The sequence below is a fragment of the Mustela nivalis genome (assembly GCF_964662115.1).
Source record: "Mustela nivalis genome assembly, chromosome: 3".
In the NCBI taxonomy this organism is placed as follows: domain Eukaryota; kingdom Metazoa; phylum Chordata; class Mammalia; order Carnivora; family Mustelidae; genus Mustela; species Mustela nivalis.
The window spans coordinates 62,494,582-62,623,038 of NC_139022.1; the positions used below are offsets into that span (position 1 = coordinate 62,494,582).

A 128,457-nucleotide genomic window follows, 5' to 3' on the forward strand; every position below is an offset into this window, starting at 1 on the left:
CTCCCTGCTGAGCAGAGAGCCGGATGCGGGGCTCGATCCCAGGACCTTGGGATCATGACCTGAGCCGAAGGCAGAGGCTTTAACCCACTGAGCCACCCAGGTGCCCCCATAGGTTTAGTTCATATACATTGAAGCATAATATATGTACATTGTATTATCCACAAGACAACAGGACCTGTGATACAAATAATATCTTCCATGGTTTTTAAGTACATTTCTTATACAGTTTTCTGAATAATAGCCAAAAAAATTATGTAACATTCTTGGGCTTTATTCAAAAATAAGTAAATAACTTCATCTTTGGGTTATTTTGTTTCTCATGATCTCTCACCCAACTACAGGGAAAGCCTGATGCTTGTAAAAAGGAAAACACACACACACACACACACACACACACACACACACACAAACAAAAAGGAGGATGGAGGGCCCCACTGGTCTCTAAACATTGTGCACGTGAGCGGTTGCTACACAGGTTTCCAGATTCTGATTTGAATCTCAGGGGCCAGAGCTATGTGTGTTCCACAAAAGGCCCTTTGAAACTCTGTTCCCTTCCTGGTCTGACAAAGCCCTAGATGGCTGACCTTTGAGGGACGGACAGGTTGGTTTGGCTTGGCCTCTGATCTCCGTGAAGGACTGTGAGCCATGCTCCTCTGTCTGGGAGCTGCCGACTACTTCCTCCATTATATTTAGCTCTTCGGTTATTTTCCTAATGAGCTGTCTGTTTGCCTCCAGCCTTCCAGCCAGAAAATGAATGTGTGCAAATTACAAAGTACCCAGTGCTTGAGACCTACAAGGGGCTGCTCTACACACTTTGAAATCCACCCGCTCTAGAGTTCTTGCTGGGACTGGGTCTTTATTCCATTTGCCCCATGGCCCGACAGGAACATGACCTTCCAGTCCTTCTCTCAAATGATCACCTCCACAGCTGCCCTTCCCCACACCCCACCCCCCAGCCTTGCTGGAGTGCTAAGGTAGCTAAGAGGCTGATGAAGCACAGGCTTACTGTGGCAGCAATTCAAGGACAAAGGAAAAATTAAAATGTATTTTAATCAACCTGGTAATTGCCATGGGAGAATTATTTACAATTTTGACGTGACTCTGAATAGTCTATTTTGAATTATGTGCAGAGAGGTTGGAGAAGGAATCTTAAGAAGAAGGAATGGGGACTCTTAGGGTCATCATCAGCCTCTACTTCCTAGTGTCCTACAGACAGGTTTTTGACCTGCCCCACTCCTCCACGAATCTTCCACTCAGAGTCGACATGACTCAGAGAATTCAGTCCCACTGGAAATGTGGAACGTGGTGAGCCTCAATCTGCCTTCATAGGAACTTCTCCACTCCTGTAGTTGTACCCTTGCATGCCCCCAAGTAACTGGAAATTGTAGAAACTCACTACTTTCCATCTTCAAAGCCAAATGACATTTTGGTGGTGGCTTGGAATCTTCATTTTCAGGGAGTTGATGGACACCAAAATATATACATGGCTATGTCTTCACAGACAGAATATTGCACGACCCCCGCCTTTCATGTCTTACAAAGGACTTACGTGCACATTTTAATTAGGTCCCATTATATAAAATGGACATTGATATTTTTAATTTTAAGACCTAGGAGGTGCTGTGTAACCAAGCTCTCTCTGAACCAGGAGAAGCATTTTGTACATTGTTGGTGGAAAAGCCCATCATCAGTATGTCTGTGAGAGTCAACACAGATGGACACATGGCTGCCATGCAAAAATCGTTTTCTGCTCAAGGTGAAACCAAAGGATAAATGACCTAGAGAAGATCTGGAGTTGATTTAGCAACTGTTAGATACTGCCAAATACTGAGGACTTGATTTTTAAAAACTTATTAAAAGTATATATACATGTATATATATACATGGATAGTGTATGTTTTTAGAGGACTCACAACAAGAATTCTTGGGGGGGGGGGACCATTACCCAGAGCACTTAAAATACAGTGTAGGTTTTAAAAGTTAATTTATACATAGCTTTTAGAAATCGTTTTAGAAAAAAGAAAATTACAGGCAGAAGATCCCATGACTTAATTGGTGGTGACAATTTTTAAATTATATTTTCAGGGCTCAAACAACCAATACGTCCCACACCCCACGTATCCCTACTTTTCCCCCAGTAACTTTGTGCTGGGCAGGAACGAGGGGACAGCAGTTGCAGGGTCTGACTGACATTATGTGCCTACTACTTCTCCAGCCCTGGCAGGGCGAAATCATGGGGCTTGGGATTTTATAAACACGAGTTTCTTACTCCATGCTCTAGGGAAGGTAAACTCCAAGTCCTGGCAGACGGGGAAACGCCTCCCAGTTTCCAAAATTGGACAGTCAGGCCTGAACCATGGGATTCAGCTGCCCCAGAGTAAGCCTGGGTGGCCACACTGTGGCCACATCAAAGCAAAACACACATGCAATTTGGGGACATTCACCCTGCAAGTTTTGATGGGAATGTGAGTAGGAGGAGAAGGAGTGACAGTCCCTACCTCTTACTTCCAGGTCCCCTCTCCCCCTGGGACCTCTAGGATAAACTGCTCCCCTCTGTAGTCTGGGACTCTCACTTGTTGGACAAGGAGCTTGTTGAGTCTCACACATGAATCAGGAGCAGATGGAGAAGTAAGCCTCACTGACACTGCTTCCCTGAGTGATTCCTCTCCCAAACCCCTCATGGAAAGCCCTCCCCCACCAAAAAATCAATCTCCTGACCTTTAAATCTACCTTCTGTCCTACTGAGAGGTTGCCAAGCACAAAGCATTATAGGGACTCCTATCACAAAACTAACAGGGCCTGAGCCACCGGAAGGAGAGAGCTGCTCTTTAAAAGCTTTTAAATGCTGTTATATTTTTACAACCACTTACTGAAGAGGTGAATTATTTTCTACTCCTCCTTCCCCAGAAGCACAGACATTAAGGTTACCTGGAAACCTGTCCAGGAAGCATGGGGCAAACAGCAACCAAGCCATGGAAACATCCAGATCCGTCATCGAAAAGGAGATGCTATCAACAAGGTCGTATCTGGGTAGAGGTGGACTGGAAATTTCATTAGTTTGAATGTCCTGGCTATTTGGGGTGTGTGGGGGGGGGGGCATTTACACATGCATTTGGGAAGGGAGTTTGTTCTTAGCTTGGTAGGTGGGGGAGCTTGGTTGGGCTAAGTTGGAAAAGAGGATTGAGATTGGATGCTACTCATACTGTGGACTATCCCAAGGAAGGAGGAAGCACAAGGAGAAGACAAGGCGTTGGAAGGCACTGCGTCTCATCTGGAAGAACTTCCAATCTGCTGGCGATGTGATGAACACAGAGAATGACCCGAGAGCCATCCTCAGGTTTCGGAAGCACAATAACATACCACGGAATAACGTCTCCTAGGGAGACCGGATTTCATACTGAAGGTGGTTTTGAATAAGATCTTGAGAGACACAACAGCAAAGATGGGAGAAAAGATGGGGTGGGGAGCGCCTGGCATGGTATGTTAGCCGGACGTGCGCACCGAGGACACGAAACAAAATGACGGGAAGAGGGTTTGAGGAGAAATTTACAGTGTTGTTTATTTTGAGGTTTTCATTTTCCTGACTGTATGGGTGAGAAGGGGGAAATGACTGTTCTGTCTCTTCGTGACCTTAGCTACTGAGGAAAAGCCTTCACATTGTGAAAGCCGGGTTTTTCGCTTTTTTTTTTTCTTCTTCTATTTCTAAAGAGCTTATTCCTAATGTGTATTTCATTTCCAACCAACACCCCGTCTATGTCAGATGAGGTGATAAAACGTGTAATTATAGAGAAGCAAAGCTGTGACTCAGCTCCTTCCCCGCGCAGCCTTGCCCACTGACGCGGGGCTTTGGGAAGTCCAGCTGGTAGAAAAGCAGCCTCGAGGAGCGGAGACACAGAAAAAAAGGCTGTGTGGCCACTCACTGCACCCATTCCCTTTTGCTCTACCCCCAGAACACGTCCTTTCTCTGATTCAGCATTAAGAAAGCGAACCAACGAAACTGTCATCTGAAAGGGAAGCTATTGGCAAACCCTGTTGTGAAAAATCAGCTGGAACCCTTAAGGCAAGCTGCGGGACAAGCCCTGGGCTTTCAACACCGAGTGCTTTCCACGCAGCAGCCCTCGGTTGGATGAGGGGCGTCTGGGCCTCTGGTGAGTCAGTAGAACATGGCCACGAATCTTAAGCAATCGTAGAGAATCAGACACTAAAAATACAGACAGGAAATCTCCACAACACAAAGAATTCTCAGGAAGGGAAAGGGGGTGAGTGATAAAACTCCAGCCGATGGGGCCACACACCTCCCCAATTACACAAAACCAAAGCTGTCAATCTGGGACTACCGAACGACATTCTCGCCAGCCTCTCGGCCTGCGTGTTTCACAGATGGTGGCTTCCTTGGGTAATAGGACTGAGAGAACACTCATCTGAGCATCAGGGAACGTAGCCATGGTCTCGCCAAACCCTCTTGATTGGTGGGAGACACCTGAGCTCGGCCCCTCTGAAAATGGAACGAGCACATATCAGATTTGCACCTGGTCTTCCTCACTCACCTCACAAAGGGGAAGTGGTGTTTAAAGGCATGAACTGGAAGCTGGGTACTTCACTGTACCTGTGATATCCCGCGGTCTTAAAAAATTCACACAAGCCCTCTCTGAGTCTTAGTTTCACCATCTCCAAAGTGATGTGAATTCACCTTACCTATTTTATTCTACAAAGGTCACATATTAAAAATGCCAGACCCGAGCATGTTTCTTTGAGTGAAGAACTCTTGTTTTCTGGCTTTATTCATATCTACTACCCTCATAACTCAGGATCAATCATAATCTCTTAGCAAAGTTTCCTTTTGCATTTGTTTCCTCTCTCGCATAAAACACATGCGCATGCGTGCACATACATACACACGCTAATAAAGATTCTGAATTCTTTCATTTTCTTCAATTTCCATACATTTCTCTGAGTGAGCAAGAACAGGAGAGAATTTACAACACAAGCCAAGAATTACTCATAATATTGCATACATCCATGAGAATATATTACACACACAAGCATCATTCTTCCCTTGTGCCCTAAGGGGTAGGGATAGGGTGAGTTTATTTAGACTAAGCTAAACTCTGCTGAACTTGGTTTTCAAGGTGTTCAAGCTTTTGTGTGCTTACTCACCTGAAATGTCCCTGTCCCTGTGCCTGGAAAGTGCTCAGTGCTTGCATCATGCTCCTCCCTCCCGTGGACCCCCACCCGATTCCACTAAAGCCAGAAACCCTGGGACAGCTGGTGACCCCCGCCCCATCCCCCACCAGTGAGTTCTGGAAGGAAAAAGGCAGTCAAGAGAAACCATATATTTCCTAACTTCTCCAGCCGCCAAAGATCATTTTTCTCAGTAAAAACCTTCAAGAACCAAACATCAAAAGCCAGACACAAAGCCCAATTAAAAGCACACACACACACACACACACAAAATTAACGAGGCATAGAGATTTCTGTAGGAGAACTTTGAGGGAACAATGAGATTTGAGATTACACAACAAGGTGGGAAAGGGGATTGGACGCGGGTCGGAAAAATCCCGGAGGAACAGCTAGCTGAAACTGGAAATGAGGACGTGGGTATCTTCTCTGGCATCTATTTCCCTCTAAATGTGGGAGAAGAGTCAGAGCAACACACTGGGGAGAGTCAGGTGAGAAAGTCACCTTTGTGTGGCTCAGACGCTACCCTGCCTACCCTGTGTACCTTCATGTCCAGGCCAGAAGCTGCTCCCATCCCCCTCCTGCAGGTGAAAAGCTTCCCCCCCACCCACCCGGCCTGTGTCTCCTCCCTCCCAAGTCCAGTCAAGTTAATTCTCTTCAGGTGCTTCTGCTGTTATAAATCCAGGCTATCATTCAGGCTCCCTGGTCACTGGCTCAAACCCTTCAGAACTTTCCAGGTCTGTTTTCTAATTCTAACACCATCTTGTGTCTCTTCCCCAACACCAAAATTCTGCCATAATCCTCAGAACAGATCAACTCTAGTCATCTACATTTTTTTTCTAGGTGCAGAAAAAAACAAAAACAAACAAACAACAACAAAAAAGAAACAAAACAAAAATCCCCCAAAACCAAAACTCTGGGCGGGTTCCCCTCAGTTCATTTCCCCTCACCCACATTTTCAGCTCCCGCTCTGACCAGCTCACGGTCTCCAAGAACAATCCCATCCTGGGCCTCCTGCCAGAATAATGTTTTTACAGTTTTCACTTGAATTTCTAAACAGCATACTTCTGAACACACAAATAATAGACAAGGCAGACCTATTTTTGGAGCTAAGAGTGACAAAAATCTCCAAATACAAATCTGTCCCAAGTTGGTTTTAAAAAAAGAAAGTGCCCTTGAAAAAATAGCTGTGCTTATGAAATACTCAAATATATTCCACGAGCACAAATAGTAAGCGTCCAAAGCCGAGGGGAAAGGGTCAATGCCGTCTGGTTTACAGAAAGTGAACCTGAGTCATGGTGAGGTCCTGAAATTCCATGAACTCATTCTGCCTGTAAATGCCCCAGAACCAATGGTGAGCAAAGCAAACTCTGGCCAGGCAAGCAGAAACACTTTGTTTTCCACTACGCGGTGACGCCAGATCCCCCGTGCCTCTGACAAAGGCCCTCGTCCAGCCGGTGTGTCATCACTTGCGTTCGCCACGGCTACAGCTCAGGGCGCACGAAAACCCACTTCCCGACTTCCCAGTAACTGGGGTGCCTCCCCGGGAGCGTGGGCCGGCCGGCCGGGATCGCGCGGGGTGCAGCGCCATCTGCTGGAAGCCGCCCGGAAGAGCCGCAGCCGAGCTGACCTCGGACTCCCCGGAGGCCCTAGGGGTGCCCTGTTTGCTTTGAGGCAAGGACCCAACCTGACTGGAAGGAGAACAAAAACACTAGCAGAAATACGCACTCTTGATCCCAACCCACCCTCAGAGGCTAACGCGATCCTTTCTCCACTATATTATGGGGCGTGGTGTGTGTGCACACGCCTGTGTGTCAAGGTTTGATGTGGTTGTGCATTTGGGTGGGTCCAGAGGTGATCTCTTAAAGGTTGGGAAGGTGTATCATCGTCATCCTCCGTGCTGGATCTGTGAGGAGCTCTATAGTGGGCAGCTACTCTCACATAAATTACCTCACTGAATCTCCTACTACTCTGTACAGGGGATAAAACCCTCTCACCCCGGCTCTGCTCTAGTAGAATTACTTATAACCTCACCTGTTGACAGCAAACTAATGAGTTTTCCCCCCTCTCAAGCGACTTCACCCGCATGGAGGCAAAGACTCACAGTCCCTCAGCCAGGTGGTACTGGCCATCACTGTGGAGGAGATCCAGGGCACACCCCAAGGGGAAGTAAACTCCAGCCAGCTGTGTGAAAAATTCTGAAGTCAAAACTCAGCCACTTCCAACAGGCTGTGTGTCAGAAAACCCGTGCGTGGGGGTCTTTGTCAGAGATATACTCACATATGTCACAATTATGAGGTGACTTTCCCTCAGAAGTTCCTGACCTAAAGCCGTGGATATTTGTTGAAGCAGGAGGCCTGAAAGACAAAAGTAAAGGTGTTTCATGAAGAATGCCACTGTTTAGCAAGATAGCAGTGTCTACCAACAGTTCTAGAAACACCAGGGATTGACCCAACAGACTGAGTCTTCTGGATTTTCCTGGTGACTGAATAATACAAACAATAGTACGGCGAGGGCTTCCTTATGTCAGGCAGTAGGATAAGTACTTCACCTTTTTTCTTTTCTCCTGTAATCCTCACAACTACTCTAGAAGATAAGCACTAGGCTTAGCCTGCTTTACACATGAGGAAACTGAGGCTCAGAGAGTTTGAGGCCTAAGTTTACCCAAATCAGGTGTAAAGGTAGGACTCAAGCCCAAATGTGTCTGGCCCAAAGACTATGTTCCCAATGTTTACTGCTTCCCAGATGTTAGTGCCGTACGAGGCAGTGAACTATAGTATATTTTACTTGTTATTTCAAGGCCAAAAATGACTCATCAGCCACATGACCACACCAGTCATTTTCAATGACCCCTGGACTACCCAAGCAGGGCCTGAAGAAAGAACTTTCGTTCATTTTGTTTTGAGCCAGGATGACAGACCAAGAATGGCTGGAACAAATAGTTCTAGGTCAGGGGTCAGAGGACAGACCCAGACTCCCAGGGCCAAAACAAACAAGGCTCTCTGTGCCTTGTGGGGGCCCACAGGCTGGGTCTGGCACCCATGTCTTGGGATGGGATGACGGGGTGTGAAAGGTGGCCTCCCCCATTCTTAGGCAACTGGGGTGGATGAGGAAAACATTGTCCTGCCTTCAGCTTCCTGTTCTGCCACATACCAGCAGGGAAGCTGTGTGACGGCCAGGAAGGGCAGCCTTCGGCAGCGTCATCTCCCAGAACTTCACAGAGGCCAAAGCCTCTCACTCTAAAGTGGCATTAATGACTTCCATGCTGAACTGTCATCAGGTCACGCGAACCAGTGTATAAGAAGGTGCTGGTGGACCCCAGGGTTCTGCAGATAACAGTGAACGTATGGTTATCGGTTTCACAGCTAAACAAATATTTTATTAATTCTCGCATGTGCTTTTTGGAGAAATGGTAAAGAGATATTATCTGTGCAGTCTTTTGCCCTCTGATAAAAATTCTGGGTAGTTACACACTTGGAGGTTTCTGTGAGGCGGTTTGTCCTGCCCAGCCAACCCAGGTGACATGTTCATCAAAAGCGTCCTATGGGGCCCAAGTTCACATCTACTAACAGCAGCGCTATCTTCCCCCATTGAGCCAAACAGTCTTAAGAGCAAACAAAAATAGTGCCAGGTGTACATAAAAAGGCTCTGAATCATTGAACACTACATCAAAAACTAATGATGTACTACAGAATGGCTAACTGAACATAGTAAAATAAATTTTAAAAAATAAATAAAGTAAAATAAAAAATTTTTAAAAATTAAAAAAAAAAAAAAAAAAAGGCTCTGGGGAGCACTAGAGAGACAAAGTGAAGAGGGCAGTGAATGCCGGAGCCCAGGGCCTCCCTGTGGAAGCAGGGCACTAAGCCCCAGCTGTTCTCTCCAGGCCCTCCTAAGAAGGCCCTATTGGCCCATCAGTGCAGGGCAAAAGGACACTGGAAGTCTAGGCGACACAAGCCTCAAGACTTCTGACAAGTCTTTTGTCTAGGAGGTGCTGGGAGATGCCATACAACATATTTCTTTCTAAATTGATTTTTTTCTCCCTCCTAAATGTTATCTAAGTCCTGGAAAGCTATCTCCATGAGCTGATTTTAAAATATCATAAGGTATTTTAAAATACCTTATGATACATGAAAAACTGCCAGCAGCAATGAATGTTTACCATGAGGGGAATGGTGAAGCAGAGGCTGGTGTAGTCTATAATGTTTACAAGAGCTTATTAACACAGAGAGAAGAGCCATAACGTAAAGGAAGGCTTGTGTCAGGCTCTAACAGAAAAGCATAGAGAAAAGCACAGGTGGAACTATCTTACGGTGGCGTCTGATAGTACGAAAGATAAATGATGACGGTGATCGTTATGATACGGTAATGGTGGACGCATGAACTTGTGCATTTGTCAAAACCCACAGAACTGTATAACACAAAAACAAACCTTAATGTGAAGAAGGCAGTTCAGCTAATAATAGTGTTTCAATATTGGTTCATCAATTATAACAGCTGTACACCTCATGCAGGATATTAATAACAGGACGAATTGTATGCATGGGAAGTATGTAGTATTGGTTCAGTGTTTCTGTGACCCTAAAACTGTTCTAAAGAATAGTCTTTCACTTTTGTTAGCAACCTTAAAAACAAATAAATGAAAACCCAGAAGGAAATAATTAAAATGCTAACAGTACTGTTTTTTGGATGGTGAGATTATGACTAGTTTCTTTTTGTTGTTGTTATTTTTACTCTTCAAATTTTCTACATTCTAACTTTGTCTCTTTTTACCTATGTATATCACTTTGCCAACTGGGAAAAATAAATGTACGGTTTTACATTCTTGTCTGGGTGGCCAGTCTCTGCTCCCAGTGTTTGGTTGTCTAGTTCTTATACACAGTAGGAACTTAATAAATTTTGCTTATAAAACATAAGCACCTTTAAATATGTCGTCACCTCTGTCAGCTCTGGAGCCAGAGAATTTGTTGCCTCACAGCTCAGAAGACAGCAGATTAAAATAAAAATTGTGAGAGAAAGGGCTCAGAGCCTTGAAGGATGAGCTGGATGGGTCTCTGTGAATTGAAAGTCTCTTTCCGGGGCGCCTGGGTGGCTCAGTGGGTTAAGCCGCTGCCTTCAGCTCAGGTCATGATCCCAGAGTTCTGGGATCGAGTCCCACATCGGGCTCTCTGCTCAGCAGGGAGCCTGCTTCCTCCTCTCTCTCTCTGCCTGCCTCTCTGCCTACATGTAATCTCTCTCTGTCAAATAAATAAATAAAATCTTAAAAAAAAAAAAAAAAAAAGAAAGTCTCTTTCCAAGTAGCCAGAGGCCTGTTCGGGCATCTTTAGAAACACCCAGTAAATGGCATTGACTGTCAGGAGAGTAATGGGTACTGAGATAAGACAAGATCCCAAGATGTTGTATAATTAAGCAAGGAGAATCATATAGAAATTAGTCGTAGTACTGGTTTGAGGACTGGGGAAGGTTAAGCCAGGAAAGCTCTTCACTAAGTTCCTGATTCCTGGCAAACCAGTCAAAAAATGGTAACTGGTATTTGAGAGCATCAGAGGAGTTTGTTATATTCTAGTTTTAGAGCAAATCTTCATCGTAGAGGTGTTTTGCAGTTTACAGTGAATCTTGGCATTGATCTCATTTCCTGCTTTCATTTATTCATTTGCCATATGACCCTTATGTGACTATGAGCTTCTCGAAGAGAGAGCCATGTGTTACTTGTTTTTGTATGGCCTATGTTTGCCTGGCCCATTGTTGGATTAAAGGTAGCTGCAAATTTTTTGACATCTCCCACCAAGAGGTGCAATCTATTTCTCCTTCTTTTGAATCTGGGTTGGCCTATGACTGCTTGGAGCAATGGAGTAGAGTGGAAGTGGCATTATGCCAGCTCCAAGCCTAGTCTTAAAGAGAACTTGGTATCTTCAAGCCATGAGCGTTCACATACAAAATCCAGCTACCCTACTGGGAGAGTCCATGTGGGGATCACATGGAGAGGGAGATGAGCCCAACTGAGCCCGGCCTTCCAGCTGAACCTGCCAAAAAATCAGACAAATACAAGGCGCCATTTTGAACTATCCAGGTCAGATCAGCCACCATCTGCCTGTCCCAGGGGACCTCAGTTGACTCCACATAGAGCAGAATAATCACTCAACTAAGCCCTGCCTAAATTCCCAGCTCATAAAACCATGAGATACAGTAAAATGGTTAATTTAGTCACTAAGCTTTGGGGTAGTTCATTATGAAATAAGAGATAACTAGAATAGGTCTTAATAAATGTTTGCTGCTGGCTGGCTGGCTGGCTGGCTGGCTGGCTGGCTGGATAAATGGATGGCTGGGTGGATGGATGGATGAATGGATGGTTGGATGGATGACTTAAAGGGCCATTGTCTTTCCTAGAGAAATAATGCTCAGAGAGCTAAAGAAACTTGCCAAAGCTATCAAAGTGCACGTTTGTCATTCACTCTCTTCCTCCAGGATTTGAACCTCCTCCTTCTTTTGGAGAATCCCCTCCCATTTGAATGTGGCTGGAATAACAAGAGTCTAAGTTGGAAGAGGGCTGCTCCATTTCTTGACTACCTCTAGTACTGCTGTGAGAAGTCGGCTGCCATCTGACTCTTGCTCCTTTACAAGAGGGTAGCATTTTTACTAGCAGCTTTTAGACTTTTCTTTTGCTTATAAAACTTTTCTTTTGTTTATAAAACTTTTAATTGCTCTACAATTTGTCTGGGTGTGGGTTTTTCTTTATCTCTCTGTGTGGTACACCACAAGTCTAGTTCATCTGAGACCTTTAAAGTTCTTTAATTCTGGGAAATGTACCACCTCCATGATTTCCCCAAATATTTCCTGTATTTGGTTTTTAGTTTTCTCTTTCTCTGGAACTCCTGTGGTCTGGATGTTAACATCTTTACTTCTTTCTTCCTTATGTCTTAGCTTTGTTTTTATGCTATTGTCTCTTTATCCTTTCTTGCTCCCTTCTAGGAAAGTTCCCTTAACCTTATCTAATTCATTCTTCAACTCTATTTATCCTACTATGTACCTTATATATTGTGTTATTTCAGCTATTTTAATACTTAACATTTCTATTTAGTTCTTTTCATGATCTCCTATGCTTGTTTCAAATTACTAATATATTGTCGTTTTCTTCAGGATATTTATATTAAGCTCATTTTATATCTTCCTTCTATTCATTTTAGTATTTTTGCTTGCATAGTATGTATTGGTTTTTTTTTGTTTTTTTTTTTTAAAGATTTTATTTATTTATTTGACAGAGAGAAATCACAAGTAGATGGAGAGGCAGGCAGAGAGAGAGAGGGAAGCAGGCTCCCTGCTGAGCAGAGAGCCCGATGCGGGACTCGATCCCAGGACCCCGAGATCATGACCTGAGCCGAAGGCAGCGGCTTAACCCACTGAGCCACCCAGGCGCCCCAATATGTATTGTTCAAATTGGGGTACTTTCTGTCCTTTGAGCTCATACTGAAAGGGGGAATCAGCTATCCTCTGACACTGCATATCAGGAATAGAGTTTAAGGAAAAGGAGGCATGCACCCAAGTACTAGAACCATTGCCCCATTCCCATTTGCAACCCTTTTATGGAGAAGCACAATGGAGGTGGGTAGTTTGTTCATAATTTTTAAAATCTATGTTTCTTTCTTGCTTCTGTAGTTTCTTCAGGGTTGATCTGGGGCAAGGAGCTTCAGCCATGCCAGTTGGGCAACTGTCAGGAAGTTCTGATTCCAAATAAATAATTAATTTATTAATTAATTTCAACTAAAAGGACAATTAAAAGAGGAAGAACTCACATGTGAGGCAAAGCTGGTTCCCAGCTCATGGGGGCGTGCACTGTTGGCTCTGAGAGTCCCTACTGTCATTTTTGCCATATAGTCACCCAGTGGTCCCAAACCTGGCCTGCAGAAGCAGCTGATCTAACCACAAAGCAATGACATCTAGAGTCCTGGCCTCAGTGACCCCGTCCACATCTGTGTTTGAAGTTTCTGTAGCACTCGGAGACGGATTCAAAATTGCCGAAGACATTTCTTCATTGCTCATTTCAAACACATGCCACAATTGCCCAAGCAAGTAGGAAGAGAGGGAGGACTGTCAGCTACGGGGTGGACTTCACCAAGGAAAGCCTGGCTTGGCCGTTGCCACCGTAGCAGCAATGGGCCAGGTGGACAGGGACAGGACACAGAGCTTCATGTTACACAGAATAGCAGGTCTAAGAAACAATAGGGCCTTGTTCTGTATTGCTTACTGAGAAGTGTCCTCAATATTTCTTTGCACTGAGAAAGTCATTTCCTTGGTAACAAAGGCACGTCCTTGTGTGCTGTGCTGAGAGTCTACAGCAAAAGGCCAAGGCTATGACGTGTGAGTGCATGCCAATGCTGAGCTTTTGAAACAGGTTTTTTGCAGATGCTCATATACCAACAAATGACCTCTGAACCCTGTTTCCTTAAAGAGTTCAGAGTTAAAATTTTCTAAGGTTCATAAGTTAGAAAGAATCAGAATGAAAAATCTTTTGAATGTCAGTGTCTGACCCTGAATTTAGGCCTGAAATTTTTAGCCTTATTCCCACAGGTCAGGGTCAAAATCTTATTATCTATTCCTCTCCATGCTAAAGGAGGCTCCTGTTCCTGCTCCTGAATATGACATCATACTTTCAATTTATTTTTTAGAAAGAGAGCACACAACGGTATGTGCATGCATGCATGGGATTGTGGGGTTAACCATAGGAGGGTGGGAAAGCGAAAGAGAGAAACTTATGTACGACCCATGTGCAGTGTGGAGCCCGATGCAGGGCTCCATCCCAAGACCCTGAGATCATGACCTGAGCTGAAATCAAGAGTTGCATGCGTAGTAGATTAAACCACCCAAGCACCCCATACTTCGAGTTAGAAACATTCTACCCTCTAAAGTCTACACATTATTATTCATGTAAACTTTCAAAGAGATATAATTAAAATATCTCAGTGACATGTTGTTATTATACACAAGATGACAGTGAGTAGATAAGATAATAACAGTTGTCACATATCAGTGCTTTACATACACTTATTTATTTGTGCCTGTCATCAAGTAAAACAAAGGCCATCAAAGGTAAGGGGCACGAGGCTGGCTCAGTGAACATGTGACTCCTTTTTTTTTCTTAAGATTTGTTTATTATTTGAGAGAGAGAGAGCACGTGCATGTGCATGAACATGCGCGCACGTGCACACACACACGCACGTGAGCAGGGAGGGGCAGAGGGAGAGGGAGTCCACTTGAGAGTCTCAAGTGGACTTGAGCATGGAACCTGATGCAGGGCTCAGTCCCACGACTCTGAGATCATGACCTGAGCTGAAATCTAGGGTTGGACTCAACCGAGTGAGCCCCCCAGGTGTCCTGAGTCTGAGACTCTTGAACTTGGGGTTGTAAATTAAAGTTCCACATTTGATGTAGAGATTAGAGATGACTTAAAAATAAAATCTTTAAAAAAAATTTAAAAAGAAGACCATTAGAAGTAATAAAGAAGTGGAGAAGAGACGGATAGATGAATGGATGAATAGATTAAAAAAAAAAAAAGCTAAGTCTACTGATTTGCCAGACAAAGGAACACAGGCTAGTGAAAAAAAAAAAAAAAAATTCACTGAGTAAGTCAAGGTTCACTAAGAGGGAAAAATTAGAGTTTTTAAAGTCCAGGGGAAGGGAGGTGTTCCTGTAGTTGTTGCTGACTAAGGCATGAAAGCTAGTACTCTGGAGAGGACAGAAGGAATCCACGGAGTTTAAATACAGTTGGCTGAAACAAACCATACTCCAAGCTCATTGCTTAGTAAAGCCTTCAGTTAGGACCACTAAGAGTCTGGGGTCTCAAGGTCAATACAAGGTCCTGGTCCTTTATCAGCTCCAGCGGGTCAGAGCCAGCTGTGAGAAAGACACCGGGGTTTGTGATTCTTCTTCACCAGCACCATGGCAGGCAGAACATTTTCCTACATGTTTTTCACCACAGCCTTTAAGACAGTGCAGGTCTTACTAACACCCCCCGCCCCATTTTACAGACCGGTAGATGAAGGTACATGAAATGTTAAGGAATTTGCCCCAGGTCAAGACAGAATTTGAACCTGGGCAGGAGAGTTCAGGACCAACATGCTTAACCCCTCAACAGCTGAGCACAGATCTAAAATCAATATTGATATACGTTGCTTATGTAAAATAATTCAGATTATTTAAATTATATTTACCAAACTTATTTCCCCATCTCATCTAAACTAAACAAACAAATGTCAGTTCGAAGAGTGCCATGAGTAATACTATGACCACATGCTAGATTTAACTTGGATCTGCCTTTAACCTTGAAAAACTGCTTGGTACAAGTTGAATATTCTATGAAAATAAGAAAAGGATATATTTGCCTTTTAATTTTTGCATCTTCTGTCACCATAGGAACCAAGTCTATCTCTCTACAGTCCTATACCTTATACCAAAACCATCCTGAAGGAGCAGGGGTCCCCTTTATAAAGACTTTCTCACAGACATCCCCTCCACCCATCCCAGACTTAACCACTCCACTGGTTTAAAACCTCATATGAGGAATATTATCTTTTTTTTTTCTTTTAAAGATTTTATTTATTATTTACAGAGAGCACAAGTAGGCAGAGTAATAGGCAGAGGGAGAGGGGGAAGCTGGGTCCCTGCTGAGTAAGGAGCCTGACACGGGGCTCAATCCCAGAACCCCGGGATCATGACCTGAGCCGAAGGCAGACGCTTAACCCATTGAGCCACCCAGGTGCCCTCAGGAACATTTTCTAAGTGAAAATTATTTGCAGTTGTTTGCCCTTTTATCCTTTCCTTGCATCTTAAACTCCAACAAAAGTGAAACATCTCTTGGATTTAGAGGAAATATTAACATTGTCTTCTCATTCGGGGAGATTTAGTTTTTAGAAATAGACAATCTCTGATTAATCTGATGACTGAGAAAGTTGGCTAAGCTGCCTAATGGAGTTTTTAGCTCCAAAGGAGTGTCACCCAAAATAATGTAATGTGACTTTCACCTTACCAGTGAAAACTGTTAATAAGGCAATTCCAAAAGAGAAGCCCCCAAAATTTAAAGATCAGTGATATGCCATTGGAATAAAGGAACTGCCTCCCAAGATGATTTTAATGATAATATTTAGGTATACACATGTCAGTATGTTTGTTAGAAAACTCCACGTGATGCAACTTGAGTCATACCTCAGATGTACATTGAATTCAAGCTTAGAGACAACCGCATGGCTTCCCTTCTTGCCAAGTCTATGGGTTATAAACCTAAATATAGATGACCAAGTAAGATTTCACTAGGATAAAGAGTTCCATGGCCAAGAAAACAGTAAGTAAAGGACTGCAGTATCTTTAGGGCCCTTTACAACACAAAGATTCTAAGATTCAATATTTCAAAAGAGCTTCTGGCAGCTTGAATTATTTTTCAGCAGTGAGTTCCCACTGAATCAGCTATATTCTTTCTCCAAATTTCTCTTGTAAATGATGATGTTCATTTATAGGCTGGTATTAAGAATCTTGTCACTGAGAACCCTTTCCTTAGACTCATTAGCACTGAGCTCCAGGCAACTGAATTAATTAGTTTGGGAAGTAGCTTCAACTCCCACTTTTCCAGGACCCAAATAACCTGTGAGCTCAGAGAACCAGATTTATTTTTTGCACACAGCTTTGCTAGAAGGAAATGAAAAATGTCAATATTATGACTATTCCTAATACTGCTACTATCAATAATCATAGTAATGGTTACTATTTATTAATAAGTACTATTAAAGATTTTATATATAAATTTTTTCTTTATTTGGATATGTAGCATATTACTTGCCTGAATGCACAGGGTATAAAAAGAAATAGCATCAACAAATTAAACATCTGTGTGTGTGTGTGTGTGTGTGTGTGTGTGTTTTCTTCCTTCCCCCAATCCCTTGGTTCCTCTCCTCGGAGACCACCAGAATGATTAGTTTATTAGGTATTCTTCCAGAATAACAAAACAAACATGTATTACTGTGTCGTAAATCATACACATACACATAAAATATGTATGTGTGTATATATAGATACACAAGTGTATCTATATATATATATATACACATGTATGTATATATGTATTTCCATACATATGTATTTTTTTGTTTCCCATGAGAAATACAGCATTCCAGTGATACTGTTCTACATCTTCCTTCTTTTAATATTTCTCAAATATTTATTTGAGAAAATATCAAATATTTATTTTATAAATATTTATAAATATCAAATATTTATTTCTCAAATATTTATTTGAGAAAGAGAGAGAGCCTGCATGAGCAAGCAAGACCGCAAGTGGGGGAAGGGCAGAGGAGAGAATATCCAAGCAGACTCCTCACTGAGCACAGAGCCCGACATGGGGGGCTGTCGACCCCAGGACCCATGAGATCAGGACCTGAACTGAGACCAAGGGCTGTACACTTCACCAGCTCAGCCATCCAGGCACCCCTCTTAACTAGCACTTTCTATAACCCTCTTTCTTTAATAGTTACAGGGTATATTATTTTTGGATGTACAGATTTTTAAAAATAGAAACTTAGATGAGATAAAAAGTGTTTTATATATTTTTACAATCTGTCGCATTTATAGGACTCTATAACAATAACTAGAGTTCATTATGATGATACTCATCTGTTCTTGGAATTATCAAGATAAAACTAAAAATTATGTTTATATATGTATATATATTAGCATATATTACATATATAATCTAGTACGCTTATTGTAATTTTGCTTAAAATCATATTCTCAGCAGAATTGTTTTTGGAGATCAAAGATCCCTAAATGCTACTTATCTCGCTCTCCATCCTTTGGAAAGATTTCTCGTAGTCATTCATCTCACGCACACTGTTCCTCACCACCACTAGATGGCGCTCACACATTAAGGTCTCTACCTGAGCCTCAGGGACACTTTCACCCTAACACCTTGTCCTAGGTTAGGTCCCACAACTGGACAAGGCCAGACCTGAATGAAATCGCACCATATGAAGTGTGTTTTTAAGCCCCATAAAATTCACTCAGATCCCCAGAGTGAGGACGAGAGTGGTAAGGCCCTCTCGTCAGAAGAGCGGAAGTCTCTTTCATGGGGGCGAGGAAATGACTAAGGCGGGTGGGGTACAAGTGACTGGCCCAGGCTTTTTCCTCCTGGTGATGCTTTCAATAGTAACTTAAATCCCCCACTCCAGGAACTGAAGTGAGGCTTAAATGTGAGGCCAGCACTCAGCTCACAAAGACCTCTTCCGTGACCTTCCATCCACCACAGCCTGGCTGGCCTACTCACAGGGGAAGAAAAGCTCTAGACAGAGCACCACGGCGGGGCCCTCCAGCGTGCTGGTCCTGCTCTGCCCTGGGAGGTACTCCGGAACAGTCAGCACAGGAGACTTGCCACAGAGGCAAAAATCCATATTTCCCCAGTCTCTGAACAAAACTTCTCTCCACAGTTCCTGCAGTTCTTTCCATTACATTCGGTTTCTCAAGCAACTCTTGAGCCACTTCCCAAAAGAAACACAAGCATACACCACCTTCACTGGAAGACAAATCCTCATATCCAGGTCAGTTTGCAAACACGGGGCAGGGTGTGTGTGGTGTGTTCCCAAATGCTAGTGGCGCACAGAGAAAGACGGGATCTGCACGGGCCGGGGTACTGACAGAGTTTCATGAGAGGTGGCACTTAGAATAAGAGAAGTGTCATGTTTGGAGCTGGAAAGGCCTTGGCAAACATCTACAGGAAAGGGCGGTGGGTGGGGCGGGGTCGTTCCAAACAGTCCCTCAGAGTCCGAGAGCTTCAGGGACTTACCTCAGGTGCCTCCTGTGAGGCCGAGTTGTGTGCAAGCTACGTCGGAACCAAGCACCTTCTCACTCGGTTTCTGTTTTTGTTTGTTTGTTTGTTTGTTTATTTAAGCTGGAACCACTGGTCTCATCCAAATTGCTCATTTTACAAATGAGAACATTGAAGCAAGCTGGGGGCTTGCCCTAAGTCACACACTGTGAAGACCATTTTGGATTGGGACAGAAGGGAGAATGAGGAACAAGAAAGAATCAAATTTCATCTGGCACATGGGTTCGAAGGAAATATGTATCAAGCCATGTGAACCTAAAGGCAGTTTATATTTACTTGCCTCTCAGGTTCAATTAAGAGATACATTTCCTCTTACCAGAGACAAAGACAGGGAGCAATACATATTTCAAAGTTACTAAACCCAAGCCCACACCCACAGAACTTGAAAAGTAACAGAATACTCAGACCCATTGCCCAGACACACTTTTTTTTCCATCTTTTCACTTGCTCTCTTAAAGCCATTTCCTGCTCTTTGTCAAAATACAGTTAAGAAAAAGGCAACCCTCCCTCCTGGGAGGCTGATCCAAGCCCACTCAAGCCCCTGATCCAGACTTGGCAGTCGCTCTGCACAAGTTGATGTTGGCAACAAATCCCGTCTCATTGTAAAATGTTTTCTCTTTCTCACCAACTTCTGTTTCCCCTTATTTCACAGATGTGAAATTCATTTCAGACTAGCTTCAAGAACTTAAGTCAAGAGGTGGGTTGGGAAAACCAAAAGTGAGCACGGAAAGATCAACTCTTAAAAAGCGGTAGGAAATCTATGATCTGTGTCATGAGGAAAAGGACCCTTTTGCTTTTCTACTCCCCTGATGAAGAGAAAACAGAAGGTGTTTCCTGCTATATTTAGGTGAAGAAAGCCCACCTCAAACCAACTTAAGCAAAAAAGGGAATCGGTTAGCCTAAACGATGGAAAAGTCCGGGAGCGGGTTATGCTTACCCGGACGTAGGTATACAAATAGTGTCTTCAGGCATCTATTTCTCTCTCCCTTGTCTCCTTTATTCTTTATTCTTGTCTCCACCTCATCCTCACTCAGACTTTCCTAAAGGGAAGGCAAAATTTCAGAAGTTGCAGGCATAAAGCCTGCCAAGGAAAGAACACCTATGTCCAAATGGCTCTAGGTGTTGGGAATTGCATCTCATTGACTTGGATGGTACCACATGCCTCTCTTTGAACCATACTGGTTTGGTTCTGATGGGCCAGCCTGTCTCAGATGCCCACTCCTGGCACTGGAATTTGAGAACTAACCAGAGGTCATGTCCCACGAGAACGGAGTCCTAAAGGATAGAACCCAAACCAAGGGCCAAGCATAGAAGTGGGGTCGTTTTCCAAAGAAGAAAGAGAGGTTCTGGCTCTGGAAGAAGGGATGTGGAGCAGGCAGAAACCCTTCATCTGCCCAGCTCCACTGCTCTCCGTGAAGATGGGAGAAGACACATCTGGTACCCGTGGTCTTCTACAGATCAGTTAACTAACAGCAACGGTTAGCTAAGCTACCCCGCCCATTCAACAAATGTTTATTTGTAGTAGGTTCTGAACTTGGGCTGAGCTCATGCAGGGAGTGTCATTGGGTAAACTGGCTTCCAGAAGACACTGTGTCAGGAAGTACTGCAGGCTGATCAGGTCCCTAGGGCTACATTTGGAGCCTCAGCTGACGTCAACTACCTTTCTTCCTTTCTGCAGACCCCGGGCTACCAGCCGTTTTGTTTTTCTGTCTACTCTGTTTCCTGGGAGTTTTTTCTTCTCCTAAGTTTGAAGAGGACTAGGACACATCCTTCCAGCTACCTCTGATACTCCTGAAAATGAGGAGCAAGATTTTCTTCCTCATTAGACCTAGAAGGGCACAGAAAACTGGAGGCAGTTCAAAGATTCAGAAGCCTTTCAGGTTCCTCTCGCTTATTTCTGATCATCACCCGTTTCAGGTTCCTAACCTTAAGGAGTTCCTAAACCTTCATGACATCTCTGTCTCCTCTTACACTCATGAAGTGGAACCCACCCCAGAATCTCTCCCCCGCCCCCAGGGATGACCAGTCCCGGCTACCACTTCCTGTCATGTAATTCTCACCCCTCCTCTGAGGGGGTGGCCATCTTGTTCAATCTAATATTGCCCATCAAGGAGGACACTGGGGGCTGGAGAGATGAAGTCATTTGCCTGAATTCACAAGACCGGTCAGTGACAACATGGGACCGAACCTAGGTCTGCCTGACACTGAGGCCCTGCCCTTGACCATTACACACTGTCCTCCATGGCCTTCTGCTTCAGAAAGCCCTCTCACAGCCTGGAAGCCTGAAGGCACAGAACAAGACCCAACAAGGGTGTCCTGGAAGACTACTCAGGAGCCCCCAGACTCAAGAGCACCATTTGCATCTCCAGGGGTCTCAGGGATTTCAGTCTCCATGTCTGACGAAGCATCCTTTCCCCACAGCCAACATACACAGAAGACGTTATCCTAACAGGGGTTTTCTCCACATGTTACCCACCCCTGGTGCCTAACCAGAATCACCTCTGTCTTCTGTAGTTGAGTGTTTCTCAACTTTATGTCATCCACGTGCCCTTCTGATAAGTGCAAACTTCTTACTACCACTGTCCCAACATCTGGGATGGTCCAGGGTGGTTTCTTCCCTTCCATTCTGTCCTTTGCATATTCCTCCATCTCACCAGCCAAACCAGTTCCCTGAACGTCACTCCCTGTAGTTTGAATTACAAGATGGATCTCCTTTTATAGTCTCCATGTATAAAACTATTTTGTGATAGTGAATATGATTTTCAGAATATGCCCGGCCATACCTAAAATAGTTAACAACCCAGATGGCATGAGCTCCAGCCTATCAGAGCTGCTGCTGGCCCTTCCAACTCCCCGGGGACCACCACCAGAACGTCAGCCCACCCAGCCAGGAGTCCCTGCCGCACTTCCCAAAGGCACGTCTCCCACCATCACAAATGAGAAAAACTGAAGTAGGTCCCAGTGTTTCTGCGAATGTTGCCACCAAACCACCAGGTGAGGAAGAAACAAAAATGGAAATTGTGTAATTCTCTTTCTCCTTTCTTTTGCATACAACTTCCTTCCTAACCAATTTCTTCTTATACAAGAGCAGAGAATTTTCAACCATGATTAACAACAGCCCAGTAGGCTACTGAGTGTCAGAATGAGGACCTAGAGTCCATCAGGTGGCGTCACCCCACTACTCATCTCAAAATGCAACTCTTAGGAAACACCAGGCTCCTATCCAGCAGCCACCCACTTAGTCCTCCCAAAGGAAGCTCGTGAAGTCATGAGGGCGTGAGGTACGTGGTTTCGTAATCCATGAACATTGACCCAGTCCTGGACGAACAAGCCAACACCCAACCCTGAATACTTCTGCTTTTTCTTTTAGTAGGGAGGGACTGTGGTGACATAGCAGGGAACTTGGAGGACCCATGCCCATCGCAAGAACACAACTCCCAGCATAGGGTTTCTGGGTCACGTCAGAAGTGCAGAGTGCTGCTTGGCCCAGCAACGCAGCAGAAGGGCCCCAAAGAGACAGGACCAGAGTCAGAAGGAAGGTAAAAAGTTTCACGGATATACTGTAGTCACTGAAGGGATTTATCATTAAGTGCATGTGAAGAACCCTCTGTTGATTCCCAGAAATAACGGGAAGGTCTTCACAAGGACCATTTCTCCACTGGAAGATTCAGAAAGGGGGGGGGGGGACACACACACAGGAATAAAAACAGTGAAACAGTGGGGGGTGGCTCAGTGGGTTAAGTCTCTGCCTTCAGCTCAGGTCATGATCCTGGGGTCCTGGGATAGAGCCCCGCATAGGGCTCTTTGCTTCCCCACCCCCACCTGCCTGCCTTTCTGCCTACTTGTGATCTCTCATAAATATAATAAATAAATAAATAAATAAATAAATAAAATCTTTTTAAAAATTTTTAAAAAAACCAGTGAAACAGATGTTATATTTTTGTTCACAAATTACGGCATATTTAATTTGATATTTAATTCAATCAAATTGTATGGAGAGCCTGTGATAAGTGAGAAAGCACTGCCAGGATGGAAGACAGGCTTCCATCCTCAAGGTCCTACTGCAAGCCCATTAGAAGTGAGTTAAGATATTTCTGGATTCTGGGGAAGCAGAAACCTGAATGAGCAGCTCTTGAGATCTCTTGAGGATCACCTCAAATCTCAATACCTGAGCTGAAAAAGCTCCCAAATTCCCCAGTATTAACAATTTCTGGAATTAATCTCTCTCGGTCCTCTGACTACAGAGTGCCCTCCAGCCATGCGTGCAACATACAACCTCCCTCTCAGTTCCAGGAGAGAACACACTCACAACACAAAGAAATACACTGTAACAGTATGTGCAGACTGAAACAACCCAAAACTCCAGCTGTAGGATGTTGGTTATGTGTGTGGTGGCACATTCATGAAATGGAATACTAAGTAGCATTTACAAAGATGAGTGGGAGGGGCAGAGGTAAATTCGCTGGACCATTTAAGAAAAAATACATAAATGACTATCTCCAGAAACATGGTTGCATTTGAGAGAGGAACATGAGGCTAGAGATCAAGAAGAGGGGGCTGTTGGGGCGCCTGGGTGGCTCAGTGGGTTAAAGCCTCTGCCTTCGACTCAGGTCGTTATCTCGGGATCCTGGGATTGAGCCCTGCATCGGGCTCTCTGCTCAGCGGGGAGCCTGCTTCCTTCTCTCTCTCTCTCTGCCTACTTGTGATCTCTCTCTCTGTCAAATAAATAAATAAAATCTTAAAAGAAGAAGAAGAAGAAGTGGGGGGCAGCATGCCTTCCAAGGTGATTTTGGGTAGCAATGACCCAGAGTTACTTTGAAACATTTCCAGTGAGGAAGAAGGGAGAGGAGAAGCTGCCCACACGACAGCATTAGGGCACAAGTTTCAACTTCACTGAAGATGTCCTGGAGAAGGCAGAGGGGGGGCTTTAGATCCACACCCCATAGAAAACTGCAGAGATTTCTGGTCCCATAGTCCCTCTTGGAACACGTGCTCCCAGGAGCTCTGCTGCTGGTTTCTCCTAATCACACAGTCAGCTCTGCAGACCCTATTCATGTGTTCTCCTTTCTCCACACACCAAACTTCAATTCTTCCCCCTCCTTTAAAGCCACTAGATGGAAACTTTCTTCTTCAATGACCTAACGGTAAACCAGTAAATCTCTGTGTGTGGTGGGAATCATTCCACTACCCTAGAGCCCAAGAATTCCCACCATTGCTTAGTTTCTCCAAAGAAAATGAAATCCAGCTGTCCCCAGCCACACTGCTCCCGTCCCTCCTTTGGAATCATCAAAGAACTGTAGAGTTCTAAAGTTTCTAGGATCCAGGAATATGATGCAGGGGCCCTGGATGCGTCGTGGTCGCCGTCCCCATCTCCTGGCCCATGGTCCAGCTCCCCAGCTCCTCTGTGGGCCCCTCCTCCTCCAGACCACGTGAGACCCATTGCTCACCCCCAGGTCTCCTCCAATCCCTATGCTTGATTCCCACTGGGTGTATTACAGCTCGGGATGCTGGTCGAGAGGCACACAGGCCCCTGATACTCAAAACTGACTGCCCTCTCTCTGTTGTCAGCGCCAGGCCACTCTCTTCCCTTTAAAGTCAAGCCCCACCCCCTCCTTTTCCAGCTCTTCCTTACACTGCAAAACCAACACTTCCATCAAAAAAACATGGTAGGGCTTAACACTGACGCCTTCCCTACCCAGAACAAGACAACGCAGAGCTCAGAGCACCAAGGCCTGTTTGTCCCGTCTGCAAGGGGGAAAGAGAATTTACCCACACCACAGAATCCTCCCCATGGTAATTATCAACCCACTACTCTCTCATACCTTCTGCTCAATAAATCTTTGTGCTTTATAAAGGGGAAATACTTTCCATAAATAAATACGGATACTTTCAAAGGGAGGTAAGGGCACTTCTTAGCCAGGGTAGCTGAAATGCTTTTTCTTATACTTAATTTACTATTGATTTAGGGAGAGTAGTTTTCATAGGAAAACAGCACCTCACAATGCAAACAAGCTTCCCAAGCTTTGGCAGATGAACCTGGGCACAAAGAGGACTTTCCCACCTCCTGGCCAGGACATATGTGTGTGTGGGTCTTCCTCTGTGGAAGGAAGGTCTTTGGTGGAAGCATCACCCCAAGGGGTTCTGACTCAATAAACCTAGAGTGGGGCCCAGGCAGGTATTTTTTTTTTAAGATTTATTTATATATGTATTTATTTATTTGACAGACAGAGATCACAAGTAGGCAGAGAGGCAGGCAGAGAAAGAGGAGGAAGCAGGCTCCCTACTGAGCAGAGAGCCCCATGTACCCTGGGATCATGACCTGAGCCGAAGGCAGAGGCTTTAACCCACTGAGCCACCCAGGCGCCCCCAGGCAGGTATTTTTTAAAGCTCCCAGGTGCATCTTACGTGCAGACAGGACTGAAAGCTGATCACACATAGGCCTGTGGCTGTAAATTTCCTCCAAGCTATGAAATTGGTTCCCTAACCCCAATCTCTGTATCTCTGTGGCGCGTCCTCAAATAATAATCATTCTGTGTGTGTTCTCCAAGTATTCGAGCTCTGCACAGTCCCCAGATCAACATGTGTAGATGTCAATGTCCCCTTCCTCCTCCTGGGTCTCCCTTGCAGTAGCAGGTGCCAGAAGTGGAGCCCGCAGGCACCCTCATTAGGGTTGAAGAGAGAGGAAAGTGGAGACCCTTCTGGCTTCGGAAGCCAGAGAGAGTGTGGCAGGGCAGAGAGGACATGCCACAGCAGGCTTTGGGAACGCTGCACTTGAGTGATCCCAGGTTTGGATAGCCGAGTGACACAGTCTTGGCTCTCCCTAGTGGGCAAGGCCCAGATGCCCACTTCTTTTTTTATTTTTATTTTTATTTATTTGTTTGTTAGAGAGAGAGAGCGCACGAGCACAGGCAGACAAAGTGGTAGGCAGAGGCAGAGGGAGAAGCAGGCTCCCCGCCAAGCAAGGAGTCCGATGTGGGACTTGATCCCAGGACGCTGGGATCATGACCTGAGCCGAAGGCAGCTGCTTAACCAACTGAGCCACCCAGGCGTCTCCCGGATGCCCACTTCTGTGCTGCACTGCCTGTGACCGTGGAGACAGGCCAGAACTCCATCTCCCTCCCCTTCTTTCACCTGTTCCCGCTAGCTGTGAACTCCACCACCACTTTCCTGCTGTTGACATGAGGCGACCTCTTACTCTTGAAGCAGTGAAGACCTAAGAAGGGTCTGAAGCCAATCAGGCTGGTGGAGAATGGCAGCGTCCTTCAAAGTGTCCCTCTGGGTCCACCTGCAAATGGACAGGCCCGGTCCCACAGCTGGTCCTTCACCTCCCCTAATGAGGATGCTCTGCACCAGTATTTCTAGCCCATGGGCTGTAAAAAGCACATCTGGCCAGGTTTGCGGAGGGGACTCAGAAGACTAACATGCCGCATCTCCAGGCCCCTGTTCTCAGCTTGCCGTGGGTCTGAGGAGCCTCAGGATGCAGTTGGCGTCAGGTGATGCTCACTTGGGGCGCAAGAAAGGCCTCGAAGGTCAGGTCTGTAAGACATTTCAGCATCCTGGCCCCCAGCCACCAGCCACTTGCACAGCATCTCCGTTTGAGCTGAGGTTCAGACGTTCCCTCCTCTGGGATGAGATACTCCTGCTCAGAGAACACCCTGCACTTCTGAGCACCCTCCGTTGCTCTCACATGCAGACTGGCCTTTGCCGCCCCATGTCCAACATGCTGGCCCACCTCGCTGGGCCACAGGGCAGCCTCACGGGCCAGCTCAGGCATCACCAGCCATGGGGTGACCATCTGCCAGCTCCAGAAATAGTTCGAGTTTTTAGTAATTCAGAGTTCAAAAGCAAATCCTTAAAATTCCGCATCCTGAAAATTGTAGAGAAATGACTCTTCCATGGCCCTGAGAAGGCTGAAGTTGGTTTCTCCCCACTTCCCATTGCCTGCCAGCTGCCCAGGGGTTCCTGCTATTTGACAAGGACTTTGTCCCCCGGCCTCCTTACAGCTCCCTGGTAGCCCCATGGCTGTGGAAGTGAGGGACTTGGGCCTGGGACATTCCCTCTCTCTTTTATGACCCCTCTGTTGGTCCCTCCCAGCATACGTGTGATTTACTAAATGGGGAATGTGTCCCCTCTTGTCTGTACCTTCTGGTCCTCTACATTCCCAGGAGGGTACCAAGAATGATCACACCACTTTCATTTTTGGCCCTTATTGTTTCTTTTCTTTTTTTTTTCTTACATAAGTAAGATATGAAGACATCCTTACTGTACAAGTTTCAAATAATATATAAGTCTATGGAACGATGCTGAAAACCTGCACCATTCCTCCCATGGCCACTTTCCCCCTTAGAGACCCCACTGCCCACCATTTACAATGCATGCTTCTAGCCCCTTTTCTAGTCATTAGGGACATCATATGTAGTACGTGGATCTATGCATCTGTATCATTCTTTATTTCTCATTTAATATGCAAATATTATTTCACAACTTTTAAAACTGGATAAGTTTTTCCCTAGGAAATCTTTCGTGTTAGGATATGCAGATACAGCTCATTCACATGTACGTATATATATCACACGCACACATAGAATACTCTCATAGCCTACATTTCTATCTTCGTACAAAAGACATTGTCAGTATACAGGTTTCTGCAGTTGGACTTTCAGACCCCTGAGGGGTCTCAGGCACTCTTCGTATTAACAGCTGCATCCTGCTCCATCATTTGGATGTGCCAAAATGTACTAACTGGAAGCCCACTGAAGAACACACTTACTGCAAATATACTTGTCCCCTGTCTTCAGCCAAGCCTCACGGTCTGTGGAGGAATCACAGAACCAGTGGGTGGCTGTGTGGGGGCAGAAGCAGGGCTAAACGGGTAGGGGGGAGGGCTCCTGGGGCAACTGTTTCCTCTTGGTTCACCTCCTAACGCTCCTGGAGATTTTGTTCTATCGGTACTGTCTGCTCAGATCTTTTCTTTTTCCAGTTTCCCTTCTTTCCGCTTTACCTCAGACGCTTTACCTACGTCACTCCCAATGGCAGCTCCACACACTTGTGCCCAGTGACGGTCTCCAGCTGAGACCCGCGGTCCTCTTCATCACAGACACTCTGTCCCTGTGATTCACGGTTTTTGATCTTCTCCACTCAGGGCTAAGGACTGTTTTTCACAAGCAGTGGCACCTGCAGGTAGCTGGTACTTCTGCAGAAGACAGTTGCTGTGCAACTGGTAATCTGAAAACACGAAGTTGAGATTTGGATGCGTTGGAATGACTTGACCTTGGTGGTTAGTGTTCCTCCAGCGCTGCCTACCTGGAGACGCCGACTTCGGACCTCCGTTAGTTATAGGGTCACTGTGGCCAAAGTACAGTTGCGCTTCCCAAGAAAGATTTGAAACCGCTTTTTTGTTTTGTTTGTTTTTGTTTTTAACTTTATTTTGTTTCCATGCTCTTATTTGGTCACACAGTCAATCATCCACCAAGTGCTTGCCTAGGAGCCTGAATTTCTTGTCATGGAGCATAACTTCTTTGTTTTTGTTTTTTAAAAGATTTTATTTATTTATTTGACAGACAGAGATCACAAGTAGGCAGAGAGGCAAGCAGAGACAGAGAGGAGGAAGCAGACTCCCCTCTGAGCAGGGAGCCTGATTCAGGGCCCGATCCCAGGACCCTGAGATCATGACCTGAGCCGAAGGCAGAGGCTTTAACCCACTGAACCACGCAGGTGCCCCTGTTTTTGTTTTTTTTAATATGATTTTTAAATCCCTGCTGCTGAACCAATTTTTCAGTTTCATTTGGCCATCAATTCCTCCCATTCTGCTCTTTCGTGATCTTCTCCTGGAGCCCAGCCTGGCCGTTTCAGCCATGCATACATATGGAAGAGAGAAGATTGGCTTCAGTTTCGGTCACACTGAGGCTAACACTTCTTAGGAATCCCCGGGAGGATCTTCTTAGTAGGGAAAAGCTGTCCATTCCTGAGGCTTAGGAGAGAAGTCTAGATAAGAAAAATAAACGTGATACTCCTCGGCAAACAGGTGCTAACTGGAGCTACGTGGGCAGATGAACTCTTTCAAGGAGGGTGTGTGCACAATGACAAAAGGATCAAGCCACAGGATATACCACATGTGTGGGCAAAATTCTTGAGCGAGAAATCTGAGACAGAATATCCAGAGATACGGGAAGAATTTAAAAAAAAAAAAAAAGCAAGTAGCAAATGACCTTTTGAAGAAGAAAGTTTCAAGAGGAGACGGTGATCTATGTGGTCAAGTCCTACAAAAGGGGAAGCCAGGAAAAAGCCTGAAATATGTTCATGTGTGGCCAAATTTCCCCAGCCCTCATCAGCCTGTGGGTCCACTCGGGGGTCACACGAATAGTACCAGCCACCATTTCACACACATCACTGGCTCAGTGCCATTGCCAACCATCTGCAGAGCAGGACCTCCACTCCCTGAAGAGAAGTCCTTGCTTCCCAGTATTTCTCTGAGTGCCTGGAAGAGCAGTGTCCAGGCCCAAGAAGAGGTGTGCTTCTCCACACACATCAGCATCTGATATCCACCACACTTGGGGACCGGGCCTTCCCACAGCCCGCCTGAGATGCCCCCGAGATTAACGGGTTCCATCTCTTGAACTGCCAAAGCAACGCACCTTCATGATTCTGAGGCAGCAGAGTATTCTAAGCTCTGACCTATTCCCTGAGCTGAAGCCACAGCATTTTCTGAGAAATGAAAAGGACACCCCCCTATTTGTCATCTGTTTGTGCTCCATGCCTCACAGAGTCCCTCAGGAAAATGCCTTCTCCAGGTCTGTGCCCATCTGTCCTAAGGCCTCAGACACCAGTCCATGGGGCTGAACTGTGGAGCAGACCACAGAATCTCCCCCTACCCCAGGCTCTGCCCTAGGTACCCAGACTCCCAGGGGACCCTGTGTGCCGAGATCTTTTGGGAAGTTTACTCCACCAGTTTACCAAAAACTCCACACCCACACTTGTGCATTAGTCTCTCAGGACACCTGGCCACACAATGACTTAGCAAAAGAGTTTGGGCAGAAGAGCTGATAAGGAGGTCAGATTGCAATGCGGTGAGGAAAGAGTGGGAGGTGGAGAAACTACAGATGGCAATCGGCAATCGGAACAGCTTGACACTTGACAGACACTTGGTTGTGGGGGAAAGGGCGTGGGCAGGAGAGCAGGGTCGAAGGAGATGAAAGGTGGTGGTTTTCAACCATGAGGGACTTTCACAGAGTTGCAACTGGCAAAAAAGAGCCCCAGAGAGGGGCAGGCGAACCCCAGGCAGTGGGAAGACAAAGGCTCTGAGGAAATAGCCAAGTACAAGGACTGCCAATGAACCTCAGACCCAGGGAACAGAAGGCGGCACCCCACTCCCCTAGGTCCCTGAAGAGACTGGGGGCCCGGGGGAGGAGCCTGGCCACAGGAGCAGCAGCAAAATGAAGGAAGGAAGTGGGCGGAAATGGTGAGAGAATCTGCTCTGTGCTTGGGCAGGAGGGACGTGAAGCCATGGGCTGGGCGGTTCCCAGCCCTGAGTGGGACAAGCTGCCTCAGGCCCCCAGCCCCTAAGCACATTCTTTTTGCTGACAGAGATCTCAGTAGCTCCCTCTCTGTGACTCAAAATCTGGGTTTCTCATTTTGCCGTTTAATTTTAGTAATAGTTAGAGCTGCTTCTGGGAGTCCATCTTCTTCCCTCTGTGAATTGTACGATGCCGGGGATTCCGCTGACATGACAATCCAAGGAAGGGTCCCTCGCTGGCCCTAGCCCTACCCCTCCTGAAAGAGTTTCAGTGTAAAACTTCTTGCAGAAAAGAAGGACTCACTTTTAAAGGTGGTGTTTCTTGGACTGTTTGATTTAACTGACTGTATTCGGCGGGAGGGGGGGGGCGTCAGAACTGAACCTAGAACAGAAGACTGCTCCCCCCCACCAGGGACTGTGGGCCATGCAGGGGAGAACATCACAGTTTCCGGTGCCACAGACCCTGCTTGAGGTGAATGCTGTAGCCAAGTTATTACACCACTTCATTCCCAAACACAGAAAACAAAGGGGCACAAATGGAGGGTTAAACAGAGAAAAAGACCCTCCTTGAACCTGCAGTTTGAAATCGGGGTGTGTGTTGGAATCTGCCTTCATGGTAAACTGATGTTCAGAGGTCCCAAATTCAAATGCTTATGGCCCTAAAGCAGCAGGTGTCCGGGAAGACCGGAGCTCGCTGGGGGCCTATAGCAAATGGGAGCCACTCCCATCGGCCCCTAGGAGAGGGTGCTGCCACAAGTCAGTGTGACCCAGCTTTTCAGAAAGAGGTTGCAAGACCAGATCCTTCTGTGAAATCTCCAGATTTTTAAGGGTTGGGAACTAATTCCATTAAAGTAATCACAACCACAAACCACCCATCCACCGGGCCAACCCAAATGCCCTGGGAGCCACGTCAAGATGGAGGCAAAGTCCCAATTTAGTTTCACTTCCTCTGAGGGGATTTCCATGTTTCATGAGTGATTCTGTTTCCACGTGAGCATCGGTGGGTCTGAGAGGGAAACCAAAGACTGGACTCCTAATAAGTCACTGCTGGCTCAGCCCTCTCCCCTGGGGCTGGTCTGCACATTGGATGCTTTCCGGAAGGGTGCTTTGACTACACTCTCTGCCAAAGGGCGGGTGCTCCCTGGAAAAGCTGAGGACAACACCGACACCCTGGACATAGCTATTGATGAACAACAAGTATGCCGACCTCGGCATCTCCAGCTGGTGAATCATACCAGGCTGAGATGACATTGGAGCTGTCTCTTTAAAACCCCAGCACGCGCCGGGGCAAACTCCTCCTCCGGGGAGGTTCCTTTAAATGCGAGCCAGCTGGCCCGGCCACCACCGCTTTACACCCCAGCAGTACCGGCAATTGAGGATTCCTCCCCAGGAGGCAGCCGCCTGTCAGTATGGCTCAAGAGTTCGTGAACAGCAAAATCCAGCCCGGGAAGGTGGTCGTGTTCATCAAGCCCACCTGCCCCTACTGCAGAAGGACCCAGGAGCTCCTCAGCGAGCTGCCCTTCAAACAAGGGCTTTTGGAATTTGTCGATATCACGGCCACCAGTGACACAAGCAAGATTCAAGACTATTTGGAAACGCTCACAGGAGCCAGAACGGTGAGTTCTCAAAGGCTGGGCAAAGGGTTCTCAGATTCCCTTTTCTTGTGGGGGCCGTGCAGGGGATCCGCCTGTGCCTTTCTCTAGGACACCGCTAGGGCTCCCTCACTCAAGGCGCCACCGGAGGGCTCTGCAGGGTGGGGGAGGGTGACGAAGAGAAGACACTGCTGCTCAGGGGACCGGGCAGCTGGCTGCAGCCAGAGGTCCTCGCAGACCTTGTGCCGTGCATCGGCTCCGCGGGCCCAGCAGCTGTCCGGCAGTGGGTGAGCTATCTGGAGTCTTTGTTTCAAGCACTGCTGGGAAATGACAGTTTGCAGCTTGCAGGGCTGGGGTTGGAAGGTGGGGTACAGGGGCCCCGGGTGACCTGTGCGTTTCTGTTACTGAACGCAGGGATCCTATGCACTCTTTCTTCTGGGTTCACCTGGCCAAGCAGGATTTGCTGTCCTTCAATCTTTTCTCTAAGCTTGCTTTAACCATATAACCCAATTAGCTCATTCTTCCTTATCTTATCTAACTCCACCCACTGGAAGAATCTAAAGGCTCCTGATCTGCCCCTTCTTCTCTGAGATGCTTCCAGGCCTGTGCTAGTAGGGAGTCCAGGGGCCAGAGTTCCAGCATGGCTCTCACAAGGGCTTGCCGTGTGATCCTGTAAGACACCACCTAGGTGATCCTCAAGGACCTCCCCCTATGCAAGACCAGACGAGAGCAAGAGAGCAAGGGACCACCAAGTCCCCTTCACTCTCAATAGACCATGAGCCCCTCTAAGAACTGCTTTTCTCTACCTAAAAAGGCTTCCTCTGCCTTGGCACCCCCAGCTTCTGGAGCGATGGCCAGCCAGCTTGCCTGAGTCCTCTGGCGCTGGGTGGGCTGGGGGCCGGCCCCCCCAGCTCACCCCAGCCTGCCTCAGGATGCACGTTCTTGGATACAGTGTTTGCAGAAGCACATATCCTGCTTCAGTCTGTGTTGGACTGAAGGCTTCTGTCTGGGTTCCGGGCATAAAGCACCAGAGGCTGTTTCTCCTTGCCTCTCCAGTCACAGACAAGTATTTTGGCACAGATGGAGGCTAACCTGTTACCCTATTGCTTCCAGGGCCCCAGCTGTGAGCTGAGGACTCCAGTGTCAGAGGGGTCCTGCAGCAGAGAACACAGTGGTCAGAGACTCCTGCTGTCCACGTCCTGAGAGCCAAAGGGCAGGGCAGATGCTGCCAAGGACCCCGCTGGGACCCCTCTCAGTCAGCGGCTCCTAAAGCTTGCTGCACATTGGCACCATGGGGAGCTTTTTAAGAAATCTGGATGCTCAAGTCATTCTCCATATCAGTTAAATCAGAGTTGGGAGCCAGGCATCAATAGTTTTAAAGATTCCCAGATCAAAGGGTACAATCTCTGAATCATAAGACAGGAAAATTCTAAGGATATAGTGGACAGCAAGATGACTAGTTAATAATACTGCACTGTATTCTTGAAGTTGGCTCTGGAGGAGATCTTACATGTCCTTGCCACACAGAGACAAAAGTTAACTATGTAAGGTGATGGGCCTGTTAATTAACTTGATTGTGGTGATCAAAATATGTGATCATATTTATGTGATCATAAAAATGTGTATGTATATCAAATCATAGTGTTGTAGATCTTACATATATACAAATTTGTCAATTATACCCTAACGAGGCTGGAAAAAAAATAGTTCCTTTCCTACCAAAAGAAGAAAAAAAAGATCCCCAAGTAATTCCAACATGGAATAAATTTTGGAATTCCTTTCAGCCTGGTAATATCTCTTCTTTAGAGGGGGAAACCTCTTCATGCATTCATTTGGCACATTTTTTCCCCTATCTCTCCACAAAGAAAAAATTTATCTTCTAGTCTTTTAAGTTTGTTTCTGAATTCTTAAAAAGACCTTACACAGGTTCTTGAACCTGAATGCATTCCTTCAAGGGGAAGAACAGATCCTTTCACGGGGTCAGCTTCAGGTTCCCTCCCAAGGAAGGGTTTACATCTGAAGAAACAAGAGACTTGTAAGTCGTTGCTCTTACTTCCCTGTAATGACCTATAGTGATGGGCACATAGTAGGAGTCCAGCGGGACCTGACTGATTCCAGAAACTTATGTCTTCAGTCAGACCGTGTACTTAAAGAAATTGTTTGGGTTTTGCCATGGCCAAATCTCGTAGATCAGTACCTTCTTCTATTCTCTCTCTCCTGCTCTTCCTTTATGTGGTTCCGAGTTTCTGACCCATATCATATTCCTTCTCTCTAAAGAACTTCTTTGAACATTTCCTGCAAGGCAGCTCTGTTGGCAACAAATTTCCTCAAATTTTGCTTGTGTGTGAAAGTAATTTCTCCTTCGCCTGGGAAGAATAATTTTGTTGGGTGCAGCAGTTTTTTTAAGCACTTTCCCGGACCTTGGAAAATCGCCAGGAACCAAACAAAAACTCTTGCCTTTGAGGAATTTACATTCTAGTAAACACAAAAAGTAAAACGGTTTGTTAGAAGGTGGTCAGTGGTAAGTGCTAAAGAGAAAAAACTAGGTAAAAAAGGGAGATGGATACTTGGCAGCAAGGGCCGGTTTCAAATGAAGCCATCAGCGCCCCACTGGTTTTAGATCTCTGATGATGGTGAGAGAGCAATGAAGGCAGAAATTTCGCGGTTCAATGTTCCAGGCAGTGGAAGGAGTGAGTGCAGAGGTCCTGTGGTAGAAGTGCGCCTGGCAGGGAGCATCATAAATCAGTAGGAAAGTAGGAGGAGATGAGGTTGAAGAGGTAATGGTGAGGGCTGCGAAGGCTTCTCAAGCTGTTACAAGGACTTGTGAAGTGGCTTGTGAAGTGTAATGTGATTCCACTGAAGAGTCTGGAGCAGAGGCGTAACCCAAACTGACTTTGAAAAGGGCCATGGCTGTGGGGAAAAGTGAGTGCCGGAAAGTCAGCCTGAGGTCTGAAGCTGGGAGACACCTGGAGGCTATAGCAGTTCACTCAAATGAAAATTAGTGTGGCCTGTACCTGGGCATAGCCAGGGATGGGGTGAAGAGTTTGGGAAATAGCTGAGTCCTTGGCTCCGAGCAAGCACCCTGGAGTATAGGAGAAGCTGCCTAGCTGGGACCAGGTCTGGAGAAAGGTATGCCAGGCCAGTCCAGGCCCCAGGATCAGAAAGCTTGTTTTAATGATGGCAAGTGTCTTCCTGCTCCTTGACCATAAGAGACTCTCAGGTTCCTGGAAGGGGTGCTGGCGCCAGGCGGGGAGGACACAGGGCACGTGCTCCTTCATCCTTCCTCAGCTAGGATCAAGAGGTAGCCGCTGGGTCCCCACAGTTCCCCACATGGCCCTGTGCAGCCTGTGGTCCACCTCCTTTCAGAGGTTCCAGGAACTGCCCTGCTGGAAGCGGTTTTGCTGTTGCCTAGCCTAGAGGGTGGGCGGGAGGGCAGGGGGCCTCTCAGTTCTCAGGCACACCAGCCTCTTTGCCAGGTGGGGTCTAAGAAGAAGACTTCTTGCTCTTCAGGGCACCCTGTCCAACTAATTCAAACCCTCTCAACCCACAGCCCAGCCGAAGGTAACCATCACTCAGTTCTTTTACAAAATACAGACGTTCAAGAGTGAATACATCTCCTCCTTGTTTAAAGCTCAGAAGATTTTGGGGCACCTGGGTTCTTGGTTTCAGCTCAGGTCAAGATCTCAGGGTCATGGGATCCAGCCCTGCTCGGGCTCCATGCTTGGCAAGGAGCCTGTTCGAGATTCTTTCCCCCTTTCTCTACCGCCAACCCCCATCCCGCCCCCGACACATGTGTTTGCTTTCTGTCAAATAAATACACTAATAAAGCTCAGATGATTTCTACTTTCTACTTCACTAGGCAATGCCTTTAACAGAAGGAGCCGTGCAGCATAATTATATTGAAGTTACACCGGGATTCTGTTCTGGTTACAGCTACCCTGACCACAGCCGGGTGTTCCTGGGGTGATAAAAGCCAAAAGACCCCCCCTCCCCCAGTAATTTGGAGGAGTGGGAGGTTTGTTTCCAAAATATTGGAAGGACCCAAGGGAAGACTTAGATGTCTGACCTCCTCTTTCCACAGCTATCCCGGCAGCTGATACAAATGATGCTGCCTTGATGGCCATCCCCATGTACGGGGTCCCCACGCAGCCATGGGGCAAGTAGGGCAGGCAGCACTGTGTGTGACTGAAGAGGACACGTGTGCCCTTTCTCTCTGACGTGCAGTTTTCCGTGCTATTTCCCAGTCTCCAGACACAGGAGATAGCCACGGAAATGTGGTGCAGATTCACTTACTATCTGGCCTTCATTTTTAAAGCTCACTCCCACCAAAACACCTTCTTAATAAAAACACTGCAAGAACTTCTTGAAGTAATTCAGCCCTCTTTCTCATCTCTCTTATGCTTGAAAAGATTCACTTGAATTGGGATGCCTTCTGAGGAAAATCCAATGCTTTGAAAATATTTTTACCGCCTATCTTTCATGTCTCCTGCCCCTTGTGGTAGGTTGTTATTAGGGTTCAGGAAGAGGCCCTGCTTGCTTCTCACAGTCAGGTGACCCGTACTGTTTGTTTCTTCAGGGCCAATCAGCCTTTCCTTAAAAGTTGGCCTGGAAGTTGTCTGGGCCACAGGGAGAAGACTTCCTCCTCCCCCTAGGACTCTAAAAACACTTGGGAAGCTAGTAGCAGGGAGGGAGCCCGAGTGTGACTGGAGAGGATCTCAGTCAGCAGGGGTAATGACTCTGTCAGTCTGGCTCGCCTTGGGGGACCAAACCAAACCCTTACTCCCATGAGCGATAGCCCTTGGACAAAGGATTACAAGGGAGGGACGGAAAAAAGGAGAGTCACATGCCACCACCGCTTCCCCAGCAGAGGACAGAGCTCACAGCAGAGAGAGATGAATCTACTGCGAATCAACAATAGGGGACCAGACCCAGAACGCAAATCCTTTTTCCAGCTGTGTTTAGAAACCAACTGACCTCTGGTGGTATTGGCTCAGCCTCAGGGCTCAGGTGTGGTCCCAGCTGCAGAGAAACCAGAATTCAACCAGGTTGGTCTAGCCAGGGTCAACCAAAATTCCTTCCCTGAAATGTGTATCTCGAGAATGAAATTTTTAAGTTATTTTGACAAGTCAGACAATCGCACGCACCACATTCGCCATAGGAAATACATCTTGGTTTACCAACATTCTTCAAGGAATAATTTCATGCTTGTAACTAAGTTCTGACCTGAAAGAACATACGTGAGGATGTTGGAAAGTGACGGTAAAAGCTCTGGATCATGGGAAACTTTTAAAGGAAGGAAAAAATGTCATTCTTCCTGATCCAGTAATGAAGGTCCTCACCTATCTTAGCTTGTTTGTTTTCCTAGGTACCTCGTGTCTTTATCGGTAAAGATTGTATAGGCGGGTGCAGTGATCTGACGGAAATGCATCAGAGTGGGGAACTGCTGAAGCGGCTGAATCAGATCGGAGCTCTGCAGTAATTCTAGGTGAGTGAAGGGTGGGACACTGGCCAGGACACTGGGAGATGGCGGCATTCTACGGGATTTTATTCTACTCCAGAGAGGCAGATCAGCTAGAGAAAGAGTGTTGCAGGGTGATTTAAAGAACTGTGAGGTCACTGAGGAGTTTCCTGTTTTACAAAGAGGTTGTGTGGATAGGAGGAAATCCTGTCACTTGATCTTCATTTAGCACATCTTTATTGAGCACTTACTATGTGCAGACAGTGTACGAGGCACCAGGAATAGGGAGAGGAACAAAAAGATGGTGTGGAACCACCATTCCAGAGAAGGAACCTGACCAAAAACAAGTAAGGGAATAATTTCTGAAACAAATTAATAGAATAACGTGATAGGACGAGGCAGGGGGTGGGGAGCCAATTTAGAGCTAATATGGTGAAGGAAGGCCTTTCTCAGCTGGTGGAGCAGAGACCTGGTTGACAAGAAGGAGAGCCATGTAAAGATAAAGCCAAAGAGCTTTTTGGGCAGAAGAAATAGCAAGTGCAAAGACCCGGAGCTGACAAGTCTGGAACATTCGAGGAAAGGAAAGTGAGCAAGAAGAGATTGAGTGAAGTGTGCAGTGAGAAAGGAAAGTAGCAAGAAATGTGGGCGGGGGCCCAGGCACAGAGGCTGTGGTAAGCCATTTGGATTATTCTCCGTGCAATTTTGAAATCAAAGTAATTTTTGTATTACCTGTGTTCACATTGCAAATCAATTCAATCTCATTGGGTTCCCAAATGTCAAAACAAAGTTTTCTGCCGTTATCACCCAGAAGAGATCCTTGGCTGAATAGAAAGCCATAGGGTGATGAATTCTTCAAAAATGAACCAGGGTAATTTTGGGGTCTGATGAGCTCTTCTTTCCCCCAGATCTCACTATTGCTAGTTAGCTGCTAAGTAGGCCGGTTTCCCTGACTCACAAGCAGAGAGATTCAGTGTTTTTGTTTTTGTTTTTGTTTTTGTTTTTGTTTTTAGTTAAAGGAAACTTTGACTAATACATGGTTCTTAGACCAAAATATTCCCTGAAGGATATTTATTGCCCACTAATTAATAGCTTACCCTTGAGTAATGTCTGTATATAATTTGTGGCGATTACTCAAAATAGCAGTAGAAGTTAAAAAAGAATTTCTGAAAAAGTATAACGGAATACCTTGGAATGAAGTAGTCAATACCACAAAACTCCTAATCACAATTCCACGGCGCCCTCGCAGCAAGTGAACACGAAGTCTGTTTGTGGCCTCACGCAGCCCATCAAAGCACTCAAACCCCACTTAAACTGTGATGCCAAATGTTTTCTATTCCAGAAATTTAGGTTTAGATTAAAAATGGACGAAAACAAATGACCTTGCTGGGAAGTCAGGAAAGACCATTTCCCCAGCAACACCCCCCGTATCGCGGTCTGTGTTAGTGGCCCCGTTTTCACTGTCTTTCAGCATTCTACAATCTCAGTATTTTTTGCTGCCAACTGTTTCTGAATGAGTCTGTGTTCTGGTCATGGGAAAAATAAGGGGATTTACCTTTTCACGAAAATCCACGTCTTTGTATTTTGTTTTTCTGGCAGAGCTGATCCCAGGACGCTATCCCCGAGAGCTGGATGCCACTTCAGTTGATAAGCACACTTCCTGGTGTAGTGGATCATGTGGTGATGGAGCCGGGGCTAAAAGCCACAGCAACTCTTTATTTAAAACTCTGAAATATGTTAACAAAACCAAAGGGGGGGGGTTGGCAAAAAAGAGCTTCTTCTTCTTTTGACTCAGTATTAAAAGTGGACCAACTTGCCCCAACCCACAGGTCTGAGAAGGTTGGTGGATATCTTGGGTTTCTTCTTAACTGGCCCTTTGGGTTCCAAAAGACCCTGACTGCTAAGTGGATTAGGATTCACTCAGTGACCCAAAAGGTCTTCTTTCTCTCTGGCACATGTCTCTTCCTAACTGCTCTGCATATGCTAGGACACCTCTACCTCTATGCCAGTGTTTCTCAACCAAGGTCCCCTAGGATGAATCTGTAATTGGTTTTTGGCTACTGCCAGAAAGGTACTTCACTGAGATTGACTTATAGAATTTGCATTACAAAAACAGTATGTCGTTTGAATGTACTTTTTCAAGATACGGGGGTCTCCTAGTCATGAACCCCATCCCACACCATCCTATCTTGAGAGCCACTGCTCTGAATCCGTGTTTTTAACCTTGGCAAGTCACAGACTCTCCTAGGGAATGTTCAGCAATGTCTCTAAGGGTCTTGAGAACCTAATTTGAGAAACACCACATGAAAACGGGTACCAGAGAGATCACAGCTGCTGCAATCATGGGCACCTCTGTTATGTAAGATGGCATCCAGGTAATCCAGAATAACGGTCTATTAACTTGTTTAGATTATTAACAGAAGTAAAATACAACATTGAAAATGCTACCACAGGGGCACCTGGGTGGCTCAGGGGGTTAAGCCTCTGCCTTCGGCTCAGGTCATGATCTCAGGGTCCTGGGATCGAGCCCCGCATCAGGCTCTCTGTTCAGCAGGGAGCCTGCTTCCTCCTCTCTCTCTGCCTGCCTCTCTGTCTACTTGTGATCTCTGTCTGTCAAATAAATAAATAAAATCTTAAAAAAAAGAAAGAAAGAAAGAAAAAATGTTACCACAGAAAACTTAGAAACCCCTCCCCCAAGAATAGGTCTGTGAAAGTGGCCATATTCGAGAAACAAGGTCCTAAATGAGTTTCTTTCTCTCCTTTTTACCTCCACTCTATGAAAACTTGAGTCCCTTATTAAAGTGAAGTTTGTTCTAGAATTGCAATTTTAAGTTAATTTTCTTCTGCAGTCTCTAGTATGAATGGTTAATGGACAGAGATTTTTGTCTAACTATTTTCTATGTTCTCAGTATCTTGAGGAATGGTATTAATGTGAACTACACCATATTAAAACTTTATTTGTCTTTTTCCCTTACCATTATAAATAAAGGTACATGCTATTGTCCTTTACGGAGTACAAATGGTTGGTGTGATTTTAAATTTCATACTGAAATGACAAATAATTGGGATATGTCAACACGGCACTGAATTATATTTAGAATCCTGTAATAGTTTCATTTCACATTCTATTTTTCCATTCCTTACCTAATACCCTTCAACCAGATGGCTGTGGACGATGGTGCAGGTTACGGTCTGCACAACACTGTGAATGCCCCTCTGGGGATTGTGCAGTGTGCAACCTGCATAGTCTCAGTCCCCTCCAGACCATTTGCTCACACTTGCTTTCACACTTCATCCTCAGACACCCTTTCTTCGCCTTTACTTTCAAACTTCTCATTTGAGGCCTGATTTACAGTACCTCTTACCCTCTCCCCTCACTGCCTTTGTACAAAAAAAAAGCCACTGCTCTCTCTCTTGTATCCAAAAGTATCTACACACAGGGACTTCAAAACTCTCATAAGGTTGAACTGCAGTTAATCCTCTGTACTGGTCTCTTGCCAGATTCAGAAATACTCCAAGGCAAGAGTCTCGACTTACACATCATAGTAAACCCAGTTTCAAGCACAGATTTTTTTTTTTTTTATCAAAGCAACACATGCACGAGATTTAAAATGCCAAACAATACTGAAAGTTCTTCCTTTTCCACCCATCTACAAACCCTGTTTTGACCACACATTTATCAGTTTCATTTAAACCTCTTAAGAAATGTAAGATAAGGCACGTGCGTGGCTCAGTGGGTTAAGCCTCTGCCTTCCACTCAGGTCATGATCTCAGGGTCCTGGGATCGGGTTCTACATCGGGTTCCCTGGTCAGCAAGAAGCCTGCTTCTCTCTCGCCCCTTTCCCCCTGTTCTCACTCGCTCTGCACTCTCTCTTAAATGAAAAAATAATCTTAAAAAAAAAAAAAAGAAATGTGAGATACATTTGACCTATATAAGAGAGTGTAGAATGCATAGTTCTGTAAATGGCCAGCCATATATCTGCCTCCTAGGCTAAGAAATGAAACCTGTCTCTAAGAGAGTCATTCTAAGGTCCCAATAAAGCACCAGAGAAGCCCGCGTGCCCCTTCCCAACATGCCTCCTTCTTCCCTCCACAGAGGTAACCATGAGCTCATTTTTGGAATAATCGTTCTTATGCTTCTCTAGAGTTTTATGCCCTAAATATCCCCCAAGCAACACATTTTAGTTTTGAAAAGCAATAACAAATACCAACCCAGCTGTGTAAGGCAAGGGCAATAGTATGACAATCAGGTCAATGGCCCCAGGAGAAGATAAGCTGAACAGAGGCTCTGAGTCTTCAACTGGCTTCTGTTTCCCTCCAAATTTACTAGAGGGGTGGCCCCATGAGTCCTTGGGAATCCCAGGTACCCCCTGGTTGGGAAAGCTAGTGCAGGAACAAGTACAGGGCATCCCCCAGAAACAGAGTCCATGGACGTGGGCTGCTCTGCATTTTCTCTTTCCACGGCGCCCCTCCGGCCATCAGCAGCAGGTCAAAGCACGCCACTTGTGTGGGAATGTGGCATGCCTGTACCCTCTCAGCTAGCGAAATGTGTGCTGTGAAGAATGAAAACGTCACCAGCACACAGCGAGCCAAGTACAGATAAGGATCTGCTTTGGGTTCATTTGGGCACTCTCTGTTCAAGTTAGGGGGAAAAAAAAAAAGATACAAACTTGAGAGCCATCAATGGCTCCAGTCTGGGCTGGCTGCCCTCTGAGTCTGGGCTCGGCTCTCTAACTGGGATCTCTCTTCACTGCCATACTGCACACTTCGTTTCTCTCCTGGGCTGGATCTCCTGTTTCCCTCTCTCCATATTTATTTGTTACAGCTAAACTGCTTTAACAAAGACATATGCTCTCTATCCTGACAGCCAAGAGGCAGGCGGGAGGCTTTGTCCCACAAGGTCAGAGCCAACCCAAAGGTTGTGTGCACCACTGCTGCTCACATCTCATTGGCCAGAACTCGGTCTATGGCCCCAGTCGGCCGCAGCGGAGGCTGGGTCATGGTGTGCCCACTGGGAAACCCCTTGCCCAGCGAAAACTCCAAGAGGCCTATACCAAAAGAAAGAAGGAAAGTTGGCAGATGTGTCTTTCTCTTTTTTAGTCTTCTTTTTTATTCTGGAAGACCCTATATCCTCCAAGGTTTTTAAGAAAGCGTAGAAGGTAAACTTTTTGAATCCTGGCTTGTCTAAAAAATGTTTTTATCCTACCCTCCTATTTGACTGATAGCTCATCTAACTACAGCTTCTAGTTGGAAATCATTTTCCTCCGGAAGTTTGGAGACAGGCTCATGACTACCAGTGCTGCTGCTAAGTCGGAAGCCATTCTCATTCTTGGTCTTTTGTGGGTGACCTGTTTGGTTTTCTTATTTGCTTTATACTCCGGAAGTCTATAAAAAAATCTATAAAAGTCTATAAAAACCTTCTCATTAAGCCCCAAGTTCTGAAATATCATGGTGCGATGCCTGGGTGGGGGTCTATTTCTTTTCATACATTTTGGGGACTACATGGAGGTTTAGAGTGTCCATGTCTAGTTTTATTAGATTATTTGATAATTTCCTCCCCTCCATTTTCTCTGTGTTCTCTTTCTCCAACTCCTAGTGGTCAAATATTCGCTTCTCTGGAATTGTCCTTTAATTCTTGTTCAATTTTCTCTTATTTTTTTTCTTATTTTTCTTATTTTTTGAGGTTTACGTATCTTTATCTTCTTATTTTTCTAGTGAGTTTTTAATTTCTGATATCAGGTTCTTAATTGCCAACAGCTCTCCAGTATTATTTGTACCTTTTTTTATATGGGATTCTTTTTGTCTCATGAATGCAATATCTTATCTCTCTGGAGTTATTGTGATTTTTTAAAACTTTTTTTACTGAATTTTTTTCAACTGTGATTTATTTATTTTTATAATTAAAAATTTTTTTAAATAAACATATAATGTATTATTAGCCCCAGGGGTACAGGTCTGTGAATCGCCAGGTTTACACACTTCACAGCACTCACCATAGCACATACCCTCCCCAATGTCCATAATCCCACCACCCTCTCCCTACCCCTCTACCCCTGGCAACCCTCAGTTTGTTTTGTGAGATTAAGAGTCTCTTATGGTTGGTCTCCCTCCCGATCCCATCTTGTACCCTCCAAACCCCCCACATTGCATCTCCACTTCCACATATCAGGGAGATCATATGATAATTGTCTTTCTCTGATCGACTTATTTCGCTGAGCATAATACCCTCTAGTTCCATCCACGTCATCACAAATGGCAAGATTTCATTTCTTTTGATGGCTGCATAGTATTCCATTGTGTATATATACCACCTCTTCTTTATCCATTTATCTGTTGATGGACATCTAAGTTCTTTCCATAGTGTGGCTATTGTGGACATGGCTGCTATAAACATTCGGGTGCACGTGCCCCTTTGGATCACTGCGTTTGTATCTTTAGGGTAAATAACCAGTAGTGCAATTGCTGGGTCATTGGGTAGCCCTATTTTCAACTTTTTGAGGAACCTCCATGCTATTTTCCAGAGCGGCTGCACCAGCTTGCATCCAACTATGATTTATTTCCCAGAGTTCTTTCTTGTTCTTAGTTGTTGTTGTTTTTCTCCTTGTTCTTGTATTATAAATGCAAACAATTTTTCCCCCTTAATCTCTCAAAGATACTAGCTATACTTGGGGCTTTTCTAAAAGCTGTCTTCTGATTCCTGCCTCATCTCTTTTCCCACTGAGTCCCTATTTTCTATTTCTGCTTTATTCCTGCCCTGAACATTTGAGATCTAGCTGCACCTATTTAAGAATGAGGTACTAAAAACTGGTGACCTTCCCCATAGTCCTTGTGCAGATGTCACCATCTCAACAAGGCCTCTGGTAGTACCCTGTTTAAAATACCATCTGACATTCCCTACCCCTCTTCCTTGTTTTATGTTGCTTTATAGCATTACTTACCTAAAACAGTGTGCAGTTTATTTTGTTTGCTGTCTTCCCTAAAATGTAAGCTCCTCAAGGCCAAGAATTTGTGTCTGTTTATTTACTGCTATCTCTGCAGCATCAAGAAGACTAGTTGCACATAATAGGCATTTGATAAATATCTGTTAGGTGTTTGGATGGATGAATGATGAATGATCAGGCGAGGCTCACCCAACAGTTAGTTCTGGATGTTTTTCTTTTAAGCCATTGGGTTTCCCCAGTTTCACAGCTGAGGGGTTGGGTCTTGTCTCCAGGTTCTGGCAGCCAAGCAGGGGAAAGGGATTTGGCAGCCCCCCTGGGCCAGTGTGCAGTCTCTCCTGTGATTAATCTCCTGTTACCCGTCAGCTCCTTGCTGAGTAATGCTGTATGATAAGCAGGGATAGGAAGGAATATCATCCAAAGGTTACTGAGAGATTGGCACAAGGTGCTGGCAGGGAAAGCAACAGGCATACCCAGGCAAACAATTCAGAGCCAAAGCTCTCCTCCTTCTGTTTACGTTAAAAAGAAAGTAAAGATTTGATCTCCTCCACATGTCCCATTTTAATAACGGCCATAGATCTGCTGCTTCCAGCCTGGCTCCTCAAATGGGACAACAAACAGCTGTCCTTCCAAGTTCAAGGCTGTCCAAAGATAGCCCATAAGGGGAAATAACACCTAGGATGATAAATGGGTCTGTGAGGTCCAGATCATGCTATTTATATCCCTAGTGAACATTATTAGGCCATTATCTTAACATTTGGTTGTAAGGGAGAAAGCCAAGCTCCCTAATTCACTGTACCATACCTGCTGTTAGCAGGTTCTGGGAAATTCGTTAAAGAACCGGCCTCCTGAAATGTGTTAAGACAAACTTCTTTCTTATATTAATAGCAATCTTTTCTTATTAAATACATTCAACATTTGGATGGGTAATATTTGCTCTTACTAATGAATGGAAGAGAATTCTAGCCTGGTCCGTTTAAACATAGGTGATATTTAGACACAGGTCTATATTTACACACAGGTTTGTATTTGCTGTCCCCAGGTGACTTTTCTGGTGAGCTGTGCAAAGCTGAAGGGAGGAGGGGGAGGAGAGAGAACAGGGTATTTGGAGAGGAAATAAAAGTGCAGAACTCTGTGTCACCTTCCTAGGGTTGCACCCACCACAGCTGGGGGTTGGTTCTTTCTGGCTCTTCCTGCCCAGTCAAGGTTCTCCCCCACTGCCAGCAGGGCTGGAGCCCCTGGGAGCCCATGGCCGAGCTTTCTCAAGAGAGAGCAAAACTCTCAGGAGAGAGCCTTCTTGATTTTCTGTGTGCCTTGTGAAACTTGGCATACTTTATACATAACATTACAAATTGTTTTTAAGGTGAGGGCTTTCTACTGCCTCTCCTTATTATTCTTCCAAGTCATCCTGAGGATCAGGTATGAATGTTCTTTAATACAGTCTTCCCTGACTGCTACCCAGAGGTGTCAAACAGAGACCAGAGGATCCGCTCTGGCAAAGAAGAGCCGTGTAAAGAGCTCCTGGGAAATCAGAGAATTGAGCCGGAAAGCCGGAAGCTGTGACCACGAGGAGGGCCGGAGGGCCATCCCCTTGCATCTAGGATGCAAACGCCATGTGCAGCGAAAGCTGACTCCAACTGCCTTGAACTAGCCACTTGCTTGGAAGACGTCACTCACAAACCCAGTCATTGGGTGACTGCAGAGGGCCACAGAGTGCAAGGGAAGAAAAGGATGGTTTACGAGCTCTCTCCCAAAAGGGCAGAATGTGGGGACAGCCTGAGACAGACAAAATGCACACCGACCAGAAAGGAGCTGTGCTTCTTTTCCCAATCCGGGAAACCCAAGGCAGGCAGCACCACAGATGAGAAAAACGTGGCTCTGGGCCACTTTTGAGGAAAACTTACCCCACTCCTCGGCACCCAGGTATGGCCCAATGGCTGATAGACTGTTCCTAATATGACCAGAAAAATTCCCCTTGTCCAAATGGGGGATGGAGCCACGAAAGCAAGGTGCCCTCTCAAACACACCCCGAGCTGGCAAGAGAAGAGAAATCCTCCTTTATAGGAATTTAAAGGGTGAGGGATATGTGTTCCCCACTAACAAGATCATCTTCAGTATCTTCCTTCCTCTGGTTATTCTTTGATTCTGGGAGAGTGGGTCCTAGAGCTTCAGAATCCCGGCCTGGTCTCAGAGCTATCAAGAGGGTCAGAGAATATACACAGATCATCTCATCTTTATGAAGTGCCTTTGCATGTATCTTTTACTGCATCTGTTTTTTCTAATATTTCAATAAAAGTGAACAATTGGTTTACCCAATTGGGATATAAATAGACGAAGTTTTTCTTGGTTTATTTTCTTGTATGGCAGCAGGAGTAGGGAATAAAATATAATTCATCTAGAGAACCATTACACATACATATAATTATTCAAAATACTGAGTTTACTTACTTACTTAATTTATATATATATATATTTTTTGTACATGGGGCTTGAACTCACAACCCTGAGCTCGAGATCTGAGCTGAGATCAAGAGTTGGACCTCAATAGGCTGAGCCACCCAGGCACCACGATACTTAATTTACTCTTACAAAAAGAGCATCCCAGCATATACAGTGGCTTTTGATCATATACAGTGGCTTTTGATCATTACTGTTTCCTCAGTAATGAGGAAACATTACTTCACATCTTCTACATGTGAAGAGGCTGTGGTCCGCACCATCTTTTAATACTGAAAACATGGGGAGGGAGGTGGTCCACAAGTTTGGAAATATTAGAAACTGTTGCAAAGAAATGGCTAACACCACTGGTCCTTTGTCTTTCTGCTTAGATAGATCAGAATCTAGAAAACAGCTGCTGGGTAAAGGTAGTATCGGATAATGGTTAACTTATCCCAAAGCAAGTGTATAATGAATTTTCTCCCATGTTTCCCAGGCATTTTTGAAGGGCTATGGAATCTCCCCTTCAGCTGAAATAGAATATTAAAGTCTGTGTGTGTGTGTTTTTTTTTTCCCCTAAAGATTTTATTTATTTGATAGAGGGCTCACAAGTAAGCAGAGAGGCAGGCAGAGAGATAGGGGGAAGCAGGCTCCCTGCTGAGCAGAGAACCTGATGCAGGGCTCGATCCCAGGACCCTGAGATCATGACCTGAGCTGAAGGCAGAGGCTTAACCCACTGAGCCACCCAGGTGCCCACAAAGTCTGCATGTTTTGACAAAAGGAACTTAGAGAGACCCAGCTGCTCCCACCAGGTGCCACACTCAATCTAAGTTTTGAACATTTTCCCCCATGGGATCCTTACAGCAGCCTTGTGATCCAAATACTGTCACTGCCATTTTCCATTCTAGAGACAGAAAAAAACCAAGACACAGAAAGATCAGGTAAGTTGCCCAGAGTCTCTCAGCAGAGCCAGGATTTTAACCCAGCAGGTTTCCAGGAGCACATAATGATACCATGCTGCCCTTCACTATCTTTTCACTGTAAAGAAGACCTACCTGTGTTTCTTGGTCCAAAAGGAATCATTCAAGTGCCTTCGCAGGCCTCTGGGCACCGAGCCATAACCACAAGACATAATCTGACTCTTCTCCAGCATGGACTGTCTCTTAGTTCAGAGATTCCCAGAGTGGGTTCTAAGAACACTGCCTCCATGCCACATTACTATATGTTACATGAAAAAAGCAGTTTGATGGTCAAATGAGTTGAGGAGAGGCTGGGCTACACAACATGCTGGCTGTGGGCCTTGTACTCTTTTTGAGAGTCTAACCGTTTTATCTGATAGACTTTAAAAATTGATGCACTTGAGGACCTCTAGTGTCCAATTCAATATGTAAGAAGCTTGGAGGTTGACATTCCACCTCAACACCCGTAAAATGCTGTATCAACTGAGACATTAACGGTATTCCTTAGATCCCTAAAAGGAACAGAGTCACAGGGTAAACCACTGCCCCTCAAACTGGAAAGACTGAGGCCAACACAGTGTGTCTCAAGTGACTGGAGCCAAAAGCTCTGTGAGAATTAGAGACGGGGACGGACACCTGGACCATAGCTACTGAATCACGGGAGGCTCAGTGTGGACTACATGAGGCCCCGTCATCAAAGGGCCCCCACACTTGGGCAAGATTTACTTCCTGAAGTTCAAAGGTCTTACAGTGAATATTGGAGAAAAGTCTCCTCTTGCTTCCAGCAGGGAAAGGGGGGAAAACAACTTTGAAATATATCAGAACACTTTGTTTTTCTTAACAAGGTCTATTCTCAGGAATGAACTCTAACTGGGGCCTAAACTGCTGTGCTTTTATCAGAAATGAACTGACCTGGGGGAGGGGAAAGTCCAATTTTGACCCATCTAGTCTTCCAGGAGGGAAAACGGAAATACCCAATTCTATTCTAGCCATCCTATCCTACTTGGGGTGTGTGTGTGTGTGTGTGTGTGTGTGTGTGTGAGAGAGAGAGAGAGACATGTGAAGCTTATAGTCCAGAAGCACAGGCTCACTAAAACCTGATACCTACTCAAGGGACTATGGAAGGCTTCCCTCCTTCCACACATCCCACCACCACATTACTAAAGTCCCGTTTATCACAGTTACCCAGGACATCATGAAAAAAGGCATAAAAAAAAAAATTGGAAGAGAGGGAGAGAGAGAGAGGAAGCATCAAAACCAGATACAGATAGGGCAGGGATGTTGGGATTATCAGACTGGAAATTTAAAACAACTATGATTCATATGTCAAGGGTTTTAGTGGACAGAGTAGACGCATGTATGAACAAAGGGGCAATGTATGCAGAGGCTTGGAAACTCCAAGAAGGAACTAAAAAGAAATGCCAGAGATCAAAAATACCATAACAAAAATACAGAATCACTTTGATGGGTTCATTAGTAGACTGACATGTGCTATGGTCTAAAATGCGCCCCCTTCCAGATTCACAGGTAGGAATTCTTTTTTTTTTTAATATATTGTTTTTATTTTTATTTTTTTAAAATATTTTATTTATTTATTTGACAGAGAGAGAGAGAGAGATCACAAGTAGGCAGAGAGGCAGGCAGAGAGAGAGAAGGAAGCAGGCTCCCTGCTGAGCAGAAAGCCTGATGCAGGTCTTGATCCCAGGACCTTGAGATTGAGGCAGAGGCTTTAACCCACTAAGCCACCCAGGTGCCCCTCACAGGTAGGAATTCTTATGCCCAATGTAAAGGTGTGAGAAAGTTGGTCTTTTCAGAAGTGATTAGGTCATTAGAATAGAGCCCTCCTGAATGGGATTAGTGCTCTTATAAAAGAACCCCCCACCTTCCCCAGAGCTCACTAACCCCTTCCATCTTATAAGGATACAGTGAGAAGCCACCAGATACCTGGAGGAAAGTCCTCATCTGACCATACTAGTGTCTTGATCTCGGACTTTCTAGTTTCCAGAACTGTGAGATATAAATTTCTGTTGTTTATTAAAAAAAACAAAAACAAAAACAAAAAACCCAGTCTACTGTAATTTGTGAAGCAGCCCAGACGGATTAAGACTGAAGAAAGAATCTTTGAGCCTCAGGGTGTCTCAATAGAAACTTCCAAAACTGAAAAGCAAAGAAAAAAAGATGGGGAAAAAAAATACAGAGCAGGATATCCAAAAACTATGGAACAACTACAAAGGATAGTACATATGCCCAATGGGAATACCAGAAAGAGAAGAAAAAGGAAAGGAACAAAAGAAGTATTTGAGACAATAATGACTAAGAATTTCCCCAAATTAATATCAGTTACCAAACCATAGATCCAGGAAGCTCAGAGAACATTCAGCAGGAAAAATGAAAAAACAAAAACAAACAACAACAACAACAACAACAACAACAAAACCCTATATCTAGGTATATCGTTTTCAAACTACAGAAAATATAAGAGAAAGAGTAAATCCTGAAAGAAAACAAAGAAAAAGCCATCTTACCTGTAGAGCAAAAAACATAAAAATTATATCTGACTTCTCTTCATAAACCATGCAAGCAATAAGAGAAAAATATTTAAAATGTTGAGAGGAAAAAGCCCACCAAACTAGAATTCTCTGCCCTGTAAAACTACCCTGCAAAAGTGAAGGAGAAATAGAGATTTCCCTAGACTCAGAAAAATTGAAGGAATTTGTTGCCAGTATTCATAATTGAGCTAAGAAATAGCAGTTTATTCAAAATAATAATAGCAACAAAGTATTTATTACATATGCTTAGGTATATATATATGGACATATGTAAGCTTATATATAAGTGAAATGAATAATAGCAATGATATAAGGGACGGGAGGGAGAAATTAAGATGAGTTTGTTAAAAAAAAAAAAAAGATGAGTTTATTAGTTACCTGTGAAGGAGTATTTGTTATTTGAAAGTGGACCTGGATTAGTTGCAAATGCATATTGCAAACTCTAAGGTGACCACTGAAAAGAGTAAGAAAAAAAAAGAACTGATATGTTATGAAAGGAGAAAAAACTGAATCTTATAAAATGCTCAATTAAAACTACAAAAGGCAGAAGAATGGAAGACAAAAATAGGAACAAAGGGCAAAAAATAAAAAGTAGTTAACAATTATGGTAGATATGAATCCAAGTGAATCAGTAATCACTGAATGTCAGTGGTCAAAGTGCACCAATTTAAACAGAGATCGTCAGAGTGGATCAAAAAACAAGGCATGGGGGCACCTAGGTGGCTCATTGGGTTAAAGCCTCTGCCTTCAGCTCAGATCATGGTCCCAGAGTCCTGGGATCCAGCCCTGCATCGGACTCCCGGCTCCGCAGGGAGCCTGCTTCCTCCTCTCTCTCTCTCTGCCTGCCTCTCTGTCTGCTTGTAATCTATCAAACAAATAAATAAAATTTAAAAAAAAAAGGGCATGTACTTTAAATATAAAACACATGAATTAAAAGTAAGTGGATGGAGAAAGCTATATCATGTTAACATTAATCACAAGAAAACAGATAAAAGCAATATTAATTTTAGGCAGAGCAGACTTCAAAGACACAAAAGTTACCAGGGATAAAAAAAAAGGGCATTACCAGGGTGCCTGGGTGGCTCAGTGGATTAAAGCCTCTGCCTTCAACTCAGGTTATGATCCCAGAGTCCTGGGATTGAGCCCCACATCCAGCTCTCTGCTCACAGTGGGGAGCCTGCTTCCTCCTCTCTCTCTCTCTCTCTCTCTGCCTGCCTTTCTGCCTACTTGTGATCTTTGTCAAATAAATAAATAAAATCTTTAAAAAAGAGGGGGACATTACCTAAATATAAAGGGGTCAATTCTCCATAAGGACACAACAATCTTTAATGTGTATGTGCCCAACAATCATCTGCCAAAATACATGAGGTACAAACTGATAGTAAACAAAGAATAGATAAATCTATTATAATTGGAGAACTCAATATCCTCCCATCAGACATGGACAGCTCCAGGTGGCAAAAAAGTCAGTAAGGACAAAGGTGATCTCAACAACACCTTCAAGTAGATGGATATCATCAACATGTGTAGACTACATTCAAAAATATTCTTCTCAATGTTATGTGAAATATTAACCAAGAGAGATCTTAAAACACACTGTAACAAATTTAAAAGAATAGAAATCATACAATAACTGCTCTCAGATCAAATGTAATTAAACTAGAAATTAATAGCAGAAAGATAACTTAAAAAATCCCAAACTAACGGGGATTAAACAACACACTTCTAAATAACACATGGTTCAAAGAAGAAATCTCAAGAGTAGTTTAAAAATTTTTTTGAAGATTTTATTTGTTTATTTGACAGAGAGAGAGAGATCACAAGTAGACAAAGAGGCAGGCAGAGAGAGAGGGAGAAGCAGGCTCCCTGCTGATCAGAGACCCCCCCAATGTGGAGCTTGATCCCAGGATCCTGAGACCAAGACCTGAGCCGAAGGCAGAGGCATAACCCACTGAGCCACCCAGGTGCCCCTAAAATATTTTTGACATAAAAATGAAAAGAAAAAAATGATAATTAAAATTTGCGAGATGCAGCAAAAACAGTGTTTAGAGGGAAATTTATAGCATTGAATGTATATATTAAAAAAGGAAAAAAATCTAAAATCAGTCATCTAAGCTACCTTAAGAAACTAGGAAAAGAGCAAATTAAAGCCAAGTTGTGCAGAAGATAAGAAAACAAGAGCAGAAACCAATGTAATTGAAAACAGAAAATCAATATAGAAAATCAACAAAACCAAAAGCTCGTTCTTTGTAAAGATCAGTAAAATCAATGAGCCTCTAACTAACCTACCTAAGAAAAAAAGAGAGAGGACACAAACTACTAATATTGGAAATGAAAGAGGACACATTATTAAAGATCTCATGGGCATTTCAAGGATAATAAAGGAATACTATGGACAGCTCTATGACTGTATCTTTGATAATGTACATGAAATAGGCCAATTCCTTAAAAGATACAATCTGCCAAAATTCACACAAGAAGAAATAGACAAAATGAATAGGCCTATATCTGTTACAGAAATTGAATCAATAATTAATAACCTTCAAAACAGAAAGGTATCAGGTCCAGATGGGTTCACTGGTGAATTCTAGCAAACAAGTCTTTACAATCTCTTTTGGAGCATTGAAACAGAGGGATTATACTTCCTAATTCATTCCATGAAGCCAGCATTATCCAATAACAACAAATACATCATAAGAAAACTACAGATCAATATCATTCATGAACACAAATGCAAAAGTGCTCAACAAATTATTAGCAAATCAAATCCAACAATGTATAAAAAGAATTACACACTTTAACCAAGTGGATTTATCTGCCTCAGGTACGCACAGCTGATTCAACATTTGAAAAATCAATTAACATAATCAATCACATTTACAGACTAACACAAGAGAAATCATATATGATCCTCTGAATAAATTCAGAAAAAGCATTTGACATAATCTAGCACCAATTCATGATAAAAACTCTCAGTAAACTAAGAATAGGGGGGAATTTCCTCAACTTGATTAAGAATATCCACAAAAAGCCCACAGCTAACATCATACTTAATGGTGACAAACTTGAAACTTCCCCAGTAAGATCGAGTACGAGGCAGGAACGTCCCTCTCTCACTACTCCTTTTCAACATCTTCCTGGAAATTCTAGCTAATTCAATGAGACAAAAAATGGAATAGAAGGTATATAGATTGGGAAGAAAGAAATACAACTGCCTTTGTTGACAGATGACATGTTCATCTATGCAAAAAATCTAAAAAACATACCAAAAAAACTCCTGAACCTGATAAGCAATTATAACAAAGTTGCAAGACACAAGAGTAATATATAAAAGCCAATCACTTTACTATATACCAGCAATGAACAAAAGGAATTTGAAATGAAAAACACAATACCATTTCTATTAGCACCCCCAAAAAGAAATACATATGTATAAGTCTAACAAAACATGTAAAAATCTATATGAGGAAAACTACAAAAGTTGGATTAAAAACAAAATCCAAGAAGAACTAAATAAATGGAGGGGTATTCTATGTTCATGGATAGATAGAGTCAATACTGTCAAGGTGTCAGTTCTTTCCAACTTGATATATAGCTTTAATACAATCCCAGTCAAAATCCCAGAGATTTTATTCTTACGTATTGACAAATTCATTCTAAAATTTATATAGAGAGGCAAAAGATGCAGAAAAATGAATATAATATTGAAGAATGAATGTAATCTTGAACAAAGCTGAAGGACTGACACCACTTGACTTCAAGAGTTAATTATAAAACTATAGTAATCAAGATATTGTGGTATTAAGTGTCCACAAGAATAGACAAATAGAAAAATGGCACACAACAGAGAGCCCAGAAATAGAGCCACATAAATACAGTCAACTGATCTTTGATGAAGGAGCAAAGGCGATGCAATGGAGCAGAACAATCTTCAGCAAATGGTGATGGAACAACTGGGCATTGTTCTGCACATGCAAAACCAAGAATTTAGATACAAACCTTACAAACGTCACAAAACATAATTCAAAATGAAGCACAGGCCTAGATGTAAAATGCAAAATTATAAAACTCCTAGAAGGTACCATGGTAGAAAACTGGGTGATCCTGGGTTCGGGGATGACTTCTTAGACACAACACCAAAGGCACAACCCACAGGGAAAAAACTGATAAGCTGGACTTAATTAAAATTAAATGCTCTGTGAAAGACACTGTCAAAAGAATGCAAAAGCAAGCCACAGACTGGGACAAAATATTAGCAAAAGATATATCTGATATAAGATTTTCACCCCAAATATGCAAAGAACTCTTAAAATTTGATATTGAGAAAACAATCTGATTTTAAAATGTGCCAAAGAATTTAACAAATACCTCACCAAAGAAAATGCACAAACGGTAAATATGCATATAAAAAATGCTTTGCATCATATGTTATGCAAATTAAGATCAGATACAGCTGCATAACCATTAGAATGGCCAAAATCCAAAACACTGACACCACCAAATGGTAAGGATGTAGAGCAAGAACTCTCATTTTTTGCTGGTGGGAATGCAAAATGGCCCAACCACTTTGGAAGACAGTTTGGTGGAGTCTGACAAAACTAAACATACTCATAACATATAATCCAGTAATGGCACTCCTTGGTATTTACCCAGAGGAGATGAAAACTGATGTCCACACAAAACCTGCACATGGACGTTTATGGCAGCTTTCTTCATAACTGCCCAGTTGGGAAGTAATCAAGATGTCCTTCAGTGGTGGTATTGAAAATAAACTGGGTACATCTAGACATAGGATAGAACTAAAAAGAAATGAGCTATCCAAGCCATGAAAAGACGTGGAGGCATTTTAGAATTATATTAATAAGTGAAAGAAACAAATATGAAAAGTTTACATACTATAGGATTCCAATTATATGACATTCTGGAAAAGACAAAACTATGGAGACAGTAAAAATGTCGGAAGTCGCCAGGGGTAGCAGAAGAGGGATGAAGAGGCAAAGCACAGAAGATATTTAGAGCAGTGAAATGATTTTGTATGATACTTAATAATGGATACATATTGTTATATATTTGCACAAATCCACAGCAAGTACAATACCAAGAGTCTTGAAGTCTAACATAAACTACGGATTTTGAGTGATTAACGATGTATCAGTGTGTCCATCAATTGTAACAAATGCACCACTCTGGCAGGGGACGTTGATAATGGGGGAAGCTATGAGTATGTAGAAGAAGGGCTATATGGGAAATCTCAGTACCTCTGCTTAATTTTACAGCGAACCTATAACTTCTCTAAAAAACAAAGTTTATAAAACACACACTCGTGCATGCACGTGCTCTTAGCCTCACCAAAGCCCACATACATACAAACTTACAACCTCTCTCCCTTTGCTGAGATACAGGAAGAAGACAACAAAGGATCAATGGTGAGGAAACAGTCCTGAGAGGCATCTCCAGCTTGGAGGGATGAAATGGGGGAGGTCACTTAGGGTCACAACTAGGTGGGCTCAACCATGCTCTAAACCCATTTAACCAAAAACAAAATTTTTATCCAGTTTTTCTGGTCTTAACTCATGGCATACAGTGGTTACTGGATCAGTTAGAAAATATTTTTTCTAACTACTCATGTTTTATTTTCCTTCTTGTTTCCTTCCTTCCTCCTCCCCTCTCTAGCTCTCTAATTATTCTTTTTTGAATTTCCTTTCTTATTTCCTTTCTTTCTTAAAAATAACTTTATTTAGGCATGTTTTATAGCCTATGTAATTCACCCACTTTGTTCATACAGTTCAATGAAACAATGTTCCTCAAAACTACAAATTTCCTGTAAGAACTGGCCCAAGACCTGAGATTGCTACTCCAAGGGAAAGATTTTTTTTTTTTTTTTAATAGTTTAGGGGAAACATGGACGAATTCAAATTCTGGTTAGGCTATTTCCTAGCTGTATGCCTATGACTAAGCAAATCTCTTCAGCTGGGCACTGACTATAAGAATTAAAATGAACTAATCAAAATTAATTAAAATGCAAGAGGATTACCAGAAACCTCACAGTCTGGCTGCTGGGATTGAATATGCTCTGCAACCAGCCACCTTTCGCTCTGATCACTTCCTACCAGCACATGCAGATTATTTTCCAGTCTTCAGCCTTGGGTTATTTACTCCAAATATTAACTGCAAGGGTTCTATGTTAACTAGTCATAGCATTTGAAGAATCACGATCAGATTAGACCTTGGACTAGTTTTCCGGGACAAGGTTGGGGATGCTGTTTGCTATATGGTAGAACATTTGGGCTTTGGAGTAAGGTCTCTATTCTTCTCACTCTGCCACTTATTAACTATGTGACCCACCTTAGGTTATTACTCCTTGTGCTCATTTTAGGATGGACACAGTGACAGCTCATGGCCCATAGAATTGTTGGGATGATAAGATCATAACAGGTAAAACTTAAGAGTGCTAGCTCTGTGCAAGTCAGCATTTTATGTGTATGACCTTATTGACTCTCCTATGAATCTATGAAGTTGCTGCATCCATTAGCTCCATTGTATAGATGAACAACGTCCAGAGAGAAGCCATTTCTCATATCCGAGGTCACATGGGAAGAGGCAGAGCTGGGATCTGAATCCACCCAGGCAGTGGGCTTCGTTAGCCACACTGACAGTCAGCCCACCAGACCACCCTCCTCTGTGCCAGTGCCACTTCGAAAGGGAAGAATGTATGCAGAACTTAGTAAAAATGCAGTAAGTGGTAATGGGGATATAACATAAGACCCATCAATCTGCCCAGGCCTCATCAGCCTACACAATTCACACAAACTCTAGTCACAGAAATTTCACTGTTACACGCTTGCCTATAGGACATGGGCCTCAGAGTCTCCCCAAGTTATTCCTGGGTGTCTCCTGGCCTTCCACACTGGCCCCTCGCTGAAGGCCCTGCCCTTAAACTGGGGTCTTACCCAGATTCTGTTGTGGGTGTCTCTTGTGCCCTTCCCCAGGGCCAAGACCTCTGGTCCCTAAGCAGAAAGGGGACACCTGGGCCATAAAAGTCAACACAGTTGACTTGCACCCAGTATGTTTGCTGGGCTCTCCATCAACTGTGTCCTCTTATTTTGAACACATGTTTCTTAAGCAACTGTTAATGCTTATGGAATGGTGCTAAAAGACATAAAATCACACAAACAAAAAACAAAGACATAAAACCCTCAGGCAATCAGTTATGTCCATCATGGTACCTTATAGCAGTTTTGGAACCCCTGGTCCTTACTAATACTAAGATCCCATACAAGACCAGCCTTTCTTAACATAGTCATTAAAATGACTAAGTGTTATAAAAGGCAAAGTTTTCTTATTGGTAGTGGTGTGCAGTTTAGGAAACTATCCAGGCAATTCTTTACTATAAATTCCAATTTACTTTATCTAAATGATCTGCTTTTATTTGGATTCTTGCCAAGGAAATATCTTAACTTTTGTTTTCCATCCATTCAAGGAAATCATTCGAACCTCACATGGGCACTGCTATTCTAATCTGCCTTCCTACCCATTACCAGGGGTTTTATCTGTGGCCTCTCAGGCAGTTTGGTCTGTAGTTAACTCTACACCAAAATGTCCTTGTTTACTCTGAGACAATTCATTCCTCAGAGGAATTTAGAAAACCAATCTTACTCTTCTTCCAACCAAGGAGCCATAAGACCCAAGAACAATGATGTGTCCAGTTATCATGGTGACACATGGGGAAACTATTAGAAAAGAGATTTCTAGGAAATTAAAAATGGCCTACATAAATTTTATGAAAACTGAAACATAATTATTTTTCGTCGGCTTTAGACTTATTAAAGTAAAGGCAAAAGCAAGACTTCCATTCAGGAGGAGGAAGGGAAAAGCACTCAGAACTTTGAAGCAAGCCTGTGTGAGCGGGACAGTTGTTACTCAGTAACTCCCAGCCACCTATGGGAAGAATTCCTGGGGCCCACAAAACCGGTTTAACCAAACTTTGACCTTCTAGGACCTTCCCTTTAAAAAAGATCATATATGATTATGCTCCAAAATTGCTTCCAATTCTTACAGCAGCCGAACATCCTTTTAAAAAATCAGAGAAGACAACAAATAGGTAGACAATTTTCAGGGAAAAATGTATACCGTGAGACAGTAGCGAAATCTGAAGGACTCACATTTCCTGTTTAAACTCTTCCAAGAGTAATATATAGGACTGTGTCCAAGGCCTTCGGGAAGTTAAGTTTACTTTCATTCTTCGAGAGTTCAGAACCCTGCATCATCTCTTGACCAAGAAGGTCAGAGACCCAGCACACAGCAAAAGCACAGAGAGACCTGGAGCTCCAGGGGAGACTGAAGGTCAACAGCAATGTGGGGTGAGGCCTTTGGGAGGCTTAGTGTGTGATTTTTTTTTTTTTAATATTTTATTTATTTATTTATTTGAGAGTGGGAGAGAGCATGAGTGCAGGGAGGGTCAGAGGGAGAAGCAGACTCCCTGCTGAGCAGGGAGCCAGAGGCAGGATTTGATCCTGGGACTCCAGAATCATGACCTGAATGGAAGGTAGTAGCTTAACCAGCTGAGCTACCCAGGTGCCCTTAGTGTGATCTTGAGTGTTTGAGTCCAGCCCCTCTCCCCTGGCTCATCACCTCACCACCCCCCAACACCCCCTCCCCCCAATAAAGAGAAATCATCATGGGAGGCTCTGCTCTGACTGGCTACCTCACAGGCCGAGGCCTCAGGGGAAACTATTGGCTTTTGGTCAAACTCTTACGCAGCAGAATCAGAAAAATGAAGGGAGGGTAACAGAATTAGAAAACCTATCAAGGAGAGAGAGTAGGGGCCTGGGTCGGGAGGTCAAAGTTCAAACAGAGAGCAGAGGTTTGGGGGAGGGCCTGGAGTGTCAGCTGCCTCAGACCCAAGAGAAATGGAATTGTTTGATGAGTTCTCAAAGTGTGTTCTGTGGACCAGCAGCATGGGCATCACCTGGGAACTTGTTTCAGATTACAAATGCTCAGGCTCCAACCAAGATCTGCAAAATCAGAACTTTGGGGCTGGGGCCTAGCACTCTACTTTGAAAAGCCCCTTCAGGGCTTTTAAAAGTAACCCCAGAGTGCCTGGGTGGCTCAGTGGGTTAAACCTCTCACTTTGGCTCAGGTCATGGTATCAGGGTCCTTGGGATTAAGCCTCACATCAGGTTCTCTGCTCAGCGGGGAGCCTACTTCTCCTTCTCTCTCTGCCTGCTGCTCTGCCTACTTGTGATCTCTGTCAAATAAATAAATAAAATCTTTAAAAACTAAAAATCCCCACACATTTGTTTTCTAGTCGTTCTGGAAGTCAGAAGTCCAAAATCAGTCTGACTGGGCCAAAGCTGTCAGCAAGCAAGGGCTGGTTCCTTCTGAAGGCTCAGGGGAGAATCCATTTCCTTGCTGAAAGGCTCCTGGAGAATGCCCTTCTTCCTTGCCTCATGACCCCTTTCCCATCTTCAAATCACCCCTTCCCCCGCCCCGCCATATTGCCTCCTATCCTAACTTACTCTACCGCATCCCCCTCATAAGGGCACTTGGGGTTACAGGGACCCATTCAAGATAATCTCAAGATCCCTACCTTAAACACACCTGCACGAATCCCTTTTGCCATGAAAAGTCAGGTTCTGGGGATTAGGATGTGGACACTTTGGGGAGGGTGTTACTCTGTCTTCCACAGGAGGAAGATGAAAACATGCATGTTCATTGCTCATATTCACATAAGTCAACAACGTAACGATGTCTCAAAAACGAATGCAAGTGATTACTATGGGGAAACAGGGTAAAAGGAAACAGGTGGGAGCAAGGACTCTTTCCCCAAAGTATACTTTCTCTATCATTTTGAGCTTTCGGCCTTGCAAATACATTACCTATTAGAAAATGTTAACCCTAAAAAACAACAAGAACAAGAGACTTCTTTAGTAACTTTTGGCTTTTGGGGTTGCTCTGCTCGAACAATGGCATGTCAGAGACTAAACCACTGGCAACTCTGGAGTTGGAGAAGTTATACATATTAAAAGAAAAGCGTTCCAGTGGTGATGTGGTTATTAGAGGAAGAAGTAGTAAGATAGAAGGACACCTGTTCTCACGAACAGAACAAGATGGGCACTAAGTCATAGATGAGAAGCTAAACTCAGCCTCTAAGAACATTATGCTCTGACAGTTAAGCAGGACAACTAAGAATTTGAGAACTAGCATCGCATGCCAGGGAAATTGCTCACATGCAGTTAAAAGAATCGTTTGCGTACAAACATTATGTGTAACACTGGGAGCAGCTCCCCCTTCATCATTCACCACTGAAACTCTTCTGTTCCCCCAGCTTGTCTTTCTGCTGACTTTCATTGGCAACTAACTCCCAGGCAGGTGTCTCCAAGGATCCCTTGGTACATGCTCTGCACCCACCTCAACAGTCCAGAATTCTCACTCTTCCATTCTGTTCACCAGTTCCCCAGAGAGCCAGCCACCGTGGTCATACCAGGTTCCATATGCCGGCTGACTCTGGCGACTCCTGACACAGGGCAAACAAAGCCTCAAGTGTGAGCATACTACTCACTTGCATTTACAAGATTTATTTTTTTTTTTAAGATTTTTTTCTTCATTTATCTGACAGAGATCACAAGTAGGCAGAGAGGCAAGCAGAGAGAGAGGAGGAAGCAGGCTCCCTGCAGAGCAGAGAACCCGATGTGGGGCTCGATCCCAGGACCCTGGGATCATGACCTGAGCCGAAGGCAGAGGCTTAACCCACTGAGCCACCCAGGTGCCCCATTTACAAGTTTTTGATTACCGTTCCAACAGAAGCGATCTAGCCTTTTTAGTGCCATTTATGATATACAGTCTATGTCAGTCCTGTGCTTGTTGCAGGGTTACAGAGGGGCCATGAAGATAAACCAGGACATGGTCCCTGCCCTCAAGTTCCAGCCAAGTAGAAACCACTGATACAGAAATACCTAAAGCGCACTAGTGCCGTAAGAAAGGTGAGAATAAAGAGCTAAGGAAAGACACGTGTGGAAGCAATTCATTCTTATTCACATGCAGAAACAATTCTTCAGTCCTAGAGAGCAAAAGAGACATGTTAAAGTGGGGTTTTTACAGGACATGCAGGAGTCTGCAAAGTAGACAGGGAATGGCAAGCCAACCCGAGGCACGGGAAGAGTGTGAAGTGTGCGAGTACACCGTCAATGCCCCGCATGTCAAGGCAGAACAGACGGGGCTACTTAGGAAAGGCTGTGATGGCAGCAAGGGCTGCGGAGGTTCTTCTACAGGTAATTGGGGTCCTCTAGAAGAGTGTGTCGCCGGTCAGATATGTGTCTGCCACATCATTCCAGGGGAACTGTGGAGGCCTTTATGAATTTAGTAGAATTTACTAGCAACTGGGGAACCTGGGGGAGGGACTGTGTTACATCGTGCATATCCCATTTTCGTATTATGATTGCCTTGTGTTTCTCTCTCTTCTATCTGGCCTCTTCTGCCCTGGTAAGTTCAGGTGTACAGATAATGATTCAATATCTGTAGATACTGCAAAATGTTCACCACATTCTAGTTACCGTCCATAACTGCACAGTCATGGATTTTTTTCTTGTGGAGTATTTTGAGATCTATTCTCTTAGCAACTTTCAGAGAGACAATACAGGATTAACTAGTCACCATACTGTATATTACACCCAATGATGACATCTTATTACTAGAAGTTTATACCTTTTGACCTCCCTTTACCCATTTCACCCATCCCCAACCCCCAAACTCTGCCTCTGGCAAAACACCGATCTGTCCTCTGTATCTATGAGCTTGGTGGTTCGTGTTGTTGCTGTTGTTTTAAGATTCCACATATAAGTGAGATCCCATGGTATTTGTCCTCCTCAGTCTGACTTATTTCACTTAATGTAATGCTCTCAAGATCCATTCATGTCACAAAAGGCCAGATTTCATACTTTTTTATACCCGAACAACATTCCATTGTATATATACACCACATTTGCCTTATCCCTCCACCCATTAATTGAGACTTAGGTTGTTTCCATGTCTTGGCTATTGTAAATACTGCTGCAATAAACATGGAGGTGCGGATAGCTTTTCAAGTTAGTTTTTTCCATTTTCTTTCTTTTTTTTTTTTTTCAGATAAATACCCAAATGTGAAATTGCTAGATCATATGGTAAGTCTCATTTTTAATTTTTTGAGGAACGTCTCCACTGTTTTCCATAGTGGCTGCACCAATCGACATTTCCACCAGCATTACGTGAGGGTTCCCTTTTTTCCACATCCTTGCCAACATCTGTTATCTCATCTTTTTTATAACAGCCATTCTAACAGGTACTAGGTGATACTTCATCGAGGTTCTGACCTGCATTTCTCAGCTGAGCATCTTTTCATGGGCCTGTTGACCAAGTCTGTGTCTTCTTTGGAAAAAAAAAATCTCTGTTCAGATTCTCTGTTCATGTTTTATTTTGTTTTGTTGCTGAGATGTATCAGTTCTTTACAAATTTTGGTATTAACTCATTATAAGTTAAATGATTTTTATTCTCTCCCCTTCAGCAGCTTGCCTTTTCATTTTGTTGGAAACTTCCAACTTCTTAACCCTTTATTATGCAGAACAGCTTCTCTGCTTCTCAGAAGTCTTGGCTCAGGCAACATTTGAGCCCACAGGGCTCACTTCTATGCTAAACAATTATCAAACTATTTTTCTAAATAAAGACAGTTATTTTGTGAAGAGAAATTCTGGTACCAGCTGGTAAAGGTAATATAAATGTCTTTATCTGATCTCAGGCATCTACAACATCAGCAATATTCTACATACCTTACGTGTAATGGAAATTATCTGTGAAACATAATTATGCTTGAGAAACACAGGCAATATTCCCATATTTATTCCAACATTTCAACATCCGAGGTAAAATAATTGCAGGACACTGTGTTAAGCTTGTTTTAAAAAAGGTTTATTTGTTACAAAATGTTAAATACTAAAACTAAAAACATATAAATTCAGGTCAGGCTATATTAAAATACACACATAACCTTCTTAGCAAAATTATTAAAGATTGAATTAAACAGATGCTTTAAATAAAATAAAGTACTCTCGAGGAAATTTTGTTTTTCTAATTAAGTATGTCAATGTAGTGTAGTTTTTAAAATTGGAATCGAAAAGTTTAGCTGTCTTGGAAATTCCATTTATCCAACTGTTCGGTTTTCTGCCACTGCCCAGTGTGAAGCTGCCAGGCTCTCTGGACAGGGTGAATTTCACTTACATTACTGAAACTTCTATTTTATAAGCCTACTCTCTTATAATAGGAACAGAGAGCAGTCAGAAGTATACAAAGGGTTATAGAAGGTGAAAACCTGGCCCAGAAAGAAGAGGCCTTAATTCTATCACATGGTATCTTCTCTAATTAAAATGTTTGGTAAATATATTGAAGCAGAGATGAACACAAAGCATACATTCATCTAGAAATAATCTCTCAATTAAAAAAAAAAACTCAAAAAGAGCACTCATTTCTCCAAGAGAGTTTGTAAGTATTTCTAAATTTCTTGTTATTTTAAATTGAGTTAATTCAAAGGTACCGAAGAGTCTAGGTTTAAAAACTAATTTGATTACTGTTCTGACTAGCTCTGCAAAGCCACGACATCAGGGTGGTGAAGTCACTCACACAGGTGGTCAAGTACTTTTCATAATAAAATCTACATGCTCAACCCCCACAGAGCCCCAGCTTTCAAATTCAACTTCCACTCAGGTCAAACAACCTCAAAAGTATCTATGGTCTATGTAAATGTGAAATAGTATTTTCAACCAAATACTTTGTTTTGCCTTAGAACTTAATATTTTTCAATTTCCTAGATCAAAAGTTACTGATTTAGAATTTTCAGTGCTGTAACTCACATAGGGGAAAGACTACCTTAAGAAGAACATAAGGCTATCACTGTGTTTTAAAAGAACTCAAATGTGATGAATTTCTAGAAATCTAATATAGTCTTTATTCTTTACAATGTTTATCCTTATCAGATGGGATTTGCCAAGAATTGATTAACTCAAGTGGTTAAAATACAAAAAACATAAAATGCATTCTGGTAACCTGCAGCAATACAATCTAATTAAAGTCAGGGTTCTTGGAAGATATATATAGGGTGTTTTTACTGTTGTATTCTAACAGTGTTGACATACATTCAAGGACTAACTGTATAGCAGTATGTTTAATACTGTGATATAAAACTATTTAATCAAACCTTTGAATAGCTGGAAAAATTCGGTGTTCTTGAAAGTCATTGGAAATTAGAAGAAAAATATATCCCAATACTGAATTACAGATGAAAATGATGTTAACAATAAATAGTAATCTGGTTTTCCATCTCTCAGCTTACGAGCTTTCGATGTAATTATTTCTGTTGACATGTGATACAAGAGAGACTATAATTCTATCCTAGTACCATTTTCTCTCTATGTACTGAGTCTTTGATTTATAACCTTTCTCTTAACTTACTGGGTTATCTTGAACGACAAGATTCCTGCTACTCCTCATTAAATAACTTTGCGGCCCTCAGAAAGAATTCAAACAATTCAAGCCGCTGGTCTCCTAAGCTTAGTAAGTACACGAAACAAAAAACTCTTAAGCCACTGATTACAATTTCTCTAGAAGGCAACTCTTCCTAGTGATGAGGGAGCAGTTAGGTTCTGGGACTTCATCACTAGGAGCATCTTTATAAATGCATTTTAAATTCACACTGGTCAGTCGCTTTTACCAACATCCTGGTCTTAGAATGAGCAAGAAAGCATTTCTTCCACTGTGATAGAGCCAGAACTGTGAGTGTTTTAAAGCTGAGTAAACACAAGTCATGTTTCCCTTGCCCGCTGAAGTGGCAGCAGAGAACCCCGCCTTGTGACCCTCCACTCCTGCAAGATGTCCTCAAGGTTGGGAAACCCCTCGTGATCTCTTCCCTCCAGCAAGCCTCCTTCTGTTCCCTCCATGTCAGTGCCTCTTTTTTGCTTTCAGTGAGAATGGTGGTTAGCAAGAAAATATAGTATATATCCTGCGAGGAGACACACATAATTTGGGGAGCCCAGTATAAGGTGAAAATGCAGGGACTTTTTTTAAACATTATTAAGAATTTCAAAATGGCAAGAGCAGAGCCTCAAACCAAGCATGGGGCCCTGTGTGATGACACAAGTTACACGGCCTTAAAGCCAGCCCTGTTTAGGTTTCCTGCCCAATCAGAATCCCACAGAAGAGACAAGGTGGCTCAGTTCGGTAGTCCACATTAAAAAAAAAAATTTTTTTTCATGATGGTTCAAACATTTTCACTGATTTGAAACCATGTGGCATTTCACTTTCAAAATCCCATGCAAATTTCTATTCCTAAGATTTCAGATTGATCAGCTTTACGCTAGATTTTTTTGTTATTGAAATAGTCATACTTGGTCTTTAAAATGCCCCTTATTTTAATAGAGCAATTTATCAGACATAATGAACATTTTTAATTAATACTACATGATTTTGTTTTTAAATTTAAACATTACTTAACTGGGAGGGGTATTAATATCACTAAAGCAACAGGGCATCTTAAAGGGAAAAAGAAGCTGTAGGACAGCTTTACATACTAGGATGGTGAAGCCTTGGTTTTAGCCTATGGTCTATTTTGTTCCCTTTAAAGATCACAGTAGTAGTTTTTTTCAGAGAACTAACAAACACATTAAGCTGTATGGTAATTTTTTTTAACGCCCATATTGGTTTCAGTCACAGAATTTTACTGGAACACAGAGGTATCCCATTCTTCTGCTTCATAATGATAGTAATAATAATAATAATAATAATAATAATAATAATAAAAAGCATATGCATATAAAAGCTCTGGGTTACATTACTAAGCAACGACATTTCCGGGAGTGAATATACTTCCTGTATTCCGCAAGCTGCTTCAAGTACATATTCGAAGGCCATCTGTGCTTTTCAACAAAACTGCGTTCTTCCACTAAAATTTTTAGAAAAAGAATGTTAATTGCATATATTTTATTTTGGGTTAAGTTTAGATATTAACTATTACTGATTTCCTATTTGATAGAGGGGATCTGAGCTCGCCTATATATCCCTTACCTTTCCCTTAAATCAGTCATCAGGATTTAAATTATTACGTGGTTTGCAATAATACACTGCTTCATCAAGTACTATGCATATTCTTTTGCTTTTTCCAAATGCGACTCATTTGTCTTGGAGATGATAACAGACTTGCTTTTCATTTAGTTTTCTTTGTAGCCACCTCACCCTCCCAAACTCTAAGGCCCTCTCAAGTCTATCTTCCACCCAGCCACAGTCACCAGGCAAGCTAACCACTCCTGGCAGCTGCCAGCCCCTTCTCCTCACAGCCCCACACTCTCAGGCTTTCAAGGCCTGCTTCCTGCTTCCGTGTTGGATCTACTCTGCTCTTGGAGTCCAGCCCTTCACTCAGTTTGTTTTTCCCTTCTGGTGAAGCACAACCTTATTAGCTCCCTGGAAAAGAAGGGTAGGTCTGAAGTATTTTTGAGACCCTGCATGTGATGAAACATCTTTATCCTCCTCACACACGATTATAATTTGGTTTGGTACAGAATTCTAGGTGAAAAACTTTCCTCAGAATGTTGAAGACAGAATTCCTCTGCATTCTAGTTTTCAAGGTTATTAAACACTCCTCTACCATTCAGATTTATAGCTCTTGGCAAGTCATCTGTGTTCTTTTAAAACTTTCATATTTTTCTATTTATGGTTGGTGTTCTCGCACGTCCCAAGGATGGACTTTGTTCACTCATACTGCTGAGTGCCTAGCAGGTCCTTTCAGTCTTAAGACTTGGGTCCTTCAGGACTAGAATAATTTCTTGTATTACTTCCTTGATATTTTCCTCTTCACTGTTTTATTCTGCATTAACTTCTTCAAGTCAGATACTTCATCTGGATTGAGCCCCAAATTAAAAAAAAAAAAAACTTTCTCTCCTCTTAATCTTTTTGTCTCACTTTTTAGAAGATGTCCTCATCCTTATCTTTCAACTTTTATGTACTTGTTTAAACTCTTTTATTTATTTAGGGGTTTTCGTTGTTGTTATTTGTTGTTTTGTTGTTGTTTTTGTTTTTTGGCTACCATGTTTAATTTCTAAGAACTTTTTTTTTGTACTGTTTTCTACACTATGGTAAAGCATACATAACATAAAATTTACTATCTTAACAATTTTTAGGTATATAGTTCAGTATTGTCATGTACATTCACATTATGGTCCAACCAATTTCCACAACTCTTTTCATCTTGCAAAACTAAAACTCTATACCCATTAACAACTCCCCATTTCCCCATCCCCCCATCCCTGGCAACCATCATTCTACTGTCTTTGTGAATATTGTTTTTTTTTTTTTAAATAACATTCTCTCCTGCTTTATGAATTATATCTCTTATTCACTGACGATATTTAAGATTTTTAAAGGATTTTTTTCTATTCTTTGTTCCTCTAAATTCCTTCTCTTCTGTTTTATCAATTTTATTTTGGTTTTGGTATCTATCTTTCATGTTAGGTATTGCCTAAAATATCTGAAGATCCTCAGTTATATCCTTACGTTTGAGAGTGAGATACCAGATAGCTGTTTGGGTATCTTGTGGTCATGGGTAGGACTTACTGACTGTTGGAATAATTGAGAAGTTATCTGTTGGGTTCACAGACAGAATTTCCAAATGATTGCACCTATATATTTTTTCTCCAGGGCCAGAGAAAGATGCTTCAATCTCATGCTCAGACTGTGGGAGTCAAGGCAGCAATACCTGGTGCTGGAATTCTAGAAGCTGGACACAGGAAGGAGGTTGGTGGCTTACTATACAATGTGCACACTTTTGCATGATCCCCATGTTCTCAGTTCAGCTCTTTTTTTCTTTTTTTCAGATTTTATTTATTTGTCTGACAGAGAGATAGCAAGAGAGGGAACACAAGCACAGGGAGCTGGAGAGGGAGAAGTAGATTCCCCGCTGAGCAGGGAGCTCAATGTGGGACTTGATCCCAGGACTCTGGGATCATGAACTGAGCTGAAGGCAGACACTTAATGACTAAGGCACCCAGGTGCTCCTTCAGCTCAGCTCCTTAACCTAATCTTAGCTATACCTGGAATTTGTGATTCTAGAATTCTTTTGGTTTAATTTCTGCAGGAATAAATCTCCCATCTCCTACAACGATGAAGGAAAAGGAGTTGCCTGCCCGAGTGGGATGGAGTGCAGCAAGTTGATAGTTCATAACTTTCTTCTTCTTTTCTTAAAATATTTTAATAATATTTAAAGATTTTATTTATTTATTTTTTGTAGAGAAAGAGCACACACAAGCCAGGGGAGAGGGAGAGAATCTCAAGCAGACCCCATGCTGAGCGCAGAGCCCGACGGGGGGTTCAACACCAAGACCAAGACCTAGGCCAAGTCCCAGAGTCTGATGCTCAACTGACTGAGCCACCCAGGCACTCCCTTCGTCACCTCTTTCAACCAGTTCTACTAATTTCAGCCCCAAGCTTTACTCTGCTTTCTGAAATACCTGGTCCCTCACATTTCTAAGGTGTCTTGGTACTCTGCTGAGGGAGTCAGCTTGCTTCTCATCAGCATTCCCTTCTGTGGGTGCTTAGCTTTCCTTCTGCTAAGTCAGTTCCCACTTCCCCATCTACTGTGTGACCGCATATATTATAATTTGGACTAATGAGGTCATGATCTAGGCTGCAGGACTTGGACAAAAAGAAATGACCTAGCAGCTCAGGGAAGTTAGTTGTAGGATTCATTAGTAAGCAAACGTGACATAAGACTACTCTCTTGGTTAAGATTTAAAAAAAAAGAGAAAAAGTTATCAGAGATGAGCTCTGGTAGCCAGCAAAAACCAAAACAAGACAAAAGACTCCACATATATAATATGTAACATAATATCAAGCTAAATTAACCTGTGAGAATATTGAATCCGCAAATGCCAAGAGTAACTTATATTCCTATGCATTGCTGTTTGTGTTCAAAGAGTCCAACATATAAAACATACCTAACACTGAATGAGCTCTTCAACTGAGTTCTGCCTTTAAAGAAGAAGAATTCTCAGGCAAGAGAAAACGGTTCACAGAATTCCAACAATAACTTGGTAATTTTTGAAACCAAAGGCGGAAAATCATTGAAGGGAGCTGTAAACAGTGACAAGAACCCTTCCAACTTCAAGCAACCTTGTGAGGCAGTTCAAGTGTAAGACAGCAGGGAGAAGAGCTGACTACAACCTTCAGCAGGACACGTGCTCCTGTAAATGGGCTGAGTTACTGCTTAGGTCCAGGTTGCTTCCACGTGGGAAGATGGGCCCAGGACAGCCAGATCTTCCAACTTTTCCAAAGAAGCCAGAAATTTGATTTTTAAGATGTGCCCTGTTACAATTTTTAAATGGTGACACTAAAAAAAGGTAATACCATGTAGCCCAAATAAAACCCCTTGGCAGACCGTATTCAGTTCCTTTCAACCCCCAGATTCCCAGTTTGTGACCACTCAGTTAGACTATCTAACTCTTCCCTATCCACCAGGGGCTTTTATTCTCTGCTCCCAAGGACACATCACAGCAGGTCCTGAACATAAACAGGTACCAATGAACTGCAACATTCAGAAGACGCTTCTAGTCCTCATCAAAGGAACAGACGACAACCAAGGACACAGTCTCATCTTCTTACCCTGTCTTCTCAAATTACACCCTGGAGTCCAACTTCTCACTATGCCAGGTGGTCATAACACACTTTATAGTCAATTGTGTAAGTAATAAAATAAAATAAAATAAAAATTTATAACACAAAGGATTTACAGAGTACATTCTCCTAAGCTTGTACTAGTACTCCATGTGTAGCATTCATCTATACAAGACAGTAAATGGAAAATAATCTTATTTTTCTTTTACAAATGAAGGGAACCTAAGGCAGCATAACAAAGGTGGTTCTAAAATCACAATGTCCACTTGTTTCATTTTTAATTAATTTCTTAAAAAATGACTGTATTAGAATGTCCCTACTAATGGCAAGAAGCATGCCTTCTCTTTATGAATGGAATTAGTTTCTTTCTTTCTTGCACAGAGAAGATGGTTAGTAAATATCTTTATTCTGCTTTACTGTGTTTCTCTACTGCACTAATAAGTAAGTTCTATATAAGAAGGCTCTCAATAGGCATACGATCTTTGTCAACCAACTGAATATATCTGCCAAAAATGGACCGTTTCCTGGTTTCCTTATCTGTCTAAGAAGATGAAAGAAACCAGAGACTTTCTAATATTTTAGCAGCAGATTATCTTTTACAAGTAAAATGTTATGGAGAACAGCAGATAAAACAGAAGATAAAAACTACAGGCTGAAGGGCCAGGGGTCTAAGAACTACAGCCTCCAGCCTTCTCTTCTTCCTTCCCTCCTCTTCCCTCAGCCACTCCCTGCTCTCAGCCCCCTCCTCAGAAAACCTTCAGGTGTCTCTATGGACATCCCTGCTTAGAGTTTAAAACTACTTAACTAGGCGATTAAAAAAAAAAAAAATTATTCCCTGAGCCTATTCTAAGTAACATGAGCACACCATCGTATCTAAACTGACCATCTACTCTGATGACTATTCGGTTCTCATTTTCTTTCTTCTTGTGCAGCATTCAGGAGCTCACACTTTGACTGGTTTTAATCTTCACAACTCACCTTAAAGATCACATTATGTACACTCTCTGTTCAGTAAGTTTTGCAACACTTTCTGACCAATTAAAAAACTGTTATTCCTATACAGATACGCTTAAATAAATGTGCATATCAGAACAACAGAACTACATATTATAAATAATAAATGACAGTTACAATTTCCTTCACAAGAAAAAAATTTAAATCTGCACTGTTAAAATTTTGCTTCTGATTTAGGTAGTTAAAACTAAAATATTGTTTGTCACAATCAAATTCCACCTGAGGCTACCTTATCACTTTACTTCAGAAAAAAAGGCACCCTTAAAAATGGATGGGAGCTATAAAACAATCATTAGAAAGCTTCTTGTGTAACACAGGTCAAACTATTGTTATAACCAGGTGACTGTAAGTTAAAGTGTAAGTTAAAATCACCACACTGTGTAGTTAAGAGGAAGGTATTACACTGACTTTTTTTTTTTAACTTTTTGTTTTTTAACAACTACTATCCCTACAAACTACCTCTTAAACCTAAGAGCAAAGAACAAAATTTTCATTTCAAAAGAGTAATTGGGAACCTACCTGAAAGATCCTGAAATTCAGGCTTTTGGCTGAAGATGAGGTAGTTAGTAGCAATGAAATGAAGCAGCCAGGTTGAAAGGCAATCCGAGTGGTGAAACTGCAAGAAAAATGGAAAGTGAAACAATGTTGTACTAGTAACCATCCAGACATCCAGATGATGAATAGGTGGAGAGAACGGTCTGGCAGGATTTGTGTAGAGCAGGACTCCATATTGACTGTGTCCGCATGTGACGCAGCCTTCCGCCTCCCCTGAGAGCAGAAAGGAAAAGGGAGATTATTTGCATGTAATAATAAAATTACATCAGGGAAGAGACCAAATCAAATGAATAACAAGCCACTGGTGCTAGAGTATCTCACTGTCTTGAGCAGAGGCACACTGCATCAGTGGTTAAGAGACTCTTTGAGGTTCTTAAGGATTTCCTTTAATCTAAGGTCATGGCCGTCACTAATCGCACTTACAGCTGTGTAACAGAGATATGATTATGGTTCACGAAGGTACATCCTTGGCCATAGCTAAACAAGTTCACCCATGGGGCAAACTGAAATATATTTTGTGAAGGAAATGTCATCAACCTAAGGGCATGGGCTTCAATGTGTACATACCTCTATGAGAAGGTTATGTCTGAGCAGTTGCTTTTATCTAGGATATAGTTAAGAGGATGCTTTTAACTAGGATGTAGTTATATGCTCTTATGGTGAGCAGGATTTCTAGCACATTTCTCATTTTGAATTTCAATAGCTAATGGAAGGGAAATTGAGAGCACTGTGGCCATGACATCCTCACCTTGGTGCCAGTCGACCAGTGATGCTCACTGATCCATCTAACCACTCAATTCAGACTACATAACGTGCTGGCAGGCCACTTTGATACATGAGTACAGTTCTTTTTTTTATTATTGTGGTTAAAATGCACAAAACATAAAATTTACCATTTTAACCTTTTTTAAGGGTACCAGTGGCATTAAGTACATTCACATTATCATGCAACCATCACTACTATCTATTTCCAGAAAGTTTTTATCATTCCAAACTGAAACTCTACACACTAAATAGTAACTCCCCTTCTACCCCTCCCCCTAGTCCCTGGTAGCCACTATTCTATTATTCTCTCTCTGAATTTGACTATTCTAGATACCTCACAGACCCTGGCTTATACAATAGGTATGCTTGTTCTGCCTGGTTTATCGTACTTAGAATAATGTCCTCAAGTACCATCCATGTTGCAGCACATATTACATTATTCCTTTTTAAGACTGAGTAATATTCCACTGTGTGTATACACCACATTTTCTTTATCCATTCACCTGTTGATGGACATTTAGGTTGTCTGCACCTTTAAGCTAAATATAGCTCTTTTAAGGGAACGCTAAAGTATTATATAAGAAATAATGCTAAATCGAAGAAAGATTTATAATCTCAAATCTTAAAGAAAAAACTCACGTATTGCTCTTTTAATATAATGTGGGAATATTTTCACATGTTAAATCCACAGGTTCCTCTACTTTTCATTATACAAAATAAAAATTTTTGAATTGTAAGATACTTTATGGTTCATTAGATCCCACATCACATTTTACCAATTTTTACTCGCCTTAACTTTAAGCCGATAAATGTGAGTGATCTCAAAGAGATAGAACAAGAATGTGCAGCTATTTTAACAGAAGCCACCAGCACGATCAAATGATTAACCCAAAGCAGATAACCTACAAAGAAAAGTTCAGGACATCACCTAAGGGCTGCGACTTTAAGGAGAAGGACGATCACAGAAATGAATAGCTAGCTACAGAAACATGGTTAAAATAAAGAATTTTAGTTTTGACCAAGATTCAAGGTATCATAACTATCACACACAAGCACGAGTCGGGGAACAGAGGAAGAGGGAGAGAGAATCTTAAGCAGACTCCCCACTGAGCATGAGCCTGAAGCTACTTGGGGGCTCAATCTCACAACCTCAAGATCACAACCTCAGCAGAAACCAAGAATTGGATGCTTATCTGACTGCGGCACCCAGGTGCCCCTGACGAAGCAGGTTTAAACTGAAATAAACAACAAAATAAAAAAGAAAGGCTTTAAAAATACCATAAACACAATGCATTTAACAGTTCTGTGAAGAATAATAGTGGTGGAAAAAATACCCAGAAACTCACAAGGAAAAGATCAGAAAACTGGTAGCCTGCAGCAGCCAAATATTAACGTACAGATTATAAAACACATTGAGTTTTTATAAGTAAGATACTGAGTTTGAAACTTTAATATGGTTAGCAGGACTTCAGAGGAATCACCGAAGTTTGGCTAGTTAGGACAGAAAAGGGAGCAGAGATAAGGAGATGCCTACCTGAGTTCAAGGGACTGAATCTGATTAAGGGAAAGAAGCTTCTCTTGCATGTTCAAAGTCCAACTTGGGGCACCTGGGTGGCTCAGTAGTTAAGTGTCTGGGATCAGCTCAGAACAGGATCCCAGAGTCCTGGGATCCAGGCTCTTATCAGGCTCCTGCTCAGCGGGAAGCGCCTGCTTCTCCCTCTCCCACTCGCCCTACTTGTGTTCCCTCTCTCACTGTGTCTTTCTCTGCCAAATAAAAGTCCAACTTGATGGAAACAGATGAACTTGAAGGTAAAATCATGATAAGGAATTGAGAAACATTAGGGGAAGGGAAAGGAGGAAGCAGAAGTGAGAGAATATCAAAGCGCTCCACTCTATCAAAAGTATGCAGGATGCTTTCCTGATAAACAATGAAAAACTAGCAGAGATGACAGTAGAGTGCTTGGAGATTTTTATTATTCAAAAAAAACTACTCCAAGTCTAATTCTGCTAAAAGACAGTTTCACCTCCCAGAAGTCAGAGAAACAATGAAGGAAAAATTACCTAAAATTCTGACCAACAATATGAACTGGCTGGTGAACTAAAGCCTCAAAGTAGTAACTTCCAAGAGAACTGGCAATGACAATGATCCTGTTATATTGGATTTGTAATTGCCAAATTGGGGACCACCATGAAGAGAATAAAGAGAAACTGGTAATTGGAGGCTTAATCCTATAAATTAAAAAAGTCTTCAGAAACAAAAAGTAAAATTCAAAAAGGTCTGGTATCTTAAACTTTTAAAATTAAAGAGAAAGAAATAAGGATAATTACAAAATCAGAAAGCACAGAGTCAGGGAAAACAGGTCAGAAGAACCACTGACAACGCAATCATAAATGACACCAGTGAGGAGACCTGTACGCACGTGCACGCGTGCGACCTGAAACATCAATGCAACCGGACAGGAAGTTCTTGAATGCAGCTACTAAAAGGACACGACGAGATAAAAAAAAGAGAAGCTTGTGCTCATTCTTTTAAAGTATGACAGACTTGGTAGAATAGTATGCAAATGATACAACAAAAATGAACATAGGCTGTAAAAAATACCAGAGAGAATGAAAAAGAAATTTTAAAGTAAATCTAGAAGTTAGCTATTTATCCCAGGCTCAGTGTGAATGAATTACAAAGAGAGATCAAGGTTACGCAGTGATGTTTTGTATTTTTCTGGCTTTGTTTTGTTCTTGTAGCAAGAATTACTATCACACTGTACTCGCTGGGCCAGAGGCCCTTGTGGTGTTAGCAAAGGGCTTAGCCCTCAAGTGCACACTGCCTACACTTGTGAGCTCAATGGCCAGCCAGTGGCCCCAGCATCAAGCTCCAACACTGTGCAGAAGGTTACTCAATTCTTTTGATTTGTTTTTATCCTTAAAATTAAATATGTAAGGCCTTAAGACTTGATGATGAAAGAAACAAACTCCAAAATAGTTTAAAAGACAGTAAGAGAAAACCTAGAGAAGACCTAGAGGCTTTAAATGAATTCCCTTCTTTGCCCAGAAATATACATTATTGATTTATGAGTTCATCTCAACGTGGAGGCAAGATTTTAGCAGTCTGTCCTTTGCCACTTTATGTGGCTCCATTTCAGCAACTTGAAGACAGAGTTGTCCTATTTTTCTAATTTCTTTCCAAGTTGATAGGGATTGCCAAATGCTGTATGACAGATAACATTTTGCGAAGTCCTGTTAGTCACCAATGATGGATCAAATATATTCCTGTAAAAAAGACCTAGACGTTTCAGCTTATGGCAAGTTCAATATAGACCACTATATTCCATGACAGCCGGAAGCCCTAAAACTGTCACAGGGCAGAGGATGGAACAGTAGAATAATCAGGGGTAGGATGACACATTTGAATAAACTTCCTTCCCCCCTTTAGTGGGAATGAGGAAATAACCAATTTTTGACTGGCACAACATCTGCCGGCTCCAGACGACTTCCAAGACCGGAAACCTACTTTACTTATAGATCAGCCCAGTCCTTTGTCAGATTCAGGTTCTAGGCTCTTTGTGACTGCAGTTCCTTACAATTTGCTTAACCATGCAAACTCTATTCCCTAGAATGTGGAGAAATCCAATTCTTAAAAACATAAATGCCCTAAGCTTAGAAGAAGCCAGAAAGTGTGGTGTACTGTAGTGATTCTCAACACTGTTTTTACTGAAGGTACATGAGACCCCATCAACAAAAGGCATTTTGAAAGGATAAATGAAGTACACTGATACATCCTACAAACAACAGGGAACTCTAAAACACGTCCATGAAATGACAGATGAATGAATGAACACATAAATGAGTTTAGCCTAACTATCTCTGTCAATATGCATGGACCAGTTCTGTCATTTTTCTTTCATGAACCCTAAGATGGGATAGCTCTGGGGAAATTCAACCTAAGTTCTATTTCCTACAATGCCGATATGGCACAATAAAGCACCACACTCAGATGAGACTAAAACAGGCTGCCATACAGGTGAAAAATTTCCCATCAGCAAATTCTACCCCCCTGGAAAACAGTGCTCAAACATCCGATGCTTCAAAATGATCCAGTCCCAGAAACTGTTGTGAGGGCCCTTTAACCTCATTTGGCCAAACGTCTAAACTAAGACAAACATGGGTGTCTCTCTCAAGAAACAGAATCTTTTTTTTTTTTAAATCCAGCAAGCAGATACAAAGGGGCAGGTACCTTGGCTTTTTTGAGCAGGTCGACGATATCCAGGTTCATAGACGCCAGCTCCCTGCTAGGCATACTCTGCAGCTGCGTGATGATGAAGAGCTCACAGATGTGCTGCAACCTGGACACCTGGTACATCTCAGCACAGATCAGAAGACACATAGCCTGGAAAATGCCAGCTGACGAGGAAGGGAAAGAAGAGAAGGTGGACAGTGAAGCCAGGCCACGAACTCACAACCCTGAAATCCAGAGTGGCGCACTTCGCCACGGGAGCCCCTATCAGTAGGTGCCCCTGTCGTGCCATTTTAGAAAGAATTAATTCAGGCCTTCACACTCTAAAGTGGCTCTTTTTGTTGTTGTTGTTTTTAAGTCTTCAGAGAAGGCAATTCTATGATTGCCCTTAAATAATCAGTCTTGAGGCTGTTACATAACTCTGTGCCAGCTAAACCAAATCCCTGCAAATCTTCCTTCTCTTTAGTCCCCAGGTTTGTTTGTTGTTTTTGTTGTGACAAAATAAACATGACATAAAATTTATCATAACCACTTTCAAGTGTACAGTCCAGTGGCATTAAGGCACACTCACATTGTGGTGCAGCCATTGCCATCTTCCATCTCCAGAACATTTTTCTTCTTCCCAAACTGAAACTCTATATCCGTCAAGCAATAACTCCCCATTTCCACCTTCTCTTAACCCCTGGTAATCGCTCAGGTTGTATGCGTGTGTGTGTGTGCGTAATCATGCCTAGAAGTGATTTGTAATCTTTTTCTAAGGTAATTCTTTTTCTAAGCCCTCCTTAAATTCCTTGCATTGTTTTTTTGTAGCCAGGAACCATGAACACCGTGTATGATCAATCCTTAACACAATGAATAGATCACCTTTCTGCGATTTCTCAGTGCAAACATTCTAATACTGATCTTCTTTCTGATTATTCCTTTTGACTCATTTTCTCCCCACACCTTTTACCAAAAATTTTTTTTTTAAGATTTTGTTTATTATTTATTTGACAAACAGAGATCACAAGTAGGCAGAGAGGCAGGCAGGGAGAGAGGGGGAAGCAGGCTCCCTGCTGAGCAGAGAGCCCGATGCGGGACTCGATCCCAGGACCCTGAGATCATGACCTGAGCTGAATTCAAGCAGAGGCCTTAACCCACTGAGCCACCCAGGCACCCCACCTTTTACCAAATTTTAAAGGGCTCTGTCCTACAGTTATTAGTGCTTCTCTGAGCATTTTTTTCTAATTAGCAAGAGAAAACCTAAAATTTGAAGCTTCAGTTACACTAATGGGAGGACAACTGAGCAACTAAACTTTCTTATTATTTTATGTCTGGCTCAAAATTTTTATTTAACATACCATACATATTTGCCAGTATTAAATATAAAATAAACAGTAACACACATTTTGATGAGAATCGATGCTTTCATTTTTATTAAGCACATACTATAAACCAGTTTTTAACACTGACCATAAGAACTGGTTTCAAGACCAGAACTAGCTCCTTTAAAAAAGGAATTTTCTTTTTGAACTTCTAAAACCTTTCACTAGAGGGCTCCTGACTTGTTTAAAATTTAAGAGGTTTTAATGACAACGATTGGAAATCTTCCTAATCTAAAAGTGAAAGTAATAAATCTGAAGAGAGGGATGGTCTGAAATGTGTGTTTTCTTTTTGTATTTGCTAGAATACGTTGCCAGGTTCTCTAATCAAGGTGTTGGGCTCCCTGACTGAGTAAACCGCTGAGGACTTATTCTAGCTGTGTATGTGGTCGTTGTGTTTGCGGTGGGAGCCATCTAGTGGCCAGAAGATGAAGATGAATTCAAGGGGCTTCTGTGCAGGTGTCCCAAGGCTCTAGGATGGTAGAAAGGATTTCGCAATTTCTCTAAGGAGACCCCCAGCTAGGGGAAAACAAAAACAAAAACAAAAACAAAACAAAACAAAAAAACCCTGCAAGATCTGTTTCAACTTACAGCTACCAAAGATGATTAGTTTTTAGTCAAATATAGCCCTAAGTCAGTGAATAGGGAAATAAATCCCACAGTCTGCTGGGCATCCTAAACATCTCAGGAAGTTTTTGAAGAAGTTAGTTTAAGGACAGTATAACTTTAGGAGTAGTCAGAAGAAGACTTAAAAAAAAACCCACATTCTCTGAGCTACAGAGATGACCAAGGGGTCTCAGAATATTCAAAGTCCTTAAAAGAGCCTCAATCACAAGTTAGAGCCATAAAAGTAGCTGCTCAAACCTCTTCTCTTTATGGAAAGGATGTCCCAGTCTGTCAAACTAGTCACTGGGTACCATGAAACACCTCCATTACCAGGATGTCCACATAATCACCACACTGTTGGGACTAGCTGGGATGTGAAAACTGACTGAAAATTAATTGAATTAATTGTCATCCCAATACTACCTCACCTGACCAGCACATTCCATGATGTCAACTTCGATCAATCTTAAGCAAAAACAAATTTCATAGAAAGCAATGCATCAAAATGTGTAAGAAGGAAAAGAAATTGTGAGATATTATCTAATATTCAGACTGCTCACCTGGGCAACAGGAGTCAGTGTATAGGTATTCTAAGAATGACAAGAAAGTTTCTTTGGAAACACCGTAAACTGGAATCAGAACACTCTTTGCTTCCATGTAGTTCCCATTGAACATGGCTGCCATCACTTCACAGCGGGCCACCAGGATAGCCCTGTGGGCTGGCACCGTCGTACCTGCAAGGTTCAAAAGTTACATAAGCTACATAAACTTGCAGAGCTGTTATTCTAACAATCTCTCTGTCAGTTAGTGGGGTATTTATTAGGCACAGCTAAGCCTATGTCAGAAAGCAAAGTCTGGGGAGATAACCAGCACTAACCAGAAACTTTTTAGTTTTTAATTGAAAAACAGAGAGTCCAAAAATTGATTTGGAAACCAACAATTTATAAGACAGGCAATTATTTGTTACTCAGTTTATATTTTCTGAAGATAAAAACACTGAAATGAAATACTTTGCTTCCTGTTTTTATAATGAAACATGTATCCTTTGCAATTGGCTTGAAATACCATCACCCATTCTTACACATGTACCTCCCAAGAAAACAATGCCACTATCCTTCTTGGATACACTTAAGGAACAGGTCCTGGGTCCACTTCCCCTTGTGAGAAGGAGGAAACTGTAGAATGTAAACTACCCCTTGGCCTAAGCAATCCATATGTTACAGCAAGCATGGCAAGGGACTCTTTTGTGGAGCTAGGAGGGGGTTTCAGATGTGATGGAAAATTTGGAAGGGGATGACCTAGTCCCCAGATGTCTCTCCAGGTATCACCTCCTCAGGGAACAGGGCTGCTTCTGGGAAAGCCAGAGCTACTTTAAATTTTAAAGGCTCCTCGTCCCATACCCTTCTCTGAAGCTCATCAAACTAAACAGACTCTCTAGCACAAGTCTGCTGAGCTCTCCAGCTCCTGGGCCGTCCCACCAAAGCAGCCCCTGATGGCACATGTGTGAGGAAGCAGTTCTCACCATTGCCAGCACCTAGGAAACCACGAATCCCCAGGGAGCCTTCAGTTCAGTCTACATCAGTTTGACACACCATTACTGAGCACCCACCATGTGCTAATCACTATGTTATGCATTAAAGATACAAAGATGAAAAAGACAAACTCCCCTGCTTGGGAGCAGTCAAGCTTTTAGTCTGGTGGAAGACACCACAGCCAATGTGAATGACGAAACCTTCCAAAGAGTAACTCTGAGTCAAATCACTCTGCTCCGCTCAAGAGTCCTCACCTATACATCCCTACAATCTCAGACCTCTCAGAAGCATACATTCTATGCTACATGAAGTATTCTAAAATATTTTATAATGAGAGGTGCCTGGGTGGCAGAGTCAGTGAAGTGTCTGAGTCTTGGTTTCATGTTCAGGTCATGATCTCAGTGTCATGAAATCGAGCCCTCCATCGGGCTCTGCGCTCAGCATGGAGTCTGCTTAAAGGACTCTCTCCCCCTCTCTCCCCCTCTCCCTCTCTCTCAAATAAATCAGTAAATCTTTTAAAAAGGTTTAAATAAATATTTACAATGATTGGATTCTTCAGCTTCTTTAAATCCAAGCAAAACATCTTCTGATTCAAAAAAGAAAAGAAGCGTTCCACCTAAGCCTGGTGACTTCCTCCAAAGCCAATAATCCGCTAGGATTCACTAACAAGGCCCAGCATTGCCAGCTCTGAGCTCAATGCTTACAGCTATGATTTGTACAAATGCACCTTCCAGAGGAGCAGGAAGAACAGACTACCTACAGTGAATACTGCTGAGTCATCACACACCTGCTAGCAGGCCTCATCCTCCCCCCTCTGGGCTCTTTCCCCTCTCTATGCTTCTGCCGTTGGGCCACCTGCTCTCAGTGGAGCAGGGTCCACTGAGGGGCATGATCAGTTTCCATGATTAAATATCCTGGTTATCTTTGTACCCATCAATTCACAAAGAATTCAAACAGATAATGCAACTGGGCTTGTAATTCTAAGGTTTTAACACCTGAAGTAGGACTATTGAAAAAAGAAAAAGAAAAGCAGAAGCATGGCTTAAACAAACTAGAGAGCCTCTCGTTTGGGTTAAGCAGAGGAATTTTGGATTGACCCAAAATACCAAATGGACAGTAGATGGGGAAGGAATGTGATAAGTAACCTTGGAATTTTAACAGAAATTTTCCACTGGTAACTCCATTATAATGGAGTTACAAGACCAGCAAAGAAAACACCAGTACCTGAAAGCACTGTCAAACTTGATCAAGCTTTGCATTTGTTTGGAAAACCATTATACCTCCAGTTCAGAAAATCATTGCTTCTGTTTCTCACCTTTGCTGACTACTGTTTGGTATCATAAACTGTTCCATTATGAAACCATAATGCAATATCTCAGTATAGTCACATTTTCAACATAGTATATATACTGTATAAATACATAAGCTCTGTATCAAATATGCCAAATGAACACAATCCAGTGTTCTTTCACCAACCAGCAATAAGATAAAGCTGAAGAATGAAAGGGGGGGAGCATCAATTATCTACTTTAAAGAGAAACATGTTCTTTGAAAATGTCAAGGCCTAAAGTATCTTTCCTTTGTAGAATTCAACTGCTGTTACAGTTTTAAAAACTTTTTTAAAAAGGAAAATGCTTAAGAATGAAATAGAACTTGAAAGCTCAAGTTTCCTAATAAAATCCTGTATTTGTCCTACCTTCTTTGCATTAACTTTACAAGTTTCAAAGATGGAATTTTTAGCATTTTTGTTTTGTTTTATTCTTGTATAACAGGAAAGTTGCCTAATTCAAGAGAGATTTAGAATCTGTACCATCAAGTCTTTATATATACCCTTACATGCACCATCCCTATCCTCACGACCAGTCTACCAGGTAGAAATCAGCATCCCCGTGTTACAGGCAAAAAGACCAAGGCTCGGGAAGGTAAAGTAGCACAGCCACACCAGTACAGTATATCTGCACCCACACAAGAGCCCAGTTGGATCTTTCTAGTCCTGGTCACTACTGCCTCAGTAAGCTTAACACTAAAAATGACCTTTTAGAAGCTATCTGGTTCACCTTCTTCACTCTGGAAATGAGGAGACTTCATCAAGGGAGCCACATTAAGTGACTGGTCTAAGGACACATGTGGTTGGAAGGCAAAGCCAAGGCTAATGCCAGGTTGCGTGAGCAAGCCTCCACAGCGAGCCTCCGAGGAGACAACAGTGCTCCCTTCTGCACACTAGAGCTCCCTCCCCAAACTCCAGAAGCTGGGCTTGCCTCTCCACCTTCACTTGGCAGAGAAGCTGCTGCTAGACCTGGCTTCCACCCCTGCCGGCTAGTCTCAGCTCGGATGTGGGGAGGCCTTGGTTTCTGAGCTGAGGGGGCTACAAAGAGCAGCACAGCAGCTGAACGTCCGCACATCCCCCAACCAGCCCCTGCACGCCCAGCCTCCGCATAGCTCTGAAACACGGGCAGCTGTCCACAGAAGAGCTGGCAGGTGAGATTGTGAGAGGAAAGCATGAGATTATAAGGATAAATAACTCTCCACATCACTGGTTATTTCTTGGCTCTGAACATATATTTTCATATGCGACATATTCCTTTTGAAAAGCTTTTCAGTAGGTTATACTAGCTTGATGTTTGGTGTGAAGGCCTCCCATGCAAATTATAACCAAATATAGGCTCTTGTAGCTTTCTCTTCCCCCCTCCCATCACTTTTTATGTGTTTCAAGGTCACTCTTATTGTCCCATTCTCAGTGTCTCATGCTCACATTTCAAACAGTGCTGACTGGAGCTTATCAGAGGGCACCTGGGAAGTTTCCAATTCACTGCTTGTCTTGGCAAGTGGCCAAAGTTAAAATGAACCTTTCTGAGGAAAATTTTAAAAAGCTAATGACTGTTAGCTACCATACATTTCTATCCTAAAATTATAATTTTATCTTGCTTCTAGTAATAGCCTACTTGAAATTCTACTTAATACATGTGGAAACAACTCCTAGCCTTCTTGCATAGTTGCAAGGTACCTGACAATTCACTTGTAAGATTATGCTTTCAATCTACTGAAGTGGCAAAATTACCCAAGCGAATAATCAATAATGGGCATTAAAACAGCTTATCATTATTAAAATTAGGTAGCATTACTTTCCTACAGAGATAAAAAGCAGCTCTCAGTTGCTCTGGTGATAATTCTCAGAGTGCCGTGAGGAATAAATGTAGCAATACCTACCCAGGCCTAATGTGAGTCAGGCATGACCCTCAATGCCTGCTTAATGCCTTTTGCTTAAACAGAAAGAAGAGAACTGAATGAGTTACAGGTAATAAAATGTGAAGGGAGCTGGTTTCAGATGATTCAACAACTAGTCTCTTAAAGAAATACACAGATAAAAGTGTACAATGAGGTGATATTACAGATCATTCCATTCCACACTTTTCCCTAAGAACTAATGAAGCATATGGTTAGGGGGGAAAAAAAACTAGAAAAATATAAACTGCTTTCCTAGTCTTAAAAAAAATACTTCATTTCCCTAGATTTTGCTGAGGGTCATCCAGTCATCTATATCCTGTATTAGAGAATAGTATTTTCTTCATCCAAAATATTCAAAGCTGAAATAGAAAGTTAGGTAAGAAAATAAGAAAGAAAAATGAGTACTGAACTTCATAAAAATTGCACCATACCTTGTATTTCGAAGACAACATCAGCAAGCATTGGTTTATTAAGGAAAAACTTGAGGGAAGTGTTATAAAACCACAGAGGTTTTCTGGCTTGGTAAGTTTTGCAATTCCTTAGACAATTGATCTATAATGGAAAACAAAAATACAAGAGGAAATGTACAATATGCTCTGGTAATAAATATATAGATTGGTTAGAGAATTTGGAAAACGGCACTAAACGTCTAAAGAAATAATGATTCCCTCCTCCACAGCACCTGTGCTCATAGCTGCCGTGAAAACTTGTCCTCAAGAACGACACGCGCTACACGAGAGGCAGCAGCACGGCTGTGTGTCACATTCTCAATAGTGAGCGAACTAAGGGCAAACTCAGCTCTCTGGCTGAGAAACGCAGGGTTCTGAATCCATGCACGTGCCCGTTAGCTGGGAAGCAGACAACGGTCAACCTCAAAGGAATGCCTGGTAACATATGTTCATATATACAACCTGTTAGTGTGTTCACTAACTAGAAAGGTACACACACACAAATTTAATCTGTCATTTAAAAAAAACATGCATTTCTGCCCAGCACATCATGTCCTACTACTTACTAGATGAACATTAAAATACTGGAGAGTGATGAATTGATTCATCTCCTTCTTAATGTACAGTCCTACAATCCTACCCACAGCTGGAATTCCTGGAATCAATCAAGACAATCTCTACCCCAGCATTCCAGACCACACCTATCTGTGCTCGCACACCTGCTCTCTCTAGGGGGTGGCCTCCCTTAATAGTGCCTAATAGTGCCTAATAGTGCCGCGGCCTGACTCAGCGGTCTCCAGCCCCTACTACATCCCACTTTGGCTTTGGGGCTTTGTTTATCCTTCCTGGGATCTTTCAAACATTCCTTTGTTCCAGCCCCAGAATTCGAGAGCCAGCTCCTCTTCCCTCACCCTCCAGTTTCCTTAGATGAATCTCGGGACTTCTGCCTGCATCAGCACTCTAACCTCTACTTGGCTATCCAGGGAATATGGAAAGCTCCATCCCCACAAAATAATCAAGCATACAACTGCACCAGTAAGAATAAACGGCACCTACTCTCCACTCGGAATTAATGCACTCTGGTGGGAAATTAGAATCTTTGGTAAGAGGGAAACAAAATATGATCCTTTCTCACAAGGAAGAAGAAAACACACTTGCTCCTCTGAGCAAGGCAGAGAAGCAAAACAGGGTCACACAGGACTGGAAGAGATTATGCTGAGTGAAAAAAGTCAAGCAGAGAGAGTCAATTATCATATGGTTTCACTTATTTGTGGAGCATAACAAATAGCATGGAGGACATGGGGAGATAGAGAGGAGAAGGGAGTTGGGGGAAATTGGAAGGGGAGGTGAACCATGAGAGACTATGGACTCTGAAAAACAATCTGAGGGTTTTGAAGGGGCGGGGGGTGGGAGGTCGGGGTACCAGGTGGTGGGTATTATAGAGGGCACAGATTGCATGGAGCACTGGGTGTGGTGCAAAAATAATGAATACTGTTATGCTGAAAATAAAAAATAAATTAAAAAAAGAAAAAAAAAACAGGGTCACACAAATCCTGCTCCTATAGAGCACGTTCTCAGATCCTGTACACAACCTCCCTTAACACATGTTAGAGGAAGTGGTGGAGAGGATTCGGGCAAATGCCACATGCAAAGCAGAGCAAGTCAAAAAGCAGCGCATAATCTGAGAACCAGCAAGGGCTTTAGAAATCATCATCTCTGCCTCATTTTACAGAAAGTCCTGAGGAGACGTGCTCAAAGCCAGGAATAATTCGTGGACAACTCAGAATTCAAATGCACATTTCCTCATTCCTAACTCGGGGCTATAGCTCAATGCTGTACTCAGTGAATGAGAGAGACTTTACCCCAGGAAAGCAAAGGAAGAAAGTGCAGAATTCATCCCTCCTCCTGTACAAGGAGGCAATTTAGTTCAGTATCACAGAATCATAGAACCTCCAGCCTCTTCCCCAAGAATTCATTTTTTTTCTCAGTACTCAAAGGAATGACCATTTAAAATCACTCAAGGAATGGCACAGATTTAGAACAAAAAGCAACTCTTCGGTCCCCACCATTCATATAAAAGTTATAAATTTGTATATCATGAATACTGTGTAGATGTATATTATTCATGAATAGATAGATCGATCGACCATGAATCCTTTGTTACCTATGCCTTGAATTTGAATGCAAAAACGATAGGAAGATAGTAGTTTGGACACAACACTGATGCATGTGGTACACATTTTCACTGGTCTATACACAAGTAATCTAGAGAACTTTTGGCAAATATAATGCAGGTTTAAGTGCACAATTCTATGAAAGCATTATTTAGTTGAATTAGACTGCTAAGAGAGAGCTACTACTCTGCCATCCACTGGAAAACTGGACAGTTCTTTGTGGCTGCTTCTGTGTGTGATGGAGATGAGAAAAAGCTTGCCCCCTAATTCCATATTACTCTGTTTACATTTTTTTTTCTCAAATAAGTCAGAAATCTTCATTAAAAGCTAGTGCAGTTTTAAAATACTAATTTAAAAATATTAACTTAAAAAGTCTTAGGTTGTAGAATTAACAAAGTCACCCATATAAAATAACTAAAAGAATAACCATTTCTCTTACATTTAACGTAACTCTATTTTCTGCTAGGCACTGAACATAGCTTACCTTTTCGTCTACTATAGCCAATCTGTTTAGCATAGAATCTGAAATAAGAATACACTGGCTTACCTGTGTAATGTACTTGTCTCTAAAACTAACAAATGTATTTTTAAAACCCTTACAGACTGGACAGTCTAAGGGACTAGAGTTTTAATATGCACACATTTAGGACTGTATACAAAGTCTGTATTTTATAACCTTTGACCTTGTTTATAATTTTAAATCTACAAAAGATGAGAAATCCTTAACTGTCCACATGATCAAATGGACTTCTCAGGAATCTTGAAAAAGGCATGCAGAGAAACTGCCTTGCTCCTAAAAACTACTTGGACTTAAATTTGGAGAAGTAAGAAAGCATCCCCTTTAACAAGCTTAACTGGAAATGGACAGATTCAACAGCCCTTCATTCCTCACATAGATTGCATATTCCTGGAGCTCTATGGGAATGTTTCGGAGGATGGAATTCACAAACCAACATTTTAAAGACATGACTCACACATATTTCAATTCTTACATGAATTAAAATCCGAGGTAGTGAGAAATACATGTTTGTGTTTAAAATATTCAGACGGCAGAAACAGACTCAAGAAAAACATATTTCTATACTGTTGACTCTTCTCATGACTCAATATTATTATTTTACTATCATATATTTGTTAAAATACAGAGAACATCAAGGTAAACTGATTTTCAATAAAGGAATTTACCTTTCCTGGTGTTTTTAAAATGCATTTAACTTTCTCAATTACACTTGAAACGTCTCCAGAATCTTTCACTTTCTTTCTGATGTCGTCTTCCAATTCTTCCCACTGAAAAGCACCTGTAAACAATTAATATATGTTGGATTTTTATGTTAAAACAGGAAGTCCTAAAATAAATATCTTATTACTGTTCTTTCTTTTATTATTTTCTTTTTTCCTTACCAAATACATATCCTTGTAATTACACTAAAACATTTAAACAGTTCTCACATTTTAAAAAAATCAGTTTGCCTTCCCCTAATGTACTTCTTTTTTTTTTTTTTTTAAAGATTTATTTATTTGACAGAGAGAAATCACAAGTAGACAGAGAGGCAGCCAGAGAGAGAGAGAGAGAGAGGGAAGCAAGCTCCCTGCTGAGCAGAGAGCCCGATGCGGGACTCGATCCCAGGACCCTGAGATCATGACCTGAGCCGAAGGCAGCGGCTTAATCCACTGAGCCACCCAGGCGCCCCCCCTAATGTGCTTCTTGAAACCTGAAGTCTGCCTCCCTGGACAGCTGCCACCTCTTTATAATAGATGGTCATCTAAAAATGATAGCAAGGGCCAGAATATAGGTTGCCATCACTAGTAGTCCTTCCTACACTCAAAGTATTTATTTGTCCTGGGTAAGAAGGCAGATATGGCTTTTCCAAGTTAAATTAAACCATACTAATCAAGGAAGGCAGCGACAAACATCAAGTAGAAGAATGAGCAGCAGGAACAGAATGCATTCAGAAGATCTCATGCACAGCCACCTCGATAGACCCAACCTGAAGAAGGGAGGTATATTGTCCTGAGGAACTATAAGACCATAGCACTGGAGTAAAATCACAGCACCTGGTCCCTTCCTTCCTTTATCCTCACCCAACCCACTTCCTTCCAAGCTATCTCTTCTTAGGCTCATTTTACATTTGTCTACACTCTCAGCCCCTGTCCTCTGTGTCTTACAAAACTGTTTGAAGGCCAGCAGAAGTTCTCCTTTCTCCAGACACTTCCTTTACAGCAGTCTCGTATACAGCCTACCTGCTGCTCAGCGGCCCTCTCCTCACTGAATCAATCCCAAAACTTAATGCCGATAAGTTTCCAAAAGTACGATTCTGATGATGATATTTGAAGAGACAATCCCTATCTAGCCCATGGCTTACACAAAGTCCTAACCCCTAAAAATAAAATTAACCAAGGTGTAATGTGGGCAGACATAACTGGGAGACCTAAGCTGTAGTTCTACCTCTTCCATTAATTGCTAATGTGACTTGGAACAAATCATCTCACCCAAAATCCTTTTTAATCTCTCAATCTGTTTCTTCTGATGTCCCACTTTCTGTATCCAGAGCTTTGCCAGATGCCTTCATGGACATCAGGGATGGGGACAGCTCGTAATAAACATTTACTGAACCAATGATATCAGGCAATTGCAGCCACCCTGAGCCAACCGGATCCAAAGGTACTCTGAAGAGTCATGTGATAGTCGAGCCCTATAGTACTGAACACTTTAGAGTATCTTTGAACTTCTCCTCACCTAAGCTTCATGATTAGTACAGTGTACGCTGAGGAGTTGGGGAAGGGGAAGGAGAGCCCTGATCTGGGCCATTTGCTACCTCAGTAGTGCAAATACTCACACCATGACCACATTCAGGCCTCTGACAGGACATCACAGAGCATGGAGCTGGGAAGAGATAAACACAATCGGCTCTCACAAGGTGGTGCCTCCAGCTCCAGCAACCCCACTGTTTCTTCTTACATTTGATGCTCTTTTTCTGACTTCACTGTCAACTCTTCTTCCTCCTCAAATTCCCAAAGGTTTGCAGTCTAGAAATGTCCAGATTTTTTTTTTTTCATTTTTCAGCACTAAAGATTTTTAACTTTAAGGTCCCGCACTCTTTGCACAATCTGATAAATTCTTTGCATCATCTCTCCAGGAAACTTCCCATACACACACAAACATTACAGTCTACATTAAAATGTCAGAAGTGAAGGAACCCCTGAGAAGCCAACAGAACCCAGACCAAAAGAATTTATGCTAGCGGTTCTCAATTATAGCCGTGCATTTCATTACATTTACCTGGACATCTTTCATAAAACACCATCAAGGAGGTATCAGTCCCAGGCCAATTAAATTAGAATTTCTGGGGCTGGAGTAAAAGTCTCCCAAGTGATTTTAAGTGTTGATCAGCACTGAGTTTGATCAGCACTACTCTTCTTCCAGACATTCTACCCCTGATCGAAACCCAGGATCAGTGGTATGCAGCAAACAGTAGGTATATTTTGATCGTCCACACTTACACAGGCTAAAGGAGAACAGATACTAACTGTTAAAAATAAACTGTATTAACAAACAAATACCCCCACAATATCTCCATTCAGAATATTATTTGAGAGAAAGCAAGAATTAAGTCGAAGTACATGGGATGAACAGCAGGTAAATCCTTACAGGCCATTCATTGTCTAAGAACAGACACAGAAGGATCCAATAACTAAAGACGAAAATAAGAATAGTTCACAGAGTGCTCTAAGGATTGGGCTGTTCATAGAATTAGAAATGCTAACCAAGTCGTGAAAACATTTAACATGAGGGGCGCCTGCATGGCTCAGTTGGCTAAGTGTCCAACTCTTGATTTCAGCTCAGGTCATGATCTCAGGGACCTGGGATTGAGCCCCCGTCAGGTTCTGTGCTCAGCGTGGTGTCTGCTTGTGGATTCTTTCTCTCTCTCCCTCCACTCCTCCTCTCACTTGCTCTCTCTCTCTTTCTCCCTCCCTCTAAAATAAATAAATAAATCCTTAAAAAAAAAAAAAAAACACGTAACATGTGATCTCTCTTCTTGACAGAATTTTAGGTGTATATTACAGTACTGTTAACAATAGCCATGATACCATACAGATCTCTAGAACTTCTCTTGCATAACTGGGATTTTCTCTTCAGTTAACTTCTCAGAGCACTGATGGAGTTGACTGAGGTTCTTAGGGAGCATCGTGTACTCATGCACACAAACTGTGCTTTTAGGCAGAGCGGAAAAGAGCATACCACAGAATAATTCCAAGAGCCGGAAGATACGAGGGAAGCTGAAGAGGAAAGCTCCTTTCCACATGTTCGTTTACTCTGGCGGCATTTCAATAAGCGATGTGAAACTCTAAGGGCCATCTGTGGTATGAAGAGCTCAAAGCAAAATTCTTGAGGCTCTGACATACATTTCAATTCCTAACCATCTGAAACTGTGTGCGCCAGGAATTTGCAAGCATAAGGACTATTGAGTATTTTAAGAATGTCACAACTGTATGCCAATAAAGGATGACTCGATAGAGACCCAGAACCTGCTGGCCTCACTCCTCCTCTCTGAGTAACAGACCTTCAGTACTTACACAGCCTACAGTGTTAGCTGTTACCCATGAGAAAAGGAACATACACAAAACACATACTTTTACTATGTCTATTTATTTAGGAATCTGCATTGGAGAATATACCAAAGCTTTATGTTAACCAGACCATTATCCATCCAGACCCTTCCTAAATACAGGACCCAAATGTCCGTCATGACACAATATATACAAAATTTGAAATTCCTAAAAATTAAAAAGAAGTATGCTATTTAGAGGAAATTAAGACATTCTTTGTAATTTGGTTTAAAAAAAAAAAAAAAGCAGGAGATAGACTGAAGACGGTTTTTCAGTCTATGTTTGCTCAGGGCAAATATTCCTGAGCATGCCGTGTTGTGGAGTTCTACCTCTGCGTAGACCCAAAAGATGCGAGTACAAACAACTCCTGTGTTCATTGCCCCCTAATATAATCTGTGGGTAAGCCAGGGCTTCTGTGAGGAAAGCTCTGCATAACTAGGTCTTAAAACTTGTGCTTGGTTCAAAAGTTTTAAAGTGCTCAACAACAGCAAAAAACAAAGCAAAACAAAAAATTCCATAAGCCTGTCCTCTTTACTGGAGTCTGTGTGTGTGTGTGTATACATATACACACACACAATATATAAGCATATATGTAATAATTGTTTAATATATATCTGTAAATCTGTATTTACATGTATATATGTTTAAAACCTTTCTTTAAAAAAAATTTTTTTTTAATTTATTGAGAAAGAGAGCATGAGCAGCGGTGAGAGGTAGAGAGAGAGAGGGAGAAGCAAACTCCCTGCTGAGGAGGGAGCCCAACATGGGGCTCCATCCCAGGACCCCAGACTATTACCTGAGTCAAAGGCAGATGCAAAACAGACTGAGCCACCCAGGTGCCCCCAATAAAAAAATATTTTCTAAATAAATGGTAACCCTAAGCACAAAGACTAGAGGATAAAACAAAACATCAGTAAGTGTTTCAACATTTGAGAGTAGGAATTGGGTTGATTTTTTTTCTCTTAACAAATTTTCTCAATTTTTTCAAAATTGTCTTTACTGTACAAATACAGCTTTAGTATCTTTTTAAACATTATTTTTAAAAAGATTTTATTTATTTATTTATTTGACAGAGAAATCGCAAGTAGACAGGCAGGCAGAGGGGGAGGGTGAAGCAAGCCCCCCACTGAGCAGAGAGCCCAATGCAGGGCTCGATCTCAGGACCCTGAGATTTTGACCTGAGCCGAAGGCAGAGGCTTAACCCGCGGAGCCAGAGCCACCCAGCTGCCCCATAAACATTATTTAAATGCAATATAACTTTTGTTTGAGCCTGAGGTTATACTCTATAAATGCAGAGTAACAGGTATCTGCTGAAGCGTTTCATTTCCCTTCCCCTCAAAACATCAGGGTCTCCCTGCAGCCCCAGGTCAATGGCCTGTGGCCCAGCCCTTACCTGACACCACCTCTTCTCTGGGTCTTGACATACAAAAAGAGAAAGAACAGAGCAGAAATGCAACAGCTCAGTGTCAGGTTAGGAAGCCTGTGCTCTGAGCTGGTCAAGGGCTTGGAGCAAGCTCTGCATGCCATGATGCACCTCTGCCTCTCACTGCTCTTCCCAGGCTCACTTCGTTTCACCCAGCCACAGAGCATCTCCCGCCCCACCCTCAGGCAGAGGCTACTCCGGAGCACCACCAACTGCTCCAGGTCCAAAGAGCTCACATCAGTCAGTCTTGCAGCTGACCCCATTTTGACTTTGTGCCCTAGGACTGGTAGACTGGGTTCCTTCCTGGGCCTCTGGATGGAATGCCAGGCTCTTATCACCCTGGCCATGGCTGGCGTGTGGTTCTTCCAAGAGCAGGTGGTACAGCTGCGTGTAGTCCCGAGCAGCAGCCTGACCTGGGAGACTGAGGGAAATGCAGACTCTCAGGCCCCACCCCTGGGCCTACTGAATCAGAATCTGCACTTGAGAGGCACCTGGGTGCCTTAGTTAAGTGTCTGCCTTCAGCTCATGTCATGATCCCAGGAGCCTGGAATGGAGCCTGGCATTGGGCTCCCTGCTCAAGGGGGCATCTGTTTCTCCCTGTGCCCCTCCCCCTGCTTGTGCTCCTCCTCCCTTCCTCTCACTATCAGATAAATAAATCAAATCTTAAAAAAAAAAAAAAAATCTGCACATGAACAAGATCCCCAGCTGACTTGCATGCACACTGAGTTTGAGAAGCACTGGTCCAAATGATGGACAAGCTGTAGCACAAACCACCTGTTGTCAGAATAATGGCCTTTGGCTGATCTCCAGAGTAATGGAGCTTCCTTATTAAACTCTGTCTTGCCTGCTCTATTCCGTCCCTCTACTATCACCAAAGATGAGCACGCCAAAGCCCAGTCTGATCATGCTCAACATTCTGGAACAGCTTTTATGAGCAGCTTCCATCTGGCTTGCCAGCCTCATCTCCTGCAAGCCCTCACCTCCCACTCTATGCTCCAGCCCGTTCCCAGAAAACAACACTTACTAAAGATTACATTTTCCTTAATGTATATTTCCCAATAAATTTATTTCTTTCAAATAGCATTAGGGCCAACACATAAGGGGGCTGAGGAAAGAACTTTATTTTTCTTTGCCCTTTTCTTCCATCTGCATATATTAATTTTGCAATTTAAAAGATCACTCCCTATGAGAAAGACAAGTAGGTTCTGTCACTGGAGATAGAGCTAGCTATTACTGCTACCTTATTAAAGAGGATATAACTGACTTCAAAGTGTTCATGTGTCTTCAAAGGTATTCGATAGATATTGTCGTAAACTTACTGAATAACTCATAATCTCAGCAGTAACATCATTCAAAAGAAAAGTCTGACACTTCCTGTATAGTTCTCTAAACATCATTAAAGACATTTTTTTAACATGTAAATATTTTTGTTTTTCAGATCTAGCCTAAAATTCTAAACTGTGAGATTCAAAGTTTAAAATTAAAAATCTGTAGTAGTAAATGAAGTGTTTAGTCTGCTTTATTCATATGATGATTCACAGCTACTGGAGTCTACTCACTAATTCAACCAACACAAAACCTGCCATGCTGAACACACTGTGTTGGAGTACTCTGTGGGAGTGGTTATTTATGCTTTCCCCAAGCCAATATTCACTGAATAATGGGTTTAAGGCCTACCACTACCGTTCTACTTCTGTATGTGTATTTTTATAGGGAGATTTTTTTAAACTTTTTTAAAGTAATCTCTACACCCAATCTGGGGCTTGAACTCATGACCCCGAGATTAGGAGGCACATGCTCTACTGACTGAGCCAGCCAGGCATATGTGTGTGTGTGTGTGTGTGTGTGTGTGTGTGTATATATATATATATATATATAAAAGATTTAAGTGGCTTGAAATGTGTATATATAGTATATATATATATACTATATATATATATGAGTATAGGGTCTATACTCATCATAGACCCTAACTGTAAAATATCTACTGGCTAGCTTTATACCAAACTGAGCTGAGGAAAGTAGAATTCAACCTTGAATTCAGTAGAAGTCGAATATATATATATATATATATATATATACACATTTCAAGCCAATATACACATTTCAAGCCACTTAAATCTTCATATTGCAACTGTACTTTTCAAAAACTTTAAATTTTACTTTAACTTATAGTAAAATTATATAACCACAGCCCAAATGAGAAAAAATAAAATCTTAATTTCAATTATTTCAACTATCCAAAAGTTTCTTATAAATATGAAACAGCGCTTTATCTGCAAACATTTGTAAACTTGTCTGTCCCCCATTCTGAAGTCTAAAAGCAGATTATGTTTCTCCAGAGCCACACTCCAGAGGAGTTACTTTAACTTAATATTTCATCAGAACATGATTCCAAGTGCAAAATTAAAGAAGAGAGACGTTCTCGGAAAATTTTTACTTAGATGCTTACTTTAAAAGTCATTTACATTAATTCTTTTCCATTCTTATATGGGACACTTAGATGTGATACCCTCAACTCACTGGCTAAATGACTCAGATAAAACTTCTATTTTTTAAAATGTAGTAGTTATAAGTATTTAAAAGGGCAACAAGAAAAGTAATTGGGAAGCTCTATGTTAAAAAGATAAGTGCACAGTAAGAAAAAATAGTAAAATCTAAAATAGTCAAAGTCAGGGTGCCTGGCTGACTCAGTTGGTGGAGCGTGTGACTCTTGATCTTGGGGTTGTGGGTTCAAGACCCACACTGAGTGTAGAGATTACTTAAAAATAAAATCTTAAAAACAAAATAGGGGCGCCTGGGTAGCTCCGTGGTTTAAAGCCTCTGCCTTCGGCTCAGGTCATGATCCCAGGGGTCCTGGGATTGAGCCCCGCATCGGGCTCTCTTCTCATTGGGGAGTCTGCTTCCCCCTCTCTCTGCCTGCCTCTCTGCCTACTTGTGATCTCTGTCTGTCAAATAAATAAAGTAAAATCTTAAAAAAAAAAATTAAATTAGATTTCAGGCTAAACTAACTTTGGAGACTATTTCCAGTTACTAAATTGAATGTAAGGATCCTCCTAATTTCCCTCAACTCCGTCCAAAACCTAAGAGTAAGACAGAAAAGTGAATAAATGGTCAGTTTTTAAAATGCAGACACTGGGGTACCTGGGTGGTTCAGTCTGTTAAGCATATGACTCTTGGTTTCAGCTCAGGTCATGATCTCAGGGTCAAGATCTCAGGGTTCTGAGACCGAGAGCCCCCATTTTGGACTCCCCACTCAGCAGGCAGTCTGTTTCCTCTCTCCATCTGCCCCCGCCTCTGTTCATGCTCTCTCTCGCTATCTCAATCTCTCTCTCAAGTATATAAATCTTTCCAAAAAAAGATGCAGATACTTATTTTCATTTACACTTTGAAAATTTTGTTTCTTTAGAGTTAGACTAGACAATAAATTCTCAAATTTTCACGTTTTGGATATTTTTGTTTAAATAAAATATATCATACATACATAATAAAATACATCTGCTCAGTAGGAAAATAAATTACTTTCACAAATAGATTTAAAACCAAGGCAAGTAAACTTAATAAGGAAGATGGAAAACTTAGACCAATTCCTGTATATAAAGTATAGATTATTTCATGTATAATCCTTACCTCAGATGGTAGAAAGAAGATAAATGTGAAACTAACCAATACACCTGAGGCCCACAGGCACAGTTCCTTTCAAAAGCTTAAGAGAACCTACCAGAACCATTTAACAAGATACCTGAATAAATGAAGCGCAGAATGTCCGACAAACAAGAACAGAAGAGGGCATCTTTGACAACGACACGTAATGGCGGGTTGCCTGGAGAATCCTGGCTAGCACCTGGAAACGCAGGGTCTCTGTTGATAGCAAAGAGGTCCTGGGTAGTTCGGATGATACTGGAATCCTGAATGTCAGCGGGACTCTTCACATTGAAAAGGAGCATGAAAACATGGCTTACGGCACACAGAACAATCTTGTGGGCCTCGGCAACTTTCTTTAAATCTGGGTTGTAAAATACCACATCCACACACTGGCAGCAGAACAGCAAATTATTTAAATCAGAGTTATAATGCGATGCTTCAGCCTTTAAGACAGGCATCTTTTCTGTTTCAAAAAAGAGAATAAAAGTGATAAATTACTCTTTAGGTCTATAGACCTGGACATTTCAAGTTTCTTTTAAACATGAGAGAGTATTTTCTTAATGTTATTAAGTTGAACCATATAAAATTGCCAACACTTGACCATTTGTGACCCTATGAAAACAGCAATTTTGTATAACCTAATCTAACTATAAACACATATAAATTAATTATCCTGAGATAACAGTTACAGAATTACATGGTGGTTTTTTTTAGCGAAAATGAAAATTGTACTAATGCCATTAACAGCAATATAATACTACTGCTCACTTTTTGTGTGTCCCCAAATAAAATCTCTCTCCAAATATTATATTTTAGTATGTTGGTAGTTATAGCTCCTTACTTTCACCTGATAAAAATTCAAATAAATTACTAAACAAGTTCTGAAGAACCTAACCTCACATTTGAAGTCACTTTCCTCCTGGGTTTGGAAATGGCGGGGGGTGGGGGGGGGGAAGAAACTGTCAAAATTAAATTGTTAAAACCGTAATCCCTCAAAGCCAGGGCTCTGAGTCTTGGGACTCTATTGTTGGAAACCATCTTGACCATTTTATTTTGATCCTAAAATTAATATTGTTTTTTTCCTCCTAGTAAATCAAACACCAGTCTTTCCCCTCAGCACACCTTAGGTAGAGTGTTGGTTAGACTCCCTAATTTTCAAAAAAGGATGCAACCTTCCATTTCCTAGTTTGATCACTAACAAAGATTAATTAGCCCTCAGTTAAGTCAGAATATCCCCACAGAGGATCATAGACCCTCATCATAGACCCTAACTGTAAAATATCTACTGGCTAGCTTTATACCAAACTGAGCTGAGGAAAGTAGAATTCAACCTTGAATTCAGTAGAAGTCAAATTGTTTTAGGAATGAAAACTCTTTACTCTAAAGCAAAACTCTGGTCTTTAAAACTGATAATAACAAGGTGCTCTGGTGGCTAGGCTTTCCTGAACTATACCCCCACTCACCCTTCCCTCCAATGCCAAAGGCATCTCACAGACCCGTAATGGCTTAAGAACAATCTGAAAGCCACATGCCCCAGAGACCAGCATCTATCCTTAGAACAAATGAGCACCAGAGCAAATATTCAGAGTGATACCTAACAGAAGGGCACAGGGTACCACCTGTGAGAATGAAAACTGCATTTGCTGACCAGACACTTCAGAAAGGCCTGTCCATTAGGTCACCTAGTGCCCCCAAGCAGAACCCACATGAGAAACTTTTCCTATTGCTAAATGGCATGAACAGCTTTGTTTTCTCAGAGGTACTCTTGTGTTTTCTCTTCTTGAATAGTAAGAACCAAGAAATTATCTATCTTCGTTGTTTATTTAGCTATTCCTCACACATCTTCTCATCTAGAAAGTACTTAAAGTAGCAGATTTGCTATACAACAGACCAAGTCTCCCCTCTTCCTTTGCACACCAGGAAGTTCAAAGCCAAATTGTGTATCATCACTTAGGATCTATCTGCATTTAAAAAAAAAACAACAACCTGGAATTGACTTCCCATACTAACTTATGTTTTCCTGCTTTTTAATTTATGTTGATTTATTTAACAAGTACTTAAAAAGCACCTACATTTTAAAACCATTTCCATAACAAATTGGTCTGCATAGAGTACTACTATATTTCTATGACATAATTATTCAAATATTTGATAAAAGTTAATTTTGATAACATTATATTTATGTTTCTTAACTTTATTTTGCACTAACCTTGGGTTGTGAACATTTTCAAACATTCAAAAAGTTGAAAGAATAATACAATAAGCACACACATATCCTTCACCTGGATTCTACAATTAACATTTTGTTTGCCTTATATCCAGTTAGATACACAGGCACACACTTACCACACTGAACCACTTAAAAGTAGGTTGTAATCATCAAGATATTTCAGCTCTAAATAATGTCGTGTTCATTTCCAAGGAATAAGGACATTCTCCCATTAATCACAGAACCATTACTGTATATACAAAAAATTAACAATTCCCTCGTGTCATCTAATTTCCAGTCCATATTAAAATTTTACCCAGTTGCCCTAAGAAAGTCTTTGAGATGTTTTTATTGAACCAATTAAGGTTCATGTATTGAACCTTATTGTTGTTATTTCTCTTAGACTTTTATATAGGATAGCTCTTCACCATACAAACTATTTCTTAAAGAAGCTATGGACTCAAGTTTAACACAGTATTCCTCAAAATGGGTCCAAGTACCACCTGCTTCAGAATCACCTGGAGACTTATTTTAAAAGCAGATTCTACACCCCACCCCAAATTTACTGAATGAGAATGTCAGGTGAGTCCTCAACGTACTCAAATTTGGGAACAACTGCTCTAAGACTTGTGAAGTGATCTATAACAAATATCATTTGAGTGTCTAAACATTGGTTAATAAATGCACCTGGTTGTTCAAGCTGAGGTGGTCTAATTCCATGAAATGAGTTGCTCATTTTCCTCTTCTTCATTTTTTCACTTGTCTTCTGATTTAAGGCTTGAATCATAAAATACTCCAACTAAAACATGAATTGAATTTTAGTTAAAGCTTCAACAAAATTATGTCTCTGGCAAGATTATTGGTACCCCAAATCACATTTGCCAAATGTTTTTAATGCCAGTACCATCTACATGTAAGCTTTAGCAAATACTTCTAAATAATTTTTTATTTAAAAAATGTATTAAGTAGAACAGACTGTGCCTTGTCTAAGCATAAATAAACTATTCATTCAAAAAGGAACTGTTTATTCTCTTGAATAATCAAGACAGCCCAGCAGTGCAACTATGTGACTATCAATAACTATCTCGTGGGCAACCACAGCAGTTAATACTAGAGAAACTCAGGGCAGGACAGATCTGGCTCTATGTCACAGATGCTCATATCAACTAGGAGTGTCTGCACGCGCTCTATTTTTTTTTTTTAATAAATTTCATTGAAATATATCCTTTATGTAATAAATTTCAAAATCTTGGGGCACCTCGCTGGCTCAGTCAGTAGAGCATACAACTCTTGATCTTGGGGTTGTAAGTTCGAGCCCCACATTAGGTGTAAAGATTACTTAAAAATAAAACCTCAAGGGCACCTGTGTGGCTCAGTAGGTTAAGCATCTACCTTCGGCTCAGGTCACAATCTCAGGTTCTGGGATCCAGCCTTACGTCAGGCTCCCTTCTCAGCAGGGGGCCTGGTTCTCTTTCTCCCTGCTCCCCAACCATGCTTTCTTTGCTATCCCTCTCTCAAGTAAATCAATAAAATCTTTAAAAAAAAATAAAAATAAAAAAATAATAAAATCTTTTAAAAATCCTAACCACATGCACTTACATGGTACCAGGCCTATGCCTTATGCTGTAAAGCTTGGGGAAAAGAATAGATAGAGGTCTATGTACCACATACACAAATGTTCAAACTTCATAAATTAAGAAAACAAACTATTATGTAGAAGCCAGGCTTAGCTTTAAGTTCTCAGCCTTCTCAGAGTTTCATGTAGCACAGGGAGAACTGGCGCCTGACTCCTGGGCCCCAAGACTGTCCCTTCTCTTCTCATCCCCTGCTCCAGCCCATGCCTTGAAGAGCTTTATGTGTACAAGAAGACTCTACTCCCCCTTTCCCCAGTCCTCATATGAGTCATCCTTCTCTTCAGACCTAGGGACACACACACTACCTAATGCAATTCACCTTCAGGAGGACTGACCCAGGGAAAAGGCCGGCACAGGCCTGAAAAACAGCCTGAGTGTCACCAGTCAGAGACCTCTGAGGTCCTGGGTTTTGGAACACAGTTGTAGCACTGTACAACAGAACCTTCTGTTCTGTGTTGATGAAAATGCTCTGTATATCTGTGCTATTGAAGAGAGTAGGCACAAGCCACATGTGGCTATTACGCACCTGAGATGTGGGTAGAATATCTGAGGAACTGAACTTTCTTCAGTTAGTTTAAACACAAATAGCCACCTGTGGCTAGTGACCGCCATCATGGATGGCACAGGTCTAGAAGGGCTACAAGCTCCAGAGGGGTGTACATTTGGCTCCATCAACTTGTGTAATGGGGGTGCAACTGAAGGAGGGCCAGATGGGGCTCTCTAGAGCTAAAGGGCCCACACTTCTCTTGCCCAGATCTTCATCTCTGACCCTTAAACACAAGACTTTAAATGCTCCTTTCAGGGGCGCCTGGGTGGCTCAGTGGGTTAAGCCTCTGCCTTCGGCTCAGGTCATGATCTCAGGGTCCTGGGATCGAGCCCCGCATCAGGGTCTCTGCTTATCAGGGATCCTGCTTCCCCCTCTCTCTCCCTGCCTCTCTGCCTACTTGTAATCTTTCTCTCTGTCAGATAAATAAATAAAATCTTAATAAATAAATAAATAAATAAATGCTCCTTTCAGTCTGACATAATCATCTCCATCTATATTCCTGCAAATGCCACTATTTCTTATACTCAAGATCAAAGCTATACTTAACTATTCAACAATCCCATAAGGGATCATTCTGATCTTATTTCCATATTCTCACCAAGTCTTAGGGAAACAAGAAACTGCCGTGTCTTTCTTCCAATCCTTGACCACATCTTCAATCCTTATTAAGTGTCCAACTCTAACTGCAACACCACGTGTTAGGAACAAAGAGAAACAAGGGGGAGGAAGCAGAAGCAGGCAGAGAAAAGTGGGAATTGGCAGGTGGGAAGAGTGACCCGGAGATTTCAGATTCAGGAAGTGGAGCAGGCAACAAGGAGACCACCATACCCCAAGAGAACCAGCCCCCTCCTCTCCAACAAATGAAGCCAAACTATTATTTTTCCTCAGTTTCCTAAATATTTCAGGGAAATACAAGATTCTTAGACTAAATTAAGATTTTTAAAAAATCCACTACAATATAATGTCTTTGACAGGAAAATTATATTTCAGTCCTCTCTACCTTTCTACCCTTTCTACTTTTTTATCACTATAAAAAATAAGACAAAAGTTTCTCACAGTTATCATGATACCAATATTGTGAATATATCGTCCTTAATGCTATATTATTAATGTTTCTTTTCATTACTGGGCTACATAATAGCCACATATACATGACAGAAATCAGAACCATTTATATTTGGGTTTTATTTTATCTTTGGTTCTTATTTGGAGTTTGATAACTGTCCAGAACAAATGAAATTTCTACAGTCATCTGTGGAGACCTCAACATTTTGACATGAATCTACATAATGAATATTCTAGTATAATGGAAAGCGTACTTGACAAAGAGCCAGGGAACTAATGGAGAAGTTCAAAGTGCTCCTGCTTAATGCAGGGTTTACTTTGGTGTAAACCTCTTATCCATGTTTACCAAATTTGTCCTTGAGTGGAGTCACTTCTTACAGCGTTGGAAAGGTAGCTCCAAAGTGAGTTAATACTTACATGATAAAACTCCACAGTATTTCCCAAGGACCATGCAGTCCTAATAGTGTAGGGTAGGTGCTGTGTGCTAAGACAGGCCTCAAAATGCCTATAGGACCCAATAAATGCCATAGCTACAGACCAAGCAAATTCCAAATGTATTTTTTAAAGATTTATTTATTTACTTGAGAGACAGAGAGCATATAAAAGCAAGCAAGGAAAGAGGCACACGGAGAGGAAGAGGAGAGAAGCAGTCTCCCTGGTGAGTGGAGGCTGAGGGCTCGATCTCATGACCCTGAGATCATAACCTGAGCAGAAATCAAGAGTCCAACACTTAATCAACTAGGCCAACGAGGCGGCCCAACAAGCTATTTTTAGGAGTAGTTGCTATGGATACTTCTGAGTGGAATCATTTAGGAGTATACAAAATCTTGCCAAAACACACATAGAGGAAGAAAAATCATTCTTTTCAAATAATAGATAGAAATGAAGGAGAACGTGCATGGCCCAATGGTTCAGGTTGCAAGGCTCACTGAACTATATAAAGATTAGGAATAAAACTGGCATCACAGATTTGTGTAAGTAAGTATAGTTTAGATATGTTCAATAAAAAACAATAGTATCACCAAATGGAAAATTCTAAACTATCCCGTTAGACAATAGAAAATGCTTCATTTGGAGAGAAAAATAAAATTATAATCTTATTCTGACAAAATCTTACTTCTACTCTCAGTTTGTTTCTCAAAGTTAAGACCAATCATGTTTTTAAAACTAAAGTTCTAATTGAGGGTCTAGAAAATAGCTACCACAGCCAGCCTGACAAATGACTTTAATTTATGTAACAGGGATTACCACTCACCACTCCTCCAAAATATTTTCCTATATAGAAGTCATCAAGGCTGTGTAGTTCAAGATAGGTAGCTCCCAGTTCTTTAGCAAGTTGGATTCCTTCAGTGGTACTGACACAGCTCCCTCTGTCTGAGGTACATAGCGGGCATGTACAAGGTAATTCTTCTGAGGAAAGAAATAGGAGTAACAAAAGAGCTTTGAAATTTAACAGGAAAAGAAATATACACAGGCAACCTGAACATTCAACAACAAATTAACAATTCAGTTCAGGGGCATGTAGTACGTCCACTATCCACTGGACTCTGAATAAAAAGCATCAGTGTTAATAGAAAGGTCTTTCAAGTAAACAAGCTTTGAGTGCAAGAAGAGTAAACAGTATTTTAGAAAACATAAGAACTTAAAAATAAGTTAATATATATTACCAAGGTTTTTATAGTAATTAAACCAACCAGCTAGTAATGGAGGACATGTTTCCCTTTATATACCCATGACATCCTGAGTATCAATACAAATTAACAACCTAATTGCCCATAGAAACCATGGAAACAGTGGGTTAGCTTTTTATTCTTTTCTTTTTTCTTTTCCTTCCTTCCTTCTACCTTTTCTTCCTTCCTCTTTTTTTTTTTTATAAACTTGAAATACATTCACAAAGTTGACTAGATCTGAATCCTCAAGGCTGCAAAATTTTGTAGATTTCATATAAAGTACATTCTAATTAATCCAGACATTTCAATTATTAGATTCTAAAGTATTCAACTGCAGAAACTAAATTAAATCACTTATCTTTCTCTTCAAGACTAAAAGATCATTAACTAAAGGAATAAAAAGCATTTATTCAAAATGTGAACTGTCCTAAGCGTCATGGTTGTACTGTGTACAGATGCATGGCTGGGCAGGTGAGAGACCAACATACCTATTAGGACACTCCTCAATAAAGTTAAAAATTTATGTTCAACTCTAAATTCAGCAGAAAGCTTTGTTTTGTTTCATGACACATCAGATATATCATTGTTTAAATGGCAGCCAAATTAAACAGGGATAAATCCATTTTTAGAAATGCATGTTGTTATAGTTTCCCTGGGAAGCAGAGGCTGAAGTGGAGACTGGAATGCAGGAGATTTACTGAGGGAGTGATCGTGGGAACAAATGTTTTCAGGGGTAAGGGAAGTGGGACTGCGCAGAGGAAAAATTCAAACTGCAATATAGCTATAACAAAGATCTTAGCAGATCTTACTGGGGGGTCTGGAGCTTTGATGGCCTTTTAGAATGGTTCCCCATTTGGAGAAAGGCAGCTGTGTCTTTGTGCCCCTTCAATGATCAAGATAATCAGTGGTTAGATGAGGGCTGCTGTGGAGGGGGCACAACCTTGAGCAAGCAGCTTCTATGAGCTAAAGGTAATATCTGGCAACGGACTCTGCCATGCACCATGAGCATCCAACAGCCTGGTAACTGAGAGAGTAAGTACAGTGGCCCTCAAATGGCATTTGTGGGGCACCTTCGTGGCTCTGTCAGTTAAGCATCTGACTTGATTTCGGCTCAGGTCATGATCTCGAGATCGTGAGATCAAGCCCTATGGGGGCTCTGCACTCAGCGTGTGTTCTGTTTAAGATTCTTCCCCCTTCCCTTGCCCTCTGCTTTTCCCTCTCCTCTCTCTAAAATAAACAAATAAAATCTAAAAAAAATTTTTTTTAAAGACATTTGGGCAACTTCCACAGCCTACACAACAAATTCCTTACCAATGAACTGCATATAGGTGAACCATATATATGTATACATAGGATATTATTCAGTGCATGCCTGTGCTACATATGTAACTATGTAGATAATTTTAGCCTCATTGAAAGCATTTTAGAACTCAGAAACCAGGAATTTACAACCTGCTTCTGCAGAAGAGGAAACTGGAACTCAAGGAAGATAAGTGACTTGTCCAAGTCTCTTTGTGTGTCAGAGATGGGAAAACAATGATAAAACTGTTTCTTGCTCTATTTGATAAGTAAAGTGATATCAAAAGATAAGATAACAATTCAGTTTAAGTAAAGACACAGTGATTTAAAAGTTAAGCTTGGGTTCTCAAAACTAAGCCATGAATTTTGAGTTTTTGCTTTTACTTTTTCCAAGATCATCTTGGTTTGGAGCACATAAATTTTTTGTACAGAATTTAGCCTATCTTGAAAAATAACACATTGATATTTTGCATTCTTTACAAAAATTCATAAACAGTGCCTTTGATTTTCTGAAGACAGAGGCCTTCTTATGCCTACAAAGCTCTCCTTATGTTGATGGGATGGGGTGAGAAGGCGTCCATCTTATTAAACTGTATTTCTAAACAAAAATAAAGCAAAGTGTTTCAAGTGAAAAATTAAATAGTGTAAAACAATTTTTAAGAAATAATCTTGATTTGAAGGAAAATCCAACTAATTTCAGGTTCAACCCTGCTAAGCATGGTTTTCCACTGTGTGTAACCATGGCCCTTTATGGACATACATGCCTAGAAAATCCCTCTTCACATCTAGTCTTCACATGTCTGTGACACAGAAGACATTGCTTTTTGTTCACATGTACCCAAGAGGAAAAAAAAAATGTCTCATCATTATGTGGTGGGTATAGCTAGAAAAGCAACAAAACACTTTTAGAAAAAAATAAACCTGTATTATGCATTTCACCAGCAACCATAAAAGGACTCAAAATATTTCAAATTGCAGTGCCTTCTTCAGGATATCACTTCTGTTAGCCCACCTCAGGGTCACAGCGACTCTGGACAACATTGTTACACTTCTAGTTAACACTGTAGTCTTTTTTCTTTCTCTTATGCGATACCTTTTAAGGTGTTATCACAAATGTCTATTTTTTTTTTTTTTCTAAAGCAAACACGTTGTAACTCTGGAATTCAAATGAATGGTATCTCTTTCAAAGCAGTGGTTTTCAGAATCCATAGGGTGATTCTTAAAATGTTGCCAAGTGCTTGAAAGTTTTAGAAATCCTTTTAAGAATTCTAGCCTAGCGATGTACTCAACTCTATCAGAACTTCAAAAAGAAAAGAAGAAAGGATGCCCATTTTTGGGAGCTTAAGGCTATGAATACCCCTAGGTGTGTTCAGAGAAAAAAATTCTCCTTTAAAGACGGGTTCAATATTTAGTAAAAGCCAAAAATTTGTTCAAAGCCGAATGTGATGAAGAAGACATACAAGTCAAGCTTGTCAAAACATATGTAACAAAGGAAAATGATGAGACTGATTGTGTTTGCTGAACTAATTCTAAAAAGAGCTCAAGAGAGGAATTATCAGGAGAACACACAGCACAGCTTCATGTATTACAAGGGACTGGGGGAGGGAAGCAATAAAAATCCTCAGGTGGAATAACAGATTTAGCTTGGTAATTACTTTGCAATCACATCTATATGTGAAATGAATTTCACCTTGTTTAAAACCATTCATCCACTAACTGAACAAATGTTTCTTGAGTACCTACCACGTATCAAACAAGAAATATACATAGATAAATGCTCGTAGTCAACTAAGCCAACATAGACATGACTGAAAATTATAATATAATAAATACTAAAATAAGGTATGCAAAATCACCATGGGAACAGAAAGGAAGAAATTAACTCTGCCTGGGGATTATGGAAGACTTTGCAGAAAAGGTAGTGATTTACTGGATATAGATATGAATTTGCCATGCTGATATGACAAGAGCTGTGCAGGGCGGGGCACTCCCATCAGAGGGCATAGCACATGCAGAGGTCTGGATGCAAGAAAAAACAACACATTAGCTGCCAGTTTCAAAATGGCAAGCTAAGCCCACATTGCAACTCTTCTCCCTGTCAAATCAAAGAAATGATTGAACAAAGAGGGGAGGAAGAGGGGAGGGAGAAGGGAGGAGAGAGAAATGGAAGGAAGGAAGAAAGGGAGGGGAGGGGGAAGAGGGAAGGGAGATGTGCATATACAGCAAGGCTCAAAAATTAAGAGGAGAGAAACTCATCACCCAGAAAGGAGGAGTGCCTAAAGGCTGAAGGCAGATAGCACAGGACCAACGAGGGAAGCTGAAGCTCAGAGGACAGGTGGGAAGTCACACACTGGGCAACATCGAGAATACTCACTGCTCAGTCATGGGGGAGCAATAAGGAGGCCCATGGACAACTGAGTGGAGATCATTTGCAGAACCCAGTGGAAGCAGCAAGGCTTACAGATCTCATATGAGCTCTCACTCCCACCCCAACCTCAGAGAACAGCTGGGCAGAGGAGGAGAAAGGCGTTAATCCAACAGAGACTCTAAACTGCAAACTAGGCAATTTAAGAATTACCCAACATTTAAGAAGCCTCCATACTATGAAGTAAAATCTCGTCAAATGGCAAGACTTAGATTGTCCTCCTTAAGGCAAGACTTAATAGACCTACCAAAATAGAATCTTAAAATATATATAATTACTTGAGAGGAGTTTTCTTCTTAAAGTATTTACATGCTTAAAACAGGTATAAGAAATTATGAAAAACAACCAGCTAGAGATCTTGGATTTCTGAAAAGCTGTGGGAATTTTTTTAAAGCATAATAAAGCAAAAGAGTAGGACAGACCCTGTGGAAGCGATTTGTGAGTTGGGAAAAGAAGACCACAGAATTCTCCTCTAACACAACACAGAGAAAGAAAGCTTAGGAAATATAAAAGAAAGATAGGAGAAACAGAGGAAAGATCCAGAAGTTTCAACATCCATCTAATAAAAGTCCAAAAAGGACAGAATAGAAAAAATGGAGGGAAGGAGATATCTGACGAAATCATGAAGTTGAGACGTCCCCAGATCTAAAGACAGACATTAAGTTTAAGGAGTTCAGTGTGTTGGGTATATAAGACACAAAAGACTGTGCCAACGAGGTTGCCAGAGTAGTCAGAAGATAGATCATGAGTGATCATGACTTCCAGGTAAAGCATTACAAGAGAAAATTACTGAAGGGAGATAAAATACTGAATTGGAAAAAGTATCAATGGGAACTCGTGATTAAAAGACATATATTTAACATACCTATATATCTATGTATCTATCTCCAATGAAAAGGCCTTAAAGCAATGACAAAGTTATGAGCACCCCTAAAGCCCCAATCTTAGTTTCTTAATATCATTGTTCACTAAATGGAACCAGGGCTCCCTGAAGAAATGACTGATTGATTCCAGGTGAGCCTGGGACATCTTATGCCATACAATAAGGAAACACTCAAAAACTAATTGGAACTAGATTGAAAAGACTCCCTCCATGCAAATTTGGAGTAATATGAGCAACCGAAAGGATAAGGATAAGAACAGATTATAAAATATTGAATTTAAAAAAACAAATCCATGAATTCTAATGATTCTAAAAGAAAGGTGGGAGCAGAGAGAAAGATAAGCTCTATTTACAGAAGAATATCAACTATAAGTGGAGGTGGAATGACAGAAAATCACTATTTTGCAACCACTACAACTAAAGGAATTATGCAAAATAATGGGCTTAGATTCTTTAAAAATGTCAGTGTCATGAAAGACCAGGAAGGCGGGGGGAAGACTGGGGAACTGTTCTGGATTAAAAGAGACCAGAGAGATATTAGAGACACATTACATTTAAATGTAGTATGTAGTCCTTAATTTCATCCTGGATTTAAAAAAAAAAAATAGGTTTGGAACAATTGGGAAAATGTGAATGTGGATTTTGTTTAAAATAATAGGATCATAGATAATAGTATGTCACATATCTTGAACGATGGTTGGATTATGGTTGATAGGAAAATGGCTCTTTTGTATTAGACATGTACAATGTATTAGACAATACATGCTTAAGTAATTAGCACTGAAGAAATACCATGATTTTATAATTCACTCCCAAATTAAAAAAGAGAGAGTCTCTGTGTGTGTGTGTGTGTGTGTGTGTGTGTGTGTGTAAAATCTCTGGGGTTCACTGTTCTGTTCTGGTCAATTTTCTTGGGTTTGAAATTTTGCAAATAGAAGGGAAAAAGAAGTAAGTTTCTAAAGATTTGAAAGCATTGACTATCATGATCTGACCCATATCCTAGAATGATCATTCTGAGTGGATTTATTTCAGAAAGAAGCAAAGATGGAACAGGAGACCACAGGTCAATTCACCACAAAGCTGATGAAGCCTAAGTATCAGGGTCCTTGTGTGTGAGTCTTTTCCAAAGCCTGGGGAGAAACATAATCATATGCTTTTGTAAGATTTGCAAAATAAGATCCTCTAACTCTACTTGGTTAAGACCACTGCCTCTTTCCACTCCAGCTCACTTTTATGTCAGGCAGTCTGGGAGTAATGACAGGCATTTTTGGGATCCTGCTAATGTGAATTTAAGTTTAGGTTTAGTGAGATACTATTTGTGGTTTGCAGTCACTTCCTTGTACAGTTAAATGTTTGAAAACTGTCCTGGTACACGAATAGCCTTGAGGAATGCTTCTGCCACCCACATTGTAGACTTGGTTGGTGTTGTGAAACAAAGATGCCGGGCTGAAAGAGGAACACAATACAAATGACAGTGCCCGTCACCAGAAACATATGAAGTGTGAAGAAATACACTGGAAGAAACACTATAATTTTCTTCTCTATATAGAAGATAGCAAAAGTGGTTTTCATATGAAGAAGTAATCAAGACTATGCAGCCAACAAATATAAGAAAAATTAAAGAAATGTCAAGCTGTTAAATAATAGAAATATTTTTTAAATGTTTGTGGTATTTGACAGCTTTTTTATTAAGATTCTATTTATTTATTTGACAGAGATCACAAGTAGGCAGAGAGAGAGAGGAGGAAGCAGGCTCCCTGATGAGCAGAGAGCCCGATGTGGGGCTCCTTCCCAGGATGCTGGGATCATGACCTGAGCAGAGGCTTTAACCCACTGAGCCACCCAGGTGCCTGGTATTTGACAGCTTTTTATTTATTTTCTTTTTTCTACTTAAATTCAATTAGCCAACACATAGTAATCAGTAGTTTCAGATACAGTATTCAATAATTCATCAGTTGTGTATAACACCCAGTGCTCATCACAACACATGCCCTCCTTAATGCCCATCACCCAATTACCCCATCCCCTTACCCTCCTCCCCTCCAGCAACCCTTTTTGTTTCCTATGGTTAAGTCTCTCATGGTTTTTCTCTCTCTCTGATGACTTCCCATTTAGTTTTCCCTCCCTTCCCCTATAATCCTCTGTGCTGTTTCTTATATTCTACATATGAGTGAAATCATATAATTGTCTTTCTCTGATTGACTTATTTCCTCAGCATAACAGCCTCCAGTTACACCTATATCAATGTAAATGGTAAGTATCCATCCTTTCTGATGGCTGAGTAATATTCCATTGTATATACATACCACATCTTCTTTATCCATTCATCTGTTGATGGACTTCTCAGCTCCTTCCACAGTTTGGCTATTATGGACATTGCTGCTATGAACACCGGGGTGCAGGTGCTCCTCTGAATCACTACATTTCTATCTTTAGGGTAAATACCTAGTAGTGCAATTGCTGGGTCACAGGGTAGCTCTATTTTTAACTTCTTGAGGAACCTCCATACCCTTTTCCAGAATAGCTTCACCAGCTTGCATTCCCACCAACACTGTAAGAAGGTTTCCCCTTCTCTGCATCCTTTTTGTTGTTTCCTGTCTTGCTAATTTTAGCCATTCTGGCTGGTGTAACATAGCATTTTCACTGTGGTTTTATTTGATAGCTTTTTAGATTTGCAAATTGTCATGCTTATTTGTGTGTGTGTGTGTGTGTGTGTGTGTGTGTGTATCTGTAATGTTGGTTTTTTCCCCTTACAAAGGACCTCTAGAACTCTGTAAGTTTCAGATCCTACACGATCAGGAACTGCCCCTTTAAGCCAAAAGGAAGGTTACTATGACAGATAATTAAATGACTAGGATCTGAAATCCAATGAAGATAAAGGGAAAGCAATGAATTAGAGGTTTATTTGAAATGTGAAACCAAAAGAGCTTCTAGTGCACTAGATATGGGGAATGAGAGGAAAGTTGGGTTGGATGATTCTAGTAGGGGTGAATGGATAGGTTTGACATCATTTCACCAAGACATGGAATTCAGCAGAAAGGGGAAGATTTTGTGATCACACAGGTTGGAAGAGAAACTAAAGCTGGAGAAAGAGACTGGGTATTCATCAGTGTCTATACAGGGAAAGGGAGAACAGGAGATTAACAGATTCAAGGTCAGAGTAAACAGCAAGAAGTGAAGCCAAAGGATGGAACCCTGGCAACAACTAAGGATGTAGTGTTTCAATATGTGTATGGGGGAGGGGGTGTAGACCAGTAACAAGACAGAGAATTGGAACAACCATGCAAGAAAGAGTGGTTTTTTTAAATGGAGGAAGAGATGTGTTCAAATAACCTCAAAGGGCGAATTGTTATTAAAATAAAAGTTAAAGTGGAAATTAAATGGAAAGGGAAATCAAATTTGGCAAGAAGCATTTAACTGGTAACCTTGAGTGAGAACAAATACGATGTAATTGTGAAAGTCAAAGTCAGACTAGAGTGGACTGAAGAATAAATGGGAAGTCAGGAAGTAGACTCAGGAAGTGTGGATGACTCTTTCAAGAATCGAGGCCAGTAATAAAAAGAAACACAGGGAAGTAGAGGGGATGTGGGGTCAAGGAAGGGTCAAGCCCACTTTATTTGTGTCTTCTAATGCTAAACATATACCTACCCTATGACTATGACCCAAAATCCTATTCCTATGAAACAATCATGAAAAGGAGAATGAATAAATGTAGTACAGCACATTGACAGAACTGAAAAATACACAGCAAAATAACAAATTGTAGACAAGCACAACAGGGATGAATGTCAGTATTATGCTAACTGAAATTAGACACAAGATACTACATACAGTATAATTCCAATATGTAAATTTCTAGAATAGATAAAACGAATTTATATGGTGAGAAGTCAGAACAGTGGTCATCTCCATGGAAGGAGGGCCAGTGACTGGGAAGAGGCACGAGAGAACCTTCCAAAGGGAGGCATATGTTCTCTATCCTGACCTGTAAGATGGCTGCAGGGATGTATATATATTTAAAAATGCATTAAGCTGCACTCATGGTACCTCATGAACTCTATGTCCTTTCCTTTGCTGTACCTTAATGAAAAGGGGGAGAAAAAAAATAGAATAAAATTTCCAAGCCAGCTTCACCGAGGAAACACCACTAAAGAGAATTATCAAAATACCACCAAATCAAAGTAACTTCTGTGTCAGCCCGAGGATATCTGACAACGATATGCATAGCAGCAACGGCTGCAACAGACTGAACCAACTGAATCCATTGGCCACGGAGGAAATGAACCCCTCCCTCAGGCAGGAGTGTCAGTGTCTCCACCTTACTCGTTCCTAGCTATGTAAAAATCCTGCTCCGGAGCCCAATCCTTTTGCAGACAATCTATCCTTCCCACTGGACGGGCCTTTAGAATGTCAAAAAGAGTCTTCCAGAGCTCAGCACCAGCCTAATGCCTCTCCTAGATCAAAAGAACACAATCACTGACTTCCTTCACTTCTGTAAAAGAGCAATTTAGAAGACAAATTTGTACCCATCAGAATCCCTGCAGTCGTCTGTGACACTTTCCTTTGATGTCTCACTATCATACCCAGTGATGAAGAGATAACAGCTGGCATTTGAACAGTCATCTTTCCCCCCCAAAAAACCCGTATCAATCACTAGTAAACTCAACACTATTTAAAATTAATGGGGTACCTGCACTCTTATCTTAAAAAAAAAAATTAGATACTTACCATTTTGTCTGGTACCAACAGCGGCAATGATGACTGGAACTGAATTTAATGCTCTTTTTATCACTGGGATATAATTATCCTTTACTTCGTGGAATGAGAACTTGTCATTTACGTTGTATTTGATCACAATGATGTCGGCACTCCCGATTAGGTTTCTAGAGGTATACCAATCACTGTCAAAAATGTCCTAAACCAAAATGCAAAGAGCACTCGTTAGTCTACTTGTCTTCAAGTCAGTCATGAAATAAAATGGGACACACACCATTTTTTGCTATAGTTTAATTTTTGAAATTCATGAGAAGAATTGATTTTTAAATAAGTAATTACCTAAAATAAAAATGTCTGAAGCCTACCAACTCTTCTATTTTTGTGTATTCATTTAGCCTAGACCACAGTGTAGTTGTTGTACTATAAAGGAAATCTAGAGAATTACTGAGAGTACAAACAAGCACTTTGTTTTCAAATTATGTCATACTTTTATCACCTAATAATTTTGAAAAATTTTTAGACATTTTTATTTATTTCTTTGAGATAGAGCAAGAGCAAGGAGGACGGGCGGAAGGAGAGGGAGAAGCAGGCTCTCCCCTGAGCAGGAATCCCAATGCGGGGCTCCATACCAGGACCCTGAGATCATGACCTGAGCTGAAGGCAGAGGCTTAACAACGGAGCCACCCAGGCACTCCTAATTTTGAAAATGTTAACACAGCCTTAGATGCCAGAGCATCAGTATGAGTAAGGAAGCTTCGAAGGATTTTCTGTGACCCAGTTAGACATTGCAGGATTGTTCAGTGTTTTAAACTGCAATACACTGTGAATTCTGCGGAGTTGCACATATTGTATACATATTTTCAAAATGCATGTATATTTTTCAACTTTATCCACCCTTTGGACAGTAGTGTATACATATAGTGTATATGTATGTGAAGGGGATGTATGTTTCATAAAAAGACACTGTATATTATAAAGTGTGAACATTGTAATGAACCAATTTTTCAATTCATGTATTTAGCTTATATAAATTAAAAATTCAGGATAAGTCTTTCAATTTAAAATTTTTTACTTCTAGACTATAATTAATAACATTTATATTTAGAATCAGGGCCAAAAGTAATTTATTATGAAGCCTACTCTTTAAAAGCTTTGGTATTTTAAAAGTATTTTTTTCAAAGTTTCTATGTAGCATAAGAAAAATATGTATCGTAATACCATTGCTAAATATGCATTAGTAGGTTTCTTCTCATATTCTAGTTAACTACTAATCATTATTTGTCATTTCATGCAGCCTTTGATATGTATTTCCAGGATATATTAAAGCTATATTAAGAAAACAGTTAGATGTGGCTAAAAGGTCTAAAAACTGCTGGGCTATGAAAGTTCACATTTTGAAATATGAGTCCAAAACAGGGTAATAATGCTGGAACAAGTCAATCAAGAGCCATGTGACAGAGCTTCTACTGTATGATGGAAAGTTCTAGAGAAGTGTTACACAGCAATCCCCTTTTGCAAAGGGAGCTGCTTCTCACCAGTACCTCCACAGTATCCAGCAAAGCCTCTCCCAATTCCCTACATCCAGCCCAATCCACCCACTTCCTAACAAGTGCACTCAGAGTAACAAGAACAGCACGATTTTTAGATATAACTACCCTACTGAAAACAGGAGCATTTAAAAAGGAAAAATAAAAGGACCAAAAAAGAAAAATAGGCAAACTACAGGAATATAAACTCCAAAGGCAGTCCTGAACTTGAACTCAGCCGGGGGAGAAGTGAAGTGGGACACAGATCAAGAAAATGTGAAAGCTTCCCAGCAGAGCTCTACCCTAATTTCCAAATCCTAAACCACAAATCCATTCAGTTCCAATTGTATCTGTTGTAATATCCAAGTTCAAAGTACACAAGCATAACAAGGGTACACAAGTATAACAAAGAAAAAGAACAAAGTCAGATGAATGGAATAAAAAACAAAACTAAACAGAGGTGGGACCAACATTAAACAGCCATTTAACTCTGAGAGAACAAATCAAAAGTAACTACTCTTTGCATTCCAAACAGTTTAAAATTCCAGAGTAACTAGAGAGGTGTACTTGGAGGAAAGGAGACATTTAGAGGAAAATATCATGAGAAAATGGGTGTTGGCAACATTATCACTGTTGTATTGAGGATATTAAAACTAAAAATAATTTTGTTTTTAACACAAATCAGAGTTTCAAACCCTGCACGAGAAAACTGTGCATGCATTACCTCACTGCCTTTTGTGGAATATTTTTGGTAATCAGGAAAAGATCTAGAAATAAAATAATGTAACTGCACAAAAAAAGGGGAGGGTGGGCTTGAGAGAGACATAATAATGAACTACATAAAATGAATCTGAAACACATTTATGTTAAAAGTGTCAAGTATATACGGCAAGGATCCAGAGTGAGGCTACAGATCTACAGAAGAAACTAGGAAAGAGAAGCAAAACTATCTCATTCTGATTCCAAGGAGGAACGAACACCACATTTCTAATCAAGCTATGTCAAAGAGAAAATGCTCTCCTAGTTTCTAGAAATATGAAGGAAATCAAATTCTCCCACCCCTTGTAAATCAGTTCCAGGATTTCCTCTGGGAGGTTATGCAATGCAACACTTGGACCCACATTGGGAGAATGGAACTCATCTTCTTAAAAATAATCTAAAATTTTAGAGCAAAACAACAATTTTATTCCACTTGCTGGCACTGAAAATACAGCACCTACTAAGTACCAGCACTGCTACCTCAATGTATTGTATTTGTGTAAATCTTGAATGATGTGTAGAAACACTTTACTTTTGCTTAGTATAAGGGATACATGGTTATACTGTTGTTGTAATAAACATTGTATTACTAGAGTAGCTACTACCTGGACTACTTACTAGAGCATGTCAGTTTCTATCTTAAGAACTTTACATGTATCATCTCATCTACTCTTCAGCATAACTCTAGGAGCCAGGGCATCTTTAGGAGGCAGGGAGTCTTATTTTATACACAGGGAAAAATAAGGCTAAGAGAATATAGTGACTCACCAGAAAAAACCACTAAGCAGCAATGTGGGGATCTGCAATCAGGTCCTTTTGCTATCAAAAGCTGTGCTCTATCTGCTTTGTTATACTGAATATTCTGTTCCGGTACACGTCAAGTATTAGCTGATAAACACAATCAACTTGAGTATCTCTGAAGGACTTTTACTTACCACCAAGAAAAGAAAAGCACCTTATAAAGAGAAGGTCTGCAAATGTATTCCCTTATGTTTAAAGATCATTATAACCCAAAAAAGTGTACCAAAACTCAATGCTTTAAATCTGAGTCTAAACAAACAAAAGGTGATTAGTACAATAAAGCACAATAATCAGTATATGGCAAAAATCTTGACTACAGAGGCTTATTTTAATCCTTTGGAAAATTTCATTTACTACAGTATCTGGCATCACAAGTATTGTTTTTTGCTAAATTAACAACATGAACAGTAAAGAGTTAACGGCTTGAAGAAAAAACAGGAAAAGTAATCCTAACATCCGAATTCAGCTTATTTTATTTTCCTTAAATTTATTTACTCTATTCACTCCACATTTGTTCAACTGCGTATAAAACCGGTAAGTTTTTAAATTGTACCATCTTTCACAATGAAATGGCCAAAGTAAAAGAAGTGTTTCACTTGTTTGCATGGACTCCAGCCAGTGAGTTCCTTGTGATTGGCATCATCACTGTGATAAATGGGAGTTTAAACCTGGTTATTGAAAAAAACCTGTTTTATTTATTTTACCTCATTAACATAAATATCCTTTAACTGAAAATTTCTTTGAGCTAGTGATCTTTTCATTCTGTAATTTGCATAAGTAATTTTTCTAGGCACATTCCATACATTCCTTTAGAAAGGTGTATTAGTTCCCTATAGCATACAATTCAGGTTTTTACAATTGATGTTTAAACATAAAATCTCACATGGTAATTTGTATTCTTTTTCAGACACTAAGCTTTCATCTGTTATAAAATATAATCTTCAGCTTTAGTTATACTATTTTAACTCCAATACCACTATAGAATCAGAAATTTTCAAATAAAATTAAATGAAAACATTAAAATAACTACTGTTCTTGTGTATTACATTATAATTATTATATTATAATGCACTGAAAAGATGTATGTGTTAGAGAGTAGCTTTCTTTCTCCTTTTATCAAGCACTCAAGAATCAGACTAGAATTTTACCGACTCATTACAATTTCTTTTAATTATTACAAATTTTAAAGCTTTTAAAAAATTCCAAGCAGTGTTATTATTTCTGATTTATGAGTCACTGAAAACAAATGGCTACTATATTAAGAGTATCTGCATTATTAAACTTAAAAACAAGAATTAAATTTTTCAAAAGTGGACACTGTTATAAATGAGTGGTTTGAAATTAATTCCCAGTCCCTCTCTCTTCCTCTCCTTTCCAGGGGTCCTATTCCTGAACTGTCCCAGTGAAATTTATTTTTGCTTGTGTTGAGCTTTCAGAGGACTTTATTTTTAGAACACTAATATTACACTCTCACCCACAGGGTAGGCATGAAAAAACATTGCTCTCTGCTGGTGAAACTTAGTGACCCCGTCCCTTGGGATTGTCACATTCAACTGCCAGCTACCAAGGGACAACCTACAGTCCTGAAGCCTATGAGTAAGTGCTCCATGTTGCCACTGGGGCTTTTTGCCTTCTAAGAGTGTTCTCTGACCGGGCTGCCCCCTGCCCAATGAAACAAAGGAAAATAAAGATTTCCCCCCAAATGTTTAAAAACTCTACGCAGGTGACCCAGACGGTCCACAGGATGAAAGGGGGAAAAGGGAGAGGAAGGGGGGAAAAAAAAAAATTGAAAGAAAATCTCCGTCAGCCTCGGCGCCGAGCAGCTGCCACCACTTACCCAGACGGGACAGTCGTGGACCACCAGCTTGACATTGCCAAAAGCGCTGGCCTGATACTCGGTGAACACCGGACGTGCGACCGTACTGGTCGCGTTCAGCAACAAGCTGCTTTCGTCCCCCGAGACCAGCGGGCTTCTCCCCAGGTAAGTGCGGATGAGCCCCGACGGCCGATTGTCCTGGTGAAACGCGTCCCCCTCGTTCCCCAGCGCCACGATGTGAATGGACCTACACGACAGAGAGGGGCGAGGGGGAGAGAGGCGCGTGGTCAGCGCGAGGATCACTTTAATCCGAACAGGAAGGGCGGGGGGCAGCGCGCGGCGAGGATGAGCAAGAGCCCCTCGCGCTGGGGCGCAGGACACGCGTTGGGGTAGAGACAATGGCAGGACCGCGACGCGTACGTACATGATCTCAAATCCAAGGGCAGGGCGGCGACTCGGAGAAAAGCTGCTCCTCGCGGCCTCTCGGGGCCAGGCGGCGGCGTATTTACCCGCAATCAGCTCATCCCCGGCCGCGTCCCCCTCTCGCGCCTCCACCGCGGCGCGGCCGACGCAGAGCGGGCCCGCGCGAGCGAGCGAGCGACAAGGGGGCCGGGGACGTGCGAGTCGGGCCGTGTGCGCGCTGCCAACCAGTCAGGAAGTGCCCGGGAACATCCCGAGCGGCCCGCCGCTCCCCGCCTCCCCGGCCGCCGCTGCTAAGAGTGGCCAGGCGCCCGGTCGCTGCAGCCCCCTCTCCGCCGCGCTCTCAGGGCAGGGCAGCTGTCGCCTCCTGCTGCTGCTGCTCCTCCTTCTGGACGACAGTGGCTTAGGAAAAAAGCCGGGGCCTCCGCCCCCTCGGCGGGCCTGGCGGGCGGGCGTAGCACGTGCTGGCCTTGAGGGTCGGGCGGACGCGGGAGCGCGCTCCCGCCGGGGCCCCCAAGCCCGGGCAGCGGAGGCCGGATACAAAGGGCCAGCCCGCACAGGGCCCCGCGGAATATAAATTAATAAATACAACGTCCAAGCCTGAGAGCTTCTGATCGCCAATCCGCCTGCAGCAAGTTTGTTCAACTCGAAAGGCTGTAACCAGAGCCAGGGAAAGGGGGGTGGGGCGGTGAGGCCCCCGCTCCCTAAAGACTGGGGAAAAAAGAGGTTAGGGAAGCTAGGCATTCAAGCCCGTTGGCCGCTCCAGCAGCCCAATTTTTTTTTCCCCTCTTGGCTTTGACGGAAAGTGTTTTACCATGTCTGCCGCTTTGTCATTTGTCAACATGCACTACAGCTGTTTTCTAAAATCATACTTGTGAGAAAAAAATAAAGGCAACATTCATGCTGGTGCAGAAAGGGATCTTTGTTCACACACCAATTAATTTGCTAATATCGCTTTTGAGGGATTATTTACTATTTCAAGCTATATTTGGCATATTTTACCAAAAACTGCAAGGTGGGTTTTTTTTTTGTTTGTTTTTAAGTGCTGGGGTTCTTACTGCGATAGTTTTAAAAAGAAGTTACGTGTGAGGTGTTTACAAGCTAAATGCTCATTTACTTGGAGATTTTTCAGTACACAAAATGGCTACACATTTAATAATAACTTCTTAGACCAACTGAAATAATAATAATCGTGCTAATGCAAGGATACTTTAGATTCTTTCATGATAATGCACTAATGTAAAGGTTATGAAGGTCTCTAAACGGCCTCGAACTACCTTAATGCAAATGAACGCTGGAATCCACTAACACCAAGAAGAAGGGCCAGAGGTTACTGTGGGACTCAGCTTCTCCACAAACATAAAAATCCTCACAAGTGCTCTGTGTTTTAAGAGTCCTTATTTATCCCTTCCCTTATTTATTTTGCCCTACTTTAAAATTTCTTTTCTCAAAAGAGCTATTTTGAGGGCATGAGGTACTGAAGAGGTACTGAGGTGCTGAGTAGGGCAGTGACAAGACTAGGGTAAGAGGCCTTTGGAATGTGAACAGCTTTTTATTAAGGGCCCTTGCTGCTCAGTTGGAAGCAGTATAATGTAGTTTCTCATGCTCATAGGTTATGACAAGAGGCATTCATTCTGTAGTCACTGATTTTTTTTTTTAAATCTAGTTTCCCTTGCACTAAGTATAATTTCTCCTTTTGTCTCTAGAACATAAACCATCCTGAAATATTTAAGAGTTTAGGATCACCTTTTCTCTTGGGTCAATAGAAAATATATTTTCCCCCTCTAGTAATCAAGCACAGGTCAAAAAGACAGACACTAAAAATGAATGGATAAAGAAAATGTGGTATGTACCTACAATGAAACATTTGGACTTGAAAAAGAAGGAAATCCTGTCATCTGTTACAACATGAATGAATCTTGAGGGTATTATGCTAAGTGAAATAAGTCAGTCACAAAAAGACAAATACTGCATTATTCCACTTACATCAGGTATCTAAGCTAGTCAAAGAAAGAATGTTTACCAGGAACTGGGGGTAGGAGGAAATGGAGAGTTGTTCAATGAGCAGAGTTTCAGTTTTGCAAGATGAAGAAGTTCTAGAGATCTATTGCAAACAAGACGCATATAGTTAACACTACTGTAATGTACACTTAAAAATGGTGAAGATGATACATTTTATATGTTTTTGCCACAATATGAAAGGGGGTGTTGGGGATTGGAAACTGGCAGGAAGAGAGCATTCATTTTTCTCCTCTGTTACTGAGTATGTGAGCCTGGCCTGTGCTAGGCAGGCATGGGAGATACTGAGATACATAAGACACAAGTGTTAACCTTGAGAAACTAAGTCTATAATTAAAGGTCACTATATTATAAATATTAATCACCCAATTCTTTGAAAACATACAGGTTCCTTTAAATAATTATAATATAGGCTCACACATGCAGTAACAGAGGTAGGTACAAAGTACAAGGATAAAGTTCAGTGAACATTAGGAAGAGATCTGTGCCTGTGTGTCATCAGAGAGAGGGTCATAGAGGAAGTAAACATTGCCTTGCGTCTTAAAGGATGAGGATGAATTGCTAGATGTGGAAGAAGAGGAGGGAGGAGGAAAGGGAAAGGGTTTTAGAAAGAATGGACAGACATCATATGCAAATCACATGTAAAGGTGTAGAGACATGGAAGATCATATCTTGTTCAGAAAACATCAAGAGTTGAAATTCGTGCTGGGGTGCAGATGCCTTTATTACAACAAGCAAAAAAAGAGACTGATTTCCCAAGAGATTTTCAAAGTCAGACCTGATAATAATTATAGATTAGAAATTCACCTGTATATACAATAGAGCTCAGCTAGATGCTCACCAAACCCATCTTCTCTTCCGGGTAAACTAAACTACACAGCTAAACTACATTTCCATAGTTTTTACATGTAAATAGGGCCAGACAATTCATTTTTGGCAGTAGAATATAATCCCCGTTGAGCAGTTAAGAAAAGTATGCCTACTCCACTCTCTTTTATCCCTCTTTCTGCTAACTGGATGAAGCCAGGTTGATGTGGAAGCCATGTTTTTTAAATTGTTGGTCTGCAGCATGGAGGAAGCCTGGATTCCTGAACGACTGGTTATAGCAGAGCTGCCACACAGCATACACTGAATTGAGACATGAGTGAGAAGATGGATCCTTATTGAGTTAAACAGGACATTTTGTGGTCAATTATTACGGTAGCTAGTGTTACTTATCTTGGCTAATACAAGATCACAGATGGTCCATTTCCTGATATTTTAAAGATTCTTTTCAAAATTATCTTAATACTACTTTTTTATACTTATTTTCCTTTTATTTACAATGTTTATTTGGTTTATATATTTGTAGTTTCCCTCAGTAGCATTTAATAAAATATTTACTTTTACCGGGGTGTAACAAATTCAATTATCATTATGTTCTCCAATCTCAAGGTCACTGGGGAACACAAAAGCAAGCACCTCTAGTCCAAACAATATGTTTTCCTATTTTCACAGCTGAAATGCCACTATTTTATATTCATTCTAATAGATGTTCTCATCCCCAGATAAAATGTAGCCACATATGCATGTCAGGTATGTATGAGGTAACTCAATAAGTTATTACTGATCCCCAGACCATGAATATTAATATACCAGCCTTTGAAAAAAATCTTGATTCCTTAATGACTAGAGAGGAAGCATAAGATTTTCCCAATTGTGTTTCATGGAAACTAGTTTTCCACCTGAGGAGGTTGGGGAGAAAGATGGATATCTAGAGAGGTCTGAGCACCACCTTCTCCCATCTCAAAGTCAATCAGACCATTGTTATTGTTACCTAATTTTTAAAAATACGTTAGTTTCATTTTCAGTAAAAAGAGGGTACTTCTAACATTTGAAAAATCCAAAATTCTTAAACACTTATCTAGAGCAAGGGTCTCCGGGGCTCCTGGGTGGCTCAGTGGGTTAAGCCGCTGCCTTCAGCTCAGGTCATGATCTCAGGGTCCTGGGATCGAGTCCTGCATCGGACTCTCTACTCAGCAGGGAGCCTGCTTCCTCCTCTCTCTTTCTCTGCCTGCCTCTCTGCCTACTTGTGATCTCTCTCTGTCAAATATATAAATAAAATCTTTTAAAAAAATAAAAATAAAAATAAGTAGAGCAAGGGTCTCCAAAGCGGGGTTCAGAAGATGACCCCTGACATTTTAGAGTATTTGAACTTCTATGTATAAACACATATTTTTTTTTTTTTTTTACCGAAAAAGAGGGGAAGAAATTAAGCTTTACTCATATTGAATGTGAGGACTGACACCAACATCCTCACCTGATCCATAAGTGGGCAAGCACCTGGGGTGCTCTGGGGAGAGGGGGAAAGCACAGCAGCACATAACAGGGGAGGGGAGGGCTGTCTCCTTTGTTTTCAACATATTGCCACATGGTGCAATTTCTGTATCTAAGTAATTTTATTTATGATATTTATTTATTTTTAAAGATTGTATTTATTTGACAGAGACAGTGAGAGAGGGAATACAAGCAGGGGGGATGCGAGAGGGAGAAGCAGGCTTCCTGCTGAGCAGGGAGCCTGATGCAGGGCTCGATCCCAAGACTCTGGGATTGTGAACGGAGCTGAAGGCAGATGCTTAAAGACTGAGCCACTCAGGTGCCCTATTTATGGTATTTAAGTAAAACTAATTGTTACTGCATGGACCAATGGAGATAGTGTTCATAGTGCAAGGATAGGCAAACACAATTGACTGAGCTGACATTCCTGATGCCCTTCAGAAGCTACATTGCAAAGTAAAAACTAATGACTAATCAGATCTGACAAGGTGGCCATAATCACTGAAATTAGAAAGAACATTGTTTTAAATATGAATTTACACCTACTTTTACTGACTTTACCCTAAGTGTATATCAGAGTTAATCAATGATGATATTCTGAATTGATTACAATTAGCTAGCCATTTAAAAACTTGGTATCCAAACATGAAGGCAAAACTCCACAATATCTCCAGCGTACTTAGTAATGTACTATTTAAGCCAATATTTTAAAGAAAATTCATATATTATAAATGCTAAAAAGCCTCTTCTGAGCTTTCTTAACAATGAAAGTCAAAAAGCAACAAACGTTTGGGAAAACAATTTTCTTCTTGCCAAGATAAAAATATCTAAAATTATACATGGAACACAAATGGAAAAAAACAACAGCATTCCTTTGACAGTGAATACCTTGAGAATATGCATATAAAACACTGCTAAAGACCCCAAGACACAAGTATTGGAACAAGTTACACAATGTGGGAAGTTTACCATCACGTTAAACTGATGGCACAGATGTTTTTAATATGTCTCACATTATGGTAGATAGATTCTCTTATGATAGCTAGATTCTGTTTCAGTGTGGTTATTTACTAGACTGTGTTTCAATAATGAAATACAACTTAAAATGACAATTTTTTTGTGAGCCACTAAAGGAAAGCTACAATAGAGAAGATAATCTTTCTCTGCTACTTCTTTAAATGGTATTTTAAGTAATAATTGAATTTTTAAAAACAAAAACTATATTTTATGCAAAACCTGTGTAAATGTAAACACTGATTGATTAGTTGTTTTGACAAAAACTTTTTATTAAAAAAAAATAAAGGGAGGATTCCAAGCTAAGGTTACAGTGAGCACAAACACGTGAAATTCATTCACAATACATCTTACAGGCAGTTAGTCCAGCAAAGAAGTTGGGGCCAGAATACACAGTACTATAAGATGTTAAAGCAGTTAATTTTGTGCAAATAAGACTTGTGTGAGTTTTTAAAAAATTTTTCATCCTGAAATATAACACACATACACAGAAAAGTACATAAAACTTATCAAAAGTTAATAATTATAAAATAAACATTCCTGAACAGCTCCCAAATCAGAAAATAGGAAACTATCAGCATTCAAGCAATGGTACAGGCATACATACTCATGCATCCACCTCAGGTGCCCCTCCTCAGTTACAGTCCTCTTCTTTTTTTAAAGAGATAATCATGAGCCTGACTTTTGTGATGATTATTTGTTAATTTTTCTATATAATTTTACTATCTGTGCATTCCTAAGCAAACATTTTTGTTTTGCTTCTTTCTGAACTTTTTATAAGTGGCACCATAGTATGTATACAGTTTCGTGCCTTGTTTCTTATAATCATCACCATTTGCCAGGTTCATTCATGTGAATGTAGCTGTGGTTTGTTCCTCCCATTCATTTTTATTGCTGAATAGCATCCAGTGGATATATACAAAGCCATTTACTTATCTATCTCATTGTAGATGCGCATGTGGGTTATTTGTAGTTTTTGCCGATTACAAACAATGCCTTGAGGACCATTTTCATTAAATATATTTGTGGGTATGCTAGGGCACAGGGTATATGTATGTCCAACTTTAATAGATAATACCCAACTGACTTTAAAAGTAGTTTTAGTTATTACATTCTTCTAACAGGGGGGCATGAGAATTCTCCCCCTAATCCTTTATATATTTAAGTATATTTACTATATGTCAGATATTATATTCAGCACTTGACTAAAAAATTGTTATTCAGTTTTCTTTTTTATTTTATTTTATTTATTTATTTGACAGAGAGAGAGATCAAGATTACAAGTAGGCAGAGAGGCAAGCAGAGAGAGAGGGGGAAGCAGGCTCCCCGCTGAGCAGGGAGCCCAAGCCAGGGCTCTATCCCAGGACTCTGAGATCATGACCTGAGCCAAAGGCAGAGGCTCAACCCACTGAGCCACCCAGGCGCCCTTGTTATTCAGTTTTCATAATGGCCTTGTCGAGTAGGTTCTATTACCATTCTAATTCCCAGGAGAGAAAATTGAGGCACAAACCCACAGCTACATAAGCAATGAGTGGAGGAGTTAGAATTCCATCTTAGTAGACTGGCTCAAGTCTGTGTCTTTACCCACTATGCTATGTTGATGTTTGAAAATATTTCCTTCATTATGTAATTTTGTGATGAAAAACACAATCTATAAAAACTCATAACCTATAAAAACTCATATCTCATAAGAATTTTTAAACCCAAACATTTTCTAAATAAATTTTCCATGCAGTTTGAAGCCATTTGTTAAAAATATAAACATTTACAACACTCTCATCAGAGTGTAGAAACAAATGAGTAACAGGCAAACTGGAAATGTCTTCATTAGATATTAACCAAAACCTTTACACAGCAAGTGGTACTGAAAAATAAGTATTGTGATTTAGTAACCCATTTAAGGAAACAGCTCTTCCATTTAAATTCATATATCTTTGTAAGCTCTTTTCAGAGAACCTTGAAATAAACTGAATGTAAAAGTAAACATCTGGGGTGGTTGGGTGGCTCAGTCAGTTAAGCGTCCAACTCTTGGTTTTGGCTCAGGTCATCATCTCGAGGTCGTGGATCAGCCCTAGAATGAGTTCCCTGCTTAGTACGATGTTTGCTTCAGGTTTCTCTCTCTCCCTCTCCCTCTGCCCCTCCTCTAGCTTATTTGTGTTCTCTCTCTCAAAGAAATAAATAAATCTTAAAAAAAAAAAAGTAGACATCTGTGTTGCTGTATCACAAAAATGTTAAATCATTAAAATGTACTGAGGCATATTTAATTATTGCTCTCTCTAAAAAGCTTTATTAACAGTAACATTTTAGAGAAAATGAATTTTATATTATTACTAATACAGCTTACATTTATTTAAAATATGATTTACTTCATCTTAATCTCATCTACTGAAATTTTTCTGTTTCAGTATGCTATATTGTATTCTTAATGTATTAACAGAAATTCATGCATGTAATTTATGACGATACTAAGGGTGTGCTCAAAATTCTTTCTTTTAGGTTACTCTGTCAAAAACAGTTTGGAGACTATGGATCTGATGGCTTGGGCTGTGCTCTAGAGAATGAGCTCAGAGAGATATGGTAGTGGAGTCCTGAGCTGCCAGGATGCAGAACAGGGCATCAGGGCTGGCTGCTGGGGTGAGGGAGGCTGGGAGAGAGGAAGCAAAGAGGAGATAGGAGAAGGCAACACTGATAAACTGTGGACCCACGGGCCTAGAAATCAGCCTGGTAAAAAATGTATTTGTATTAACTTATCTAGGAAGAGATAAAGCTTGTAAATTTACACAAAAATCATAAAATTCAAGATTAGCAATTTTTAAAAACAAGAGCTTGCGTGTACTTCACACAGAATAACGTAAGCAATGTTACTTACCAGGGTCAGTAATGACATAGTCAATAATAAGAAAAGTTGACTTTATTCCTTTTATTGCCTGTATAATTCTTCCTAGAGAAGTAGCTGACAGATTTCTTTTAGAGGATTTCTTCTAAACAGCAAGGTTGCTCTATTGTCAATTCTGTTTGGAGAAACCAAGGTGAAAATCAGAATGATACTTATTTGTCAAATCTAACCACCCCAAAAGGTCTAAAATGTCCAAATATTTGTTTGAATAGATACTATCCACCCACCTCTATCATTATGCCCAATTGTGTTTTTCAAACAACCTTTCTGTTTTCCAGTTAAAATGTTACTTAAAAATAACAGAGCATATGTTCCTTTGAACCAGGAGTGCTTGTTTCTACCAGCCTTTTTCAAAGGATTGAACTTCAAAGAAATCTGGTTGTTCAGCCTTTAATATTCCTGCTTTGTCATTTAGTTTTTGAAAAATATCTATACAAGTATTGTTATAAAACATTACTGATGATATAATTTATTTATGCATAATATTTGTGAATATTTCCATTTGTAGCCATAACGAGAAATATGGAACATTAGATTTAAACAGTTTCTTTGCTGATAGACCTTTTTGAAGATCTCTAATACATTAGAAAATAGATTTTTTTCAATATTACTATAATCTGGCTCTAGGGTTAACTGTACTAAAATTTATGCTATTTACAACAGTAAATTGTTCTTAAGTCTTCCTCATTTCTTACTGCTTCTCTGCTATGCATCCCTGCTATGATCATCTGCTGGGCATTATCCCAACTGGGCATTTCACAAGCGTGCTTTGAAATGTTCTCCTTTTTCATTCAATAGCTTAGACAAACCAATTCACCTGACTTCTGCTCTCATATAATACTTCTGATCCTTATTTTTCTCTCCTTGCTTTTTACTTTCTACTCCCAAGTCTATAATCCTGTCTGCAGTTAAAAACTCTATTTTACAGTGAACATTTGAAATTTTCTTAGAGGCTTTTTTTTTCCTAAGAAAAGCCCAGCTTATACCATTAAATATTAAGTAAACGGCTTGTATCCTTGGTGAATAGTCCTTTTGGCATCCTAACATCACCTAATGGGGCTTTTAAAAATTTCAGCTTAACTTAGGGACATTTTTTTCTCTTCTTTTGTCTTGACTCTCACCAGATTCCCTGGGTATATTTTTACTGACAGTCATCTCCATAATTTAGAGCCCATTCAATGTTTTAAATCTTAGTATGAAACTTCGGTATTATTTTTGATTGATACTCTCTCTTCTCATCTTCAAATTAAAATATCTAGACTTGGGTTATTATTGGAAGATTATTATAATCTTTCCAGTTATACTACCAGTTTTTTTCCCCACTGAAGCCAGATCCAAACCCCTTTCCCAGCCAGTAACTGCCCCCACTCCTACAGGGTCAATAGGTCAATACTATTTCTACTAATAAGGGGGTATGTCCAATGTTCTTACTCAAGATGTTCTAGTGTTACAAACTCCTTCCAGTTTTAGGACCAGAGTGGGACAAGGGCAATTCAATCTACTTAAAATATTCAGTATTTTCATTCAAAAGTATCTAGACCTTTCTCAGGAAAGTACTAAGAAGGAGAAACAAAGCAAAGATGATTCTGGACTAATCCCAGTTATTGAGAAGCAGAGCTTCTCAAAGTTTCCATTGAAATGTCCCCCAAAAGAAAGGAACCTAAATAACCATCCCCAACATCCCATCCTTAAACTCCCATCCCTCCCACTGGAAGCCCAGGGCTTTGTTTAAATTCTCGAGTTTTGCCTTGGGCCATAGTATATCCTTGCTGATTTAATATAGAAACAAGGATTAAATTACTTACCAGCAGGTAAAATTAAAGTATGTGCATGTTTATACTGTGACTTTTTTTTTTCACATACCAAACTGACAAATCATTAGGAGAATTTATGAAATTCTGAGGGACAAGAAAACTCTTTTCTTCTAGTGAAATCTAGCAAGAAATGACTTTTTGTTGAACTTAGGTTAGTTATCTTTTTGTAGGTGAACAGAAACAAAAGAATAATCAGTAATTGTTATTGGAATGGTTGCCATGTTGGAAAAAAAAACCCTGTTTTTACCAGTCATTATATTCCACTCTTCAGAGTAATGGGAAAAGTTTATGAGTCCAAGAACAAGAAGAATGAGACACTCAGAAATATGCTACTCTGGCATAACACAAGAAGCAGTGAAGTATAATACAAACAAAACAAACTAGTCAAAAGAGCAGAGTCTGCTTTGTTTTGTTACAAGCATTTTAGTACTTACAGGCTGTAGCCTTAAAAAATGGAACAGTCTGTTACTAGGTCACTACCCATGAACAGTCACAAATTATATACACTGTTTATAACTCCCTGTGCTAGACTCTAGAATTAGGAGACATTTTCAGCCACTGTATTTTATTAACTCACTATGATTTCTAATACATTACTTAGTCCTCTTGCATTAACTGAGATTACCACAGTGTTTTCCTAACAACTCCATCATGGTCTCAAAGACTTATTGCAGGACGTAAAAAATGACTTCAACAGGGTTTCTGTTCTAAACAACCAAGTTAGATGTGTCATATGGAGAGGCCAGCTGGGCCGCACAGGCTGGATTCAGGGTAATACTGCCTCAGTTAAGTCATATTTTCCTGGGCTCATTTCTCAGTTTTGCAAGTCCAGAAGCTCAATTTTGTCAGGGTGCCCAGAGTTCATCATACTCAAGGGATG

The 128,457-nt window shown here is 41.4% G+C and overlaps 2 protein-coding genes and 2 long non-coding RNA genes across 5 annotated transcripts in view; 2 read left to right on the top strand and 2 right to left on the bottom strand.

Moving 5' to 3' along the window:
• The window catches only part of LOC309861214, a 43,773-nt gene extending 4,544 nt beyond the window's left edge, over positions 1-39,229 (bottom strand). Inside the window, exons 1-5 of the long non-coding RNA XR_014309819.1 lie at positions 39,154-39,229; positions 37,288-37,366; positions 8,332-8,504; positions 7,459-7,535; positions 7,213-7,362 (exon numbers count right to left, since the gene is read on the bottom strand). This is a non-coding gene — a long non-coding RNA (uncharacterized lncRNA). The remainder of the gene's footprint in view (positions 1-7,212; positions 7,363-7,458; positions 7,536-8,331; positions 8,505-37,287; positions 37,367-39,153) is intronic.
• Positions 30,093-40,618, top strand: GLRX (glutaredoxin). Its single transcript, XM_082723953.1, has 3 exons — positions 30,093-32,167; positions 37,509-37,628; positions 39,198-40,618. The coding sequence occupies exons 1-2, from the start codon at positions 31,961-31,963 to the stop codon at positions 37,620-37,622; spliced, it is 321 nt and encodes a 106-aa protein (XP_082580079.1). The 5' UTR covers positions 30,093-31,960; the 3' UTR covers positions 37,623-37,628; positions 39,198-40,618.
• A 22,779-nt stretch (positions 40,619-63,397) lies between these two features.
• On the bottom strand, positions 63,398-118,158 carry RHOBTB3 (Rho related BTB domain containing 3). Of its 2 annotated transcripts, XM_082723929.1 has the most exons (13): positions 117,523-118,157; positions 117,120-117,345; positions 112,209-112,395; positions 102,459-102,613; positions 98,645-98,756; positions 95,846-96,211; positions 87,258-87,370; positions 83,881-84,001; positions 79,253-79,426; positions 76,726-76,892; positions 71,694-71,790; positions 65,162-66,441; positions 63,398-65,121 (listed from the first exon to the last, which is right to left on the bottom strand). In XM_082723929.1, coding segments are annotated over exons 1-12 (1,836 nt in total). In that variant the 5' UTR covers positions 117,525-118,157; the 3' UTR covers positions 63,398-65,121; positions 65,162-66,325. The 2 variants fall into 2 exon arrangements, with proteins under 2 accessions (XP_082580055.1, XP_082580056.1); XM_082723930.1 differs by lacking the exon at positions 63,398-65,121 and having other exon boundaries at positions 65,167-66,441; positions 102,459-102,610; positions 117,523-118,158.
• LOC309861215 lies at positions 66,449-70,268 on the top strand. Its single transcript, XR_014309820.1, has 2 exons — positions 66,449-68,285; positions 70,005-70,268. It is a non-coding gene; the product is annotated as an uncharacterized lncRNA (long non-coding RNA).
• Positions 118,159-128,457: the final 10,299 nt, after the last annotated feature.

What these genes read in the sequence shown, in the direction of transcription:
- RHOBTB3 (XM_082723929.1), bottom strand. An exon ending in TGTTGGTACCAGACAAAATG is followed by an intron (nt 102,614 to 112,208) that starts GTAAGTATCTAA and finishes TTCTTTCCTCAG; the next exon opens with AAGAATTACCTTGTACATGC. An exon ending in TGAATTTCAGGATCTTTCAG is followed by an intron (nt 66,442 to 71,693) that starts GTAGGTTCCCAA and finishes TAAAAATTTTAG; the next exon opens with TGGAAGAACGCAGTTTTGTT.
- GLRX (XM_082723953.1), top strand. Translation starts at nt 31,961, where the DNA reads ATGGCTCAAGAGTTCGTGAACAGCAAAATCCAGCCCGGGAAGGTGGTC. An exon ending in CGCTCACAGGAGCCAGAACG is followed by an intron (nt 32,168 to 37,508) that starts GTGAGTTCTCAA and finishes TTGTTTTCCTAG; the next exon opens with GTACCTCGTGTCTTTATCGG.